This window comes from Pogona vitticeps, chromosome 1, assembly GCF_051106095.1.
Source record: "Pogona vitticeps strain Pit_001003342236 chromosome 1, PviZW2.1, whole genome shotgun sequence".
Taxonomy (NCBI): Eukaryota; Metazoa; Chordata; class Lepidosauria; order Squamata; family Agamidae; genus Pogona; species Pogona vitticeps.
In genome coordinates, this window is record NC_135783.1 from 46,482,061 (window position 1) to 46,623,755 (window position 141,695).

The 141,695-nt window shown below is 41.5% G+C and overlaps 1 long non-coding RNA gene across 3 annotated transcripts; it reads right to left on the minus strand.

Annotated features, from left to right (window-relative positions):
- Positions 1–16,594: 16,594 nt before the first annotated feature.
- On the minus strand, positions 16,595–121,684 carry LOC110074684 (uncharacterized). 3 transcript variants are annotated; one of them, XR_013540411.1, is made up of 7 exons: positions 121,302–121,684; positions 120,154–120,237; positions 113,069–118,661; positions 112,915–112,952; positions 99,068–99,191; positions 27,315–27,387; positions 16,595–25,782 (listed from the first exon to the last, which is right to left on the minus strand). It is a non-coding gene; the product is annotated as an uncharacterized LOC110074684 (long non-coding RNA). The 3 variants fall into 3 exon arrangements; XR_013540409.1 differs by having other exon boundaries at positions 113,069–120,237; XR_013540410.1 differs by lacking the exon at positions 99,068–99,191 and having other exon boundaries at positions 113,069–120,237.
- Positions 121,685–141,695: the final 20,011 nt, after the last annotated feature.

A 141,695-nucleotide genomic window follows, 5' to 3' on the forward strand; every position in this document is an offset into this window, starting at 1 on the left:
GTGGCTCCTCGGCTATGGAACACCCTTCCAGCAGAAATTCAGCTGGCACTCTCGCTGGGTGCTTTTAAAAGCCAGTTAAAAACTTGGTTATTCAAGCAGGCCTTCCCTCCAGTCAATTAAGTCTTTCTCCTTTTTTCTTCTCTTTGCTATTCCATCTTGGTAATCCTCTCTTTAAATTAATTGTTTTAAATTGAAATTGTAATTGTAATTTTATGATTTTATATATTTTTATACTGTTCTGTTTTATTTTGTAAGCCGCCCTGAGTAGACATGGTCTAGAGGGGTGGGGTAAAAATCAAATAAATAAATAAATTAGAGAAGTTGTGTTGGGGAGGGGGGGTTAGGCCACTTTGATGCCTTCCATGTCACAGTATGTATTTATGTATGCATGCATTTATTTATTTATTTATTTATTTATTTATTTATTTATTTATTTATTTATTTATTTATTTATTTATTTATTTATTTATTTATTTATTTATTTATTTATTTATTTATTTATTTATTTATTTATGGAGACCTGTGTATAACCAAAACTGTGCTGCATGAACCCATGCAACTCAAGGGAGAAGTGCAAAGGATTGGCTGCAATTCAAGAGGCCGGAAGCGATCCTTGCGCAGGTGACGTGATGACGCATCACGTTGCCTGCGCAGAATAGAAGACAGTCAGAGAGGAAGGCCGTGGGGGAACGGAGGACAGGTGAGTTAGCTCAGTGTTGGGGGTTCTCCCCTTTGCCCCCCCGTGGTGAACGAATTAAAATGCTCACATAGTTAACTCCCTAAAAAGTTTCCCCCTGAACACAGTTCAGATTTTTCATGTGGTCCCCTATAGAAATTAATTGCCCACCCCTGGGCTACAGGATAGATACCAATTATCATTTCTGTAGGCTAATCTAACAAAGATTGGGGACATTTCTTCAGAACATTTCCCAGCAGTTAGTAGTAATGGAGCAACAATTAGCTATTGGAATATAAGTGATGTTTGAGAAATGAATGGGAGGAAGACATTTTAGCTGTTCAGTAAGGTGCATTAATCCAAAATCTAATGTATGTATTTATGCAATATATTTGATATTCCACTCCTTAATCCAAAGGACTCTCAAGAGTGGCTTACAAAAGAGTTTGAAACTGAAAAGATTTTTATAGCCTGGGCAAATAAACTGATTTTCATCTGATGCTGGAAAGACAGTTGGCAGGCAAACCTCCCGAAAGAGAGCATTACACAGTCAATGACATCACAACCCAAAAGGCCTTGCCTCTCATGGCCACACTACTCAACTCCAGCGTTGAGGATGGACAGAGATGGGTTTCTGAAAATGATATCATATAGGTTCATAAAGAAAAAGACAGTACTTAGGGCTACTTTTTTCACTACACTTTCAAAGATCCTCCACTCAGCAGTTGGGTCTTGCTAGTTAGAAGGTTCTGGGAGTCATAGTCCACAAAAGTACTCAAGGGCATTGGTGCTTTTACCAGTTGAAGTGCACTTACTTTGACCAAAAGCCCGTGTCATTGGACAGACCGCAGTTGATGCGCCAACCTCAACTGGGGAAAGGAACTTTTTGCCAAGCATACCTAATGGGCCTCCAGTAACAGGGACAATCCCACAGATTGTAGGCATCCTCTAAGAACAGTGAAACACGCTGAACAACGCCACTGTTGCAGATGAGAAGAATCGCCTTTCAACAGTAGTTCTCCAGATCAGTGCGGCCCTCAACCTTTCATATTTTACATCCCAATAATCACTTTGTCAAAGAGCCTAGACCCTTCATGCTTGAAACAAAATCCCCACTTTTTCCAAGGAGAGCTTCAGAGCAATCCTTCATCATCTGCCAAAGGCTAGGCAGCATCCTGGCTGTCCCAGCTTTGGACGCAAGTGGCTCTGTGTGTGTTTAGTCGTTTAGTCATGTCCGACTCTTCGTGACCCCATGGACCAGAGCACGCCAGGCCCTCCTGTCTTCTACTGCCTCCCGGAGTTGTGTCAGGTTCATGTTGGTTGCTTCGCAGACACTGTCCAGCCATCTCATCCTTGGTCGTCCCCTTCTCCTCTTGCCATCACACCTTCCTAACATCAAGGTTTTTTCCAAGGACTCTTTTCTTCTCATGAGATGGCCAAAGTACTGGAGCCTCAGCTTCAGGATCTGTCCTTCAAGTGAGCATTCAGGGTTGATTTCCTTTAGAACTGATAGGTTTGTTCTCCTTGCAGTCCAGGGGATTCTCAAGAGCCTCCTCCAGCACCACAATTCAAAGGCATCAATTCTTCGGCGGTCTGCTTTCTTTATGGTCCAGCTCTCACTTCCATACATCACGACAGGAAAAACCATAGCTTTGACTCTTCGGACTTTTGTTGGCAAGGTGATGTCTCTGCTTTTCAAGATGCTGTCAAGATTTGTCATCGCTTTCCTCCCAAGAAGAAGGCGCCTTTTAATTTCAGGGCTGCTGTCTCCATCTGAAGTAATCATGGAGCCCAGGAAGATAACATTTGACACTGCCTCCATATCTTCCCCTTCTATTTCCCAGGAGGTGATGGGACCAGTGGCCATGATCTTAGTTTTTTTGATGTTGAGTTTCAGACCGTTTTTTGCACTCTCCTCTTTCACTCTCATTACAAGGTTCTTTAATTCCTCCTCACTTTCTGCCATCAGAGTGGTATCATCTGCATATCGGAGGTTGTTGATATTTCTTCCGGCAATCTTAATTCCAGCTTGGGTTTCTTCCAGTCCAGCCTTCCGCATGATGTATTCTGCATATAAGTTAAATAAGCTGGGAGACAATATACAGCCTTGCCGTACTCCTTTCCCAATTTTGAACCACTCAGTTGTTCCATGACCAGTTCTAACTGTTGCTTCCTGTCCCACATATAGGTTTCTCAGGAGACAGATAAAGTGGTCAGGCACTCCCATTTCTTTAAGAACTTGCCATAGTTTGCTGTGGTCCACACAGTCAAAGGCTTTCGCATAGTCAATGAAGCAGAAGTAGATATTTTTCTGGAACTCTCTGGCTTTCTCCATAATCCAGCGCAAGTTAGCAATTTGGTCTCGAGTTCCTCTGCCTCTTCGGAATCCAGCTTGTACTTCTGGGAGTTCTCGGTCCACATACTGCTGAAGCCTACCTTGGAGGATTTTGAGCATAACCTTGCTAGCGTGCGAAATGAGTGCAATTGTACGGTAGTTGGAGCATTCTTTGGCACTGCCTTTCTTTGGGATTGGGATGTAGACTGATCTTTTCCAATCCTCTGGCCACTGTTGAGTTTTCCAAACTTGCTGGCATATTGAATGTAGCACCTTAACAGCATCATCTTTCAAGATTTTAAATAGTTCAACTGGAATGCCATCACCTCCACTGGCCTTGTTGTTAGCCAGGCTTTCTAAGGCCCACTTGACTTCGCTCTCCAGGATGTCTGGCTCAAGGTCAGCAACTACATTGTCTGGGTTGTCCGGGATATCCAAATCTTTCTGATATAATTCCTCTGTGTATTCTTGCCACCTCTTCTTGACGTCTTCTGCTTCTGTTAGGTCCCTCCCATTTTTGTCTTTTATCATGTTCATCTTTGCGCAAAATGTTCCTCTAATACGTCCAATTTTCCTGAACAGATCTCTGGTCTTTCCTTTTCTGTTATCTTCCTCTATTTCTTTGCATTGTTCATTTAAGAAGGCCCTCTTGTCTCTCCTTGCTATTCTTTGGAAGTCTGCATTCAAGTTTCTGTAACTTTCCCTATCTCCCTTGCATTTTGCTTCCCTTCTCCTCTCTGCTATTTCTAAGGCCTCGTTGGACAGCCACTTTGCTTTCTTGCATTTCCTTTTCTTTGGGATGGTTTTCGTTGCTGCCTCCTGGACAATGTTACGAGCCTCTATCCAAAGTTCTTCAGGCACTCTGTCCACCAAATCTAGTTCCTTAAATCTGTTCTTTACTTCCACTGTGTATTCATAAGGGATTTGGTTTAGATTATACCTGAGTGGCCCAGTGGTTTTTCCTAATCTCTTCAGTCTAAGCTTGAATTTTGCTATGAGAAGCTGATGATCAGAACCGCAGTCAGCTCCAGGTCTTGTTTTTGCTGACTGTATAGAGCTTCTCCATCTTTGGCTGCAGAGAATATAATCAATCTGATTTCGATATTGCCCATCTGGTGATTTCCATGTATAGAGTCGCCTCTTGTGTTGTTGGAAAAGAGTGTTTGTGATGACCAGCTTATTCTCTTGACAAAACTCTATTAGCCTTTGTCCTGCTTCGTTCTGAACTCCAAGGCCAAACTTCCCTGTTGTTCCTTTTATCTCTTGGCTCCCTACTTTAGCATTCCAGTCCCCTAGAATGAGAAGAACATCTTTCTTTGGTGTCAGTTCTAGAAGGTGTTGTAAATCTTCATAGAATTGTTCAATTTCAGTCTCCTCAGCAATGCTGGTTGGTGCATAAACTTGGATTATTGTGATGTTGAATGGTCTGCCTTGGATTCGTATTGACATCATTCTATCATTTTTGAGATTGTATCCCATTACAGCTTTTCCCACTCTTTTGTTGACTATGAGGGCTACTCCATTCCTTCTACGGGATTCTTGCCCACAATAGTAGATATGATAATCATCTGAGCTGAATTCGCCCATTCCTGTCCATTTTAGTTCACTGATGCCCAGGATGTCGATGTTTATTCTTGCCATCTCCTGTTTGACCACCTCCAGCTTCCCAACGTTCATAGATCTTACATTCCAGGTTCCTATGCAGTATTTTTCTTTGCAGCATTGGATTTTCCTTTCACTTCCAGGCACGTCCACAGCTGAGCGTCTTTTTGGCTTTGGCCCAACCACTTCATTAGCTCTGGAGCTACTTGTACTTGTCCTCCGCTCTTCCTCAGTAGCATGTTGGATGCCTTCCGACCTGAGGGGCCCATCTTCCAGCGTCATATCTTTTAGCCTTTTGTTTCTGATCATGGGGCGTTCTTGGCAAAGATACTGGAGTGGCTTGCCATTTCCTACTCCAGGTGGATTGCGTTTAGTCGGAACTCTGCACTATGTCCTGTCCGTCTTGGGTGTCCCTGCACGGCATAGCCCATAGTTTCTCTGAGTTACTCAAGCCCCTTCGCCACGACAAGGCAGCAATCCATGAAGGAGGCAAGTGGCTCTAAACAATGACATTGTGTTGCATCTGAACTAGTCACTGAGGTTATTCAGCCAAGAAGTGAATGAACAGTACTTAACATTTCCCATTATGTGACTGAAATAATCTAGCCAAGACTAGAATAATTCATGCTATGATATTTCCAATTACTTTGTACGGATGTGGAAGCTGGAAAATGAAGAAAGCTGACAGAAACCATGATTCATTAGAAATGTGGTGTGTTGAGGGAGAGCTTTATGAATACCATGGAGTGCCAGAAAGAAGTGGGATTGTAGATCAAACTGGGCCTGAAATCTCCTAGAAGCTAAAATAACTAAACTGAGGGTATTGTTTTTCAGGCATGTAATGAGAAGACAAAACTTGCGAGAAAAGACAATAAAGCCAAGGATAGCGGAAAGAAGAAGGGAAAAAAAGAGAGAAAGACCACACACTAAAAGGAAGTCACGGCCTTTAGTTTACAAAGATGGAGCAGGGTGGTCAATGAAAAGACTTTTCAGAGCTCATTAATCCATAGAGTTGCCATAAATCAGAAGTGATTTGAGAGTTCTCAACAACAGAAGCAGATTGAGCAAACATTCCAATAAATGTTCTGCTTTGTAGATGTTTTATTCTGGGACAATGCTCGCTATTTCACCTCCCCCATGGAGCACTTTCTGTGCAAAATGCAAGAAAATCAGAGAAACTATGTGATCTTTTCTCATTATGTTGCAGAATGCCACCTGTAGCTCCTAATTACAGCTGCCTCCAGGGGATTAAAGGGTTTCTCTCTTTAATGGAATGGCACTATTAATATGTCAATATCCAGATGATATATGTAATGGACTATATTGAAATCAATCAATAGGCATTCCTTCATTTCCACAGTCTGCCTGCTTAATAGAAGAAAATGTGCCTGTCCTAGTCTGATCATTTTGTATTTCCTCCCATCTATGGCTTTCAGGATTTGCTCGTTAAGTACATTATTTGCTTCCCTTCCTCTGTCTCATGGGTGGGTCAGCCCTGCATGTGTACATGTACAGCACAAGATGTGTGTCAGTTTCTTTTCAAGGACGGAACACTCAAGAATGCACTGATTTAGAAAATGTACATACTGTGCATTCTACTTTCTATGTGGAGACAGACACGTGTGTGACTGTTGTTCATGCTCTTGTTCATTGTCCTCATACAAAGATCCAGCACTACCTTTTTTTCTTGGGAGGTTTGCTTGGTACTTTCCCTATCAAGGCCACAGAATGAGAGAGAGAGAGAGAACAGCCAGAGATCCCAAGATACTCAGAATGCAAACATGCTAAATCATGGGTTCCCAACCTTCTAAATATTCTTGAACTACAACTTCCAGAAATCCTGGCCAGCCCAGCGAGTTGTGAAGAATTCCGGGAGTTTTAGTCCAAGAACATCTGGGGATCCAAGATTGGAAACCACTGGACTAAATCTTCTCTGTCCTATTCTCACGTTAATGAAAGATTTTAATAATTCATTTGTCAGAATATAGAAATTTTGTAGGCCTGAACCTGGATAAATTGTGTTATTAACGAGCTGCCATTGTGCACAGATGTGTGTATGCTGAGTCACTCTGACTACTGAGAAGATGATGCAATGTCTGGAAATAAGAAGACACCAGGTGCAGAAGATGAAGTCATGTGTCTTCTGATTGGACTAGAGAAGCCATGTATATGTATATAACTGAACAGTGTCTTTGTATCATTCTCTTCTCTCTCCACCATTTGCTGCAATCCACTATGTCCGTTTGTGTAATGATGTCCTGCCATGCTGATGTGATGCCTGTCTGTACATACTTGTAAATACTGTAAATACAACCGTCTTGCAAAAGAACAAGAACTTGTAAGTGTTTTCAATAACGCATTTTCCTGTCGCCAAATCCTTGACATCATTAACAGTACGGAACAGTGCTCAGAGTGCTCGGTTAGAACCTGGGAATCACAGCTACTAGTTCAGGGGTGGCCAAAGCATAGTCTATGGGGCATATATAACACCTGAGAACCCCCAGTCCCCACAAGTCCCAGCTGTTTTCTTTTTGAACCTACAATGGTCCTAAGTATTAACAACAGATTTTCCAAAAAAAACAAAACAAAACAAAAGGAAGGAAGGAAGGAAGGAAGGAAGGAAGGAAGGAAGGAAGGAAGGAAGGAAGGAAGGAAGGAAGGAAGGAAGGAAGGAAATCATTTGGGGGACTTTGGCCCTCCATGGGCGGTGGCTCCTAGCATATGAGGTACAGAAATGGCCTGTATCTCTTCTAGTCCCAATTGATATCAGAAGCTCAGTGGGTGAAGCAGTGGTAAGAGTCTCAAACTAGGATTTGGGAGGTCCAGGTTCTAATTCTTGCACAGAGATGGAATTCATTGACCACGGATGATTCACTCTTTTGCATTTTGATCTCTCTTAAATGGTTATTGTGAAAAGTAAGTGGTGAGGAAGACAACCACATGTAGTTGTCTTGAGATCACTGGGTGAAGGTCAGAATATAATGGCAGAAATCCTTTGGCGTTCGCATACAAAAGGGATAATATTTGAAGGTGAACTACCTGAGATTAAGATGTCATCATAGAAATTACCTGTTGCACAGAGTCCTGCTACTCAGTATGCAACAGATAATGTCTACAGACATTTCTTCATTTTAGTTAATTCCCCTCCAAAAGATACACCTTTTGTGTAATAGCAGTGCAGCAAGATTTCAGCCAAAGTAAGTAATAAATACATGAAAATGTGACCTGCCACTAGAAGATTACATTTTAGCCCCCAAATTAAACATTGCCAACCAGATCTCTCCATAAAGGCACTGAATATTGAGACAAATATCTCAATTTCCATTTATTTATTTATTTATTTATTTATTTATACCCCGCCTATCTGGTCATATTGACCACTCTAGGCGGCTTACAACACAAAACACAAAATACAAAACCAATATATAAATAAAAAGGAATTTGTACACAATTAAAAATTCTAGAAGATGGAAAAGGGAAAACATAATAAAGAAAGCAAGGGAGAGGTCAGGGATTCTTCCAGCCCTTCAGTTAATTAATCAACAAAGAATATAATATGTCAGCTATTCTAGCAGGGTGGGAAGAATTCTGGGGCTAAAGAGATCTGTTATGTGTCTTTCCTCCCCAGTCTGCATTTTGTGAGAAAATGACCAGATTCCAATGGATACATCTGTCAAGCCCAATTTCAATCAGTGGCTGAAATCCTATTGTCACAGCTACTCAACTAGTATAACTTTTGGAAGTTAATAAATAGAGGAATCTCTGTAAACATTAAATACAGTATACTGAATCCCACAACTCAGCATGTAACAAATAATGCCTATGGAAATTTCTCAACCAAATAGATGCTGGATTTCAGCCAGCAGCTATTTTTTCCAGGATTAGTTTCTTTTGGCATATTTCACTCTCAGTTTGTGTGGGAAAAATGTGTAGGACAATGTAAAAATAGACACGAATTTTTATTTATACTGTACATTTCTGTATTGTGTTTTTTAAAATATACACATTTATGTGTGCAGTTTCAAAGTATACTCTTTTTAAAAACACAGTCTTTTCTCATATAATGATTAACTAGTGTAATCATTTTATGCCCATTTCATTCTAATATAAACATTATGTGCATATTTGTATTAAACACCAGTGTTAAAAAATAGTGCAAAATACAGTTGTATTTTGTTCACGACCTGCAAATGTGAATTTAGTAGATGTGCATTAAATACAAATCAAACAAATTTCTCTTTCAAGCTAATGATGGTTGAGCCTGTGCACTTGTCAGTTGTGAATCTAGTGTGTTGAAAGGGCGTGTAACAACACACGGTCAAAAATGCCACTGCTTTTCTTTTGTTGTTGTTTAGTCATTCAGTCGTGTCCGACTCTCCGTGACCCCATGGACCAGAGCACGCCAGGCCCTCCTGTCTTCCACTGCCTCCCGGAGTTGGGTCAAATTCATGTTGGTAGCTTTGATGACACTGTCCAACCATCTTGTCCTCTGTCGTCCTCTTCTCCTCTTGCCTGTTTTTCTAGTGGTCATATACTTCTGCCTCCAGAATATGAAGCTTTGAGAGTACAAATGCTGATCTTGTCAAAGTCAAGGATGCTGAGACTATGAGACATTCCTATGAAATTCAAGCATCCTTATCTGGAATTCCCAAGTGTCCATGACAAAAAGAGCTTTTGGAGCCAGACAAAGACAGAAGACAGGAAGCAAAGTAAACAGTCTGGTCTTGACATATTTACTCTACTGATTATAGTCATAACTTGAATATTTGCAGCTTCCTCAACTTTCAAGAGATGCAGCAGTAAACACTGTTTACAAGCCCAGTGGAAGCATACGGAAAAATAGTCTGGTTTATATTTTTCAAAACCTAGACAACAGTACACTGAATTAGTACAATTTTTCAAATCAATTCCTACCTTTCTCCCGTTTTGTGAGAAGGTTGCTCATTTTTCACTAACATGGTTAAGGCTGTTTTTGAAAGCAAGAATAAGACCATATTACTACCTAAACTTTCTTGGGAATAAGTTGTGCTAAAAGCGGTAGGTCTTGCCTTTTTGTTAACATGCGCAAGAATATACTGTAAGGCACTTTAAGAGAATATCAAGAGGCGCTAGCTTGCAATGTGATTGTATCCAAGTCTAGCTAGTAATTATTCCTCATGTTTTAAGTGACGGTTCTCTCCACGTAAATTAAGCCATGATTACAACCTTAATGTCTTTCACGGAAATTGGTTCAGAGTCCAATGGAGTCCTGATGTGTTGACCAATGTATTAGTGCATAAGCACTGGAGAATTTGAGCCTTTTGTGTAAGATGCACGGATGACTGTCTTGTTTGGCAAATAACACACGCACATGGGTACAAAGAAAAAAGCTTATAAATGAAAGTGCCAAAATGTCATGAATGGAGGTTGCAGGAGGTATCATAGGCCTGGATTATCTGCCCAGATGTAGATCAAGCTATACAGCCATTTGCCTGAACTATTACAACAGTCATCTTTTAGGCCATCTTCACAGAAAGAAACAATTTCTCTTTACAAGATCGGTTTCTCTTAATTCTTCCTTTTTTCTCTCTCTTGTAAGCCTTACTCTCTCTCTTTCATTTGGGACCATCATTTCTCTAAACTAATTAAACAGAAGCATTTCTGAAGCACAATTGCCTCTGTTACTTTATTACAAAACTTTATGTAATACAACTGGCCTAATTTTTTTCAATTTTAGCAACATGAAAAAAAAACAGAAGTTTAAATATTATATTGGGCTCTCAATATAGCAGAGTTTTCTCCTCTGGCTGCTACAAATGTTGAGGCAATTAGCTGCAGAAGAAAGAGAATCAGAAACGAAAGTCTTTTCTCAAGGATGCTTCATACATTATTACATTAGAATTAATTCTCGAGAACAAAATGCATGCCTCTGGCACCCATGTTCAGAAATCCCAGGACTTTCCTGCAAAAACACAAGTGAATGCAAGATTGATTCATTCATGGTTACCACTTTCTGCTATACCTCATGTTCCAGCAGAACAGTCCCTAAACCTATGTTTGGGACACCCTCAGCACAGTCCTGTCCACTTACCTGCACTCTTCCCCTGCATAAGATAATAGATTCAGCAAGGTTTCGATTTGCAGCAAGGAGCTTGCAGCCTCTGCAGGAATAGGCTTAACTCTGCAGTTAAGATGGTCCATCCAGCCTTGATGCTGACAGACCCAAATTATTTCCTAATGGCTTTTGGAGAGCTTCCACCAGACGATCCTTCCAAAACTCTTGTTGACCTTTGCAAGTGGAAAATTACCAATATGATGGACAGTTGATCCTACATGTGCCTTCCCATGAAGTGGAGGAAAACTACCCTCCTTGTTTACGAAGGACCTGGAGGTGATCAAACAAGTGGGATGGAGATCAATGCGACAATAACAAAATAAACCTCAAAGCAGTTCTGACTGAGTATAGACTGAGTCTGTTAGAAAGCCTACTTTGTTGCCATGGTGGGCAAACAAATCATTCATCTCTATGTCCACTGCAGGTGTATAGAGACACCCAGCAGGCATACACCAAGGGCTTATTATGCTCTGGCTCAAAAGAAGAGAATGCAGTCCCCTCAATGCCTGCACAACACTGCACTGACAAAATTGCTCAGATCCACCCTGTTTTGAATGCAGCTGCTGCTGACACAGATGCTATGCATGTTGGCCCTGGAGTGATAACAGATATTTTTCAACTTATGCGGCTTGAGGGTGTTGACAAGATCCTTGGGGAAGTGAGAGCCACCATGGATCTAAAGAGAAGGAAAACTGAATGGGTAAAGGGGCGGGGTGAATGCCTCTTTACAGAAGGAAGGGTTCCAACCTGCCTAGAACAGCTGGTAGTAAGACTTTTACTCAAACAGGCTTCCCACAGTTCCACTGAACCAACCTACATCCCATATTCTGTTCTTTGAGAAGCTACGGAGGTTTCTTAGTACTAGGAGTTCTGTGATAAGATGTATCTAGGTCCATTTTAGTTGGGCTTCAGAATGGTTGTAGACAGAGATGTGTTGGATCGGCTTGGTGGATGATTTTATCCAGGAACTTGATAGAGTGTGTCCTTATTAATTCTGATGAATCTCTCAGCACTTTTTGATATCAAAGACCAGGGTGTTCTTCTGGGTCATCTGCCTGAGACTTGAGGACACTATTTGGTGGTGGCTCTAGTCCTCCCTGGAGGACAGGAGGTGGTGCTGGAGAATGCATATGATGGTGATTGACCCTTAGGTTCCATCCTGCTCCTCATTCTATGGAACGTGTGTAAAGCTGCTGGGTGAGATTGTTTGGGGGCTTAGGATGATGACACCCAACTTTACTTCTCCTTTCATCTAACTCCAAGGAGGCTGTTTTGGTTCTCAACCAGTGTCTGATATCTACCATTGCCTAGATGAGTGCAAACAAATTGAAGCTTAATCCAATCAAGGTGCCTGACAAAGACCCTTTGGAGGGAACATATAACTCTCCCACGAAAACCATTCCACTCCCAATCCATTTCCCCAACCATTCAAAATGCTGGTTATAACTCATTAAACTCTATAAAACATAGGTGCACACTACATGAAGGACTACTTCTCCCCATTTAAACTTCTCCAAAGCTTAGGCATGTCGGTGGAGGCCCTTCTATTAATCCTACCATACTCACAGGCATATATGTTGAGCCCTTAAGAAAGGTGCGTTTTTGGTGGCTGTTGCCAGGCTGTGAATCTCTTTAGGAACTCTTTAGAGACTAATACCAGAGACTTTGCTATTCACTCAGACTTTTGATCACTGACTGAGCAACAGAAAGGGGAGATTGCAACAGGGGATACTTTTCTTCTTTAAAAACTCTTTGTGCTGCTGCTACTGCTTTGAATTGTTTAACTTTAATTGTACCGTATTTTAATATTATATTTTAACTGCATTTTGAATATTTGAATTCATGTATCTGTCCCCCCGACCCTCGCCAAGCCATTTTGTAAACAGACAAATCCTTGAATTGGGAGGAAGACAGACAGATATCATAGAATTGTAGTGCTGGGAAGGACTCCCAAGGGTCATCTGATCCAACTGTCCATCCATGTAGTGTTTAGCAGCTAAAGCATGCTAAAGGAGAGTCTGGCAATTTTTGCAGGCATCCACTCCACTGTCAAACCTCTTGCCATCAGGGAGTTCCTCCTAATGTTTAGTTGGAATCTGCTCTCTTGAAATTTGAATCCATTGCTTCAGGTCCTATCCTCTGAAGCAGCAGAAGAAAAGGATGTCCACATCTTCCATGGAACATATCTTCAGATATCTATCACATGACCAATTTTAAATTGTGCAATGCTGTGATACAAATAAAGAAAGTAAGTTATGGACAATGACTCCAGGTTTTAGAATTATGAGAGGGAGAAAAGTTTCTCTTCTATCCACTGTCTCCACCTTAGGCACACCTTTATTCACACAACTACCCACAATGCTTTAGCTAACAAATACCTGCATACTGAAAACTTGAAGTTTTCTTTAGTCCCCCATCACTTCTCCAGTTGAGACATCAGAATTGAAAGTGAGATTCATCACTTAACCATCTGGAATAAGCAATCACTGGAGGTGGCAGTTCCTCTGCCAGTCACACCTTTAAACTGCGCTAATATAATTCAGATGTTTTACAAACCAGCAACGACAACCGGGCATGAAATTAAAATGTTTGCAGAGTTCACTGAGTGGAAAATGATGGCTGTGGAAAGGAAAGGTAGGCATTGGGGTGGAAGGAAAAGACAGGCAAACTGAAGGGTTTCTGCTGCCAATCGTCTGCCTGGGGCTGCTATGTTCATTTTCCCATCCCAAGGAAAGCATCTCCTAAATATTGCCGCCACATTAAAAAAAAAAGGGGGGGAGAATAAGGAAGAGACTTTGCCTGGGTAGAAACATGAAAAGTGAACCAGTTTCCCCTTCATTTTTTAGTATATATCATGTTTAATCCTGTTGACCCAAAAGCACCCAGCCAAAAGGTGTCATGGTTGCCTTTACCGTATAAATCACATTGGCTTGATTGTTGAACTCTTCCCTGTTGCTCTGCAGAACCCAGATTTGGCACTCTTCAGTGTTCAGTTACCAAGGGTTAATGGAGCTGCTGGAAGATTTAATTGTCTTTGACTATCCATCACTAGCATATGCTGTAAGTACACAACATAGTCCAACCACATGGGCTGATGTTTTTAATACAGTGCTAGGAGCAACTGATAGCAACTATATTCATTCCAAATATGTATGATTACAAGAGGAGCCATGCTAAATCAGACTGAAATCCCACAGGCCATTGTGTCAACCTGTGAGCAGGACATGAATACAGTAGCACCATGCTGGATAGGGTTTTTTTTTTTTTTAAGATGCACACACAGTCCAAACTTTCTAACTTTTTCAAGGTCTGCTTTAATCTGTCCTCAGCATCTCACCATTTAGTGTCTATGAACAACCTTGGCATTCTAGTATTACAAGAGCATTTCCAGAAATGGAAAAGCATTATGCAACTATTCCACCTTTTTCTCCTTAATGGATTTAAGCTGCTGAGTGGACAAAGATGGATCGAAAAGGGATGGTTACTTATGGAGGACCACAGGGCTAAGGAACGTATGACCCTCTGGATCTCCTGAATTGGAAGTCACATCAGCCCTAATGAGCACGGCCAGTGGGAGGCATAACTGGAGTTGCACTTAACAATATCTGGAGGGCTACACATTCCACCTCTTTGGCTTACAGCCACCTAGTGGTGTTTATAGCCAATGTATGATTTGAGTTGGGAACTTCCTGTCTTACGCCTCAGACCTATGAAATTTCTCTCTTGGAGCAGTATCAGATGATTATTCACTTACCCTGATTTATTCAATGTATTTTACTGGGGCTCCAGACACTGTGGTCCTCCACTTGTAACCATTCCTTGTCACTCTGTCTTTGTCCCATGCAGCAGCTTAAACCCATTAAGGAGGAAAAGGGTTGCACTTATGGCAAGAAACCCCTATGCAAATGGGTTAAACTGGTGTGATGGCTTGGAATGTCCAAGAATTTCCCAATGGCACCTATATGTGGAGCATGATGGAAGGTATATGGTCCAGTTTCCATGTACAGATGAAAGCAAGTTTTCAAGTTAGAAAGGAGCAACTCTGGCAGGTAGTTGACAGCCTCTGCTGCAGGCAGCAAAAAACAAAAACAAAACAAAAACAAAAAAGTAATCTTGTGGTACCTAAAGACAAACAAAATTTGCATTTTGAAAGAACAATTTTGGCAGCATAGAAGTACTTCTTTCTATGCTTGACTGATAATATATACTTGGATAACTAGCAATTATAGTATTTGGCATCACCATAAGTACCCATATAGTAGACGAAAGACAACTGAGGATTAAAAAAACACAAAAACTCTTTGGCATAGATATCTTCATAGAACCCAACAGGCATCTACTGTATTAGAACTATGCAATATAATACAAAGGGAACCTTTTAACAGGGAAACAGTTGATCTTATATACATATTGCCTAAAAGCCACAAAGTCAACAACTCAGAATGCCCTGTTGTTTATACTAACAACACAACAACTGAGAGGCTGCCGTCTATATACTGATTTATATTTATAGGATATACTGTATTTTTAAAGCCTCTTATACTATATGAAAGACACAGATGACTTCTTACTTAGGACGGAGTATTTAAATAAACAGCATCAATTTGATAATAATATCCTAGTTCACTGGTTCTTAACCTTGGGTTACTCAGGAGTTTTGGACTGCAACTCCCAGAAGCCTTCACCACCAGCTGTCCTGACTGGGGTTTCTGGGAGTTGCAGTTCAAAAGCATCCGAGTAACAAAGGTTAAGAACCACTGTCCTAGTTGTTACACTACAGTGACGGACCTCTCATATGGTGATGAATGATACACTGATGGTCTGGATGAAAGGCAAGGAATACCTAGAAAAACCAGTTTCCAAGAGGATGCTCAAGACAATGTGGTTTAAAGAAGCTTTAAGGGCATCATTTCTTGAGCCATGCGATATGTACATTGCCAGTCCCACCACATTTAGTTTTTTTAGATCAGGTTTTACTAGATTAATATTTGTTTATTTCTTTTTCTATTGTTCTATTATTTACTGTTCATTTTGTTGTTAGACTTATGTTTATTGGCTGGACTTTTCTCTTTGATTGTAAACCACCCAGAATACTGCTTGTCACTAAACTGGGCACTCTACAAGTACAGTCTACATGGGGCTACCTTTGAGGTTGATGCAGAAACTCGAAGTGGTGCAGAATGCAGCGACCAGACTCCTAAGTGGAACAAGAAAATACCTTCATATTTCTCTTATTCTGGCCTCATTGCACTGGCTGCCCATTCAGTTCCGCATGACTTCAAAGTCTTAATGCTTACGTATAAAGCCCTAAACGGTTTAGGGCCTCAATACTTGGCAGAACGCCTACTCCCACCAAGATCTACCCATATCACCCGAGCGAGTCAGGAGGTGAGGCTGAGGAGCTTGACGCTGAGGGAGGCCCGGAAGAAAAAAACAAGAAACCGGGCCTTCTCAGCGGTAGCTCCTCACCTCTGGAACAACCTTCCTCCAGAGATTCGTGCGGCCGCTTCGCTGGGTATCTTTAAAAACCAATTAAAAACATGGATGTTTATGCAGGCCTTCCCTCCAGTTAATATTTGATTTTCTCTTTGTTTATTTTTTGTTTTCCCATTTCCATCTTGTAGAAATTGTTATTTGATGTAATAATTTTTTTGTTATATTTACATGTTGTTTTATGTATTTGGAAGCCGCCTAGAGTGGTCGTAAGGCCAAATAGGCGGAATATTAAATAAATAAATAAATAAATAAATAAATAAATAAATAAATACATAAATAAATAAATAAATAAATAAATAAATAAATAAATAAATAAATAAATAAATAAATAAATAAATAAATAGACAAAATCAATCAATATTCAAGCAACTCCTGCTCTGATGCTGATGAAAAATAAACTCTCTCTCTCTCTCTCTCTCTCTCTCTCTCTCTCTCTCTCTCTCTCACACACACACACACACACACACACACACACACACACACACACACACACACACACACACACACACACACACACACACACACACACAAAGTTTTGTAAGAAAAAAAACTTTGTATGCATTTTCTCATGATGTCTGTTTCTCCTGCTTCCATTTAGATAAGTCAATAAATACCAAGGAATTTAAGTGCTTCCTTTTTAAATCAAGTTGAATTGGAAATCCTATCCCATATGAAAAACTGCCACTTGAAACTATCAATAAAAGACTGCCTTGAGAATGGTGCTCATTACAGAACACTATAGAAAGATAGAAAGGTGGGTTCTAATCCCACTGGCCACATGATCAAGAAGAGTTCCCCAAAACAGCTGTTTTTAACCTATGGTCCTTTCAGAGACCCTTACGAATGGTTGTTGTGGGTTTTTCGGGCTCTTTGGCCGTGTTCTGAAGGTGGTTCTTCCTGACGTTTCACCAGTCTCTGTGGCCAGCATCTTCAGAGGACAGCACCCTTACTAATCTTGAGGCTTCTGGGAGTTGAAGTCCAAATAGTCTGATGAACCATGTAACTTCAGTGATTTTGGTTTTTGGCTTTAGCACATTAACGTTAAATTTGTTAAGAGGTACAGGAAGCTTTTAAAGGTTTACAAGGGCCCTGTGTATGTGCTTTTCTAATGTGTGGGACCACAGTACCATCAAACTCACCTAGATGTGGATCGTGGTATCGCTAAACCAACACATCTGGATGGTACCATGTGGAAGACTGCTATTATGTACCTTTTTTCCAGAATGTTTATATTTTTCAAGGAACTGCTTTAGCAGCAACAGAAACCAAAACCTCAGCCATGCCCAATGATTTTGTCCCTTCCCCACCCACATGCAGACATTTTACTTCTTGGGACTGCAGCTATAGTAGAAAAGGAGTCACTGTGAAAAGGATAGCTGGAGGACACATAGTTGTGTCACACATATGACACATACACCTTACAGAGCAAATGAAAGGTGCTAAACTATACTGTGCATCTCGAAGCAAGATACGCTGCTATCACTCCTTCTTTTGTGCCAACAAAGACAACTGAAGATGATGCTGTTTTCCATTTACCACCACAGGGCATTTCAATCAAAGAGAGAAAAGGAGAGGGACTTCAAAATATCTTCTAATTAAGAAGTGAATCTGCCTTGGGAGAGCAATTAAGCTGAATCTGTCCTTTGCTTACTGAGGTTCATCCTACAGAACTCCAGAAATTGTTCCAAGTTATAGCAGTTTTGCCATGCACAACTCCTTCCCTTACTCCTCTAGAAGGGTCTCTCTCTCCACCATTCCTGTCGATTTTATTGCTTTGCATCATATTGCTTTCCTTTAGTCCACTGCTGTGGCACCTTCTAATGCTAGTGAAATAGTGACATCCAAGCCATAAGAACGTACAAAAGCAAGTACTATAACAGGATTGTTGCAGGTATTCTATTGTGAGTGTTTACAACAGCAAAATGATGTATAGGTTAAATTAAGTCCCTCTAAAGCACATTCCAAGGTCCCTTGAGCAAGGAGCATGCAGACACCCTTAAGGCTAGAATAGCTATGTAATCTTTTTGAATGTGATTTGGTTTGGGGCTTTAAAGATGAAACTATTATTCAGTAGTTTGTACACCCATGGTCACAAAGGGCCAGACACTCCCATTCAGGGACAAAGCTTTGCCATTGCTTAGATTTCAGTGTACTGAAATGAACACATCTGGGATTCTGAGCATGCCCAGTTGATACAAAAGGTTTCAAATGGAGGAAAAAGATGAGTTTACAGTACAGATAGTCAACTGTAACCAGTACATGGGAAGCAACTGGCTCTTACTCCCAGGCAGGGACAACCCAACACATTCTGAACTTCAAATATGATCTGTAGAAAGTCAGGTCTCCAGATGTTGCTGAGCTGCAATGGCCCACATTTCTGGCCATGCAGGAAAGAGCTAACAGAATTTGCAGTCCAGCAACAGCAGGGAGGCTGCACTTTGCCCACCAGCCCTTGCTATTTTAAACAACATAGCCCTGCAACACCATTGTCTGGAAAAAACATAAGAAGGGGACATGGGCAGGAGTTGGTTAGCAAAATCAAGCTGGACCCAGTAGCAGTCAACAAAAAATGCAATATTTGCCAGTTTCTGTACAGTTCCAGTGAGGTGTACCAAAGATGCACAGCAAACCTGATACTTGTAGATATGTAGATTCTACTCTATTTCCATCTAGAGCACAAAATTTCACATGTGCCACAATGGTTTTGTTGTCTTTATTTTATTTTATTTTATTTTATTTTGCTTTTGTTTTCTTTTGTTTCTTGTCCGATATGCTTGCACAGACTAATACAGCCACTATTTCAAAAACCACAACTATGGAAGGCACTGAATTCAGCAGAATGGAGTGGCGATCCATCAGTGTCATGAAGAGATTTGCACAGGTAGAAACGCACACCCTCTTCCTTACCAAAGGCAAATAGCAAGACTGCTTGCCCGAGGGACTTACAATGAGAAATCCTTTGCTCCAGTTACTAACAGCAAAAGATTATGCAACATTCTCTTTTTTTAAAAAAAAAGCAACAACCTACTTAGCGACCTGTACAACAAGCAAAGGAAAACGCCGAAGGATGTTACAGATCTTGTACCACATATACAGAACCAGCTCTCTGCAATGGACACTGCATAAATATTCACCACCATGAGAAAAAACATATGTGATGCACAATTTACTTGCCCAAGGAAAAAGAAAGAAAACAAACCACCTAATCTACAACAGAGTCACTTAGCCCACAACAAGAACACCCTGGACCTGCTCAACGACATCATAAATCTATGTATCCACACACTGAACCAAGCAAAAGTGTCAGTCCACTCATGGGGCTTTTCTATTTGTCCCACCAGACCCACACGGATGATACAGCTCTGTGATGACCTGGAGGGCTTTTCCCACAGACAGCAATTCAAAGAATATTTCTACAATTTTGACAATAAAAGGGACCGTAACACAAAAGCTGTAACTCACTCTCAACAACATGAGAAGGAAGTCTCCCAGCAATACGAAAAGGAATTACTGTATATATTGACCCACAGCCTCCTTCCTCCCAGCACCCCAGAAAGAAGAATTCTATGTGGACTCTTCCAAATAGGATTTGACTTCTGTACTGAGTGTTTTCACTACCACACCCAGGCTGAAGATCATCAGCAAGGGAACACAATTTACCATACAATCTCAGCCAAACAGTGCACAATGCTGCACATTTCTCAGACTACAATTGTTAAGGAAGAAATTAACTGGGCAAGATGAATATCTGGAAGCAAGCACCTGCAAGACAAACCCAGAAAATGACCAAACACCACGACTTGTCGCTTTCAACCACAACTGAGATCACTCACAGGCATCATAAATAATTGCCAACCCATCCTTGACAAGAATACTTCACTCTCACAAGCCTTTGGTGACTTGTGTTCTGAGAACCCCCCAGTCTGAAGCAACGCGTGGTGCTTTGACCAGATAGGCAGGATATAAATAAATAAACAAACAAACAAACTATTGACACACAATGACTTACACAACACTGATGCAGTAGTGGTGCTGGAGGAGACTCTTGAGAGTCCCCTGGACTGCAAAGAGAACAAACCTATCAATTCTAAAGGAAATCAACCCCGAGTGCTCACTGGAAGGACAGATCCTGAAGCTGAGGCTCCAATACTTTGGCCATCTCATGAGAAGAGAGGACTCCCTGGAAAAGACCTTGATGTTGGGAAAATGTGAAGGCAAGAGGAGAAGGGGACGACCGAGGACAAGATGGTTGGACAGTGTCATCGAGGCAACCAACATGAATCTGACACAACTCCGGGAGGCAGTGGAAGATAGAAGGGCCTGGCGTGCTCTGGTCCATGGGGTCACGAAGAGTCGGGCACGACTAAACGACTAAACGAAACGAACGATGCAGTAGTGGGCACTGTACCCTGCTACAAATCCAGATGCCAGCTCTGCCCTTACGTTTACTCTGCCAGCACAATTACAGGACCCAACATTGTCACAAACGACATCAAGGGCATTTACTTGTTCTTCTGCTAATACGATGTATACCATCTTTTTACAACAGTGCCCCTCTGCTCGTAGAAGAAATGGGACAATCTCTGTGCAAAAGAATTAATGGGCATAAATCAAGACATCACGATTGGCAATACACAGGAACCTGTTTCAAATAATTTCAGTCTACCCAGAAACTCTTCATGTTTTTTTTTTCACATAAAACCCCACTCCTTGTTACTCCAAGTTTTCTTCATTTTGTTGGTATAATTTAAGGCAGGAGGGGGTATCATTGTGCTGTTGATATTCTTAAAACAATGTGATTTTGGAAATCCTTGATCTACTGTAAATCATCTACCTTCTTGCCCACACGTGCTATAAACAAATTGGATACTACAGACCTGAGGCATCACGTTTAAAATGATGCAGACATTTCACAATCAACTGATCACTCGCAGTCAGTCACTTCAGACAATCTGGTTATTAGAAGATGAGAAATGAAATGTGCGGGAAGGAAAGAGAGGTATGTGTGTCTCTGTGTTTGTTACACAGTTGACAGTTGATCCGAGACTCTCAAATGATGTAGGAAATTGAAATAAAATACATGTCTAACGGTGCATTTGGCAGCAAACCTGGCATAGCTCGGCCGGCCAGCAGGCCGTTCTGACAAGTTATGCAAAGAGCATGGGGCCTCTTCCAGTCTCTGCCAGCCCCCAGAGGTAGTTTCACCAATCTTCCTTTGAGTCATTATAAAGAAGGTAAAATATAGATAGATGGATAGATGATAATAAATATTCCATGCATTTAATATTGACAAACCCGGTAAGGATGGTTCTTGTACTGTACATTTGGATTTTGTGCTGGTACTCTCTTAACACCACCATGTGTAAAATAGCTATTGTTATGGGAAGGGCTGTATGGGAAGAGCTCATGAGAACCAGGAACCAGAAGGTTTGGATGACAGCATAGCAGGCTACCTGCCTTTTCTGTAATTTAAGTGTATCGCCCAAATGCCCTCCACCTTACATGACTCGAGAGGCATTGCAGTATGTAAAGGAGGCACTCAAAGGGGAATGCAAATGTCTTCCTCACCACCAGCCAGAACTTGGAAACCTTAGTTTTTTTTTGGGGGGGGGGTTACTACAACTCCCAGAACCCCCAGACATCCTGGACCCTGGAGAGTTCTGGAAGCTGCAGCCCAAACTCTGTTTCCAGCCCAGGGGGTGAGCGGAGGATCCGTGCAGCACCTGTGGTGCCTCACAGGTTACTTCATAGGAAGAGGCACAACTTAAGTCATGCCCTTCTCTAGTTGCCACTTATTGGGGACTCTGCAGCCTGACAAAATCTGCATAAGGGACTTCCCTCGGTAACTGGAAGGCGAGGGACACATTTCATGGGAAGCTGAAAGCCTACCCATCCCTGACTAGCAGCAACTCTTCTCTGCTTATTTTTTCTGTCTTTCCCTCCCTCAGGTTAGGAGGATACTTCTTTTATTATTTTAAGTACAGAAGAAAGCTAACAAGGGCAATGGCGTGGATTAAAGCGCATGGCCCCAGCGGCACCCTTTTGCCAGCGCCATTCATCCTTGAAACGGAAAGCCCTAATGTTCTGCACAGACTATTATGCCGAAAGCCAAGGCATTTCAAGGAAGTTGTCAAGGCACCTTTGTCAGAATTGCTACAGCTGGCCTCCTCTTTAAAGGAGCAGGGGTCATTACACATAAAGACCAAGGGATGTCATAAGGGGAAATGGATGCAAATCAGACCATATGACCTCTTCTGTCACATACTCCTGATGGGCAATTAGGGTTCATTGAAATTCAGCACGCAAGCTTGTCAGAGGAGCCAGGCTATGGCCTAACAAGCAGGCTAAGGCCAGTGGGGGCTCCTGATCTACACCACACTCATCTCTTTAGCCAGTCCCAAAGCACAGCTTGGTGCTCTTCAATCATCTTGTCAGCATTTTTAAAAGCTTCCATAGAGTTTTCCCCATTTCCTTCAGCTCAGTTTCTTTCTTAGAGGAGTTCAGGACATTCTTGAGAACAGACTTGCATGAGCCATCTCCTAGAGGCCGGAACCAAGGAGACCAAATTAATCTTTTTGCCTTTGGTTTGCTTCTGTATAACGTAGACCTGCGTGGGCAATGTGGGAGGTGTCTGCCCTGTGCATCAGAGCAGACCAGAAGGTTGGGGTGGGGTGAGTGGCAATTGTCCATAGGTATCCCATCCACATCAGCAGGCCCACCACATTTTTGAGCTCAGTCTTAGAGTGTTTGGACTTGATGGTGGGGCTAAGGGGTAGATTTGGGTTAGTAGTGGTGTACCATCTCCCAGCACTCTTCCTGCTGGGACTGGCTGAGTTCATTTTGGTGGCGGTGTTGAGGTCACCCAGACTATTGATATTGATATATTGAATCTGAACCATTGGGTCCAGCCTTGGGATCATGGAATTCATGACTTCCATGAACCTATCACACATGTCATTGGCCCCACACATAAAGTGGGTCAGACTCCAGACCTTGTCTGCAGAGGCAGAGGGTGACCTGAAGTTCCCTCCCACTATCATGGACATATCGCTTCCTGTTGAGATGTAACCTCTCGATGGCGACCCTCCCTCCTTCCATGGGGAGAATGGACCTATTAAAATGATCCTCCCTCTGGGGCTTCTTGTCACAGATGGGTTTGGGGAAGCCTTGGTGGGTATCTGGTGAGCCTGGCTGGTGATCTTGTCAAAGCCCAGGTCAATAGATGCTATGCAGAGATGACCTGGGTGGCTGATGTGATCACGCCTTCTCCACTTCAGAGCTTATCCTGCCGGGGAGCTTCGAGCTATGATATTGAATGAATCAATACTTTATTATGGTTAAAGACCAGTAAAACCAAATCAATATAAAATACATACACATGATATTAGCTAGGAGACAACTGGAGAGTAGGTGGAGGAAGGATCGGTCGGATCAAAACCTGGCTGCAGTTAAGGCTCTGACCAGGAGGTATGTCAATGCCTTAAGACTGGTGAAAAAGGCATTCAATATTAAGATCATTCTGTGAACTGACAAGCCTCATCCTAGTGATTTCACCAGTGACCAATTTGCAACCATTCTTAAACCTAAAATTGAGGCCAACCTTACTGATCTTGACTCCACTAGCAGTTTGGTTGATCAGGTGGAGATTGTCACTGCACCTTTTCCCTCTGTCCAATTGGTTCAGTTTGACCCTGTAATATTGGAGGAATTATCCAGGGCATTGACTAGCTGTAGGCCTACGGCCTCTGTGTGGTTAATAAAAACTGCTAACAGGGCTATAATCAACTGGGCCATGAATATTGTGAATGCTTCACTGAGGGAGGGATGCCTTCCCTCACATGTGAAAGAAACCATTATATGGCCCATTATTTAAAAAAAACCCATTTGTTGGTGGATAATCTCAACAACTTCAGATCAATCACCAACATATCCTTAATGGACAAGGTGATCAAGTAAGTGGTGGCAGAGCAGCTCCAGACATACCTGGAGAAGCATGACCAATTCAAAGGAGGCCGACAGGGCAGGATTTGGTGCTTCTGGATCTCTCAGTGGTCTTGAATACTGTTGACCACAGTATCCTCCTGGAAAGGGTCTTAGAGGTGGACTCCAATCCTTCCTTGACGGCCGTGTCCAGTGATTTGGGCATGAGTATTTGCCCCCCAAGAACCCATGATTGAGGGGTGCCCTGGGGTTTGTCAACATCCTCAATGCTTTTTAACAATATAAATGTTGGGGGAGGTCATAAGGAGATTTGGAGTAAGATGTCATCAACACTCTTATAATACACAATTCAATCTCATTTTCAACAACTGCAGTGGATGTTGTCCAAATGCTTGAGCACTTCCTGGCTTCAGTCTTGGAATGGACTGGGGTCGACAATGTCAAACTGAACCCAGACAAGATGGAGATTCTGCTTTTGGGATGTCCCTAAGACACGTTGGGTGGATTACCCCTAGGTTGGTTGACGTTGTCCTCCTGATTGGGAATCAAGTCCATAACCTGGGCATGCTTCTCATCCTGGCTCTATCTTGGGATGCCCAAATTGCAGCCATGTCCTGTGCGGGCTTTAATCAGTTGAGACTTATCAGCCAGTTCACTCCCTACCTAGATGAGGGAACCTTCTGTATGCTGGTGCATGCATTGGTCATCTCCTAGACTGACAACTGCAATGGGGCTAAGCCGGAGACCACAGAAGGTCCAGAAAGTAGTGGCCAGACTGGGGCCAAGTGTGAGCAGGTTTGATCACATCTTTCCACTTCTGCCTCGCCTGCACTGGTTAACTGTTTTGTCCCATGTCAGGTTCAAGGTTTTGAAGCCCTGCAGACTTTGGGACTATGTTACTTGTCAGAGTGCCTTTTCCCAAGGTCATTCACCCACTTCATGAGATCCTCCCAGGCAATGTTCCTCTGGGCGGCTACCCCAAAGGAGGCCAGGAAATCATCCATGAGAAGCTGGGCCGTCTCCACTGTGGCACCAACACTCTGGAATCAGCTCCCAGTTGAGTCTGACTGTTGTTTTTATTTATCTTTCTATTGTCCATGTTTGTGTCTTTATTTTATCATGCCATAAACTACCCAGAGAAGCACTTTGCACTAATTGGATGTGATACTAACTAACTAACTAACTAACTAACTAACTAACTAACTAACTAACTAACTAACTAACTAACTAAATAAATAAATAAATAAATAAATAAATAAATAAATAAATAAATAAATAAATAAATAAATAAATAAATAAATAGGTGGGAATTACTGCCTCTGTGGAAATTATTAGAGTGGAATGTGCAGGTATGTCAAAATGGGGTCTTGCAGGTCTTTGTCCTCTTTCAAAAGCAGATAATACCTTTTTGGCAGCTCTTGAGGCAGTCTGTGAAAAACAGCAGAAACATCCACTTCTTTATCTGGACCTCCCTCAGAGTATGCAGAAGGAATGTATCAGGTCTATGCTCCATCTTGACACACTGCTCTACAGCAGCAACAATAACAGCAGGCAGCAACACTTCAGCATACTGAAATGAATACTGGCCTTGGTGTCCTGGCAACAAGAACACCTTCCATCTTCCCGCGTGTTCTCCCCCTTCAAAAAACAAAAGTCAGTTCTGAGTGAGGGCAAATGTCTGACTTTATGTCATTCAAATGCATGATTTTAGGACATCATCCTATTCATTACATTACTGCCCCCCTCCATATACATTGACTGAGAATTCCCACCCTGTTCTGCATTACCAAAGGGAAGAAATTATGGGAATTATAGTATAAAGCACTCAGAGAACAAAATATATTCCACACTTACATCATATGAATCATGACTGGCTAGCATCACATCACATCACATCACATCACATCACATCACATCACATCACATCACATCACATCACATAGACAGATAGATAGATAGATAGATAGATAGATAGATAGATAGATAGATAGATAGATAGATAGATAGATAGATAGATAGATAGATAGATAGATAGATAGATAGATAGATAGATAGATAGATAGATAGATAGATAGATAGATGGATGGATGGATGGATGGATGGATGGATGGATGGATGGATGGATGTGGGGGATTGGTGCTGAAGCAACAATATTATAGAGGGAAAGGCTGCTAACAGGCACAAGCAACAAAGATCTTTATGAGTTTCACGTAACACTTCCTCCCTTGAAAGGCACTTATCACACACAGAAGTACGATTTTTCAAGTCCTGCTTATGTGTATGAATGGAAGCTATTCAAATTCTGGTCTGGAATGGACAACGTTTCAGATGGGAGAGGGAAGACACTTAATGGACTGAATATGGGGTGTGTGCCTCACCCTTGGAGAATGGGGGGAAGTGCCCCTAATCATGAGTTGTCTATAAAACATAGCCTGTAGCTGCAGTTTTGAAATCCCCAGAAAGCTAGTGGAGATGCAGCGCAAGGGTAAATGGACCCTTGACTTCACACAGTATCATTTTCTATTGTAGTCTATGTTGTTTTCAGTCACAAAGAACAACACACTGGGTTATAGCCCCATTTTTCTTCACAGCAGCCCTGTAAAGTAGGTTAGGTTGCTAGACAGTGATTGGTCCATCTTCACTCAGTGGCTGAAACCCTGTTGGTTAGGATAGTAAGTTGGAACTAGAGTAGGCCTGCTGGATCACTGAGTTTTTGGTAAGTCAACTCCTCCGTAGGTTCCATTGATTCAATGGGGCCACTCAAGTTGTGACCTACTACGTGAAGCAACAGGATGCCTGCCAGTGAAGTTTATAGTTAAGTGTAGACCTGAATTAACTTCTTTCTAATCCAAGTCCAACACTATACACCACAACAGGCTGTTTCTTGTCAGCATTGTAAAACATTATGAAGCCATTACAGGCAATAAAAGTAGGACTGTTTAAAACGCTAGTTGATTTTATTTTAATTACAGAAATATCCTCAGTAATGAAATCCCTTCTACTGCAATAATGGCAAAACAAAAAAGCTTCTTTCTGCATGCAGTACCCTACTTGTACATATTGCATAACCATTATATAATAGATAGAAGTATGGGACCTGAGGTAGAAATAGGCTTTTTTTGCTGTTACTGATGCTTTTTGTTATAATGGATGCAAATATTGAAGTGTACCTTTTGTGACTTCATTCTTGTGTCCTTTCTTCTTTCCTTTTCTTTGTTCCTGAGCAGCAGAAATTGCACTGATCTGAAAAAGATTGATATCAACAGCCTTCTTTACACTTAATAGGACCTTTTCAGAGTCATATGTAGCATAGTTTTCTTTTATTATTCTCCTGAAGCATTTTGAGGATCTTTGGGGCATTTCCCTTTCCCTTTTGTTCTCCATTTCATAAGAGACAGAGAGCGAAATTATCAGTGTGATAACACTTCACAACGGACAGGACTATATGTCTCTGCCCAGGAAGCCAACAAACAGAAAGCCAATGCAGACAAAATGTCCTAGGCACTGGAATGACGCCTGAAATATTGAGTGTAGGAGAAAAAGGTGGGTATTCCCCTTATCTGACTTGAATAGACTGCAGCAGCTTGGAGAGACTTAATAAGATGCAGAACCAGTTCCGTTTTTTACCATCCAACCTTGCTGGCAAAAGTAGACAGGTGTCACTCACAGTTTACATGATCAGCAAAGCGCAACATTTCTACGGCTACCGCTTCACCGCTTGGGCACACAAGATATAAATGCATTTTGAAAGAAGAGCTCAGAATAAAGGGAAGGGAAGGAGACAAAAAGAAAACAGCCAGGAGTGAATTAGAAAGGTAAAAGAGAAGGGGGTGGGGTGGGGAATCCTAATTTCAGAAGCTCATTGCAGTGTAATTATCAAACGGCAACAGTAGGCTGAGATGCCTGCTAATTAAGCCGGCATTTCTTTATGACTAGCTACTTTGAGTTGCCATTTGACAGACCAAAGGGAGGGGGGAGGCACACATAAAGTTGTTTTTAATTACATTTGGTATGCTAATTTCTGATATAAAATAAATATTTACCGGGAGCAATATTTCTTCATTTCACGCTGACTGCACCGTGGTGTTTATCAAGGGTTACAAACAGGCTGCTATCACCCAGCCCTCTCCACAGTGCCCTCACAGCTTTCTAAGGTGGGCAAGAAAAATTGGAGTATTCTCGTGACACATGTCACAGCGACACAGTGAAGTGGGACTAGGAGGCAGAAGGAAGAAGTAAGCTTTCTCAGAGCCAAGAAACTTATTTTTAAAATACCATTATTACAGTTCCAAGCCCCCCTCCAAAGTAGATATTTGTTATTGTTGCATTAAAAAAAATTCACCCTTTAATTTTTTTTTTTTTACAATGCCTCATATAGGTATTGTAAAACTGATGGAGGAGTGGACTCGCCAGATCTCCACTGCTTCAGTGGGCCTATTCTGGCTTTTGGCCAGTATGTTAAAATCATAATGTAACTTATTAACCAAAGCCCTGTCAGAGGGGGTTTGGCCGTGCAATGAGAATTATATCATAGGCAACAGCAGATTACTATTGATTAAAGACTTCCTTTTGCTATTGTGAGATTGTAGTAATTTACTATGGCTGAAATTCACATGCACCCCAAAATCACAAGATGACACTTTTCCTCATCTGTGACTGCAGCAGCCAATGATGTCATCCCCCTAGTTCTGGCTGAGCTATGCAACAGGATTCCAGTCATTATCAAAGAAACAAATTACAAGTTATTTATAACAAGCTGCTTCCAAACTCTGTGCTTTCGTCTGGCAAATATTTTCCCCTTCTGACATTTTCAGCCTCGGCTCTGTCCGCATTTCTTCTCCCGAGAACCAAATTACCAGAACGAGGGAAAACTTGGGGCTCATCAAAGACAACTCCATGGCTCAGTGTTGTCACAGGTTTTGTTTCTGGGAAGAGGAAGCATGATTCAAACCCAGGCTAAGAGAATGTTGAGAGAAGTCAACCTAGGAGCACCATGCCACCAAATGCCCCATTAGGTATTTGTAAGTACTGACACATAGGCCAAAATCTTGTTGGCATAACTATGGCTATGGAAGGATTCATCAGCAAAGGGTGATTTTTGGAAAGTAACACTTCCTACTTCTGTCCCACAGCTTCCACACAATGAAAGAGATTACATGGGAACCACTGGACTAAAGTAGGAAGTGTTTAATTTCCTAAAATTGCCCTTACTGATTGTATCTTCAGTCTTCTACAGTGGGGTCTTGACTTGAGAACTTAATCCGTATTGGAAGGCGGTTCTCAAGTCAAAAAGTTCTCAGGTCAAATCTGCATTTCCCATAGGAATGCTTTGAGAACCATTTGATCCGTATCTGCTCTTTTCCGGCCATAGAAACTAATGGGAAGCTGCTATTCTGCCTTCGACCACTAGAGGGGGATATTTTGTTTCTTTTTTTCTTAGGTCAAGAAAGGTTCAGGGAAGGCAGGGAAAATACAGTCCAGGCAGTACCAGGCAGTCTGAAGACTGTCTCCCAATCCACTCTCTAAATGCTGGGAGGAGTGAGGAAGCAGACAGGCACCCCTTTCACTGGCCAACAGTTAACTGAAAGTTCAAATTTTGCACTTTCCTTGCCTCTCACGTGGTTTTTTTTTCAGTTCTTAACTCAAATCTAAGTATGTAAGTCAAGTCAATATTTTCCTATGAGAGCGGTTCTTAAGTCAAAATGTTCTTAACTCGAGCCGTTCTTAAGTCAAGACCCCACTGTATAGGTGAAGTTATGCCAACAGGACTTAATAGTAAATTACTGCCACCTTAGGCTTGAGGCAAAGCACCAAATCAACACACGTCAGATTACAGTAACACCCAAGGTGGTTGTTGGTAGGTGCATGCACTTGGGCTGATTACATTATTTGCACTAAGGAAGGAGTGGAGCGTCTGATGTAATTGATGTGCATTCTTTGGTGACACGGCTCTTGACATCAGCAGCAGCAGCAGAAGCAGAGCACAAGTCTGGAGGAGTGGGAAAAATACCTCCCAATAGGCAGGTGGTGAGCCTTACATAAGCTCCAGCACCAGTTCAGGGCCTGTAAAAAGCCCCTCATAATGTCAAAGTTATGTGTGCATTGTGCCAGTCTTTGAAGGGAAAGATTCTGGATCCTTTGCTTGGGTTCTCAAGCCTCTTTCCACCATTTGGGAGACAGGGGGCAAAGGGGCACTTGTGGGAGTCAGTTCCCTCAATCACACACCCCTTGTCTTCAGACCATTTATTTCTTTTTTTTTTGTTTAATGCTTGCTGCCAAGAGAAATGAAGAAATTGCTAATCAACACTTCACAGTTTCTTAAGGTAACTTTTCTGTAGCCATGCCTCCTGCAAATTTGGATAGCTATGGCAAAAGTTGTTTAAACAAGCTGCAAACAAGAGCTGATTACCAATTTCCTCTTCTCTCTCTGCTGACTCCTAGTTGTGTGAGCAACTAAAGCAAATTCACCATGAGAATCCCAATTTTGCAGGTGCAAATTTCACTGGATCAATGTGGATTTTTCCCACTGTGTAGTTGCACCCTTACTCAGCAAATGCAGCATTGCACTTTCAATTTTTAAAAACACAGCATACTATTTCTGCTTATAAAGACACTTGCAAATTTTGATATATTTTCATTTTTTTAAAAAAAGACCTAATAACATACCAAGTAAAATTCTCACCCTTCCCTAGAGAAAAGAATTGAATTAGATCTGAAATGTGGATTTTCCGAGTACAGTATAGAAAGTCTCAATTTTGTTCAGTTTATTTCTTGGAAATAGAGAACATTTTCAGAAACTGACTGGGCTGTCTCTGCTGAAGAATGTTTACTCTGAAGGAAGTCTTACTGAGTCCTTTTAGACATCTTTCTGAATAGGCATCTTTTAGATTTGGTATTTAGTAAAAAAATCTTGTATTATGCTTCTTTCTCTCCCTCCCTCCCTCCCACACACCCTTCATGATTTATTTTCCTGCTCACCTGCTAACATATCTTTCTCACTGTGTCTGCACCATTTCTATCTTTCAGGTGTAAAGACTGGGGCAGCACATCCCATTTAGGAGGGTGTTGCCATGATGTCACGTCAATGTTACATATTGACTTTGCCAGCTCAGAACATCTACTGGCCTCTGCGTTTGCTAACACACCTCATTAGCCTTTGAGCCAGCTTATAGCTCGATTTCACTGTAACATAGAGCCCATTTCAGTGGCGATTGCCTGGAAAGGAGGAGAGGCAGCATAACCCTTTATAGCTCCAGCAGCTGCTCACCGAAACCCCAATTTTGCAGCTCAAAGGTAAAATAGAAAAATTAGCAGCTGCCCAGTGAGCATGAAGTAGTCGCTTCTCAAGCAGAAAGAGGGAAATTTGATACTCTCATTCACTATCGATTGAGACGGTAGGTGCTTTGAGCTACCACCTGTTTGGCATGAAGAAGAGAGAGAGAAGCTGCCTCAGCAAGAAATGTCTTTTATTTTTATTCATTTTTAAAAGGGTATAAGCCTGTCATGCTGCTTAAACTATCCATATCTGAGTTAGGGAAGAGGAAAAATGGTGTTGGCTCTCATTTTACTGTGAATTTACTTAATTCAGCTTTTCACCAACATGCAACTGTGATGTGGTTATACTTCAATAATCCACTTTCCAAAATTTTGTGGGCCAGTTCTCTTATTTTAAAATGCACATGGCAGTGTATATATTGGGAGTTAATGTGCAAATACATATATTCGTGAAAATAAATGAACAAAAATGTATAATCTCAGCAAAACGGGCTGTGAATACTTTATTAGGAAAAGCTACAGAAAGAGATGTGAATATTAGGAGAAATGAGCATGAAAAAATGTGTAATTTTCTTTGCACTTTTTGAAAGAATGCACAAGCTAATATGGAAATAGGATGGGGGGAAAAACTTGAGATTAGATAAAATACGGAACAGAGCAACAATGAAACTGAGAGATTTGTCCACAAAATATTTACAGCATACACAGGGTCATACCTGGATTATAAACTCAGCAAATTAAAGCAAATGCTCCAGACCTCACAGCTGGTGTGTGTGTGTGTGTGTGTGTCTGTCTGTCTGTCTGTCTGTCTGTCTGTCTGTCTGTCTCTCTCTCTCTCTCTCTCTCTCTGTGTGTGTGTGTGTGTGTGTGTGTGTGTGAAGGGTCTGGCACCCTTAAACTCAGCATTGTTGAAGTGTAGTTACTTCTATGTTTCTAAAACACAGATGGATGACTTGTGGTCCTACAGATGTTGTTGTCTCCTCTCATCCTTCTCTATTGGCTATGATGGCTAGGACTCATATGTACTGCAATCTGAGACACCTCCTTCTTAAAAGACCATCCACTGACATATTAAAATAGTGAGAAAATTATTGTTCTTTTCTACATAAGCAGAGGAATTGCCTCTTTTTGTAATCATGAACATACCCAGATATCCAACCAACTGGAGTTCGTTTGGCCTGCCACCAAAGACCTTTGGGTTCCACCCAGTGGAATGACTAAGAAAACTTGCAAATGCAGCAGGGATGACTTATTTTGATGTCAATACAAGAACACACATTGCTAGCCAAAGAAGGGCGCAAGGCCATTGCAGCCAGTGCCTAAAGTCATCGAATGGCACCAGTGAGTTAAAAAAGAAAAAAGAAAAGGAAGATCCCATTCTCAAGCTGTCAAAGCTCATTCATAATCCCTACATGCTTCTAATGACCCTTTGGTTTATGTAAAAGCAATAAATGCTAATTGCCACAACAGTGCCCCTCAGTAAGGCCATAACTAGTTTTAACATACTGCTGTTTGACTATTTAGTTTTGCCCTGGTTCACTGCTTCTGATTCCTTTGTTTTTTATAGCTTCTAATTTGTTCTGCATTACTCCCACATTAGAAATGCATTTTGAGCCTATATGTCATGGAATTTTATTGCATATTGTATATTCTTAAATATCGCATACAATATACAATAACAGTGCTGCAGAAAAATTGTAAGATTGTATATAATATAACATTGTGTACAGCATGATGGATTGACTTCATAAAGGAAGCCACAGCCTTGGGTTTACAAGAGCTGAATACATAGTGCTGTTGAGAACAAGTCATCTTGGAGATGACTCATTTGTATGGCCATTGTGAGTTAGAGGCAACTTGGCAGGATTTAACTATTATAACAATTGTATAGTATCATATACCCTATTATATTGCATATTATGAATTAAATCCAGTTAAGGAAAACTGCATGCATACGGACAATTGAATATGCAGTCTTTCCCTTCTGCTAGTTGACCTTCATGTGACCGGGCAAGCAATTGATTGTTCCACTGAAGGACCAGGAATATACCTGTGCAATTGTTCTTAGATGATCTTATAAGGCAGGCAATAGGATTCTTTATTCTTTATTAATGTTATGCCGTATTAATGTCATGGTGAGCTGTAATTTTAGTTCTGTGTATAATGTTTCATGAATTACGGTGAGTGTCACACGTTGCAGGAAATCTGGAAGCTGAGTCACGGCAACTGGACTTCTTTTTTATTAGGTTGAAATGTAGCCCAGTTGCCATGACTCAGCTTCCAGATAATCTCACCTGGATGACGGAGAACCTTCACAGATATGTTGCAGGAAAACGCAGTATATAAAAACTGACCATTTATCAAAGGTTTTTGTTCTTATCTTTTGGATTTAAAGTGTTTTATAATTCTCTAGTGTTTAAAGCATTATGAAATGTCATAAATAAATATGTTTGAATAGGTTAAAGAAATTAAGTGTTTGTTTATATGTTTATTTACATTATATAGCAACAAATACATTATACCTGTAAATGGCAACCAGAGGACAGCCATGTGGGTTGGAGACCCCGCATTTGTCCTGTAGTGGTCTCATGATAAGCCATATAAACCACCTGAGTTGCAAAACTGTTTTTTAAATTGTCTTCTGATAGAATGAGCAAGGCTTCTAAATGGCAAAATTTTTTAAAAAAATTATCTACTGACTTCGGTGCATCTAATATGCAAGCATACTTGAGAAAGGTGGGTAGCTAGGGCCCCTTGGGAATTAAATCTAGTTCCTTTTTCCCACCTCAACTTCTTGGACAACAGAGTGATGCAACTGCTGATTTTCCTTTAAGTTTGACTTGCAGTCCCAAGCAAATAAATTGGGGTGAGGTGAAATGTATGTGCAGTGTCCACTTTCACGAATGGCTCTTTAGGTGTGCTAAAAGCTTGCTTCTGCATGCATTTTGCACTCCTGGCTAGATCAAGCCAACTAATACATTTTCAGATGAAAAACTATTTGTGTATGCACTTACAGTGCATCAAAAGACAAAAGCAAGAGGTAAACTATCTGCACAATGGCAAAGAAAATAACAAAACAAAGGAAGGCATGAAGTCATTCAGTAGAAACAAATGATAGTGGCATGCAGACACCTGCATATGTCTGCTGGTGAGTGTTTTTGAGGAAAGGATATAAATGGAATGTGCTACAACAACTATATCAAAATTATAAGCTTGAATCCAGTTAGTGTTCCCAGGAACCTAGAAGCAGAAGGGAGTTCGTTAGGTCAATCACACCTCTTCCCAGAAACCTGCACGCAATTGCCTCCAATCTCTGCCACACTCGCCACAGTTTGCTCCAGTTCATTTGAGCGGTCTTCCCTTGGGAGACGACCGCAGCCGATTTTGCTGTCAGGAAAATGTGCCTGCTACATAAGTTCATCTAAAGATCTGTCACCTTTCAAGGTCCAGACTGTCAACGTACAGGCTGCAGCACTAAGTGGGGCCACATCATCACTAAACTGAACAGTTTAGTTTTGTCTAAACTGTTTGAGTGAATGAAAGAAAAAGCTAATATGCAAGCTTTCTCTTAAAGCCCTGCTCTCTGTTTTTTTAATAACCCCTGCTAAAATCTGCAAAGAAAGGCATAGCCATCTAAATAATTGTTATATTTCAGATTTTAATTACCCTTTCAGCTTACAAGCTGATTTTAAGGGTACAGGATGAGTTCAATCACAAGGGTTTCCGGTGATTATTACTGCAGGTCAGAGCTACAATAGCCATTCATAATTGATTCATGAGGATGCTATTGCCCTCTAGGTCAAGTACTGCTAATTCACAGAGGCAGACTGGGTCAGCACTGGTAGTACAGCTGCAAAACCAGCAATGATAGCTCTGAACTGGTGCTTTTGATTTCCAATTTGTCCAAAACTGCTCAGAGCAACATCTAGAAGCATCCACTGAGTGGATTTGTAAAAATCATTCAAGCCACCTTGGGTCCTTTCAAGGAGAAAGCTGGGGTAAAAATATTTTAAATAAATAAAATAGATAAATAATAAATTTACAAAAGGGACCATTTACTACAGGATATGCTGACCACTGGAATAGATTCAGATGGAGAAAACTGATGGAAGTGTTGCAGAGTTTTGAATGTCTGGTAAAATTCCTTTTGTTACACAGTAGAAGTATAGAGATACATAGACAGAACAGCTACAAGATCCCCAGAGACCACCCCTTTCTCATTTACTGATACTTGAAGTCTCAATAACAGTCTTTTTGAAAGGAAGACTCATCACCAAACAAAGCCAGTTAATTCGCAAAATCGTAGAGGTGAGAGAATCTTGTGCTGGGACACTCAGCTTGCATCAGTTAAGAATTTCCCTGTTCCAGTCATAGGCTATCTTTAATGCTTCTTTCTGGCTCAAAGGATCAGTGGAAGCGACTACCATTCCCTTGCTCCCAATGGATTTGGAAACTGCATTTGTCTCTTTGCTACTGTAAAACCCTTCTCCCTTAAGGCCCTCTGACAGTGCTCAGTTCCTTGATCAGGAATGGTGACCAGCCAGCAGATCAGAAACACCACGCTCCTTTGTGGCAGCTCGACTTGGAACAATAAAGACACAAGGATGCGCCTCTCGTGTCTAATCCCGTTACCTTTCATGTGAACAAAGAGTCCTATCAGCAGCTTCTAAACAAAAGGGAAAATATATAAAAGGACCATTTATATTTAGCCGGCGGTGTAGAATGTCCAGGCTGCATACTAATTGACTTGTAGAAGTAATGAGCTAAATAAGAACCAAGGGAAGGAGGTCAAAGTGAAGTTTTTATGCTAATTGTCGAGATAGTAAAAAATTCTGTTTGATGGTCTTTTAAAGAAAATGAAGGAGATTTCTTTTTTTCATAGCTGAGATCATACAGGGATTGAATGGATGGTGCAAACATAATAAATACCTAATCTCTGAGGACCTCATCTAGTTTTGTTTCATAGCTTGCTGTTCAAGTTGTCCTTGCATTTTTCTGAGCACCTTGCACGACAAAAAAGAATCAGACAACTGGTGCTGCTGGCTAACATTTGTGGCCCACAAGATTATGGACTTTTGGACTTATGCTAGCAGGACCTTCCCCAAAAATGTAAGAAGAGACTTGTAGGGTGGGACTAAAGGCATATCCCCTCGCCCGCTGCCACCACGCACCCCCCCCCAGCATCCTGTTTCTTACTGTGGCCATCCAGATGCTTAAGGGAAGTGCTCTCTATCACATATCCTTGAGAGCACACTGGGCACTGGAAATAATTAATTTTAGTTAATTGAAAGCTTCCTATCTCAGTCCCCTTCAGGTTCACAGGCTCCCTCAGGTTCCTTTTTGCCCTAGGGAAGCCTTTGGGAGCCCTCAGACAAGAAGCCTTTAATAGCCAAAGAAAAAATCACTGCTGGTCCACTGATAGAAGCCCTAATTCCAGCGGCAGTAATGCGGTGGTAATGTGTAGTTAGTACAGGCTCTTTTCCTTGCTCCTGCCACCACCCTGTGGCTACCGAAGGCTTCCCCGGGGCAAAAGGGAACTCTAAGGAGTCTCAGAACCTGAAATGAGGGTAACAGGTAGCTTCCAATCATTTTAATTAATTATTTCCAGTGCCCAGATCTGGTTTACTCCAGCCTAACTACACCAACAGGATTTTGCCCACTGTGTGTTATTCTAGAAATAGAACATTGCCCTCAAGATGAGCAATTTCTGGTTACCTTATGATTTTTAGTTTAAACTGCTTTGTTGGATAGGAACACATTCTGTGGAAGCAAATTTTGCAATTTGACTGTGTACTAAAGCACTGGTTCTTAACCTTTGTTACTCAGATGTTTTTGAACTGCAACTCCCAGAAGCCTTCACCATCAGCTCTGCTGGCTGAGGTTTCTGGGAGTTGCAGTTCAAAAACACCTGAGTAACAAAGGTTAAGAACCACTGAACTAAAGGATACAAAGCAATTCTTCTCTTTCACCTTTTGTGAACCTCCTGATTCCAAGGGCAGATCTCTGATTCTAGTATTATGAGAGAGAAGAAAACCCCTTCTCTCTCTCTCTCTCTCTCTCTCTCTCTCTTTCTCTTCTCTCTTCTTCCTGATGCCTAATATCATACCCCTCAACAATCTCCCCTTGCCCATGTTTTATCTAAACAGAAGACCCAAACATTTGTAACATGTCCTTGCAGGGCAGTTGCTTCATTCCATTGATCATTTTGACTACTCTTTTTCTGTATATTTTCCAACTCCACAAACGCCACTTTCAGTGCAACAGCCAGAACTGTATACAACATTCAAAGAGGTGCCACACAATTGATTCTTATGAGTGTATCACTATAAGGGTAGTTTTACTTTCCATTCCCCCAAATGTTCCTTTTTCATAGCTTCTTCACACAGAGTCAAGTCTTACTGAGTTCAAATGGAGCTTCCTTGTTTCACAGATGACAACATACCGTATTTTTCTGTGTATAAGACACCCCCATGTATAAGACACCCACACACACACTCTTCTAATCCAAAATTAAGACATCTAAGTGGGGCTTAGCAAGTGTAGGGGAAAAGGGATCAAAGTATTGTAGGATCACTTTGATCCCTGCTTTCCCCTCCACTTGTTTTTGTTCTCTCCTCAGCTTACTTCCGTGTATAAGACAGCTCTCCATTTTTAGTCTAAAGATTTTAGACAATAGTATAGTCTTATACATGGGGAAATACAGTAATTTTCAGCAAGATATATCTTTGTTGTGCATTAAAATAAAAGTCTGTATGTGAGGGAGATGGACCGTGAATACTCTCCTGAGCTCAAGATAGTATACGAGGGGGTGCTGATAAGTATTTAGCCTTTCCCAGAAAAAAAAATTGAGCTAGGAAGCTGTAACTGCCACACTATTCTACATTTCCCCCCAGGAAGTCAATGTATTTGCAACAACTGTCCTGCAGCTTCTTAAGTCCCTGCAAATAAAGTTCTTCCTACTGCTGGTGTAACCACTCATTTGCAGCATTAGTTGCCTCCAGAACACTCCCAAATCGTTGTCCCTTTAGGTGATTTTTGAGTTTGGGGAACAGATAATAGTCAGAAGGAGCCAGGTTGGGAGAATAGGGTGAATGGGGCATCACTTGAAAGCATAAGGAGGTCAGTTTTGCCATTGTTTCACCTGCAGTGTGTGATGAGGCATTGTCATGCAACAGGATGACACCTTTGGAGAGATTTCCTCGATGTTTTTCCTTGATGTTTTGCATCAACTTTGTCAATAAAGCACAGTAATATTTTGCATTGCTGGTTGAACGCTGTTGGAGGTACTCCACCAGCAGAACTCTCTTCTTATCCCAAAAAACTGTTGTCATTTGCTTCTGCACTGACCTTTGCACTCGGAGCTTCTTTGGCCTGGGGAAACCACTGTGCCTCCATTCCTTAGACTGTTCCTTTGTCTCAGGATCATAACAGTAGATCCATGTCTCATCACCAGCTACCAGTTTGCCCAGGAAATCTCACTCATTTCTTCCAAAATGTCCCAAAACAGCCACCAATGACTCCACACGTTTCCTCTTTTGTTCAGTTGTCAAAAGTTTGAGGATCCACTTTGCTGCCAGCTTTCTCATTTCCAAGTTGTTGTGAATAATGGCACCAACTCTCTCACGTGATATTCTCAGATATATAGCAATACTTCTGGCTGATATTCGGCGGTCCTCCATAATCATGTCACGGATGGCTTTCACATCTGCAGGCACAGAGACAGAAACAGACCTTCCACTGGGTTTCTCACTTTCAACACTGAAATGGCCAGTTTTTAAATTGACAACCCAACGTTTAACTGTTGCATATGAAGGGCCACTGTCACCCATAGTTTATGATGTTTCATCATGGATCTGCTTTGCACCTTTCCCTTGGAGAAACAGGCACTTGATTATGGTCCTATGCTCTTCCACATCGAACTTTTCTGGAGCTGCTGCCATGTTCACTTTGGACCTGAACATGAAAGTTAAGTTAAAATCATAGGTAGTTTATTTTTGCACCATTGAATATAGACAAATTGGCCAATATACCCGGCAATTTATAGCTTCCTAGCTCAATTTTTTCTGGGTAAGGCTCAATAGTTATCAGCACCCTCATCCACGATCCATCCTCATCATATACAGACTTTTACAGTATATTAACTACAGCTCTGTGTGGCAGACCTGGGGCTTTCCCTGGGTCATCCAATAAGGTCTGCAACTGAGTATTTGAACTACAATATTCCTCACAATGAGAACACTATTCTGGCTCTTCTTTGACAAGTATTTAAAAGGAAAAGGAAATCCATCAGACAAGGAATGATCTACTTCAGTGGCAGGTGGGGGGAAAACCCAGAGAGATACCAGTGTGGCATAATGGATAGAGTGAAGCACTAGGACTCAGGAAAACTGTGTTTGAATCCCACTTAGCCTTCGTGGGGTGTGTGTGCAGCATTGGTAAAGTCACTCCTTTAATATCCCACATATCTGGAAAACTCCATCAGGTCTGCTATACGTTGATTCTGACTTGCCGGCACAGAACAGACATACAATAGTGCTTTTAGGCCACAGCAGTTTTCCTCACTCCAGATGTTTTGGATTATAATTCCCTACAACCCCATCCATCTAACTTGCAATGGGAACTCTAATCTAATGCATTTGGAGGCTGCGAGGCTGAGAAATACTGCTCCATGCTCTTCATTCCTACAAAACTGATGGCACAGGACATAATGAGATTCAAGACTTTTCTGCAGTAAGAGGTAAAATCCTTAGGGGAAAAAGAGCCCACCTCCTCACCCTCCTTCTCAGGAATAATATCAGATAATTTTTAACCAGCTGAATGAACAACATGTGCAGTGGCAGCAGTCTGGGAAATCTGGTGTTGATCTGCAAGGAATGACAATAAGAAGGGCTGCTGCTTTAATCAACAGTCCAAGCACAGTGGGGAGGCTCTTCCAATTTGCTTTAGCCTGACAGCTTCTGTAGCCATTTCGTCCAAGCAGGGGAGAGCGAAATCTAATTCCTACCCCAGCATCTCCCCCACATGGGAGTGATGATGAGGACCTGTCTATGAAAGGAATGCCAATACCCTCATGGCATGGACAGTAGCATTCTTCACCCTGCAGGACGCTGCAGATATTTTGGAGATGACATGCTCCAAACCCTGATATTTCCATTAGTTTGTCTCTTTATCGCTCACTTCCTGGAGAAGCCTGCTGCTCGCAACTAATACAAGGGGAGTGGAGGACATTCTCGGGGTCAGGTGCCTTGTTCTTGTTAGGAAGGCTATTGTTTAAACCCAAGCAGGGCAGGAGACACCACTTTTGTCTAGGACAGGCTGCCTGTGATCAGGTTCTTTGTCGGTGCTTGACAGTTCCTCGTTTTGGGTGGGAAAGGACAAGAGAGAGGGTTTTTTTCAACATACTTTATTAACAAAACTTGGCGCTTTCTCTACTACTACTTCAATCTACAGGTTCAATGCTAACAGGAAAATCCGCCCACAACAAGGGCAATGTCTCTTCATAATTGTTTTTCTTCAACGTAAAGATTGTCCGAACCACTCCTGGTCCGTTGGCTTTCTCAAGCATCCAGTCCTCACCGCACATATCGTGACACAGCAGGGATGATGAGACCAGTCCCCCTCGGGTGGTTTCTCATTCAGCTGAACTGGTCCTGCTTGGATCACCTTCTTCCAAGGACTCCGTCCTCGAGGGTACACTAGGACCGTCCATTCCTTCAGTCCCAGTCCTTCTATGATAGGTTTTCTTCTTCCTTTTTTATGCCGGCTTCCTTACTTTCTTTACTTTTGTAACCTGATACTTCCTTTTGTGGAATCTTAAACACTCTGGTTTCTCCTTCTACCTCCAAAGGAATCTATTTTCTGGCACCTCGGGTTTCCCTAAGTGATAGTTCAGGGGTTGGGTAAGAGAAATACTTTCTCACCCCACAAAATTACAATGCAGTTTTAAATTGGCAAGTGGGAAGAATCAAAAGGACACCTCTGTGAAGGAGAACCTTTTGACACACATGGAAACTTCAGTTGCCTTGGGGCTGTACACAACAAGAGCCATGCTTACTTAGATCAAAGGCCACCTAGTCCAGCCTTTTGTTCACACAGTGGGCAGCCAGTTGCCTTTGTGAATCTCACAGTCAGAATAAGAGTGCCATCTGCTTGTATCCCCAGTAACTCATACACAGGGGTACTCAACTATGTATATCTATTGTGACTGGTAGCCAGTACTAGGAACTTCATCCTCCATGATCTTGTACAATCTTTTACTAAATCTATCTAAATTGGCAATTGTCAGTATTTCTCATGGTAGCAGATTCCACTGTTTAAGTATGTGCTGTATGAAGTATTCAGTGGTTAACCTGATTTCTAGCATTAGGAAAAGGGCAGGGGGAGCTTTTCTCTACTGATTTTCTTGCACATAATCTACAATTTAACATCATCTACAATTTGCACATGATCTACAATTTAACAGGGCAGTAACTAGGTGGGGCAACTGAGGCTTTGCCCCAGGGCACCAAATGTAGAAGGAGCTTCCTTTCCCTGACCACTCGTAACAAAGGCTTCCTCTCTGGCATTATCCCTGCTGGTGCCACCATCGTGGTGGAGAAGTGGCAGATCCTGCCTCCAGGGCAGAGATGAGCAGGTTGCTTGGCCCAGTAGACCACACTGCCAGAGGGGAGAGGAGGAAAGGTAATTGGTGCACCTGGCCTGGATTCTGAGGAGGAGGCTGTAGCGAAGAGCCCTGCCCTCACCTGTCCATCACAGCTGAGCAGTGGAGAAGGAGCCAATGAGTGGACAGAAGGCGGTGCCAAGGGGGGAGGGGTTTGGATATAAAGGCTGGTGTATTGAGTGAGTGGGGGAGTTTTCAGTGGGTGAGAAGAGAATCTGTGAGTGAGAGATTCTGGTAGTGAGAGACTGTGTGAAACTTAAGAGTGAACTAAGGGTGATTGAGAGATCTGTGATTGAGAGATCTGTGAGAATGCTGAATGGTACAGAGAGTGGACAGAGCTTTAAAGTTAAAATAGTACTGATTCAGTTTCAAGTGATTAGCAACCTGTGATTTACCTACTGTATATTAATCAGATGTTACCCTCCCTGATCAAATAAATAACTTAAGTTTCAAAAGTACACATGTCTCCTTGAGTGAATGGTATTGAGACAGCAATACCTGGTGGCAGCGAAGAAGGAAGAAGAGCGAGAACCTTGTGAAGGCCTGGGGGAATAGGGGCTTCAGAGGACAGCGCCATAGAGGCATCCAGACAAGCAGCTGGTCTACCTGGATCATGACGAGACTAGGCCTCCCACTTTGAATGGCAAGTCTGTTTATGGCTTGGAAGTCTTTGCCTCTGGGCTGGGCAGTCACAGAAAATCAGTTTATTAATATAATAATAATTGTATGCTGTCATGTCAATTCCAACTGACGGTGACACTTTCCAGGGTTTCCTAGGTATAGGGTATTCAGACATTCTTTTGGGAGCCCTCTGGGACCATGTAGGTTATTCAAAGGCACACAGTCTGTCTCATCTCCTACAAGGCACCGTGGCAAATAGAACACTGGCTTCACTGTGAAGTGCTGCAACTCACCGAGCTATCCAGGCAGCTTACTAATATGAATGATGTGCTACATTAGAAAGACAGATTTGAGTTTTCGTTTTCTCAGTACTGCTTATCCCCTATAGAGGGGGAAAGATGCTGGTAAGATAGTTGGTGATGTAATTATTTCTTATATTATTTTCACATGAACTATAAAGTTGATTTAGGACTGCATTTTGTGCCACTTGCCCAACGTAAAAACTGCTAGTTACAACTCTCAATTCCGTACTTTAAATCTCTTCTTACTCACTTTTCTAAATCAAACAGCCTGGGCATTGTAACTTTTCTTCATTGGGAAGTCACGTAATTCCCTTGATAACATTACAAATCAGGAGCAGGTGACACGTTTAATCAACCATTAAGAAGAAGAATTTTAAAAAAACAGTGAGCTTTCGATGATAATCAACATGCATGCTGCAGCTATTTCCATCTAAGAAGCTTACCTGGCCTCTACACCATCAGCCATGTGAATATGAGACATTAATAACAGCACATAAGTTTGAACTACCCACAAGAACCTGATGCACAGCCTTAAAGAAGATGATTTATCATTTAAAGCTCGCTGTTTGTTTGTTGTTTTGTTTGTTTTATATTCTTAATGGGCAATTAAACGTATCAACAGCTCCTGCATTTAAATTGTTTCCACAACCATGTGGCCTTTTCCTGATTTTTCTTGATAACTTTTTTCTGCATCTTTTCCGACTCTACAATATCCCCTTTTTTAGGTGTGGTGAGCAGAACTGTGCACATCATTTCAATTGTGGTCACAACATTGTTTAGTGTAGTATTTTAACACAAATTGTTTCTTCCTCTCTGATTATGCATGAGATGGAATTTGCCTTATTTACAACAACAACAAAGAGTAACCATTTCCACCTTGCTTTTAACAGAATCGCAAAATCTCTTTCTTGGTTGGTTGCTAGCAGTTTGGCTTCCACCAGCTTACACATAAAACTTGGATCCCCCCCTGCCTCCGCCAATATGTAACACTTAACCTATGTGCATGTCATTTATGGATGAATTCAAAGGCATCGGCCCTAATATAGAAGCTCACATTTCTCTGTTTCAAGAACCAACAATTTATTCCTACTCTCAGTTTCTGCTTTCTAACTTGCTTTCAATTAATGTGATGACATCTCTTATCACATGGTTGCAGAGTTTGTTCAAGACTCTTTGATAAAGGCTTTGCCAAACGCTTTTTGGAAGTCCAAGTAAACAACATCTACCATGTCACCTGAGGACTGTTAGTAGCTGAGCCTTTCTATCTTCTCCTTTGTACCACAGCTCCATTGGAACTCATAAGTGTCCTCCATTTGCTTCAAATGTCTTAGCTTTTTGGGGGGCTCTTATTATGGAATTATTAGGGGAGAGCTTCACTCCTTACTTTTTTGACAGTCTCTTAAAAATGGCAGTCTGTGTATATGTGTGTTTCTGCATGTGTACCTCCATTCACATTCTATCCCTTTTCACACAGTTATTTATTTTTTTTGGTAGCAGGGACTACAAGCAGCTTATGAAAACAGTGGGCTGTCTCTTTGCATCTGAGCAGACAAAGCCACTCCAGAAGGCAAGGAAAATGTTGTTTCTTTCCTTCTCCTTGGCAGTTAACTACACAATATGTGCAAACAAATACAGAAAGAGAGAGAGAGAGAGAGAGAGAGAGAGAGAGAGAGAGAGAGAGAGAGAGAGAGAGAGAGAGAGTGTATTCTGTAAGGTGCCACACAAATTAATATAGTGCATTTGAGTGTGAGTCTGTCTGTCCAGACATCTATATCCAGAGATATATGCACACCTCTCTACATGTCACATACTTATGCGAGAAAAAGACAGAAAAGTTACTTTTTTTGATTGCAGCTCCTAGACTCTTGCAGCCAGCTTTGGGGTGTGTATGTATAGTTCATGCATGCATATATACACAAGTATAGGTCTCTGTACCAAGGATCTTAGTAAAATCAAATACTGAGTGAACAGAACAGAAGGAGAGAAAGGGAAAAACAGGTAAAGACTATGCAATGGTTTCATTTACACATGTATAGGCTTAGTTACAATCTTGTTGCTGCAAGGCATAGAAACCAATGCTAGAATCAGCCTACTGCACGTTGCTGTCAAGTGAAGGATAAAGAGGCCCCCTCTTCTGTCCATGCCCCACTTTCCACATACAAAAGCAGAACTGGTGGTGAACTGTACTCCAGCACTAGGTAATCGGACAGTGAACCAGAGAGCAGTGGACTAGCTTAGAGGTTGTAGGCCAAAAACTACATGGGTCATGCAACTGTGCTCTCCAACCTCTCCCCTCTCCTCCGACTGCCACCACCAGTGGTATAGAGGTAAACAAGGATGTGAAAGTGCTCATCATGGCAGTCTCCACAGTGAGCCCCTCCCCTTTGAAAGAGAGTCTCAAAATGCAGGTAGCTAGATCAGTCCATATCAACAAAAAGGGCTAATGGCTATTAATTTCTGTTCAAGGCCAATGGAGGGATGCTTTGCAGCCTTACTGTTCTTGTAAGAACCCATTTATCTCCCAGGTAATGTAAAAATTTCAAGTTAGCTCAGAAAGAACAGGGAAACCTGGGAGGAGGGTGACAGATGATGTCATTGTCTCTGCCAATCACATAATGCCAGGGCTTTGATCATATAATTCTGGTTCCACTATACTACAAGCCAAGACTAAGCTTAATAGAGAGGCAGGCCCCAAATGAGATTGAACCCAAGGCTTTGTGGAAAGTCGAGATTTGAGGATGGATTTGAAGAAAGTCAAGAGGTTGGCATGATGCACCCAGATACGTTTAGGAGGTCAATGTCTGAGTAGAAACACAGCAGGAAGAGGACTCCCTTTCCTGGTGGAACATTGCTCCATTCTCAAGTGACCTCTCTTTGCATCATAATGTGTAGTTTTGCCCTTGGTACCTTGATGCCTTGCTATCCTGACCCTTAAATAACAAAACTGACAGATATGCTACTGGGTACTTGGACAACCAAATCAAAATATGTCAAAGCAAAGTTGTGAGAAAGTGTGGGCGCATGCCAATAGGCTTCCATGAAAGGTATCTGGAATCGAGAGCAAAAGCATGGAGATGGGAACCCAACAACGTGTAGAGTACCACTATCTGTTTCACTACCAGAGCTAAAGGGAAAGACTGGGAAACACAGGGAGAAAGACAACGAAGACCATGCCCAGTATAAAAGATCAGACTAACAGAGTGCCCCTAATAACAGTGGAAATGAAAGGCTGTCTTCAGAGGTAAGGTTAAAAGGTGGAAACAAAACATTAGAAATGTCAGAAAACATTTCTGTAGTCAAGATCCAGGATTTGGGTAAGCTCAGAAAAACACCTTCTTGTCGTCTTCTCCATTTTAATCTCCAAAAATACCCCAGAAAGAAATGCTATATAGAGAGGGTATAGCAGGAAATTAATATTAAAATAGTCACCACCATGGCTACTGACCACTTCTGTTGCTGCCAGGTAAACCCCAAAAGGGAGGTCTCAAGGTATATCCTTAGATATACAGAACTAACATTGGGCCTGAATGTAGGAACTGGTGGCTGTCTTTCCTTTTCCCAACTCAAGCTGTGGATAATTCAAGCTTGATGGAGACAAAACGTCAGACAAGTAGTCTACATAGACTTGTGTCTATGATATGGTCATTCTCCGCTAGCTGAGAGATTAGACATCCAAAGTGATTGCATTTATCATATTTATATACTGGCAGAGGGCCATTGCTTGGTTAGTGTTATAATTTTGCAACATGTGTCAGAAAGAGAAATAGCCTCTATTGCTTTCTATTCTGCAACAGATATTGGCCTCCTCCCTTCCTGTAAAAGGCTCCTGCTACAAAGAATTTTATGTGTAACTATTGATTAACTGAAGTTGTTTCTTTTTGTGATCACGCATGGTTCGACATCAACTGAACACTTTCATCTTTCAGAACTGAAGCTGCCAGCGTTACCTTTTGAGAGCATTCCTCCCTAGCAGCTACTTACCATTTCAGTTGCAATGTTTTAAAAAATTATTTACTCGTTAAAAGTAGGCACTTTTTGTAAAAGCAGGCCCACGTTTTGTGACAAATTGGAATCCCACCTGCCATTGGGCTGTAATATAAAATACATCTACAGTAAGTAGTGAGACCAACCTCTGTAACTATACAAATAACTAATACAGCTACAATAACATTACAAAAGGAGTTATTTTCTCCCTTGTTGTATCACACTCACGTCCTAGAGCTTATCTACACATCCTATTTGCTCTTGTCTAAGAGGGGGTTCAGTTGCCCATTACTTTGGCTTTCTTTAACATTTCCACATGCCTTCACTGCAATTGAATCACTTCCTCCTTCTTCACAACTGCTTCTAGATTATTTTGCCTTGGGTGGGAAATGGTTTGTTTGTTGTTGTTTTTGGCATCCCAGTTTGCTCTGCATGAGTTAGCCACATCTGCTCCTGTTCCTCGGGAGGGTGCAGAATATTCCTTAGATCAGCTGTGATATCAACTAGGGCAGGAGTCTGCCCAGCACTGAGCAAACAGGAAAGATGAGGCCCTCTCTCTTCTTGCTGTGAACTGAAAGAAAAATGAAGTTGCTAAATGGGAAACCTCCCCAAAATGGCTGTACAGTATCTCGCCCTCTAGCTCTTGCCCTCTATCCCTTTTTGGAGGGTTTTGCTCCCTGCACCTTTCCTTTCTTTTGAGTTCTGAAATGATTCCTACCCCCCACCATTACCTTCAAAAGGGCAGGGTTTGTGCCTATCCCTTCCAAGGGGTAGGGGAGAGAGAACAAAGAATGGGAAGGAAAGGAGACAGACAGCTGGAGAGGACATGTTAATGTGGAAACTGAGCTTGGATGACATTCAAGGAGAAACTAAAGTAGGTAGGGATGTTGAAGTGATAATTGGCGAACAATTCCAACCTGAGCACACACACCTTGTTTTGATGAGCCCTCAGGGACTGCAAAAAGGAATTAATTCCAGGTAAGCCATTCTTTGTAAAAGCTTAATTGTTTCCAAGCTCTGAAACCTACACACTAGATGAGACCACAGAGAGACCGGCTACACTGCCAGTTGGCCACTGCTGCAGACCACTGTCAGCCTTGCAAATAGTTCCACAGAAATTGCTAGCTCATGAAATCTGCCAGTTACTCACTTGCACATACCTATTGTGTTCCATATTTACTGCAAACACAAAGGAAAGCATTGTTTTTCACAAGGATTCCCTGCTTGGACACCTGTAGAGAATCTTTCTTTCTTTCATACCCAGCCTTTGTACCAAAAAAATGATATATTTGTGCCTTTGCACTGAGGTTGGTACTGATTACAAACAAAACTTTAACTAAAACAGAACTTAAAAACAAATTGATAAAAAGAAGCACACTAAGACACAACCATAAAAGACAAAGGCAGCACTCAAGTGATTGGATTCTCTTTAAGAGCAGACCAGCCAGCAGGATAACAGAAAGGGAATCAAGCTAGTCTCCTTTAGCAGGCAGTTCCAAAGTTTAGAAATGGATGCCAAGAAGACCCTGTTGTCTTCTTGGCAGAGACAGTGAGGTAACTGGCAATTTAATTATGAAGTGTTCCGTTCCCTGTGATGAAAGGAACCTGTTGGTCCTTTTGTCTTAGTGTATAGTCACCTTGAAATTGTTGCTTTCCATTTTAAAAAAGAAGTGCAAAAGGCTCTTCCAGAGCAGCACTCCACACAATTTAATGAGTAAGGTACTCCTTGTTAAGTTACAATTGTAACGTAATGCAATTTTAGCTTCATTATTGGGAAGAGGAATTAATTACAAGTACTTCATTACATCACTAAGCTCATCTGTAACTAGTTACTTGTAAGCTCTACATGCATCTGGACCTTGATGGACCTTGTCAATAGAAATGGAACAACAGGACAAAACTTTGGTCCCACACACCCTGAGGAGGGCCCAACAGAACGAATAGTGACAATCCTTTGAAATGGTCTAAGTTAGCTTTTTTTTCCTTTTTGCCTAGCGATGGAACTAATCTCAGACTAAAACCTGAGAGTAATCTCAAGACAAGGAGGGACTTTTAGTCCCTGCAACTGCAATACTGGCAGTATTATTTTTTTATTTTATTGGTGAGTTGTGGGGCTCAGAAGAAAAGCCTTGTGCACCAAGGAGGTGTGGGGGACCTTACCCTAGATTTCTTTCATATTTGCCTATTAGCAAATTAAGTTCGAGTTCCATAGAGGACCAAGACATTAGAACCTTTATTGGCCTGGCAACTTGTCCACACATTATTTGACATGCTCTCATGGTCTGTAATATTGGGAAATCTCTGTCTGCTTAGCCTAGGTCACGAGTTCTCAGCTTCAGACCTCTGGAAGTTTTGAATCACAATTCTGAGAATCCCTAGCGATTGGCCGTACCAGCTGATGCTTCTGGGAATTGGTCTTACTACATTTGGGGTCCACTGCTGAGAACCACAGGTTCAGGATTTACCTGGCTTAGTACAGGCTTTGTAGGATTCAGTTGCAATTTTATGTTGCAATTGTTTGAAAGTCTTTAAGATGCTCTGAGCGGGATAGTAAAGCTGTATACAACTTAAAATAAATACTTAAGTAAAAGATAAACCAAAGAGAGTGGGGAATAAAAGTTAGGAAAGTAGACCAAATAAAGGCATCAGATGGCCAAGCACCTGGAACTAAGTGTCAGCAGAACTGCCACTGCTGATCAAAATCCAAAAGCTTACAGCTGTCGTTCCTAGGTTATGTTTTATATATCAACAATCCCCAGGAAGCATCCTGTCTCTACCAAGGAGCCAATTTAATAACAGACTAGCCTGCCAAGCAGAAATAAACGTGTGATGCTTCTAAGTATCCGTGCTTTCCAGTCACTGGAATTTGAGCAAGATGTGAAAAGGGAGGGAAATGTTTTAATGTCTGTTTTTTCCCCTTCCTCCAAGATTTGGAATCCAGTTCTTTGTTTCTATAATGAGCCTGAACATTTGGAGTGGCTTTGAAAGTTTAAGGCTTTGGAACTAAACTCAAGGGGGAAAAACATGTCATACAAGTGACCTCATGTTCCCTGCTTTTATTCTTCTGCACCAGTGGAATTTGCAAATCTCTTCCTGTGGGGAAATGCAGAGACCCTATTTTACAGGAAATAAACTTGAATTTCTTATTTCCTCCCATGTCCAACATGCAAAAAGAAAATAGTCCAATGCTGAAATCAACATAATGCCCATTTTATGAATTGTGTATACATTATATATGAATTTTATATTACGTAAACACAATTTAGAACATTGTAGTCCCCCAATTAATTGACCTCTTGGGTGCTGGCAACAGAAAACAACTATTTCTTTATAGTTTGTTCTAGCTCTCTGCATTAAGAGAAGCCAATGCATCCATACTATAATCAACGGTGCCTCCTTCCTATGGCCAAAGCCAGTGACTTTGCTGAAGGATAAAGAGTGAGAAAGAAAAGTTTGTTATGACAAGAAAAGGACTCGGAAAGCCCAAATGAGCCCTGATGCCTCCCCAGATAAAAGAAGAGAAAGGGAATGGAAATGAAGGTGTATATGAGGCATGAGTTGGTAGCGGTGCAAAGGAAAGGTTAATGTAGGCAGAAGAGTGGACTGAATGGATGCCACAATCAAACCAGGCAATTATCTAATCTTTGCTGGCCATCTCAGTGTGAGGAGGAGAGCTCAGCTGAAGTGTGCCTGAATAAAACATGGCACAGCACAAGGGAGCTCCCGGGGGAGCTGGATCATACATTAAAGAGCTGAAAATAGTAAAGATAGAATGAGAAAGAACCCGAAAAGAAGACCTTATGGACATGCCTGTATTAGCAGCCGACTGAAGTGCATGCAGGTTGGCTGGATTACACTGGTCCTCTGCTTGGAAAAATGTAATGCTGGGACTCAGGCGTAGAAAGCAGTGCAGAAGTGAGGCTTAGAGCACTTTCCTTCTTAGCAAGCTGCAGCACATCCGGGATAAGCCACTAAACCATTCAGGTTTGGCAAGCCAAGGCCTGGATAACAAGCTGACCTTTCCTATGAATTCATTGTTTCAGTGGACCTTCACCTTGCCAATAGTTTGTGAGCACCCAAAGGAGAATCGCAAAAGAAAAGGCTCAGGGTGAAGTGATATGTTCAGAATATGGACAAGGAGAAGGATATTTATTTGTATGGCTATGACAGGTCATTACAAATAAAATAAGGTAATGAAAGAAAGTCAGAATCTGACAAGCAAAGGTCAGATTGGACCCAAAGGTCAGACTAGGATATCGTACTGCAAAATGAGGGGATGGAGTTACACTTAAGACTACGAGTTTTCAGAGTCTTGATACCCATGCGTTGAAAACCATTATGTATGTGGTAAAACGACTGGATTTCTGAGTAGACTACCAAAGTTGTCAGCTTATTCTACATTTCTGGTAAAATAAGAAATGTTATAATTGGCCAGAATTCCACTGTTCGCCAATTATCAATGTAAGTCAAATGGCATAAAGTACAGTGGTGCATTGCATCTGATTAAGAAGTCATATAAAACCTTGAATGGTTTGGGTCCAAGTTATCTAAAAGATCACATCCCCCTCTATGAGCCTGTATGGGCACTAAAATAATCTGGAGAAGCCTTTCTCTCAGTCCTACCACCTTCACAGGTGCACTTGATGGGTACTTCTCTGTTGCTACTCACAGACTCTGGAACTCCCTCCCACAGGAGGCCAGACTGGCCTCATTTTTGCTTTCTCTTCAGGCAGTCTTTTTCTTAGTGACAGACTGTCTGAGAATTTTTTTTCAATGGATTATTGTGCTCTGTTGCTTTTAAATGGGTGTTTAGTATTGATTTTAATTACCATTTTTACTATAATACTTGTTTAATTCTTTTTAATATTTGTATACTTCCTGATTTTAGCTTTTAAATGTTGTCTTTTTAATTATATAAGCCACCTTGGGTCCTTTTAAGGAGAAAGGCAGGGCAAAAATATTTTAAAGAAATAATAAATAATCAGAAGTCACAACATCTATTCCCCATTGCACGCTAGTCATGTGACTTGGCACATGATGAGGAATACAAGCATCAACTTCTTAACTAGCAGCAATTTGCTACTGCAATTTATGCTGTTCAATTTATGCCAGCGTGCACAAGTAAAAGGAATTAGACCATTATTTATATAAGACTTCATGTTCTGTCCTTCCTCACAAGGACAGTGCTGTGCATGCAATTGACTGAATGTGTGCTGTGTCAGTGGGCCTTATTCCCACATATGATCGCAGCCTTAGATTGCTTTCCTGTATAGACGTAAAATCAGTGTGGGTGTGGGTAGTGGGGTCAAACTATCTGGTCCAAATATAAGAATCCTTTGTTTCCTGGACTATGACTCCTATGACCAGCATGCAGTCCAAGAAACAAATGTGCTCTCTGCAAGAAATCCTGTATAAAGGATCAGACTGATAAATCTCAAGGTGCTGCCAGGAGTCACTGGTTCTCCAAGAAAGAAAAATCTCAGGGAAAGATTTTAAAAGAAGGAAGTTTAATTCTCATGTATGATGTGAAATTAAATCGTGGGTGACTATCTCCATCCATTGCAGTCAGTACCAGAACTAACGGGCTCACAGTGAAAGTCAATAAATAGGCTCATATGGATTAGACTTGCCCGGTGTTCACATAACAAAAGTGAAAAAAGAGGGAAATGAACTGAAAAGAGAAATGGTGGGTGCACACACTTGAGCCTACCATGCAATTTGGAACAAGACAGAGAGCAATGCACCAGGATCGCAACTTGTGAGCCTTCTTGTTGCATGGGCTCTTGAAGCACCAGTAGCAGCAGAGGGGCCCTGTAGGCTGGTTATGAACACAAGCATTGAAAAATCTGCTCATATGCTGTAGGAAAGGTTGCATGAGATGCAGGCTGTAGGGAAAATAAAAGCAATGTCTGGATGGATTTTGCTTCTTAGCTAGCCATGAAAAATGAAGTTTTCTCCATCACTTAGTGGCCATAATGCTTGGTTAGTAAGATTTTACCTATATTCTAGGCCCATTTACCTGCACTTTTCTACAATCAGTTGGCCCAGGAACAGTTCTGTCCCCCACAACCACTTTGTTCACCCTGTCTTACCTTATGACATCCCTGGTCTCATGGTATGTATGTATGTATGTATGTATGTATGTATGTATGTATGTATGTATGTATGTATGTATGTATGTATGTATGTATGTATGTATGTATGTATGTACAGGTATATATGCAATCATTTAATCATTTAAGAGAGATGGGTTATTTAAAAATGTTGTAAGAGCAAATAAGGAAATCACTCAATGCAGGGCAGAGAGGCTTAGCTAAGCAATTTTTATTTAAAACAAGCTAGATTTTAAAAATTGTACTAACTAGCTTCGAGGTGGGTGGGGTGTGTAAACTGATATCAGACAACATGGAGTTCATCCCCTTTTCAGAAGTTCCACTACCAGTAACCTTGCTTGTTGCAAACTGTCACATATGTTAATGATCAGTTTTAATGTTTTTGTTCTTGTATTCTAAATAAATATACTTGAAACCAAATTAAGCCTTTTACGCACTTTCATCTTTAGAAGGCAAGCTGATAATCCAGAACTTTGATAATTTTTTAATGTGATAGGTAAAACTTGTACGGACTCCTGTAACTTTAAAAGTTAATCACACACACAAAGTATTAACCATTGGACATTAAATATAATAGAATCAAGAATCCTGTGTAAGAAGCCATCCCTATACTCCAGTAATTACTTTCATTGTCAAACTGGCCATACCATGTTATCCTTACCATGTCAAACTGATGCTCAACAAAAACCTATTATCTTGCAACCTTAGCTCATTTGATTTTGGCCAGTACTCTGATGAAGAGAGCAATACTTTCCCACCTGTTTTGGAATGGGAAGGCTTTGAGATTGTGTTTGTGTGTGTTTAGTCGTTTAGTCGTGTCCGACTCTTCGTGACCCCATGGACCAGAGCACGCCAGGCCCTCCTGTCTTCTACTGCCTCCCGGAGTTGTGTCAGGTTCATGTTGGTTGCTTCGCAGACACTGTCCAGCCATCTCATCCTCGGTCGTCCCCTTCTCCTCTTGCCATCACACTTTCCCAACATCAGGGTCTTTTCCAGGGAGTCTTTTCTTCTCATTAGATGGCCAAAGTACTGGAGCCTCAGCTTCAGGATCTGTCCTTCCAGTGAGCACTCAGGCTTGATTTCCTTTAGAACTGATAGGTTTGTTCTCCTTGCAGTCCAGGGGATTCTCAAGAGCCTCCTCCAGCACCACAATTCAAAGGCATCAATTCTTCGGCGGTCTGCTTTCTTTATGGTCCAGCTCTCACTTCCATACATCACGACAGGAAAAACCATAGCTTTGACTATTCGGACTTTTGTTGGCAAGGTGATGTCCCTGCTTTTCAAGATGCTGTCCAGATTTGTCATCGCTTTCCTCCCAAGAAGAAGGCGCCTTTTAATTTCAGGGCTGCTGTCTCCATCTGCAGTGATCATGGAGCCCAGGAAGATAAAATTTGACACTGCCTCCATATCTTCCCCTTCTATTTCCCAGGAGGTGATGGGACCAGTGGCCATGATCTTAGTTTTTTTGATGTTGAGTTTCAGACCGTTTTTTGCACTCTCCTCTTTCACTCTCATTACAAGGTTCTTTAATTCCTCCTCACTTTCTGCCATCAGAGTGGTATCATCTGCATATCGGAGGTTGTTGATATTTCTTCCGGCAATCTTAATTCCGGCTTGGGTTTCTTCCAGTCCAGCCTTCCGCATGATGTATTCTGCATATAAGTTAAATAAGCTGGGGGACAATATACAGCCTTGCCGTACTCCTTTCCCAATTTTGAACCACTCAGTTGTTCCATGACCAGTTCTAACTGTTGCTTCCTGTCCCACATATAGGTTTCTCAGGAGACAGATAAAGTGGTCAGGCACTCCCATTTCTTTAAGAACTTGCCATAGTTTGCTGTGGTCCACACAGTCAAAGGCTTTCGCATAGTCAATGAAGCAGAAGTAGATATTTTTCTGGAACTCTCTGGCTTTCTCCATAATCCAGCGCAAGTTAGCAATTTGGTCTGGAGTTCCTCTGCCTCTTCGGAATCCAGCTTGTACTTCTGGGAGTTCTCGGTCCACATACTGCTGAAGCCTACCTTGTAGGATTTTGAGCATAACCTTGCTAGCGTGCGAAATGAGTGCAATTGTACGGTAGTTGGAGCATTCTTTGGCACTGCCTTTCTTTGGGATTGGGATGTAGACTGATCTTTTCCAGTCCTCTGGCCACTGTTGAGTTTTCCAAACTTGCTGGCATATTGAATGTAGCACCTTAACAGCATCATCTTTCAAGCTTTTAAATAGTTCAACTGGAATGCCATCACCTCCACTGGCCTTGTTGTTAGCCAGGCTTTCTAAGGCCCACTTGACTTCGCTCTCCAGGATGTCTGGCTCAAGGTCAGCAACTACATTGTCTGGGTTGTCCGGGATATCCACATCTTTCTGATATAATTCCTCTGTGTATTCTTGCCACCTCTTCTTGATGTCTTCTGCTTCTGTTAGGTCCCTCCCATTTTTGTCTTTTATCATGTTCATCTTTGCGCAAAATGTTCCTCTAATATCTCCAATTTTCCTGAACAGATCTCTGGTCTTTCCTTTTCTGTTATCTTCCTCTATTTCTTTGCATTGTTCATTTAAGAAGGCCCTCTTGTCTCTCCTTGCTATTCTTTGGAAGTCTGAATTCAAGTTTCTGTAACTTTCCCTATCTCCCTTGCATTTTGCTTCCCTTCTCCTCTCTGCTATTTCTAAGGCCTCGTTGGACAGCCACTTTGCTTTCTTGCATTTCCTTTTCTTTGGGATGGTTTTCGTTGCTGCCTCCTGGACAATGTTACGAGCCTCTATCCAAAGTTCTTCAGGCACTCTGTCCACCAAATCTAGTTCCTTAAATCTGTTCTTTACTTCCACTGTGTATTCATAAGGGATTTGGTTTAGATTATACCTGAGTGGCCCAGTGGTTTTTCCTAATCTCTTCAGTCTAAGCTTGAATTTTGCTATGAGAAGCTGATGATCAGAACCGCAGTCAGCTCCAGGTCTTGTTTTTGCTGACTGTATAGAGCTTCTCCATCTTTGGCTGCAGAGAATATAATCAATCTGATTTCGATATTGCCCATCTGGTGATTTCCATGTATAGAGTCGCCTCTTGTGTTGTTGGAAAAGAGTGTTTGTGATGACCAGCTTATTCTCTTGACAAAACTCTATTAGCCTTTGTCCTGCTTCGTTCTGAACTCCAAGGCCAGACTTCCCTGTTGTTCCTTTTATCTCTTGGCTCCCTACTTTAGCATTCCAGTCCCCTAGAATGAGAAGAACATCTTTCTTTGGTGTCAGTTCTAGAAGGTGTTGTAAATCTTCATAGAATTGTTCAATTTCAGTCTCCTCAGCAATGCTGGTTGGTGCATAAACTTGGATTATTGTGATGTTGAATGGTCTGCCTTGGATTCGTATTGACATCATTCTATCATTTTTGAGATTGTATCCCATTACAGCTCTTCCCACTCTTTTGTTGACTATGAGGGCTACTCCATTCCTTCTACGGGATTCTTGTCCACAATAGTAGATATGATAATCATCTGAGCTGAATTCGCCCATTCCTGTCCATTTTAGTTCACTGATGCCCAGGATGTCAATGTTTATTCTTGCCATCTCCTGTTTGACCACCTCCAGCTTCCCAGTGTTCATAGATCTTACATTCCAGGTTCCTATGCAGTATTTTTCTTTGCAGCATTGGATTTTCCTTTCACTTCCAGGCACGTCCACAGCTGAGCGTCCTTTCGGCTTTGGCCCAACCACTTCATTAGCTCTGGAGCTACTTGTACTTGTCCTCCGCTCTTCCTCAGTAGCATGTTGGACGCCTTCCGACCTGAGGGGCCCATCTTCCAGCGTCATATCTTTTAGCCTTTTGTTTCTGATCATGGGGCGTTCTTGGCAAAGATACTGGAGTGGCTTGCCATTTCCTACTCCAGGTGGATTGCGTTTAGTCGGAACTCTCCACTATGTCCTGTCCGTCTTGGGTGTCCCTGCACGGCATAGCCCATAGTTTCTCTGAGTTACTCAAGCCCCTTCGCCACGACAAGGCAGCAATCCATGAAGATTATGGAGCCTATTTTGTTTTTTAGTAGAACGCTAAAATCCCGTAATCAAAGATATTGGAGTCAATAACTCACTTGCATACCATGATCCCTTTATTATGTACAGATCAGAGATTCTAATATAAACCTCGTAAATCACCAGTAGAGCTGGAAAAAAAAAACTGGTCGAAACCTAACATAAATACTTTTGTTTTAAAAGTTACAAAAAATTAAGCTATGATATAAGCCATGGCAGGGATTGTTTTTCCTAACTTTCCATTGTACTTGTTGTCCTTAGAACAATTAGAAGTCAGAAACGCGTTTCAGTCTAGATCTTGATCTGTCTTTTGCCAACCTTTGTTCAGTGTGACAGCCAGAATCTTCAGGTATTTGAAAAGTGGTATCATATCTCCTCTCTCATCTCACATTGAAGAGTGGCTGAACAAGCAATTTATTAGAATCTCTCTTGATTCTCCAGTGACTGACAGTCGCTGTCTTCCATGCTGATTCCTCCCTATTATAGGTCTCCCCTTCTTCCTGCCCAGTCACAAATTCAGACAAAAAAAGTAAATCAAGCACATACAGTACTTTACAAGTGACCAAAAAGAGGTAAATGAAGCACATACTTTGCAGGTGACCAGGAATAGGTCCCATCCAACTCAGTGGGACTTGCTTCTGAGTAAATATAAAGAGTATTGCATAGTCAACCTCATAAAGCCCATGAGGTTTCAGAGTATTTTTTTAACACATCACATTTTTATAATTATTAAATTTATATCATTTCTACAAAAAAGTGAAGAAGACCACTAACATTCCATATATGAATGCAGATGGAGAGAAAGGTCTCTCCCAAGGGATGTATCGGAGCAAGCTTGAGTGGGACGATGCTTGCTACCCTGATGCTGCTATTCATCATACAGAGCTAGCATCTACTCAAGGAATTGTTAGACTTGTCCAGATGAGTAAAAGATCCATGGTAAGTGAGCACAGTTGATAACGGCTCCTCCCAAAGGTGAGCAGGGCTTACCGGCCAGCTACACAGCACTGCAAAAGCTGTGCAGTGCAGTACTTCTGTGTGAAAGACACAGAAATACAAATCAATGTCATCACTGTAACTTTGGTCCTGGAGGTGAATTAACTAGGTGATTACAGAATTAGATGGGGCATCTCTGACTTGGACATTAACTCTCCATATATATGCCGTACCGCTTGCAGTAAAGTCCCATGCAAAATAATATCAACCCCTGAAGATTAAAAAAAACATAGAAGTTAATAGGAAGAGAGATGGATATCAGCAAATTGAGCCTTTTGTCATCTGGTCAGTGCAGGGGGGGAAACCCCCTGAGAAAAAATGACATTGAACCAGGTACTTTTGCTCAAGCCCTAAGACATGACGAGTACTCCAAGATTGTCCTGATATGTTTTGAGGTCACACAGGGAATCGAACCTCAGTACAGCTGCAACGCCTCTACCATACGCCACAAGTACTCACACACCACATCATATCCATCACCTACCCAATTTTGCAGCAAAAGGCTGCTCTAAATCACTGCACTTTGATCCGATGAATATGTACTTTGCACGATTCTCTTGCCAACCAGGTCTTGACTGTTGGGAAGGGTACGAAGAGACAAGAGAGACTTTCCTATAGTACAGCAGTTTCACTTGCAACTGCCAGCCCCAGGATAGAAGCATCCCGTTGGATTCACATTGCACTTGGAGAGTTAAAGATCCTAGCATGCAACCATAAAACCTTACATACAAATTAAAATAAAATGTATTAAACTACTGCTTGCCACATTTTCCCCCCAATTATGTTTCAATTTAGCTCAATTACTTTCCCATTAGTGTTCGGTGATTCTTTTTTAATTGAAGCTCCATGTTATTGTTTCCTTGATTTCCTTCTGCTATGTGATTCTCCAAGGAGCAGCAGAAATCAGCTTCTGGGGAGAACAGGGCTGTTTTTTATCTGGAAAGTCAAAACAAGAAGAAGAGGTAATGACATCTTAATGTCCCTGAAATCTAGGGCATGGATATACCAGCACATTGCTTGCAATTTTAGGTGGCTGCCGATGTGTTAAGTGCCCACATTAATAGCTGGCCTTATAACTGGGAAGAGTGTGCAGTTGCCTCAGGCAGCAGAAATTGGGAGGCAACAGCAGGGTACAATAAGAGTAAACAGTGTGCTGTTTGGCCTGTGCCGCATTGTTGCTTTTGGTGCTAGTAGTAGAAGAAATACTATCCCTGAGAACATTTCAGGTTTCGGATGTGGAATGGAAGACAATACCAACTTGTACTTTGCTTCAAGCAGCAAAACGTCCCAGATCCTCCTCTTCTAAATTAGATGCCTGGAAGCCCCCAACCAATTGTCCACCCGAATAAAGGGAATATAGATTAGAGACTTGTACTCTTTCAGTCTTGTACCCTTTACAAGATATTCCAAACCTCTCCATCCATGGAACCATGGACATCAATTACATCTTTCCTGGGCACAATTTTTTAAAAAGCTGAAACTTTCCCATGAACTGGAGAGGGACACAAACGGTTATGATCCAGGGCAGGGGGGGAATGCCATGATTGCTTGACGTAGTCTTTCAAAGCCCATAAAACAACCATTCTTCCACAATCATGTATACCCACAATCCTAATCATGTAATAATATTTCACTAAAATTCAATATCAGAACTAGTGCGTTATAGTGGATAGAGTGCTGTACCAAGATTCAGAAGACCTGGCTTTGTATCCATGCTTGGCCATGGAAACTCTCTGAGGATTAGCAGTGGAAACCACTTTCTGGATATCTTACAACCTTCACCATAAGTGATAAATGACTTGTTGTCACATACCAACAAAGTTTGGAAAACTCAGCTGAGTGAGGAAATTCTAGAATATACACAGGCTATATGAACCGGAGCTTTGAATTACAACCAAAAAAGCAGGGGGGAAAGGCGAGGAATTCAAATTGCTAACTGTTGGTAAGTGAAGAGGCTGCTTCTTTGTATCTCTTTCACCCCAACAGTTAGAGAGTGTGTGATCAGAGAAGGCTTCGGATTGCCTGGTAAGGTAAGGTGCAGCTTTCTGCTTTTTAAAAAAACTGTCCTGGGTGGGTTTTGCAGTGTGGTTTTGGGCTGGGTGGTGAGATTATGTTTCTATGCTGTGATGGGTCTTGGAACATTTGTTTACTTTTTGGGGTTTTTTCCCATTTCCAATGGGTTTTGGGGGGTTTGTTTGCTTTTTGAGTTTCCCCCCCCCATTTCCGATGGGTCTTGGGGGCTTGTTTGCTTTTTGGGTTTTTTTCCCCATTTCCAATGGGTCTTGGGGGGTTTGCTTGCTTTCTGCTTTGCTTTTTTTGCATTTCCGATGGATCTTGCATGGTTTACTTGCTTTCTGCTTTGCTTTTTCCTCAATGCATTCCTATGGGAAATGGTGCTTCGACTTATGACCATTTCAAGTTATGACCATCTTCTGGAATAGATTAAATTAGTAAATCGGGGCACCACTGTATTTAGAATGTTCAAGGAAGATTGTGGGCTTCATTGGAGGACTCAGTTGACAATCACCTTCTACTTTGGCTCTAGCCACTTAATCTGCCATATGCCTTTCTGATTCCCATTTTCACAGTTCAAAGTACTGATTGTCTCTTTAATTGGACAAATGCTGAACGGGATAGAAAAGTTTCACTGGGGTTTTTCCCTGCCCTAGAAATAAACACCTTGGCTCCACACTGTAGTTGTCCTGGAATTCACAAATACCTCTGATTCAGTTGTTCTCTCAAAAGACCATTCAGCAGTTTTTGCAAACTTTTCAGAACAAACCTTACTGGTTTAATTTGTCACTATATTTCTTCTTTAGAACTACTGTACCTACAATGTTTATTACTAGAAACTGGCATACAGTATTGGTAAATATATATGTACACACACACACACACTACAGATATACTGGACAACACCAGCAATCATTATGTCAGACTGCACAGGGAAGCCATTGAAATCCACAAGCACCAGCAGAACTTCAACAAAGAAGAGGAAAGTTTGAAACTCAACAAAACTTGTCTCCCAGCTCTCAAAAATACAGAGTGCAAAAGGTCAACAAACTCTACCCAGCCACAAGGACTGGGGATCACTACACACAAAAGACCAGCTAATGACACCCATCAACCGCAGTGACAGATAATCTCTCCTTCCTATCACAACAATACACCCACAACAAGACACACCCACAACAATACACCCACAACAAGACCATCTACAGAAAAAGACAAAAGCCCATCTCACAGCCATAAATACTCCACTCCCAAGCTAACTACACCTCCGAAGATGCCGGCCACAGAGACTGGTGAAATGTTAGGAAGAACAACCTTCAGAACATGGCCAAAGAGCCCGAAAAACCCACAACAACCAAATTGCAATCAGTTGTAACTCCCTGGGTATAATTTCTCATGAACTTCTGCAGGTTTAAAATGACACTAGGTCACGTGCAATAGAATTCCTACCAGTGTGTTTACTGTTGGTTGGACTTGCAATAGGATATTAACCAGCAGAAACTGTACTGGATTGACCCCATCCACCCTGACTTTGGATACAGTACTAGAAATTACTCAGGACTACTCACACTCTGGCCTAATTCCTAATTTTGTCTTAGTGTTGGGGTTGTGTCCCTGGGCCGGAGAAGGTTTGGATCTGGTGTAATTCAAACCCTTCCTCACCCCATTCCCCTTCCCAGTCTCATTGAGAACAATTCTGCTGACAGGTTGCTCTGTGAGTTGTTTTTAAATTTGTAAACCACCCAGAGTAGACCCTTGGTTTAGATGGGCAGGATAGAAATCTAATCAATCAATCAATCAATCAATCAATCAATCAATCAATCTCCAAGATCAACTGTCAGAAGAGAAATATCCAACAGTAGAAAGGGGACTTCCAATAACTGTGGAAGGAGTTGTGCCTAATCCTCCCTCCTTACACTTGATGCAATCTTTTACTTAGAATTACCGGTATTATATGTGTAAAACAATTACTTAAGCAACTTTTAAAGATGTTGTGTCAGTGCTACAATCCACTCTCCTATTGTACAAAGCATACTCTTCCTATTCACCTCACTGTTGCCTCAACATTAAAACCAGAGAAAAACCCATGCCATAAATCAGCACTTGAATGACACAGTGTTCCTTCTTCAATATTTAGTGAGGCAAAATTATACCTACTTGCTTCCAAGCTGGGTCATACCTTTCCTCAGAGGACAGTTGTGAGGGTAAAGTGTGTGTGTGTGTGTGTGTGTGTGTGTGTGTGTGTGTGTGTGTGTGTGTTAGTGAGTGAGTGAGTGAGTGAGTGAGTGAGTGAGTGAGTGAGTGAGTGAGTGAGTGAGTGAGTGAGTGAGTGAGTGAGTGAGTGAGTGAGTGAGAACTATGCCAATATTGTCCTGAGCATGTTGGAGGAAAAGTGAAATATAAATAAAGTAGAGAAATGACATTTTGAAAATCCATGACAGACGGTGTGCAAGCTGAACTGGGTCTCTTTAATGATCGGTGGGTATGGGTGTCAGTCCACATTTGTGTATGTAAGCTTCTCAGCTGTGTCCTACTGTGGGTTTTGTACATATGGTGTTGGCAGTAAGCACACTGAAGGGCATAACACATTTAAGGGTGTGTTCTCAGCACATTAGTGAGAAATAGTACCAGTCTTCCTTATTTAGAGAGGCTGTAAATATGTGTTAATTTATTTAGCTCATGCAGGCTTGAAGTTGGTTCTGAGAACTAGCGTCACATTTCCCATTAGAACATTTAACAAACCGTTGCCAGACCACAAAGAAAGCCATATCATTCAATGAGCCTGTCTTCTTGAATAGCCTCTTGTTAAAATAGTTAAAATGAACCCATGTAGGGTAGTGGATAGGCTAGGACTCAGAAGATCTGGGGTCAAATCCCTCCTTGGCCATGGAAGCTGGTATGGGTAAACCACTCCTTTAACATCTCACATACCTTGAAAACTGTATTTGGACCGCCATAATTCAGAAGCAACTTGATGGCACAGGGTAACAATAACATAGTACTACTACATTTGCAGAACCTACTGGTATTTGTGAGAGGGCTGTATCTTGCTCATCCTTTGCTTTCAAAGGTCCCAGGTTGCATCCCCGACATCAATAGCCAGGGCTGGCAAGTTTTCTGTCTTTAACTTGGAGAGCCAGAGCCTCTGCACACAAAGAACATTGATACAATTCCTCACTAAAGTACTGAAAACACACCTTTAAATATATGTTTTGCCCTCCAGCATGCTCACTAGTACACTGCCAATGTATTAAGGTAAAAGGATTAATAGTCTGACACAATATCAAGCCACGTCCTACTGGGAAGCTTTTGCTGTGTTTAGGTTACTTAATAAGAATTTCAGAAAGGTCATTGCCCCCCTTCTCTGATTTTCTGTTGCTATCAGATTTATGTGAACTATGCTGCTAGCTACCATGCTTTGTTTACGAGTTATGGGTATTATATTATACAACACATGAAACAAAATAGGAAAACGGAATTTCAGCAATATACACAGTGTATCCTGCATGAAATTAAAGATTCAAATGCCACAACCACAATCTAAGTGTGTGTTATGATGTACTTCCATATGCTTCTGGTTGAATGTCATAATTAGCATGGATGTGCAGGACGAATAGGAAAAACACATGCGTTATCTCCACACTTGTCATGATAAAGCAAAGTGGGTTTTCCCATGAGGATTTCTGCCTTGTTTGACAATCTATTTCAGAGGTAGAAACATTGTGGCAATGGGCCTCATTTGGCCCCCACAGCCCCAAATGCAGCCCCACATCCTCATGTGGGGGATGGCTTGTGGCCTCCCATAGGTCACAGGTGTTTTCACACCACAATATTTTTGGAAAAATGTTTTCAAAATGGCAGCTTGTATTGACTGCTTGGCAATACACTGAGGACATGAGCAAACTTCTTAAGTAAAAAACTACCATTTAAAAAGAAAGTATTTGGGGAGTAAGTGGGGTACAGGAGAGGATTCAGCTTTCACAGGTCATGGTGTATGTGTGTGTGGCATTGGGCCTCTGGAGGATACACACCTTTGATCTAAGTAAAACCTTATCAAAGTTTTAGGGCTTTGGAATGAAAAATCCTGTACCTCATGATATCACATGGTCTTGACATTTCATAACAGCCATGAGTAATGGTGATATTAAAATGACCATGAATTGAGAGTCTAGAGTGTGGATCAACTGTTCTTAATCTGAAAGCTCAACTATATATTACAGGTAACTCATCATTAGGAGAAGGAAGGTCTTAGGTTCTGATAGAATTCTTTTTTAAAAAGTTCTGATAGAGTTCCCCCCCCCTTTCCATAATTTGCAAATTAGCTTGTGTTGTATTGTGATTGGTCTTTGCACCATTAATACATTTCATGGTAAGTCTGATTTCCAGCTAAGAAAGGCAGCCTGAATCATATGAATGCTTAATGTGATCACAGCTGTAATGACAAGTTATTTGTAATGTGTTGTATGGCCCTGAGGAAAAAATATTTGATGAATACTGGGACTTTGAAAATGCATTAAAGGATAGCAGGTAGGCTATAACTTTAAACACTTGGGTGAAATGCATGAGAACCCAAAATGAAGAATATTTGTGTATCTTAGTATTAGGTGATAAATCTCCCCTTCCTCTTTGTCCATTAGTGACTGAATTCCTTTTTTTAAAACTTTTAATCTTTATTGTATTTAAAAATAAGTAAATAATTATCACAATATTAGCACATAACCAAAATAACTTTCTATTATCTCTTTTGCAAAACAATAAAACTAACATTTTTACTTTCTTATTTTCCACCAGACAATTATTTTCTTTGCAATCTTAACAAAACCTTTCTTAATTCTTATTTTATATCCATATTAACAATCTGCTTTACTTTGTTTTTACTTCTGTTGAGAGCAGTTCTGCATCTAATTTAAACCTAAGTCACTTGGTACAGATTTGGAATAGGACAAAAACTGAACCCACAGCTATAAATACTCAACTCTCCAACTAACTGCACCAGAGCACAGCGTGCTATTCCTGTCCTCTGAAGATGCCGGCCACAGAGACTGGTGAAACGTTAGGAAGAACAACCTTCAGAACATGGCCAAAGAGCCCGAAAAACCCACAACAATCTTTGGTGCCATCTCTAGCATCAGTCTGAATAGAAATATCAGAGAGGCAGTTCCTGTCATGAAAACAACTTTGTACCTGGACTCCTGGCTGGGCAAAGCTGGGGTGAGGGGGACCCAGAGACCCTTTTTCCTACAGCCCCAAGCTCCTTTCTTTCAGAAATTCTGGGTAGTTCTTCCACCATCCCCCTCATTCTATAATGGGAATAGAAGACAAAAATATCTCAGGTAGCTTGGTCTGAGACAGGTGAAAGAATGTGGGCTTAGTTTTGACCCAGGGGAGCTCTGCATTCCACACCACAGTGGACAGTTTAAAGTGGAATATAATTTTATTAGAAACAAAACAGGAAAAGCAATGTCTAAGCAGCTAAGCAGTAAAATTGCACAGACTGCTTCTCCATCTCTTAGGCAAGGTATAAGCTTGGTAAAGGTAATCTACTAGGCATCTATCCATAATCTAAGTTTCTTAACTGCCTTGGCTTTGCTTGTCTCAGGTGGCTTACTTACATAAAATGTGGATTTGCCATTCTCTTGAGCCTACATTTCTCCTGATCACTTAGAAGATGGAAGCTGACCAACTCCTTCCATTCAGCTCTACTCATCCCTCTTTTGTTTGTCTCTGGCTTCAGTTCTTAAGCTTTTCAGTCCTTTGTGGATTCCGTCATTTCTTGGCCAACAACAACTTCAGGTAGGGCTGAGTAGATCTGCATATCAAGAGATTCTGGGCAGCGAGTGCTGTTCTGACTTCCTTGCACCAAATGTGGTTTAAAAGTCCTCTTCAAAGAGCACTCTGAAATTCATATTCAACATCTGCCAGGAAGCTTTTGATGTTTTATTTTGTGTCTCTGGCATCCTGACCTAGGGTCCCCGCCCCTTCTTCTCAGTTCCATCCCATTAGAAAACAAATTGCAATCAATGTATTCGCAAAGGCTTTCACGGCTGGGATCTAATGGTTGTTGTGGGTTTTTCCGGGCTCTTTGGCCATGTTTTGAAGGTTGTTCTTCCTAACGTTTCACCAGTCTCTGTGGCTGGCATCTTCAGAGGACTGCATTCTGTGCTCTGGTGTAGTTGGCATGGGAGTGGAGTATTTATGGCTGTGAGATGGGCTTTTGTCTTTTTCTGTAGATGGGTGATTAGTGTGTCTTGTTGTGGGTGTATTGTTGTGATAGGAAGGAGAGATTATCTATCACTGTGGTTGATGGGTGTCATTAGCTGGTCTTTTGTGTGTAGTGATCCCCTGTCCTTGTGGCTGGGTAGAGTTCGTTGACCTTTTGCATTCTGTATTTTTGAGAGCTGGGAGCCAAGTTTTGTTGAGCTTCACACTTTCCTCTTTTTTGTTAATGTTCTGCTGGTGCTCGTGGGTTTCAATGGCTTCCCTGTGCAGTCTGACGTAATAATTGCTGGTGTTGTCCAGTATTTCGGTATTTTGAAATAGAATTTCATGTCCAGTTTGTTTTAGGGCATGTTCAGCTACTGCTGATTTTTCTGGTTGTTTTAGTCTGCAGTGTCTCTCATGTTCTTTGATTCTGGTGTGGATGCTTCGTTTTGTGGTTCCAATATATACCTGGCCACAACTGCAAGGTATCCGGTATACTCCTGCAGTGGTGAGGGGGTCCCTTCTGTCCTTTGCTGACCATAACATTTGTTGTATTTTTGTGGTGGGCTTTTTGTTGTGGGTCATTGATCACCATTATCACCCATCTCCTGAATAGGACAAAAGCTGAACCCACAGCTATAAATACTCAACTCTCCAACTAACTGCACCAGAGCACAGCGTGCTACTTCTGTCCTCTGAAGATGCCAGCCACAAAGACTGACGAAATGTTATGAAGAACAACCTTCAGAACACAGCCAAAGAACCTGAAAAACCCACAACAACCAGTAGATCCCAGCCGTGAAAGCCTTCACGAATACAATGCCACCAAAGTTTTGTCTAAAGCAAAACAGTGAATTGCAAACTGTTCATCTGGTCAAATGGATGATAAATTTCAAGAGAAAACAAAAGAGTTTTGCTATTTTATTTATTTATTTATTTATTTATTCTATTTATATCCCGCCTATCTAGTTGATTAAGACCACTCTAGGCGGCTTACAACAAGGGGTACAACAATGAATAAAAGCAGTATTAGATAAAAGAAACTTACAACAATAGGGCTAAACACTAGGAGAGAGAAAAGAAGGGGAATCAAGAATTAGCTGGGGGGGAAGGCCTGCCGAAACATCAGTGTTTTTAGTTGCTTTTTGAAAATACCCAGCGAGGGGGCCGTGCGAATCTCAGGAGGTAAGTTGTTCCAGAGGCGAGGAGCCACCTCCGAGAAGGCCTGATTTCTTGTCTTTTCTTTCCAGGCCTCCCTCGGCGTTAGGCTCCTCAGCCTCACCTCCTGGCTCGCGCGAGTGACACGGGTAGATCTTGGTGGAAGAAGGCGTTCCGCCAAGTATCAAGGCCCTAAACTGTTTAGGGCTTTATACGTGAGCATCAACACTTTGAAGTCGATGCGGAATTGGATGGGCAGCCAATGCAATGCGGCCAGAGTGGGAGAAATATGTTGGTATTTTTTCACCCCACTAAGGAGTCTGGCCGCCGTATTCTGCACCATCTGAAGTTTCCGCAGCAGCCTCAAAGGCAGCCCCACGTAGAGCACATTACAGTGGTCTAATCTTGAGATTACAAGCGCATGTACCAAAGTGGTGAGCGCCCCAACATCGAGATAGGGCCGCAGCTGGGCTACCCACCTGAGATGGTAGAAGGCGGTTCGGACCACCGACGCCACCTGGGATTCCATAGTGAGCGCCGGGTCGAGATGGATTCCCAAGCTGCGGACCCCTTCCCTAGCAGGAAGGGTCATCCCCCCAAAAGAGAGGAAGTTTCCCAAGCTCCCAACTGTGGGGGCGCCCACCCTTAGCACCTCCGTCTTGTCGGGGTTCAGCCTCAGCCCGTTTTCCTGTATCCATTGCAGTACGGTTCCCAGGCAGCGCTGAAGGGACAGAATGGCATCTCCTGCGGAAGGTGGAAATGAGATGTAGAGCTGAGTGTCATCAGTGTACTGATGACACCGAGCTCCACACCCCCTGATGACCCCACCCAGCGGCCTCATATAGATGTTAAACAGCATTGGGGAGATGATCGACCCCTGTGGGACCCCACAATTGAGACTGAGACACTCTCCCCAAGCTGCACTCTCTGGGGACGGTCCTCCAAGAAGGAGCGGAGCCAGGCCAATGCAAGGCCCCCAATTCCCAACTCGGAGAGTCTGATAAAGATTCCTGCAAGTTCTTCTATACAACCCCAGGTCATTTTTCAGATTGTTTGATTAAAGAGAAAATAGAAATTGGAAGCAAATTCAGCAGCTTCTCCTGAGGTGGAACATCTATTAATAGAGTTGTCAGATATCAATTCATCATCTCACAGAATTGTTATATATCTCATTGTCTTTAAGCCAGGAGATAGATTTCATGGCAAACAGAAGTGTCTGAGGAAATAAACTGAATTTGCTTGTGAGGTGATTTTAAAGGCTGGACAACCAACTCCAGCTCATTCCCAAGCAGCACTAGGCTTTACCGACTCAGCACAAATATATTTGTATGCACCTACATATAATGGCCAAAATGCCCTTGACCAGTTATGTTGGCACAATACAACCAAGAAACTTTTGATGGTCAATTGCCTTAAGCTAAGAAATCAACATAGACATTATATGTTGCATACCTACTTGTTTGACTCGACATGAACCTATTTACATTGCTTTCTTAACTGGGAGCAATTTGCCTCCAAACATTATGGCATTTGTGTGGCTATGCAAATAAATTTGGGCTAATACTGTATTTATTTAGGCTGTAGTGCATGAAATTCACACTGTGCGCCTCACACTATCAAGCTTGCACATACATTATTTGCAACTACGTACAGATGGGCATAAAGTATTTGGTGGTTTGTCCCGGTTTGTTTACCACCACAACAGGTGTTTGGTGGTTCAGCATCCTGCCCCTTCACACAGGCACCCGTTTAGAAGCAGCAGTCCAGCTTCCCTGACCCATCTCCTCTGGGGATTGCTTCCAGAGGGGGTGAGGAACCAAACCACCAAACACGTGTTGCAATGGTAAATGAACTGGGATAAACCACTGAACTGGCAGCTTGTGTCCATCTGTATTTGCAACTCTTACAAAACCTGTTGCTTATATACTGCCCCATAATGCTTAAAGGTTTATACAGGCCAAAGCACAAAACTGCCTCATAGAGAAGATTCTGTAATTCATTCATATAGCAGAGGCTTTGCAGGCAGAAGCCCTGAGATTTTAATTCTCGACATTGAGTTAAAAGAATCAGATAGTAAAATCTAGAAAAAGTGTACTTTTTGGGAGAGCCATTGCAGTTCAGACTAGAGCAAACTGGTGCAGAACTGGAGAAAGTGACGTTTTTTGGAAAAAAAAATCCCAGAATCCCCAGGCTGGCTGAACTAGCTGTGGGCATCTGGATCTTATCATTCATAAAAGGAATATATCCAAGTTCTGATACTGGATTAGATAAGCAAATAGTCTGAACTTGTATAAGGCAGCTTCCTGTTTCCCTCCACCCCACCCTGTGTCAAGCATATGCACACACATGCAGGCACAAGCCACTGCTGCTCAGTATCTGCCTATACAAGGTATTCTGAACGGCAACATGTCTTCCCTTGGGCAAGGGTTTACCTTCATCCCTTGACAGCAGGAAGCTGTGTGCATTTCCGTGCATCCTTCTCATTACTTCTGACTCATTCTCCTCCAAGTTCAATGTGAAAAGGATCTCAGTTTCACAATTTGTTTTGGATTCACCTCTACACTATAGGTTAATTAGGAAACTAGCCTACATTGTAGAATCCTGATGTTTAATTAATTGAAGGTTAATAGTTCTGATTATAATGCTAATTGATGTATCCACCATTTATGAGCATATCATACAATGGTTAGTGGGATGAATGATTTGGGCCACAGGGTTACCACTCCTACCCTTTCTAATGTGTTAGGGCTTAAAGTCCATTTCAATACTTAGAACAATCTTGTATGAACTATTGTGCAGTGAATGGAATCTTAACTAATTTAAATTAACATGCTAATAGCAGACTAAACCACCTAAGAACTGAAATCATAGAATTCAGACTAGACATGTATGTATGTATGTATGTATGTATGTATGTATGTATGTATGTATGTATGTATGTATGTATGTATGTATGTATGTATGTATGTATGTATGTATGTATGTATGTATGTATGTATGTATGTATGTTATTTCAACTTCTGTACTGCACCATCAGTGTGAACACTTTCAGGGCAATTCACATAAAAGCATAATTACACAAACAAACAGCAAAATGTAATACATACGATAAAAACCTTGCCCCTAGCTAAATTAATAAAAGCTGCTTTTAAATAAATTAAACAAACATAAACAAAATCTGAACATCCCAGGCCAGTTAGTAAAATGCTAGTAAAAGGCAGCTTTATACCGTTAATTTTAATTAACTTCACAAAAACTGAAAGGGATGGCTCCTAACAAATCCCTGTAAGAAACTTATTCTCAAAGGGCCACAACTGAGAAAGCACAGATCCTGGTCTTATCTCCTTTGGCCTCCTTAATTGTCACAATTTTTAGCATCAAGGGCTATGAGGAGCAGGTAGGATGGATAGCTATTTTGCAAGAGAGAGATTTCAACAAGTATCAGGGTTCCAAACTTCTAACAGCTTTTTATTGTACATCATAACTAGCACGTTGAATAGGGCACAGGATACTAACAGGGAGACAATGAAACTGTGCCAAGATTAGGCATATGTGTTCATATGTGCTCATATCTGAGTTTGGCAGCTGCATTTTGGACCTGTTGGAGTTCCCATAACAACTTCAAGGGCAACCCTACATAGAGATCATTACAGTAGCCTATTTTAAAGATTGCCTATGCACAACCACTGTTGTGAAGTATTTCCTATCCGAGAAGGGGCAGAGCTAGGCAATTAGCCAGAGTTCATAAAAGGCACTTTTAGCCACAGCAGATATTTGTGTCTCCATAGAGAGATCTATGTTCAATAGCCCACCCCCAAACTGTGAACCCAGTCTTTCAGGGGGAGTGTAATCCCATCCAAACTGGGTAAATTACTCTCCAACTGGTGTGATGGTCTGTCCAACATTAGGATCTCCATCTTATCTGGATTCAATTTCTGTTTAGTGGCCCTCATCCAGTCCATTATCAAGGACAGGCAGCACTCAAGAATTTGCACAACGTCACCTGCGGATAAAGAAAAGGAGAGAAAGAATTGTGTGCCATCTGCATATTGATGACAATTAACTCCAAGTCTCTATATGACTTCTCTCAGTGGCTTTATTTAGAGATTAGAAAGTATAGAGGAGACATACAATCCCTGAAAGACTCCATGATGGAGGCCCTAGAGTAGGACAACTCACCCCCACACTTTACCATCTGAGGGTCTAGTGACACAGGCCAGTAGAAATTATTCAATTTCCTATTTCATTTATACCACTATACATTCATATACCATGTGACTGTACATTCATGTATAGTTACATGGTATATAAATCTCTAAATGCATTAACTTGGCTCTCCTTTCTTTCAATACATTTTTTTAAACTTTGAACAGGTTTTGTAGGCTATACATGCCATCTTAATGAAATTTACTCATTTTCCATTCTGTTTCAACAGCAAGTGGTTCTAAAATTGGTTTATTTTATTTATTTTTTGTTAAATATACTTAAACGACAAATCACTAATGCAGCATCTAAATTTGTGTGAAGAACTTTACAAGGCATTATTGGAAGATGTTTCATAATGCAAGGTGTCCCTTGGCAGTTCTTCAGTTTAAGGGTGCTTTGTTTCTCAAAGGACACTAGGCAGGGTGTTTCTCCACATCGGCAAGGGAAGGGACGAGTGGAGATGAATGTTTCAAGGAAGGGATGTAGCAGTAAATTCTTCAGGGAGATAATATTGATACAGTACATCGCTAAGCATTTGGGGGGGAAATTAAGAAAGGAAACAAGTACAGTGCCCATGACACCAAAAACATAAATGAGTGCAAAGCAAACCAGCAGCAATGTTAATATACACCAAACTGATGTGAATAGAAATAATCAGGGATCAAATCATTTTTAAAAGCCCATACAGTGGGGTCTTGACTTAAGAACGGCTCGAGTTAAGAACATTTTGACTTAAGAACCACTCTCATAGGAAAATATTGACTTGACTTACATACTTAGATTTGAGTTAAGAACTGAAAAAAAACCACGTGGGAGGCAGGGAAAGTGCAAAATTTGAACTTTCAGTTAACTGTTGGCCAGTGAAAAGGGTGCCTGTCTGCTTCCTCACTCCTCCCAGCGTTTAGAGAGTGGATTGGGAGACAGTCTTCAGACTGCCTGGTACTGCCTGGACTGTATTTTCCCTGCCTTCCCTGAACCTTTCTTGACCTAAGAAAAAAAGAAACAAAATATCCCCCTCTAGTGGTCGACGGCAGAATAGCAGCTTCCCATTAGTTTCTATGGACGGAAAAGAGCAGATACGGATCAAATGGTTTTCAATGCATTCCTATGGGAAATGCAGATTTGACCTGAGAACTTTTTGACTTGAGAACCGCCTTCCAATACGGATTAAGTTCTCAAGTCAAGACCCCACTTGTATTGGCAAGGATGAAAGAAACTGATCAGTTGGCCAAATGAATCAATTCTACTTATGTGTCATGTGAATGGAAACAGATAAAACGATTTAAATCAGTGGTTCTTAACCTTAGGTTACTCAGGTGTTTTTGGACTGCAACTCCCAGAAGCCTTCACCACCAGCTGTGCTGGCTGGGGTTTCTGGGAGTTGCAGTTCAAAAACACCTGAGTAACCCAAGGTTAAGAACCACTGATTTAAATCACAACAGAAATGATACGACTGGGATTCTTAAGGTCCACCCTGAGATCGGCCCTCAAGGAAGGGCTGGAACTACTGTGAAACAGAGTCTCCAAGTCTTAAACTCGATAGCCATCTTTTAGAAGACAGTATTCCAGGAGAACGGTAATAAGCTGAGAAGCCAGCATGCCTGTCATGGGCTCAGTAAAAAGCAGAGGCCAGAGTCAAACGCAAAGCTTGGCCTTGTTACTTTTTGAATAGCAACTCCCGTGTGTGTGTGTTTAGTCGTTTAGTCGTGTCCGACTCTTCGTGACCCCATGGACCAGAGCACGCCAGGCCCTCCTGTCTTCTACTGCCTCCCGGAGTTGTGTCAGGTTCATGTTGGTTGCTTCGCAGACACTGTCCAGCCATCTCATCCTCGGTCGTCCCCTTCTCCTCTTGCCATCACACCTTCCTAACATCAAGGTTTTTTCCAAGGACTCTTTTCTTCTCATGAGATGGCCAAAGTACTGGAGCCTCAGCTTCAGGATCTGTCCTTCCAGGGAGCATTCAGGGTTGATTTCCTTTAGAACTGATAGGTTTGTTCTCCTTGCAGTCCAGGGGATTCTCAAGAGCCTCCTCCAGCACCACAATTCAAAGGCATCAATTCTTCGGCGGTCTGCTTTCTTTATGGTCCAGCTCTCACTTCCATACATCACGACAGGAAAAACCATAGCTTTGACTATTCGGACTTTTGTCGGCAAGGTGATGTCTCTGCTTTTCAAGATGCTGTCAAGATTTGTCATCGCTTTCCTCCCAAGAAGAAGGCGTCTTTTAATTTCAGGGCTGCTGTCTCCATCTGCAGTGATCATGGAGCCCAGGAAGATAAAATTTGACACTGCCTCCATATCTTCCCCTTCTATTTCCCAGGAGGTGATGGGACCAGTGGCCATGATCTTAGTTTTTTTGATGTTGAGTTTCAGACCGTTTTTTGCACTTTCCTCTTTCACTCTCATTACAAGGTTCTTTAATTCCTCCTCACTTTCTGCCATCAGAGTGGTATCATCTGCATATCGGAGGTTGTTGATATTTCTTCCGGCAATCTTAATTCCGGCTTGGGTTTCTTCCAGTCCAGCCTTCCGCATGATGTATTCTGCATATAAGTTAAATAAGCTGGGGGACAATATACAGCCTTGCCGTACTCCTTTCCCAATTTTGAACCACTCAGTTGTTCCATGACCAGTTCTAACTGTTGCTTCCTGTCCCACATATAGGTTTCTCAGGAGACAGATAAGGTGGTCAGGCACTCCCATTTCTTTAAGAACTTGCCATAGTTTGCTGTGGTCCACACAGTCAAAGGCTTTTGCATAGTCAATGAAGCAGAAGTAGATATTTTTCTGGAACTCTCTGGCTTTCTCCATAATCCAGCGCAAGTTAGCAATTTGGTCTCGAGTTCCTCTGCCTCTTCGGAATCCAGCTTGTACTTCTGGGAGTTCTCGGTCCACATACTGCTGAAGCCTACCTTGTATGATTTTGAGCATAACCTTGCTAGCGTGCGAAATGAGTGCAATTGTACGGTAGTTGGAGCATTCTTTGGCACTGCCTTTCTTTGGGATTGGGATGTAGACTGATCTTTTCCAATCCTCTGGCCACTGTTGAGTTTTCCAAACTTGCTGGCATATTGAATGTAGCACCTTAACAGCATCATCTTTCAAGATTTTAAATAGTTCAACTGGAATGCCATCACCTCCACTGGCCTTGTTGTTAGCCAGGCATTCTAAGGCCCACTTGACTTCGCTCTCCAGGATGTCTGGCTCAAGGTCAGCAACTACATTGTCTGGGTTGTCCGGGATATCCAAATCTTTCTGATATAATTCCTCTGTGTATTCTTGCCACCTCGTCTTGACGTCTTCTGCTTCTGTTAGGTCCCTCCCATTTTTGTCTTTTATCATGTTCATCTTTGCGCAAAATGTTCCTTTAATATCTCCAATTTTCCTGAACAGATCTCTGGTCTTTCCTTTTCTGTTATCTTCCTCTATTTCTTTGCATTGTTCATTTAAGAAGGCCCTCTTGTCTCTACTTGCTATTCTTTGGAAGTCTGCATTCAAGTTTCTGTAACTTTCCCTATCTCCCTTGCATTTTGCTTCCCTTCTCCTCTCTGTTATTTCTAAGGCCTCGTTGGACAGCCACTTTGCTTTCTTGCATTTCCTTTTCTTTGGGATGGTTTTCGTTGCTGCCTCCTGGACAATGTTACGAGCCTCTATCCAAAGTTCTTCAGGCACTCTGTCCACCAAATCTAGTTCCTTAAATCTGTTCTTTACTTCCACTGTGTATTCATAAGGGATTTGGTTTAGATTATACCTGAGTGGCCCAGTGGTTTTTCCTAATCTCTTCAGTCTAAGCTTGAATTTTGCTATGAGAAGCTGATGATCAGAACCGCAGTCAGCTCCAGGTCTTGTTTTTGCTGACTGTATAGAACTTCTCCATCTTTGGCTGCAGAGAATATAATCAATCTGATTTCGATATTGCCCATCTGGTGATTTCCATGTATAGAGTCGCCTCTTGTGTTGTTGGAAAAGAGTGTTTGTGATGACCAGCTTATTCTCTTGACAAAACTCTATTAGCCTTTGCCCTCCTTCGTTCTGAACTCCAAGGCCAAACTTCCCTGTTGTTCCTTTTATCTCTTGGCTCCCTACTTTAGCATTCCAGTCCCCTAGAATGAGAAGAACATCTTTCTTTGGTGTCAGTTCTAGAAGGTGTTGTAAATCTTCATAGAATTGTTCAATTTCAGTCTCCTCAGCAATGCTGGTTGGTGCATAAACTTGGATTATTGTGATGTTGAATGGTCTGCCTTGGATTCGTATTGACATCATTCTATCATTTTTGAGATTGTATCCCATTACAGCTTTTCCCACTCTTTTGTTGACTATGAGGGCTACTCCATTCCTTCTACGGGATTCTTGCCCACAATAGTAGATATAATAATCATCTGAGCTGAATTCGCCCATTCCTGTCCATTTTAGTTCACTGATGCCCAGGATGTCGATGTTTATTCTTGCCATCTCCTGTTTGACCACCTCCAGCTTCCCAATGTTCATAGATCTTACATTCCAGGTTCCTATGCAGTATTTCTCTTTGCAGCATTGGATTTTCCTTTCACTTCCAGGCACGTCCACAGCTGAGCGTCCTTTCGGCTTTGGCCCAACCACTTCATTAGCTCTGGAGCTACTTGTACTTGTCCTCCACTCTTCCTCAGTAGCATGTTGGACGCCTTCCGACCTGAGGGGCCCATCTTCCAGCGTCATATCTTTTAGCCTTTTGTTTCTGATCATGGGGCGTTCCTGGCAAAGATACTGGAGTGGCTTGCCATTTCCTACTCCAGGTGGATTGCGTTTAGTCGGAACTCTCCACTATGTCCTGTCCGTCTTGGGTGTCCCTGCACGGCATAGCCCATAGCTTCTCTGAGTTACTCAAGCCCCTTCGCCACGACAAGGCAGCAATCCATGAAAGGGATAGCAACTCCCAGATTCCTCAAAAGGCAATGCTGGCTGGGGGGGGGGGGGGTTTCTGCAAGCTCCACTGTAAAAAAAAGTCATTTCTCCAGATTTTCAATAGTGCATGAAACATTTCTCCTCTCCCTCTCCCCCCATCCCCTATCTGCTACCACTGTCCCTTTCTGCCTGAGGCTTGATAAGATAACTAGCTCTCATATACTGAGGATCATGGCTAAATTACTGAAACTCACGTGAAGGAAGAATCCTTTCAAAGTACGATCTCATTGGAGCTACAATTTCAAATTTACACCATAACTCTACCTGTTCAGCCCATGGGCAGGGAAAATGAGGAGGGAGGATTGTCGTGTTGCATCTCTCTCTCTCTCTCTCTCTCTCTCTCTCTCTCTATCACACACACACACACACACACACACACACACACACACACAGAGAGAGAGAGAGAGAGAGAGAGAGAGAGGAGAGAGAGAGAGAGAGAGAGAGAGAGAAAGAGAGAGAGAGAGAGAGAGAGCTTAACTGATGGGAAGGGAAAATGTGGGGGGGAGATTCTTGTACTGCTTCTAACACACACATACTGTTCAGCTGTTCCCATAGATAAACTGAGCATAGGGAATAGAAGCTTAAGACTTGCATGTCTCCATGATCCTACACACACTACAATTAAGCTTAAGAAAAAGATTAAAGGCAGTACAGCGGAAATCTTCATCCAGAATCAGAAGGAGCAGAAAGTTAATCTTTTCCCTTTCCCATGACCCCCAAGACTTCCCATTTAATCCTTTAAATTCACTCAGGCCAACCTTAGGGTTGTGTAAACTGGGCAGCTGTCTAAAAAAAGTGTGCTGCTTATATATACCGCTTCAAGTGCTTCAAGCACTCTCTGGGTGGTTTACACATTAGTTATGCAGGCTACACATTGCCCCCCCCCCCGCGAGCTGGGTACTCATTTTACCAACCTCGGAAGGATAGAAGGCTTGAGCCGCTATCTGGGATTGAACCCCAGGTCGTGAGCACAGTTTTGGCTGCAATATAGCAGTTTAACCACTGCGCCACGAGGCTCTAGCGTAAGTTGAGGCAGGGGTACCAAGCAGAGCTAAGGACATCAAGGTAAATTAAGGGAGGCAGCAAGATAAGCTGAGGTAGGTGTCAGGCTAAACAAAAGATTGTGTCATTCTCATTCGGGAGGTATACCAAACTGTGTTTTTAATGTACTGTTTGGTGTAAGCAACCAAAAACAGGAACTACTACAAAACAAAATGAAACAAAAAATTAAAATAAAACATCTGATAGTGTATTGCCATAGCTCAGAATTTTAACTTGTGCAAATTGTAGCACAGTGGCTGAAAAATCAAGGTTTTGAGCAATATTGTTCTCAATTGTAGTCATCTTTGAAAACCACCTCCATTACATGGTAGGACCTCTCTCCACCAGTGATGAGGTAATTGTACAGTCATTTGTAAAATAGAATAGATGTTTATTTGAGCTGTACATGCTGTTTAAAGCCCTGGCATGTGTTTAGTCTGGTAAAACACAAGCTAAATGAATTATTTTGGTTCTTCTGGTCCAACTTGAGTTGGCTGCAAAAACCTAAGCTTGCTGGAAAGGAGGCAAGTGGCCTGCTTAATAGCTAGGTTAACAGCCCAGCTGAAAGTGAATCTTAATACATAATGATAAGTTAATAATATAAAGAAGATTGGTTAGGCTGGCTTAGTATTGGCCCACAACAGATGGGCCCAGTTACAGAACTGGACTTTTCTTGTCACAGAAAAGCTCCAAGCACATCAGGGAAAGAATACAGTGGCACCTCGCTTTCCGATTGCTCCGTTTAATAACGAAACCGCATTACGATGCAAAACGATGTTTCTTATGGGGGAATTTCGCTTTGCGATGATCGGATTCCTCGCTGCACAGGCAGCAAAAATGGCCACCCTATGGAGGATCTTCGCTGGATGGTGAGTTTACAGCCCTTTGGAACACATTAAACGGGTTTTAATGCGTTTCAATGGGTTCTTTCTTTTCGCATTATGACGTTTTCGTTCTTCAGCGATTTCGCAACGAATTAATGTCGTAATGTGAGGCACCACTGTACAAGCATTGAGTGAATGACTGAGCAAATATCACCTCAAATTTCCAGTCAAGGCACCACTGAGGAGTAATCTTCTGTGGCAGTTGGTATGGGGAAAGATGCAAGACTTGTGTGAGGCCACACAACTACTAATTCTTCCTGAATTAGTAGTAGAAAAGACTGCCAGCAGATCACAAGCAGAAGATGTGTGAGACTGAGCCCCAATGGGCTGAAAGCAGCTTTGAGGTAAGTGTTTTAGAATTTGGAGGAAATACTCTGGAGAAGCACAACCAAATTCTCTTGTCCTCAAGTAAGAAAAATGAAGTAAACCTATCCATTTTTTTAATCTCACTCAGGGCACTATTTGTCCTTGTTCGAGCCCTGACCTACAAAACAATTTCCCTTCCCTACACTTCTCCACAGACTCCTACCACCTTGTCTTTTTTCCTCTATCTTATCTAACCATGTTGTTTCTGTTAGATTAACTTGGGAAATTAATTCTAAAATGATTGAATAGATTGGCACACTTTGTTCTTACCTGCAGATCTCCGCATACACACATCTGCCAAAACACAATCTCTCTCTCTCTCTCTCTCTCTCTCTCTCTCTCTCTCTCTCTCTCTCTCTCAGATACACACACATAATTCAAAGGATGGCTCTGAAAATCTGGAGTTACAAATCTATGTGGTATGTTACTCTTAATGGGCTTCCAACCTTTGTTTAAGACATGGACTCTTTTGTTTTCTGTACCATATTCTTTGAGAAGGGAAAATGTGATGGTGTTTTTTATTGTGTATTGACAGTACAACAATTAATGAAAGGAATAGGGGAAAAAAACCCTGGTTACAAGGGAGCCAGCTCAGGCTCATGTTGCTATCTTCCTTAGAGAACGCAAACCTGACTGGCTGAACCTATTTTGCAAATGGCTTGGTGACTAATGTGCACCAAAGGGCATGCTCTGTACTCGGCACTGATGAAGAGCTACTTAATGCAGAACCGCTCTTCACTCACTGCCTTCTACATCAGGCTCCCTTTGTTTACAGCCTCGCAGGCCCCTAGCTTTGCTTCCAGCTAATGCTTCTACTGGCAGGTTCCCCTCAAAAGACTGCTTTCAGTCAGAGAGGAAGAATAAACTAGTCACTGGGAGGCAGATAAAATTAAAGGAGAAGGGGGCATAAAAAGGGTAAAGAATGGGAGATAAAAACGGTGAGCAGCTGTGGAACAAAAGCAAAAGAGACCAGGAGTGGGATCAAGAGACAGAAAAGCCAAGATAAGGGCTAGTGAAAAGGGCAAATGCAATACAGCTTGGAGCTTGGAAAAGTTACCTTTTTTGGCTGTACTGGCCAGGAGATTCTACAAGATGTGCTCAGAAGGAATAAAAATCATTTTCTTCATTTCTGAGAGAGAAAATAGGCTCGAAGAGAAAAACACTGTGCCTCACTCATTCCAATTCTACAATAGGAAATTAATTTGTGTTGCACAGTTGTTTTAGTGATTAAAACACTGTGTCGGTTGCAGTTTCACCAGGCATGGTAAACTCTGCTATCTATCTATCTATCTATCTATCTATCTATCTATCTATCTATCTATCTATCTATCTATCTATCTATCTATCTATCTATCTATCTATCTATCTATCTATCTATCTATCTATCTATCTATCTATCCATCCATCCATCCATCCATCCATCTATCTATCTGGTAGGAAGATGAAATACTATGTTTAGTATCTATATTTTGCAGAGTTGGGGTAGTTGCTTTTTAACTACCATTCCTGGAATCCCACAGATAGAATGGCCTGTAACTTTTCCTCTCTGGTGTTTTGTTTATAGAATTACCAGGGCTAGACCTTGGGCCTCCTAAAAATTGGATTTAACTCTTTCAACTCTGTCCAGCATGTCACTTTTTTCCCAAGAAGATGTGCTTCAAGTAGATTAGATTAATAAGACAGTCTGGCACGCAGGCAGGCTTGTAGAGTTGCCCACAGTCACACACCACACAAATAAAACAACTGAAAGGACCAAGCAAAAGCATTCCCTAGGGTGGCAAAGAGACACTGAATCCCTGGGTTGAATTTTTCTTTCCTCTACTTGTTGTATCCCCCTTCCTGCTGTGTGCTAATGTGCTCTATCGAGCCTGAGCCATGGCTGAGTGAGGAGGCCTGAGGTCATTCCATCTTTACTTTGTTTGGGCAGCTTGCCAATAAACTAGTAGCAGAAGCACTGCAGGTTGTTTCTGTTGCAGAGTTTTGAATTTCTGGTAAAAATTGCTTTTTGCTACTCAGTAGAAGTACAGGGAGTCACAGAGAAGAATAGCTACAAATTCCCCTGATAGCCCATCCCTTTCTCATTAACTGGCACTTAAAGTCTCAATAACTTACTCGGAGACATTTGGAGAAGAAAGAATAAAAACATTTCATTACTTACAGATGCTTGAAAATTACAGACTTGTGTATACTTCTTTCTTTACTGAACACATATTTAGCAATCAGTTGAACAGATCAACAGCAAACAAACTGACACCAACTGAAGAAAGAGAAGGATCACCTACTAGAAAGGAGGAGGGGATGCTCTTTGAATCAAAATCTGGAAAGAACCAAGTTACTGGTGGAGAAATATGCAATCACCTCAGTCCAGAAAAATCTTTCTCAATCACACAAACTACAGATAGCATGTAAGGCTGCTAACAAAACTGCAACAGATTCCAAGCCCACTCTCAGTTCAATCTTGTCACGGATTTGGCGACAGTAGAAATACACAAAGTTATTGAAGACACTTACAAGTTCGTCTTTGTTGCAAGACGGTTGTATTTACAAATATTTACAGATATTTACAGGCAGGCATCTCAACAGCATGGCAGGAACTCTTTATACAATCGGGCATAATGCATGGCAGCAAATGGTAGAGGAGGAAGAGAAAGACACAAAGACACAGTCCACTTATATACATGTACATGGCATTTTTAGTCCAATCAGAAGACATATGACTTCATCCTTTGCACCTGGTCTTCTTCTGGTTTCAAGACATTGCACCATCTCCAGAGTGATTCAGCATTCTCACATCTGTGCACAATGGCAGCTCGTTAATGAAACACTTATACATGTTCAGGCCTACAAAATTTCTATATTCTGACACAGTTCACCCAATCCAGGGAGCCATTCCTCATGGTATGCCAAACTTATGTTTTGCTGTAGCCAATAAGTTGTGACCCTAATTTTATCCATTCTAATTTGGTGTCTAGCATGTTCCTTGTTGGGGAGGGTAGAAGCTGCCATCTGGTTCTAGGCTTCTGTCTGCTCCTTGGGAAAAATTGGGAGCTGAAAAAGCAAGGATTTCTGTGGCAAGGATATGGCTTTACATTCATACAGTCGCAGGTACAATGGGTCTCGCCAGCTGTCAGACAAACAACAGGAGGTTGGGAGGAGGGACAGAGCACCATTCTGCCAACTTGTCCTGGATCTGAAAAGTACTAATAAAGTTGGCCTTCTTTCAGGAACCACAAAACTTACTGTCGTTTCTGCTGCAACAGATCCAGATAAACACCCCTTTGGCACTTCATCTCAGGTGTACCATTATGCTGTTTCTGTTTAGCGATGGTGCCAAAATTTGTAATTACTGATTGCATTGTACAAACCTGTCCTATCTGTAATTTGGCTACATTGCAAAGAAGTGGTCTCAGGACTCAAGCTTGTTTTCCTGATCAAAAAGAATCTGAACCACAAAACTTGTGCTTCCCTCTCTCTTGCATCCTGCCTTCCTGGAAGTAAATAGGATGGCAAGGAATTTTTGAAGAGGAGTAAAGAGGTTTATGGGACCTGCATCTGAGTTATGGGGTGGGGGGAGATATTAGAGGCTAGTCACATTCCAAAGATATCATTGAACACAACTGAACTGAAATTTGGAATTGGGCTTATTCAGTCCCTCTCCTCCATAATTCTGTATGTTGATCTGTGTTCAGAATAGACGTTGTGAGGATGGGGGAGGTTCCTCTGTCCTTGTATCAACACTTGTAAGGATACCATGTTCTTTAAAGCTTCTTCTAGCACTTTCTTGCCACCTAGCCAAAAACTGTTTGACTTGTTTATTCTCCAGCTGACAAACCATCCCTTTTCAATCATTGCCCAGGCAGGTTAGTACCTAACAGCCACTAGGTCTCAAAGCCATCATGGTTATTTAATTATCATGAACCCATCAATGTCTTTTAAAAAACACGAGCATCTTCAACTATTAACAGTACAAAAGGCTGAAGAGAAGTCATCTCCTCTTCATAGCCAGAACAAAATCTGTTATACAGATTTCTCTCCAAAGAAGCAAAGATGACCCTTTCAAAGAGAGAGAGAGAGAGGCAGAGAGGGAGGGGGGGGGGAGAGAGTTAAAGTTGCATTTGCTTCCCGATCCATGACTGAACCTGGCAGAATGGAGCCATTCCTGCAAACACCAATATCTGAAGCACTCTGAAAAATTGAATTGCACTCTTGGCCCTTTACTGGCGCTGGGCACAGAAAGCTGGAGGAGGAAATTGCTTCCATTCAATTGGCCCACTACACAATTCTGTTGAAATGCTTCTGGCAAAAGCTCTAGGTAAGAGAGCTGGAGAAACAAAGCTGCTTAGTAAGAAGCCATTTGCGATCAAAATGTGGGCACAAGGCAGCCATTTTGTTTATGATTTGCCTTAATCAGCAGAAACTACGTTGCAGAGCTTGGTAAAATGAGAGGAAGAGGGATAATCTGCCCCAAATGGCTACTTTTGTATGTTTAAGTTTGATGAGGTGCATAATAGATAGTTGTGCCATCAAGTCAGAAGTGACTTACAGTGCATGGTTTTCAATATAAATGAGGTATTTAAGGAGTGGTTTTACTAGTTCCACTCCCCAGTGAGTTTCCATGTGGTAATTTGAACCCTGTTCTCCTGAATCCTAGTTCATCACTTTATCCATGACTACACCATACTGGTTACTCCATAATAGATAGTAAAAGGTCTTGATAATTACAAAGTACTGAAATAGTGAGAAGAAATGTCCCTCATCTTCTTGACTGGAGGGAGAAAAACATGATGAATATTTTCATGAAGCCATTAGTTTCATATTCACATCACTCTTAAACTCTGGATTATTTTCTTCATTGTTTAGTAACTTTGGAGAAGAAGAAAATTTGCATTCTTAAGTATTGGTGGTGGCCAAATTGATTGATCTTGTTATTTCCAGCATGGGAAGATCTTTTTTGCCTTCTAGATGAATCGTTTATCACAAAAATACAATAGTGACAACTTTAGTTCTGCAACACAAATATGGTTGAATATGCAGATTTAGAACTACTTTCAAGAGTGAAGCACTCAAAAGCTTTTGTATGGATAGGAGAACCCAATAAGCTTACTTTTTCACTCATTCAAATTGTTTAAATCTCAGGATTCTCTCTTCTGTTTATGAAGACATTCGGAAATTCTGAAAAGTTCTTACCAAAAAATCAATTGAGAAAAATTCTCTCCTATTCCTAATTCTTTTCTTTTCTTTTCTTTTAAAATAAGCAGCATATCTTGGGGATGGGGGTGGTTCACCTCGATGTGCCACAATTCCAATCCTTTCCCTCCCTATTTTTTCCCTTTCTGTCTTGTTCTACAACAACAACAAAACAAATGTCTATGCATGTTAATAGCTTACAAACAATTAATACCACATCTGGTTTGACCCTAAATGATTGGCGAGAAAGCTGAGAACAGAGCACTTTACTAACATCTGCATTTGGAAACATTGGGACAATGTGAACTCTGTATATAAGTGGACTGTGTCTTTGTGTCTTTCTCTTCCTCCTCTACCATTTGCTGCCATGCATTATACCCGATTGTATAAAGAGTTCCTGCCATGCTGTTGAGATGCCTGCCTGTAAATATCTGTAAATATTTGTAAATACAACCGTCTTGCAACAAAAGAAGAACTTGTAAGTGTCTTCAATAACTCCGCATATTTCTACTGTTGCCAAATTCCTGACAAACTGCCTGTCTGCTGACACCACTATACCAGCCCATTTTCTGAGTGGCAGCTGAAAATGGTTACCCTTCTGGCATCGGACCATTAAGACTTTATACCATTTACTCGCAGGGACTCACCCTCCCAAGCTGGGTTCACCTGACATCAACCCTATTCTAGAGACTCCTTGAAGGGATTCCTTCCCAGGGGTAGGAGCCAAAGTGCTCTTTATCTATCAGCCTGGATCCCACCCCTATGTGCCAAACCCAACCCACTCAATCAACCAACAATAACATTGTGACAAGTGAAAAAGAAATATAAGAACAAACAATTCCCCCAGTCACATCTCTAGATCCACCTATGTGAATCCTCCCCACTGTGTCCTGCTAACCATAATCAACAATGGTGGGTGGGCGAAGTCTTCAAGCAGACTGGCCAGCAGGGAACAGCAAAGCTGTTTATATTCTCCCTCAGAGGACCAGAGTAAAAAATTCCTCTTCTCTGGTCTGCTAAGGAGGCAATCAAGCCTGGCTCCTCTGTGGAACTACTATGTGGCATGTTATGTGACCTGCTGGGAATCCCCAGGGCTGCACAAGGAAGCAGCCGATGGCGGCCATTTCCCCATCTCCACGCCACAAATAAGCCCCTTGGTGAGTTGGGGCTGTGGGACCTTTGTTTGCTGAGGAAGCCCTGGGTGCATATAGTTGTAGGTGCTGGAACTGCCTGTGTGTGACTTAGCTTGCCCTAATGAAGGTGTAGAAAGAGAAGGACCTCTTCAGGTTCTCCTAAACTGTCATTTTGCTTGTTCTGACCTATGCTGACTTTTCAGCAAACTAGCTGATGTTAGGGTTGCTGAAGTCCTTTCCTTCTTTCTCAACCTGTTTTGGGAGGAGGAAACCTCTTTCCTTTGTTCTTGAGAGGTCTGGGCACAACCATGGCTGCTTGCACCTTCATCTTAGTAAGCGAAAATTTGGATTCCTGTTATCTTTCCTATTTCAGTTTTCTTCACACTGGCTTTCTTATTTTCCTAAACTAAGAAGTGTGCATGTGATTTCCTTATGAAGGCAGAAGTGTGTTCTTCTGTATGTACAGTATTATGTGTTATCAAGTTACTTCTGAGTTACAGCAAACCTAACAGGGTTTTTAAGGCATGTGAGATATTAATAAATAATAATAATAATAATAATAATAATAATAATAATAATAATAATAATAATAATAATAATAATAATAATAATAATTATTATTATTATTATTATTATTATTATTATTATTATTATTATTATTATTATTATTATTATTATTATTATTATTATTATTATTATTATTATTATTATTATTATTATTATTATTATTATTATTATTATTATGTCATTTTAAGTATATACACAGTATACCCATACAACGAAATTCACAGACACCCAGAGACCAGACACATGCACACACATAAAATTCCCCAAACACTCCCCACCCACTAAAAGTCCCCCACTAAAAATACAAACATCTACACTGCAGGCCAAGTAACACAATCCAACTAATTATTCACTACTGGTGGTCTTTAAGCTTACTTCAATCTACTTAAAGAGTAGATTTGCCATTGCCACCGTCCAGTGAGTTTCCATGACCAGAATGCAAGCCAAGATCAAATCATAAGTCCTCCCGAGCCATCAGTCTGCGCAAAGAAGTAGTCTGAAGAGAAGTTAGTTAAGGTTAAGGTTACGTTTGCAGTGTATCAATCAAAGAAGTATTCCACAGATGCTGAGAGCAGGAAACAAGCAGGCAAAGCTGAAATTTTTCTTTGCAATCGGCAGCCAGAGCCGACAGTATTTTAATGCAGTTATAGTTGGGAGGCTCTCACTCAAAGTTGTAGCCACTTAGAAAATTCCAACCATCTTCTACTGCAGGCATACACTCCTTCTCATGTGGGGACTGCTGTCCTTTCTGTTCACCTACTGTACTTTCTCTCCCTGGGGCTTGGAGGATCAGACTTGAGTCGTATGTATGGGACAGATCTCTTGCCCTGCCGACAGTCCAGGTTCTGTCTCAGCCTCATGTGACTCTAGAGGAGGGCTGTCAGCTGTGGCCTCAAGTTCTTCTGACACAGACCTTTCCATCTGAGGCATGTTGTCCTCATTATCTTCATCCAAGAAGGACTCCTTCAGGGGAGACATGACATAATATATTGGTCTATTGTCACATAATATATTTGCCTATTGTCACATTTCTTTTTATTGAGACTAAACAAATATCTTGCAAAGGAGACTGCTGTTGCATATTGGGTTTTGAGCATTACTTGCTCTGGTTTAAAGCTTCTGCCCTATATGATAAGAATGGACAGCATATTCCTGTACTATGATGCCACACTACAGGCTTGAGAATATATTGCAGACAGCATAGCACAGAACATTTACACTGGGATTCAGACAGACTTGAAGAAACATACCTAGTTGACAACTATAATTTGGCAGCCATGATATCCAAAGATATTAATTTGTATGTTTCAGAGCAAAAAATGAAGAGTATCTTTCTGTCAATTCTTGGATGTCTTGGGCCATCAGACTAACTATGAGCTGAACTGCACAAGACCAACCCAAGATGCACTGATGATAGGACAGTCCCACAGCTAAGGGCAGCAGGCTAGCTTAGGAGATGCAGAGCAGGCTGTGTGGTATACAGATGTCTTTTCCAACATGCTGCTTCTAGCATTTGCCACTTGAGTTGACTACATCACTCTACCCAGTGGTTCCAAACCCTGAGTAAACCAGATGTCATTAGACTGCAATTCCCACAAGCCTTCACCACCAGCTGTGCTGACCAGGGTTTCTGGGAGCTGCAGTCCAGGAACATAAATACATAAGAGCCCTGTTGGATCAGGCCAAGGGCCCCTCTAGTCCAACTTCCTGTATCTCACAGTGGCCCCACCTGATGCCTCTGGGAGCACACGAGACAACTAGGTACCTGTCTCCTGATACCCCTCCCCTGCATCTGGCATTTTGAAGTACCTTCCTTTTAAGCCTGGAGATTACATCCCCATCATGGCTTGTGACTTGTAACGGACTTTTCCTGCAGAAATCTGTCCAATCCCCTTTTAAAGGTATCTAGGCCAGATGCCATCACCACATCCTATGGCAAGGAGTTCTGCAGACTAACAACACACTGGGTAAAGAAGTATTTTCTCTTGTTTGTTCTCACTCTCCCAATTTGAGTGGATATCCCCAGGTTCTAGTATTGCGTGAGAGGGGAAAGAGCTTCCCTCTCTCCACTTTATCCACCCCCTATATAATTTTATACATCTCAATCATGTCCCCCCTCAAGTGCCTTTTCTATAGACTAAACACTGTAGCCTTTCCTCATAAGGGAGATGCCCCAGCCTAGTCATCATTTTAGTTGCTCTCTTCTGCATCTTTTCCCGTTCCATTATGTCTTTTTTGAGGTTCAGCAACAAGAACTGTACACAATACCCCAGGTGCAGCCTTAGCAATGTTTTGTACATAGGCTTTATATTGTTGGGTGTTTTATTTTCAGTCCCCTTTTTAATGATACCTAGTATGGAATTGGCCTTCTTCACTGCTGCCACATTCCAGGTCGACTCTTTCATGAAGCTGTCCATCAGCACACCAAGATCTCTTTCCTGATCTGTCACGGATCACCTGGATTAGGTTGGAATCCACTGCTGTACCCAACAGCAGATCCAGCCCTGCCTCTGAACCTTATTTGAAAGGCAAATAGCAAAAAAATAAAAAATAAAAACCCCATTGTCGTAGTCAGAAAATGAATCACAGGTTCTCCAGAAATCTTAATCATGGAAGAAACCAAGATAGTTTATTCCCTCATGAAGAAGAACTAAATATATTTTATGAATTTACTGGCATGTTTTTGTTTTGCTCCTCTGGAGCTATATGATCTGTGGACAACATTTTGCATATAAAAATGTGATGGCGAATGGCAACTCTGACAGATATGTGCTATCCAGGGACAAAGCTAAAGCATGGATGCCCTTGCCTCTGTGAAGCAGGAGCTGGGCTAAAATAATTATTTGGTCTTATCCAAGTCTCTGAAAGAGATGAAGATAAAAGAAAGCCAGGGTGGTTTATTATGTTCTAGCATGCTGGACTTTGCATGGAGATAAACCTTAGGAGTAGAAATGTGCAACCATATTTACAAAAGTGACTATCTGCCCCCAGAGAGCACATAGACTGATAATTTCACCTCCTCCTATATACCCTTCCTTCCTTCCCTCCCTCACCTCAGAACAGACTCTCATCTCCCCCTTCTGCAGCATTATTTTCTATAAGCAACAGTTTCTGAGCTTTCACGTGAAGATATTGAGTGATACCTGTCTGCTGTCCAGCCACTTGTTCACTGAACCATTAAGAAAAGGGAAGGAAGAAGAAAATTCTGCCCATAATCATTTAACCAGTGATCATCAACTCTGTATTTTCTCTCCCAGATATGCAATTCATTCTCACGATAATTTCTCTGGAGATACTCATGTTGATAATTCTACACAGCAGTTTGCGTATAGGCTAACAAACAGGGCCTTGGGCTCCAGTCACTGCTGAGCCATTAAGCTTACTTGGTGGCATTGACCTTCTCAAATGCTCTCCCCAATTGCCGTTCTCAAAGGCTTGCTTATGGATTAAACATAGGGTGCTCTCATGTACACTGCTGTTGGATGAAGTGATGTGATGCAAATGCGATCAATACCACAAATTCCCCAGAGGGACCTTCTGCACAGTCCCTCAGGTGACTCTGGTAACCTGGTATTTTCAAAATGACATAGCTGGGCAACTGAACTCCACTCCAACTCCTATTCCTATTGACAGATATTCTCTCCAGAGGACCTGCTTAATATGCTTTCCTTTTATTGATTGTTGCAGTGAATCACCATTAGTGGTGCCCCCTCCTCTCTCTCCCCCACCACCTCCTGCATGCAGTGGGAGAAAAAGACAAGGGTGAGCTCATTACGGGAGAGACGGATTCATTGTGCCTAAAGATGGAAAGTACAGAGATGGATGTCGAAGAGAGTGCTTGTTTCCCTCAACCCGGCCAATAGAGGCTTGTGAAATAAAGCCAAGAGCATGTATGTGATTAGCAAATCCTTTCAGCATTCTCCACCCTGCCCACAAGGAAGGTATTGATTATCTTTTGTTCCTGCTTTATGAACCCATTCATTAATGGGCTGGGAGCTTGTAAATGCTCATTGGATCTCCTATCAAAGTGGCCTGAGTGAGGCATTTTTATGAGGGGGAGAGTTAAGGACCTGCTGCTGACACCTGCTAGGAGGCAGCAATAAATGGGCTTTTCCCTACTAAACACCCACAACACTCATCTTGACACTCCCCTCCTTCTTTCTGGTGTCTTCATCCCAAACCCTGAATTACAAAACTATTTGCAGGAGATATTTTCTTCTTCTCAGATTGAAAGTGTTACCACTCTTGGTAACTATAGGTTTTCTGGGAAGAAGAAGGGGATTTTAGCTATTTTTAGTGTGCTCTGATGGCAGCACTTCGTATTTGTAGCCGATACTTCTGTGGTGGTGGTGCTGTACAATGAACTTTTATATACAGTACTGCTTTAGAGGAATTTTGGTAGGGAAAGGGAGCAGTATGTGAAGTTTAGCAGCTAGTAGATGCATCCTTTTGTAAAGCAAAAGCTACCAGATGGTCTCACATTCACTCAAAAGACCATGCCCTTTCTTCCATGCTGTTCCATATCTTGGAACTGCCTCTATCTCTCTCTTTTCAAAATGTGCCTCAGAACCCAGCTCTCTGTGATGACTTTGTCATGTGGCTATAATATGACTTTGTCCCATGCCCTACTACACAGTTGGAAAGCCTGGCTGTCCAGTTTTTGGGGGGTGGGATTGTCATTTAGTTTTTGGTTTTTGAACTTCAACTCCCAGAATCCCCAAAATGGCTACTGGTAGGGGATTGGGGAACTGTAAGCAAAAGCATTCTTCCAATATTCGAAGAATGAAGAAATAGCAATGACCTACAAATCAAGAAATAATTATAAAGAAATTGGACTGCGCAGAAATGGACAGACTGACACTACAAATCAAAGGAAAGGCAGATGCAGAATATTATCAAACATGGAACCTGTTTTATCAATGGTCAGAAGCACGTTGTATAGATTAAGAGTTTAATATGTATTGTAGCTGTATTAACAAATGATTATAAGTTGACCCCAGGTGACACAATGTTAAATAAGCACAGATGGACTTTATATTATAATTATAACAACAACAACAACAACAACAACAACAACAACAACAACAACAACAACAACAACAACAACAACAACAACAACAACAACAACAACAACAACAACAACAACAACAACAACAATTTTAAAAAGCAGTGAGGGAATAATTATGAACAATATCAGCTCCCCAGGCCTTAGGTGTTCCTACAGGAAGTTATATTTCAATGACTACCCTTCAAAGATTCCATGGAAATCACAAAGGAAAACAGCTCCCTGTTCCACCATGTTCTTCACTTGCTGCATATCATCCATTCTACCTATAATGACTCTGTTGGGGTCTTTGCCAGCTGATTTGCCTGTACTAGGACTGACCAGATGGAGTACTATTTGTGGCAAAAGTCTCAGTCCCCATCTGGAAGTTATCAGGATAAGCTAGGATCACCTTCTACTCCCCCCCTCTTCACGGCTCAGACAGGTTCCTACAAATCAATTTATATTAAGATTCATTATGTCCAGAGCTCCAACAGTGTGCATGACATTTTACAGAGTGTGCGAGAGAACAGGTCATCTATTTTCAGTTGCATGTGAGTACGTTTAGCTGTGGGCTCCGGTACCAGAGGGCAGGAATGGGGGAAAATAATGTCCTGAGTTATAATTACTGAATGGCCATATGTTTAGTACAGTGGTGGATAATGTACCTTTAGACTACAACACCTGGAATTCTGAAAATCATAGAAATTCAAACAAGTTGTCTAGCCTCTGGTCTGAAAGAGCAATGCCGGTTGTCTAAGGTACCTAACTTCACTCACTTACTTACACACACGCAAACACACACACACACACACACACACAAAGAATTTGCATGTATCACTGAGGTGCCAAGGACAGCACCTTGGATTACTTCTGCCCAAAGCTAAAGACCCACCAAGAATATTACCAAAAACAAACAAACAAACAAAAAAACAGCACAAGGTGCCTAATGGCAGGACACGGTACCTAGAGCACATAAATTTAAATTGGGAATAGGAGAGTTGTCAGCTATCAGTAATACATCTTTTGAAGATTTTTCTAAGGGCTTCTGGCAGGAAGACAGGAAATGAATGTCCTCTCACTCTCTTCCTCACCTCTATCTACACTCACCCATATATTTATGATTTGAAATTAGCTTCTGTCCTCAATATAAGGATGCTAGTTTCTGCCTGTGTCCTTATATTTTGTGTGGGTGAAGCTGGAGAAGTCTCTGTTTAACCCATTGAGGAACTGAGCAAGGCAATCATTCCCTGGCAGAATGGTCAGATCTAGAAGATTCTAAAAATGTAGCCATTAGCTTTCTAGACTCTCCACATATCTTTCTATTCTGTGCAAACAAAGCCATGTGATTGTTGGTTATTGAAGGGACAACTTAGAAGTAGAACTGGAGATAACAACATCTGATGTGGGCAATAGCCTTATTGATGGATATACGCACGCTTTCCACCATGCTGCATCTTTACCTCTGGGCAAGGAAAGATCCATTGTGATAGCAATGTTGTTGTTTTTTTTCTCTTTGTTTTGTCATCTACAATCAATGGGTTTTGGAAAGGATTGAAATAGGCCAAGTGTCTGGCCTGTCCTTCTTGTGTCAGTTCTTCACCAAAGAAAGTCTGCAACTTCCATCTCCAAATGGAGAGGAGAAGAACAGGAGGGCCTGTGCTATACCCCCTATGTCCCAACAGCACTAATAATCTACTTGGATCTGCCCTGAGGGAAGAGAGGAGTCTTAGCACAAACAAACTGCCCTTGAATTCCAAATTGGACACTAGAGCTGAACAGTATCAATTCTAGAATAGCTTCCCGTGGAACAAGAAGTAGTCTGTCACATGTAGTTCTCATTTTCATTATCATGCTGCCTGTTTTCCACATCAGAATGCATCAGTTCAGTTCCTTAGTCAAGCAAAAGAGGAAAACCCTCTGATACTTGAACCTTTAGATTCCTTTTCTTCAACTGCCCTACTGAATCACTTTGATTCAATGGATGAAATCCTGTTGCTTTGTTGCTGTTGTCAGGTGCCGTCATCTCCAACTTATGGAGACCCTATGAAAAAGTGACCTCCTGCTCAGCTCTTGCAAAGTCAAACTTGTGGTTGTTGTGGGTTTTTCAGGTTCTTTGGCTGTGTTCTGAAGGTTGTTCTTCCTAACGTTTTGCCAGTCTCTGTGGCCAGGATCTTCAGAGGACAGGAGCAGCCGGCCACAAAGACTGGCGAAACGTTAGGAGGAACAACCTTCAGAACACAGCCAAAGAACCCGAAAACCCCCCAACAACCATTAGATCCTGGCCGTGAGAGCCTTCGTGAATACATCAAACTTGTGGGTTTTTTAGAGAGTCAGTCCCTCTTGAATTGGGTCTTCCTCTTCTTCCTTCCAAGCCTTAGTCTTCTTCTGATTTCTTGGCTGAAAACTCCATTTGGAGCAATGATTGACCAAGGTACACAAAATCTATAACAACTTCAATTTCTTCATTGTCAGCATCAATGAAGTTGTCTATTTCCTCTGTAGTCATTATTTTGATCTTTTTGATGTTCTGCTTTGGCACTTTCTCCTTTCACTTTCATGTCATTTCAAGTCATTGCTTCTTTCTGTCAGTAAGATAGTGTCTCTGCATATCTTAACTGATTATGTTTCTTCCACCAATTTTCACTCCTCTTTCATCTGAATCTAGTCTGGCTTTCTGCATGGTATGTTCTGCATACAGATTGAACAGATAAGGGGCTAAAATGCACCCTTGCCTGACTTCTTTGCCTCTAGGAAACCATTCTGTCACTCCATATTCTGCCCTAACAGTAGCTTCTTGTCCATAAGAGGATACGCATCAGAACAATCAAGTGCTGAGCCACACCTTTTCTTTCAGAACAACCCACTGTTTCCCATAGTCCACACTGTCAAAGGCTTTGCTGTAGTCTATAAAGGATAGATTGATCTTCTTCTGAAACTCTTTGGTGCGCTCTAGTATCCAGCAGATGGTTGCTTAGCATAAGCCAAATCATAACTTTTAGTCCATTCTTCCCTGGTAGACAAAGCATCCCCAACATGGTTCTCAAAGAGCATGCACACATGTCTCAAGCTAGCACGTTCATGTGCATGCACGCATACACATGTGTATATGCATGCACACAGATATACACAGAGAGAGAATCGCACCAGAGACAGGTTGTCTGCTGGGCAGGAAAAGACTGAAAGTTAATGTTTGCCTTATGCTAAGTGACAGGATTTCAGACATTAAAGTAACAACTTTCACACAACAGTGACCATTTCCTCATAGCAAAAGAAATGCCTCCTTCCTATTGCATCATCCTTTTCCTCCCCTAAGGCCACATGTTTGTTTGTTTGTTTGTTTGTTCTATTTGTATCCTGCCTGTCTGGTAATTGCAACCACTCTAGGCGGCTCCATAAGAACACCAGTTTTCTTCCCCAGGACAAGTAGTGGCTTCGTTCGTTCGTTTAGTCGTTTAGTCGTGTCTGATTCTTCGTGACCCCATGGACCAGAGCACGCCAGGCCCTCCTATCACCACTGCTTCCCGTAGTTGTGTCAATTTCATGTTGGTTCCTTCGCAGACACTGTGCAGCCATCTCATCCTCTGTCGTCCCCTTCTCCTCTTGCTGTCACACTTTCCTAACATCAAGGTCTTTTCCAGAGAGTCTTCTCTTCTCATGAGATGGCCAAAATATTGGAGCCTCAGCTTCAGGATCTGTCCTTCCAGTGAGCACTCAGGGTTGATTTCCTTTAGAATTGATAGATTTGTTCTCCTTGCAGTCCAGGGGATTCTCAAGAGCCTCCTCCAGCACTTCCAGTGGCTTCACCCCCTTCCTAAATATCTACTTTTTAGAATACAGTACTATCATCATGCTCCCTATGCTTTGGGACACCAGCTTGACTTAAAACTCATTTGCAATTGCAGAAGAATCCTAAAATACTGAAACTCAGGCACTGATACACACAAACTCTGCTCCTGGTTGCCATCTGCATGTTGTGCCAGGGTTGTTTGGTGTGCACTAGTCAGCTTTTTAAAACAGCAGGTACCCACCACACACACTCTACTATTTTCAAATACCATACCAAATGATAATCTGGGCTCACAGATGAACCCTCCCCTGACTGGCTGTGAGAAATTGGCTATGAGAAAGGCCAGCCTTAGGGTTATGTTAACAAGTCAACTGACCCTTTTTCTTCCGTTTTATCAAACCAGATTTCTCAGGTCAAACCTTTTAGGAAATTGTCCATTCCATCTCCCATACTACCATACCTCTTGTCCATTCCTTCTTTCGACCCTTCAACCAAACCCTGTGGTCTTGATTTGCTCCCAAAATTTCAATTCTTTGTCCTCTGCATTGTCCTAGAAGGGTGGGAAGTGGAGAACAGGGGCTCAGCTCCCTGTGGGTAAGGAGAGTGGAGTCACCTGACTATTTAGACTTTTGCCTACAAAGGATCTATGGACAGATGAGATCCACCCAATGAATGCATGGCTCCCTGAGGGAAAAGGCATGAGTCCTAGCGGCAGCTTTAACAGTATGGGTCCCATGACTTGGAGAGCACTGGACCGCAGGGCATGGTTCCCTGAAGGAAAAGAAGAGGCCTTAGTGGCGGCTTTACTGGCATAGAGCTGGAAAGAGCTGGAGCTTTAACTGGGCTCACCAACCCCAGTTAAAGAAAAGTGCTTGCACAGTATCCATTGAGGGGAACTAGTCAATGAAGGTCTGACTTCTAGTGGGACATGGGAATTCACCAACACAGCCTGTCCATTTCTACTGAGCGCTGTTGCAGCTTTGCCATAAACATTGCTGGTAGATTATTACTTTCTTGGTCCTGTTGCAAACTTTAACGTGGAGGAGGTCACTGGCTCTAATGCCTCTAAATACATGTCTGCAGTTTAGCACAGTGAACTCTCTACTTAAAGTCTGCCATGGCCCCCAAACACATGATGCTGTTAAAGTTTCCCCACCCATTTATGAGCAGGGTTTTCTGCACAAGAGATGCAAGCACACAACTGCAGACATTATCATGGGCGAGGTTTGGGTTGGAGTATCTGAAAAATGGCGTATGTTGGATTCAGAATTAATCTATGCCCCTTTATTAGTTTTTGGACTGAATAAGGGGGGCAGGTCATAACCCTAACTTCTACTTCGAGGTGCATCTTATCAGTTTCAGTGGCACTTGCTCTTATATAAGTGGGTATAATTCTACAGCTGACATAATTTGTGCCTTCTGGCTTTAATCGTACCATAGGACACATAATCTAGCTAGAAAGCTACATTTTACTTTTATGTTTTTATTAGACAATCTCTCCATATTCTTCTGCATACTCAAGGTAGTAAATGTTTCTTATTTAAAGAAAGTCAAAGTATTAACCTCAATCAAGTCTGCATCACTTGCGAAGACTTTTGTTTTTGTTTTGTTTTTTATGTACAATAAAAATTAAAAATAAATAAATGAAATAAATAATAATGATGAAAAAGCCTTGGTAAGACTGGACAACAAAGCTGTGTATAGCCAACAGGAAGTTAGAGGACCTGGAAGCAAAATAGTACAATACATATTAGTAACCGAGTCTGCAATCATATGGTCTTTGATACTTTGACCTTTCATTAAACATAGAGAGGCGAAACCCTGCTGTTTCTCCTAAACCCTGATGTCCGTGTGTGTGTGTGTGTGTGTGTGTGTGTGTGTGTGTGTGTGTGTGTGTGTGTGTGTGTGTGTGTGTGTGTGTGTCACACATTTTTCCTCTTGTGTCTGGGAGCACTTCAGTGTGGGGGTTAAGTGAGCTATAATGCCAGCAAGCAGAGGTACAAAATGGAAGGCAGATGGAAATCTACCGGTAAACATCTGGATAATTTTTAGGAGATCAGCAAGCGTTTGATCCCCATTTCTTTAACAGTATCAGACAGAAGACGCTGCCACTTGACACTCTAGTCACCTAGAGTGGTCCTGACCCGACCAGATAGGCGGGATATAAATTAAATAAATAAATAAATAAATAAATAAATAAATAAATAAATAAATAAATAAATAAATAAATAAATAAATAAATAAATAAATAAATAAATTAGGCAGTTTAGATGAAGAAAGTTGGGACGGAGAGCTAAGAGTGGACTTCTGTGTGAGAGGACTGTCAAGCTCTGTTCTAGTACTGAAAAGCAGTGCCTGAGTGTGCAAACACCATTCATTAATTCCTAAGTTATGTCCCTCCTCATCACATACTCACACATTTTTGCATTGAGGGACTTCCAGATTTTAGGGGGAAAGCCCAGTTGATCTCATAAGCCTGAAATATGATTGTTCTTTCTTTTCTAAAACCTTGTCACATTATTCTGGTTTGAAAAAGAAAGTATATCAGTGATCTATTTGTGGGGAGATAACATCAAACCATCAAATCTTAAGAGACGACTCAAGATGTTTCGCTGCTTGAGGCAAAGTAGGAAGTAACCCTTGCCCCCAAATCACAGCATGAAGTTATTCTGTCACCCGAGGCAACAAATGCTACAAGCTTTTCTTCCGTACTCCTTACCATTAAAAGATATTAAGTGTGGATAACCAACATCTGCTGTCTGCAGCAGCCACCTCACTCTGTCTAATGATAAGGTCTGCTCTGGACAAGTTTGTATAGAATGATTGTCCACCAGCATTAAGTGTGTTAAAGGTAATGGGGTGCAAGTCAAGTTATACTGGAAGAGATAAATCTCTTCGCATACAGGGTAGATACAGAGAGGATCTTCTCATGTTTCCTAATCTGTTTTCTAGCTGTTTTGATTTGTGCTGACCTTCCTGTAACTTAGAATGATGTTCTTAGGGATCCTTCCTTCTTGTATTTCCTTCTTGACTTTTTCTCGGAGAAGACAGAAGAGACATTTTGCCCTTGTTTGTGAGATGTGAGGGGGCTGCCATGGCTCCCTACATCTTTACCTTAGTCAGCTAGAACTAGGATTCTTACTGTCTATCGTTCCTGTCTCGATGTAGTTTTCTATAACCACCAGCTTCCTCATTTTCTTAGAATAAGAAGCATAGGTGTGATTTATTTCCAAAGAGAGCCATATGCTCCACTAAGCATTCTGATATGCAGGGGCTGAATCCACAATTTAACTTAGCTGCTGCTTAGCGCTGCTTGCTCTGCTAACAAAATGTAGGTGTGATTTGTCTTTCCTCCTCATAGACCCACTTATTCATGCCCCCAAAAGAAAGCATTACCTTTCTGCCTGCCTTTCTCCTTACTCGTTGCTAGAAAATAGTGAGTTCTCACCCTCCCTTGCTTCCACGTCCAGTCCAATTTAGAACATTAATTAGTGATGAATTACCAGCGTAAATCCTATCCAAAGCCTCAAACCCACTGTGATGAATTCCTGCGAGGAACCTAGAAAATCTTGTGTTAATATCTTTCTTTTCTTCTTCAAGCAATTACTTTGCACTTCATTTGTCTGCAAAGTGCCCACCCGCAACTACAGCTCTGGAATATGGAGTTCAGACTTCATCAATTAATTATTGAATGGCTTATTATTTTACACTGATAGATGATTAGACATGCATACACCCCATATGTAAGCATCTCCTTAATTATTAAATTTTAACAAATGGCACACAAATATTCCATTGAATCTATGTGGGCCTTTTAACTCTATAATTGCTTAGCTTTTATTTTATTACTGTTTAAACAAATGAACAGTTCTATACCGAGCTCCAAATGTTACATTTTAAAAGGAACTCACTGTGTTATTCATTACCTCTTCACAGCCAGGCTGCTGCTACCATTGCTGCTCATGCAAGTAATTTGTTGTTAGCAACAGGCCAGGAAAATACAGGGGAATATTGTTAAGCCAATTCTTATATTGAAACTTGGAAATATTTACAAAAATGCCAAAGGGGAAAAAATCAAAAAATACTTCCCTTGTAACATAAGATTGATAGGATAATGTCAAAAAACCTGAAAAATTACAGTTAAAATGTCTCTAAAACTGTGTTAAAATGTGCTTTAAAAGTAACTTTTGAAAGGAATGAGGTGTTACTTCTTAATCTAAATAACTTAGATACTACTCTTTAGACCTAGCATATAACTTTGTAACTACTAGTTATATCATTCTTTACTCAAAGTAAACGTTACTCAAAGTTTCATATAACTATATTAGTTGTAACTATTTGCTTCCAAGCTGTCCTTTGTAGCCCTAATTTAGCAACTGGATCTTTATGGCCCATACTACAGTGGTCAAAAATGGTACCTTCTTGCTTTCTGAAGCTTTCGCTTAAAGCTCAGTTCACATGCAGATGTTTCTTTCTGTGCGGTGTTTTTCCCTTACGAAGCCTCCCTTTTAACTTTGGCCACTGGATCCTAACTTCCTGGACCTAAGTGGTGAAAAAAGACATTGTCATGCCTAGTTTCATCAGTGCCTCCAAAGCAAAACATTTTACTTCTTTAAGTTCAGAGACCATTAGGAGACAAGGAAGGAAAACTCTACAGTTTCTTTCCATTCCAGATACTTGACATATATTACTTCGAGTGTTGACAAGCATGGCACAATAAGTATCTTTTTCACTGATCTCTTGGCCCCATTTCAGGTGAAACTGCCTTCTGCCCACTAGCTCTCCCAAATGCCAACCAGTACTGGGAATGAGTTTATTCCTTCTGTTATCATGACTGTATCTCATAGCACCCAATCTCTGTGAGTTTCTCCTCCGGAACCTTTAAAGTGCATTCCTCTTTGTGAAGTCTGCACACACAAACACACAAAGCTTTCTTTACCAAAGTGCTGTGGTTTATGTGTTTTATGTTTTTGTGTTTTGCGCTCTTATTGAGCACGTTAATTGAAAATAATTTAAATATTTTGTCCATCATATTGAGCATTTATTGGAAGTAAGTAGAAAAAATTATGGTAAGTAATGAATAATGCCAGATAATATACCATGTTTTTCAGTGTATAAGACACCCTCCACTTTTCTAACCCAAAATTAAGAAATCTAAGTGGGGCTTAGCAAATGTAGGGTAAAAAGGATCAAAGTGCTGCATAATGGCTTTGATCCCTGCTTTCTACCTTTCTATGCGTGGCTTAGCAAAAGGAGGGGGAAAGGGATCGAAGCAATTCCATGAGTGCATAATCTGCAGCTACCAGGGCCAGGAATATCTTCAGGTGATTGTCTTTAAAAAAAGAGGGGGAACCTTTCTCACTTCTGAGCATTTGTCCTGAGACAATTATGTCATCCCAGTATGTCTGGAACAGGCCAATTGGGTCTAAGCATCACTAAGATATCTATCTATCTATCTATCTATCTATCTATCTATCTATCTATCTATCTATCTATCTATCTATCTGTCTGTCTGTCTGTCTGTCTGTCTGTCTGTCTGTCTGTCTGTCTGTCTGTCTGTCTGTCTGTCTATCTATCTATCTATCTATTTATTTAACTTATATGCTGCCCACACAAAGAAATAGCAGGACATACTGCATAGGATTACCAGGAATTGGCCCAATGTCATTGGAAGTCATTTTGCCACCATAAGTAAAGGACAAGATGGTGTCCTCCATTTCATATAGCATAGGCAGCCTGGCTGACAGTTGAATTTTGCTTTAGATATTGGTAGCACAATGACATCTTACACCACACTTGAAGGCATCATGTTGACTTAGAAGGCACAGAATTGACTGTCTGGAACAAATATCTCTTTTCTTCAGCAGACAAGACTGACCAGGGTATCTGCTGTCTGAGGTGATGCCTCATTCTGCTTCATGCTGGGAGCCATTCTTGGCAGGGCCATGAATAGCAGTTTAGAGCAAAGTAGGATCAAAGAGCAAACAAGATTGGAAAGTAAAACTCAAAGACAAGACCAAAAAACAAACCAGGAGTCAGGGCTAAGGAGCAAGGTAAGATGCTTATCAAAGGTGGATTTTGTTGATCTAGGAGGCTCAACTGTATCAAGAGGCTTTTCATGGTTCTTCTTCTCCAAAAGATTCCACTGACCAAGCTGGGTGGGGTTATTCAGTCCAGGTATGGGAGGTTTTCAGTAGTAAAACTGTAGTTTAGTGATTCATTCCAGAGAGCAGCTGCATGCGGTTCTGAATTCTTCACCAAGAAATTGTCTCTTTGCATGGCATGGTAGTTAGCAGTTTTTGATAGGGCTTCTCCAAAGTAGAATGTTCCCTGGTTAGGGTTGTGCCAGATTTTTATAGCGTTCATTTTGCACAATGGAAGGTAACATGGGGGCAGGTCAAAGTTGTCCCCAAAAAGATAGTATTCCCCAGGGGCAGGGGAATTCCTTTAATTGCAAACTCTGATTTCCACCACTCTTGTCAAAGTATATGCCAAGATGCCAGAAAACTACAGTACTGGAAACTGGGCTATCAATCACATCTTTTAAAGTGCCAAAGCAGAGGCATAGACTTTTCAAAAGAACTCTGCAAGAACTTATTTTGGTAATTTTGTGTTAAACACAAGGAACAGAAAGAAACTATATCTTTTGCAAATGCAGGTTATCATTTTTGCTTGCTAGCAGTCTCACTGGTAGCATGCAGACCTGTGTTTTCCAACAGATTGGTGAGATGGCAACTTCCATCATCTCCAGCCAACATGTCCATTCACCGATTAAAAAAAGAAAATTGCACATGTGTGATCCATAAAATGCAATAAAAGAAATGATCATCTATCTAGATTCAGTAAAAGACTGCAGCATTTGGGAACCTGTGGTCAGAAAGATGTCTTCTTCCAGGGAAAGAGAAATGTACATTAGACTCACAATCAAATAATGAAGGACCAATTTGAAAAGATTAATTTGAAGCAGTCATCATCCTGGGATAGGCTATCACTTGATATTTTCTATGCATTTCTATTTGGGTTACCCCTGTGGTTGTTTATCATGAGGGATGATCAAATGCTACCTACTGAGGTATTTTTTAGCAATTAAAACTTGGATACATTTGCAGCCACATTACAAAAACAGTGAATGCCAGAATTAATCTGGTTACCAATATACCCAAATTAAATCAAATGCCAGCATATGTTAGCCGGCTTGTAGAGAACCCATGGGAGCCAGATGATTTAAAAAGCCAAACTCATCACAAGGCTTGGCGCTTGTTTTTTCTCTCTGGCAGGGATAGTAGCTCTGTGAAGCTTGAAAATGCTATTATGATCCTTTCTGCAGCCTGGCAAATGATGGAGCATGATCTGCGTGGCTGCCACAAATGTACAGCATGCTTTCCAAGCTCCAGTGGAGCAGAACAGGAAATGCACAAAGAGGTGCCTGAATGTCCTCTACTAGTTGTCTGCTGATTCATCCAATCAATGGACACACCAGTTTTCTTCAGTCATTCAAGAAATATAAGCAGAAGAGACAGACAGGGACACATGTTGGATACAGGAAACTGCACTATAGACAGATGTGTTCAACTACATGTGATGCCTGGAACACAAAACAATACACGACTTTTTAAAACCAGTATTGGCCTTGATGAACAAAAACACCTAACTTTTCTCACTCTCTTCTTGTTTCCATGCTTCCACCTAGAGATGGCATGAACAACTGGTTTGGTGGTTTATACCAGCTCATTTAGTGCCGCAACATGTATTTGGCAGTTTGGTGGCCCTCCCCTTACAGTATGTGCCCACTCAGAAGCAGCACCGGGAGAAAGCCGGAGCAGGGAAGTCAGGATGCCACTTCTGAGTGGGTGCCCACTGGAAGGGATCGCCACTGAACCGCCAAACACCTGTTCTGGCAGTAAACGAACTGGCACAAACTGCCGAACCAGCAGTTCCTGTCCATTTCTATTTCTGTGTTATAGGACCAAAGTCAGCACCCCACATCATTGGCCAGCTACGATAGCTACTAGGCTAATAATAATAATAATAATAATAATAATAATAATAATAATAATAATAATAATAATAATAATAATAATAATAATAATTATTATTATTATTATTATTATTATTATTATTATTATTATTATTATTATTATTATTATTATTATTATTATTATTATTATTATTATTATTATTATTATTATTATTCTCTCACATCCATAACATGATAGCCTTAATTCTTGGAATAACATCTACATTTTCTTTCTTCTTTCTGTGTTCTTGAAGTAGGGATTAATCACTTCTGCCTCGTAGTTCATTTTAAGTATACTGAAGTAGAAGAAAATCAGTTTTTAAAAAATTATTTTGTATTTGTAGAAAAATAAAGGTATGAAAGAACTACGGTTGTCCATGTTGTGCACTCTCCCTTTTCTTCTATGCCCCTCTCATCTCTGTTCATAGCTTGGGCAGATTATTCCAGTGCTTTAAGCAAGCATACCGCCTTCTTTGAGCAAGGATGACAAGGGGCAGAGTCAGGTACGTGTACACCACAGGCAAGGATGATTTTATCACACCATGTTCACGTTTCTTAAAAAGTGTGTCTAGCTTCAAGTGTCCCTTTATATTTATTAGCTAGTCTGCAGAAAACTGCAAGTGAATGTGAGATATCGTCTCAGTGTTCCTTGGCAGAAAACCAGAAGAAGTTATCACTTTGTATTGAACCATAAATCTTATAAACAGCTCTGAGGTAAACATGTCGGTACAAAACCTGGTGCAGGAATACCAGGCTAATGTAAAGGATCCCAGTGAATTTTTCTAAGTTTACATTCGGAAGCTCAGGAAAGGCCACCTTGAAGGAAAGTCCACCTTGATGAAGTTTTACAATCCAAAAACTATTCTCAGATTTCCCACACTATTTCCCACACCATTTCGCGTGATCCTCAAAAGCCTCTGTGTTGTTGCCTGTGCAGAACTGCTCCTGTTACCATAACTGCTTTAAAAATAATTATAAGGGGGATGTTCATGATCTGTTGAGGGAGGCTGCTAGAGTCAATGAGAACTGTTAGGTAAAGAAGGCTTTCTGGAACATCTCAAATTAGCTAATCTATCTATGATGTCTTTCCTATTCTCTTCACCTGATCTCAGGTCAATTCTGAAATAGTTTTGAGTGACTTTGAGAGAACTCATGGGTCTCCTTTTTGTTTCTAATTAGTAAAAGGTATGTGCAAAAACAGATACCCAGTGTGCACTTATGGATAGAGTGACAGGCTAGGACTCAGGAGGCCTGGGTTTGAATTTCCTATCAGCCACAGAAACTTACTGGGGGCGTGGAACTTGTAAAACCAATCTTTAAATATCTCTTTTACTCTCAAAGTCCCATTCATTTTGACTTGACGGCACAACAATGGGAAAAAATGAGTTGCAGTGATGTGTGCCAGTGGTTTTCAAAATCGATGAAGCATGGAAGCTTGGGCCCTGATTAGAATGGCTACTGTCTACTCCTCCATTGCATTCTTTCTTTCTTGTTTGTTTGTTTGTTTGTTTGTTTGTTTAGAATACAGTCCATTAGTGCACAAGCACTATTCTGGGCAGTTAACAACAGGTTAAAACGAATACCAAAACAAGCAAACATTTAAAACACAATATAAAAACTGGATTGCACCAAAACAATTTACAGAAGCAGCGGAAAAGGAGATGAACCAAATATCAACTTGGGTCAGTATGAAAGCCCTCCCTAAAAAAGAAGATCTTGAGTTTTCTTCTGAATAACAAAAGGGAGGGAGCCAGGTGTAGCTGGTCTGAGAGGTGATTCCATAAGGTTGGAGCCACCCAGAGAAGTTTGGTCTGGGAGGATCTGGTGGGTCAGGCAGACAACCTTGGGGTCAGATGTCCCAACAAGCAACATGGTGCCAAACTATGGAGTGCTTCATGTGTAAGAGTCAAAACCCTGAATTGATCCAGGATACAACAGGTAACCAGTGCAGGCAAGCCAGAACCAGATTGATATGCTTAATTTTGCTCAAAAGGAACAAACACTAGAAGGGGGACAGTTTAACAATTTTTAAAAATGATCTAAAAATAAACAAAAGAGGGTTAAACAAAGACAGATCAGCAGATAAAATACCAAAACAAAGCCACGAGGTAAATTAAATGCCTGCCAAAATTAATAAATCATAAAAGTTGAAAAGAAACCCTGCTGACGAGGCGTCAAATAGATCTCTTAGATAGGCAGAAAGCTCCAGAACCTAGGCATACGGATGGTGAAGGCTTTCTCATATGTTCCATAAAATCTATCTCTAATAAAGAAAATATGAGAATGGAAGAGGATTTTTGTTTTTGTTTTGCAACATTGCATGCTGCCTTTAGAAGGTGTGGCTGGGAGGGACCTTTCTGGGCTAGAGAGACTGTCAATCTATCCAGCACTAACCAATTGTACCCTTCCACCTCTGAGATCAAAAAGAATCCTGCCATTCCACTCAGCCTTCGCCCCACCCTGACTCTTTTGTCTTCTGGAAACAGTCATTGAGATCTGTTGTTGAGAGCAGTCATGTTTTTTGGCTTTGCTGTTTGATCTGTTCACAACGGTAAGTAAAGAAATATGTTTTCTTCTTTCTGCTATCAGAGTGAGTTATTGAGACTGTAAGTTGATGAGAAAGGGGGGTGAAATAAGCTGGGGAACTTGAAGCTACTCTGTTCAGTGAATCCTTGCACATCTGCTGCACAGCTAGGGGAATTTAACCAACGTTCAAAACTCTGCAACACTTTCCACATCTGCTATCCAAACAGGAAAATGCAGTGGAATCTAGAACCAGAAGTATATTGGGATGAACTGACGTACATTAAAACACAAGTCAAGGAGAAAGACATGCACATTTATTCAAATACCTTCCTCAAAGAAGGGGCAAGAATTCTTTACAGTGTCAAGTATGCTCCAGCAGGCTTCGCCCTGGAGAGTGAACCTGGCAGTTCACCTCAACCAGGCCTCTTCCTTCTTAAACTTTCATTTCTCTGTCCTGATGAACTTGTAAGCTTCAGCTTGTCAGCTGAGAGTGAGCAATTAAAGAGACAAAGGACTGAAAAATACATAACAAAATCCCTGCAAATGGGCACCAGGCGCCCCAGGAATGAAGCTGGCACATGTTAATGATGAACATGTTTTGGGTTAATTTTTAATGGGCCGCAGCTAAAGTGATGGATCTAAGATGCAAGATGGTGTCAGCTGGGGAGCATTCCTGTTTAGGGAGAAGGCCTGCTTATTCAATATGACAGCCTCCACCTCCCTGTGCTATTATTCTCAAGTTCATTTCTCCAGCTCAGCAAGCTTTTCTGGGACACCACTAAAATGGAATTTTGTGGTTTCTGTCACTCCTTATCCAGGAGCTGAAGATGAGGTTTTCTCAGTCACATGTTTTCGGGAACTTAAACTCCAAAGGAAACAGCTGCATATCCATCTGGCTGTAACACTGAGTGCCCATGTCTTGCATTTCTCCAGTAACATCTGTGCTTCCTTTTTATCTGGGTAGCACTAAACAGGTGCTAAGCACTGGGTCTTTTCTGGATCTGTTACGAACTTTTAATTCAGGACCTGTTGAGCTTTCTTCTCAGAAAGTCTTTTTTTCACCATTTCCCCTTAAATGCCTCAAGAAAAACTGGAAGATTGATTGGCGTCCTTAACCTTTTGTGCTTGTTCTTTTTATTTATGTCTCTAATATTTCTGGCTGCCTGATCTATACTTAGAGGCAAACATGACATATAGCAACAGGTGACAAATGTGTTTTTTGGATCAGGGTGACTGGAAGATAGGTTAGGTTAGGACCTACTGATAGATATCTCAGATTTGCAGCAGATCAACAAAGAATACTGAAAATCCAAACATTTAAAAATTGGCAACAACAAAATATAATTCCTCATTTTTAAATGACATTGCTGAAATTAAGAAATCTGAGATTTGAAGCCTGTATGAGCATTGCTTTATCAAGTCTCTTTCAATTTATGGTCACCTTATTAATTAATTACCTCCTTTCACAGTGTATTTTATAATCTAAAAACTGTGGATTCCTTAATTGGGATAATCCCTCTTATATTAAATCTTCCTCTTCTCCCACTGTCTTCAAACTTTCCTACCATTATTGTCTTTTCAAGTAAATCTTCTCTTCTCGTGATATTTCTTTAAATGGTGACGGGGAATGGTATATATGTGAGTTGGAGAAATGTGGGGAATAGCTTTGTATTTACTATTTGCAATATGATCGATCATCTCTTCATTCTTTAGAAAAAAATGATATGCTCTAAGCACAAAAGCTTCAGTTTAGTTACTGGTATTTCTGTTTCTAGTGAGAGCTCAGGCTTGATTTCATCTAGAACCCCTTCATTTCTGTTTCTGACATAGCATGATATTTGTTTGTTTATCCCACACAACTAGTGAGAGAGCCACTACTCTAGGCAGCAAACAAATTATAAGAACCCCATAAGTTCTCCTCAAACACCACGTTTAAACTGATTTTTTCCCTGTCAGCTTTCTTCACTGTCCCACTTTCACTTTTTACTAATTGGGAACAGGAATGATCGTTGCCTTCGTCTCTAAGTGATACAAAATCTCTCAGACAGAATAGTCACCGACCATGTTGGCTGAGGGACTAATAGAATTGTAGTTCAAGAAAATCATTTTGCCAGTCACTGCTTTCTAATAAATACAAATACAGTGGTGCCTCGTTTAACAGGCGCTCCGTTTAGCAATGAAATCGCTTAGCAATGACTTTTTTGGAGTGTTTTTGCGCTTCGTTTAGCGATGGTCCCTATGGGCAATTTTCGCTTAGCGATGGTTGGGACCATGCTTCGCATAGCGATTAAAATGGGTCCCCTGCTTCGCTTAACGATGGTTTAAACAGCCTCATGTTTGCTGGTTTTTAAATGTTTTTCTGTTATTTATAAAGTTAAAGTTTACTGTTTAAAATGTTTGAAATCATAAAGTGCACTTAATAAACACTTTGTTAACCAAATTTGACTTTGTTCTGACTCTTTTTTAATTTGTTGTTGTATTTTTTCCCCAATTGAGATGCATTGAATAGGTTTCAATGCATTTCAATTGGGGAACCGCGTTTCGTTTAGTGATGTTTCCTATGGCGATTTTCGCTTAAGGACGGCAATTTGTTCCTATTGGAACAGATTATCCAGTTTTCAATGCATTTCGATGGGAAACCGTGTTTCGCTTAGCGATGAAATCGCTTAGCAGCAATTTTTTGGAACGAATTAACATCGCTAAGCGAGACACCACTGTATGTAAATCTTCTATCACATTTACTGAGATGTATGACTCATTTAAGTTAGGAGAATATTAAGCAATATTCTGCTCCCAAGACAAATGCACATAGAATTCGATCTTTGAAAAGGACAGTGTAACTTTTAGCAGTGAATTGCCATAAATTAAAAAATATTCATGAGCGTTATCTCTTGCATAATGAGTTGTGCAATTTGGCTTGCAATATTTAATGTCTACAGAGAGTTCTTACTGTACAGTAATTTGCTGCTAAAAGTTATGCTTTTTGTGTAACTGTGCAAAAGCATTTCAACCAAAAATTCTGCTTCTATGCCAGACCCATTTTGCAGTCCTCAGTTTCCCATTTTTAAAACACTGCTAGCACTGGTGATACATATTTAGACTAAAGTTTTATTTTCAGGCTGCTTAAATTCCATTGGTTTAATGTGATTCAAGTAGTATAATATGCACAGTGGCAGACTTGATCACGCACCATAAATCTGTTGGATGCTGTGTAATCCACAATGTGTACAAAGTTCTCTACTTATTGCCATTCTCTTCTAGTCTATTGGGACAAAGTAGTTGAAGTAGCAGGCAAGAATCTTTGGAGACCTAGGTTCAAATCTCCACTATGATGCTTATGTGGTTCACGTCCGTCAGTCAGCATCTTTCAGCCTAACCTGCTACAATAGGTCTGTTCTTCTAATGATTAGATAGATGAGGAAAGAACCTTGAGCTTTTTGGAGGAAAGGCAGGATAAAAATCTATCCAATCATCATCATCATAGTCTTGCACTATTCTGTTTACCTTCTCATCTTAAGTGACAGAGCAAGCAAATCATCGTTGAATAAATTATTCATATAACCAACAGATATTTTAAATGAACATTTATCTTTTGCAACCTTGTTGTTCTTTTGCTGCTCTTATTTGATTGTTTGTGTTGGAGGATTTGGTCATGCTCCATCTGATTTCAGCTGTGAGGCAGGTACTCAGGGCAGAGACCTAGTCATGCATAACCTGGAACTGAATAATAATGAGAAAATGAAAGGGACTGGAGAAAGGAAATTCTGCTTCTCACGTATTTGTGCCAGCCTTGATCTTGACAAGAGCTCCCGGTTCATTTTTGTAGATGGCAGAACTTACTGTCATCCAGGGAAACTGCACGCAACGTTGTGTCACAGAGCTGCAGGCACTTGACGTTGACCTACAACGCCATTTTATAATAAATGTAGCAGGGGGAGAAGTCCTCTTCTAAACTTGTAGAGAGATGAGCAGTTGTGAATTAGGAATTGGTCCACAAGACTGTGCATCCTCTTTACAAGAAAAATATTTCTCTCCCAAACAAGCCACAATTGTAAGCCAAAAAGAATATTTTGCAAAGAGGATAGCAACCACATTTTGTCTGCTCAAATTATATAGGAATTTTTGTCAATGTTTAAAGAGCACAGGATTTTAAAGGACTGTGAATTGAAGGTTTGGTGTTTGAAGAGGAAGGGCAAATAGAGATCAGAACCTCTGCCTTTAGCTAGGTAGCTGGGAGAGCCAACTTCTGGTTGCCTATTCAGCCATGAAGCTACGTTGCTTCAGATGATCATACCCTCTGAATTGATGCAAACACATTCACTTGCTAAAAATGATGCAGATCTGTTCCAATCTCAGAACATTTCCTATATTATTTGTCAACGCAGTCACCCCTCGAAAAGGTATCATGTTTCAATGAACTAGCCAATGAATTTGAAAAACTTCAAGTAATAACCAAACCTCATTCAGTACAACCAGGAGGTCTTTAGAGGTTGGACTGGCCATAAGGTTTGCCGATCAAGAATGTCAAAGTCAAATCCCATTGGTAAGATCTTGCCTCTGGAATTCACACACAGATCTCAAAACTGAGGTCTCAGAAACCAAGGAACCTGAGCTATACCTTTAGCATTTATAATTGCATTGGCACAAGACCATACATTCATATTCATTATCTTTATAAAATCATTTATTGTTACTCCTATTTTCCATATGGGATGAATGAGGCTGTCTTATGTACCTAGAAACATATGTATGGCCAGTTTGTGTGTTCATGTCAGAAGCAAGCACTTCTGGTTCCAAATCTTCTCTTAGCCACAGCTCTGCTACTTTCATTTGGTACTGAATAAGATATAAGAAGTTTCCACTACATGCAAATATCTTCATATTCAGAGCAGAAGGAGCTTCAGATTTTAAAATGAATGTGGGAGAAAATGAACTTGGCAAATTTCCCCATTCAGGCAGAGGGCAATGATTAAATGTCTGGTTTTGAATCTCTGTGTAATTCAACCATGTTAGTGCTGAATTGGGAGCTTTTTTCTAAGAGTCTTTAACACATCATAGAATCATGGAAGACCAGAGCTGAGCATTGAGTCCAACTCCCTGCCAAAGCAGGAAATGCCTCTAAATCCCCCCTTACAGGTGGTTATCCAGTCTCTATTTAAATGTCTCCAGTGTTGAAGAATCCAGCACTCTATGAGCCAGTCCATGTCACTGTCCAACAGTTCTCACTGTTAGAAAGTTCTACCAAAAGGTGAGTCAAAATCTCCTTGTAGTTTAAGTGCATTACTTTAGGTCCTAGCCTTTCAAACTGCAAAAAACCAAGCTTGCTCTATTCTTCTGCATGACATCCCTTCAGGTATTTCAACATGGCTATTGTGTTGCCTCTCAGTCTACTCTTCACTAGACTAAATGTGCCCAATCCCCTCAACTCCTCACACAGTTTGGTTTCCAAACCTTTTATCAGCCTGGTTGCCCTCCTCTGGACATGTTCCAGCATCTGCATATACTGTACTTCTTATATTGTGGTGCCCAGAACACAGTATTTAACCAATGCAGAATGGTGTTATTATGTTCCTTGTTTTGAACATTATACGTACTTCTGTTGATACATTTGAGTATCATGTTAGCTATTTTGCTGATGCATTATATTAGCTATTCATATTTAGTTTGTAGTATAGTACAGGTACTACTGTCAAGCCAACTGTCTCCCATCTTATATTTTCTTCATCTGAGCTTACAGTATGATCTACTACATATTACAATGATACATCTACAGTAACTGCTTCCCATTCTATTTTGTGCATCTGGTTTGTCCTGTCTAAATATAGAACTTTACATTTTTCCCTGTTGAAACTCATTTTTGTGGTTTTGCTTTTTAGGGGGTGGGAACAATTCTACAGTCTGTAAAAGTCTTCCTAAATCCTGATTCTATCTTCTGAAGTATTAGAAGATACTCTCCCAGTTTAGTGTCATCCATGAATGCAATAAGCATCTCTTCCAGACCTTCAACCATGTTGTTTGTGAGACTTTTTGAACAACACCAAGCCTAGGACAGAACCCTGTGGCACCCACTAATCGCATCTCTCCAGGATGATGAGGAAACATTGGCCAGCACTCTGTGTATGGCCTGTCAACCAGCTACAAATCAATTTAGTAATATCATCTAGCCGACAGTTTGCCAGCTCAGCCACAAGAATATCATGAGACCTTGTCAAAAGCCTTGCTGAAATCAAGATATACTACATTTACATCATCATAGAGCTTGTAACTCTACCAAAAAGAGAGATGATTACTGTGGCATGACTTATTTTCAAGGAACCCATGTTAGGTCTTAGAAACTAATGTTTTCTTCTAAGTGTTTACAGACTGGCCCAGATCCTCTTCATTCCCATTTTGAAGACTGGGATGATATTTGCTTGTATCCAGTGTCATGTAACTTCTCTGTAAATATAGACAGAGGTTCTGCTATCACATCCACAGATTGCTTTAGTAGCCTTGTATGCAGCTCATCTGGTCCTAGAGACTCGAACCCATATAAAGCACTTAGGTGTTCCCAATGACATCTATACCTATCATGGCCAGCAACTCCCTGCTTTAGGCAATACCTGCTCCTGAGAGAAGATGGAGGGAAAGTAAGTGTCCGGTTCTTCCTTCTGTCTGTCATCCATCCTCTCTGCACCGCAGACCCACCACTTCCTTGTTCTTCCTCTTGCTTCAAGCATGTATTTTTAAAAAAAAAAAACTTTTCTTTATTTTTAACTTCTCTTGCATGGCAGAGTTCATTTTCAGCATTAGTCTTCATAACATTCCCTATGCAAATGCTGGTTACTAGTTTGTACTTTTCTTTCATGGCATTTCCCTCTTTCCATTTATCGTATATACTCCTTTTAATTTGTAGCTCATTTGTAAACTCTTTATGCAGTCACCCTGGTTTCTTAAGCTATCACCCAGTTTTTTTCCTAATGGGAATTGTAGGTGATTGTTCCTTCAGTATCTCACCATTGAGAAACTACCATCCATTTTGGACTCCTTTCTGTCTGTGTATTTCTGTCCATGGAATATCTGGAGTTTTTCCTTAAGCTTTCTAAAATCAGCTTTCACAGAGTCTGGAGTATGGACAAAATGCAAAATGGTCCCCTCTATGTTGGGAATAGTGGGGCGACTGAATGTGGCCACAGCAAATGTACAAAAAGTCAGTTTCCGTTCATTTTTTGAAAATTTACTAACAATTGCAAACCACATGTCTGCACAGAAAGACTTCAATGCTTTTAATATATGGGAACTGAAAGATAATGAAATGGAAAGATTTTTTTTCATTCCTACCTAAAAGGTCACAAAATTCTCTTTAGCTTCACATCTGACTGCTGGACTTGGCTTAATTACTCGTCTGATACTGCTTAGATGGCATGTCTCTTTAGCCTCACCTAGAGATGTAAAATTTCTGAAAACTTCTGGTTTTTCCTGAAAAAAAAAGCAGGGGGAAGACTTTTTTTCCTGGAAAAAATGGAAATTTTCAGAAATGTTACATCTCTAACTTCATCCTAGTGAGCCTAAGATTTATTTGTTTATTTTTGAATCATGTGTTGGCAACCCTAACAGCCCAATGCTATCCATAAAAGGATTAATGTGACTATAAAATACAGAATGAATCTTGTAAGAAGGTCCCAAACATGTCTCATTTGGTCTATTTGAAAAATCAGTCATGCTGTGACTCTTTCCTCTTACCCCGATCTCAGCTGCAGTGATAAATTGATACCAGAAACCTAGAGGAGAGAATAATGCCACAAGAGCAGAAGATTAGTGAGAAGACTTAGGAAAACAACCTAATTTTTAAAAATTGACTGTGGAGCTCGGTTTCATGACAAAACATGCTGCTTACCAATAATTTAATCATCTCTCCGCTTCTCACCCACGGACTAAATTCTTTTTTTTTTTTTTTTTTTTTTTTTTTGGTAATACAAGAAACACCAAGAAGTTGTAGAAACTTTTATTATCTTCACAGCCGGCATCCTATGGCTGAGCACCTGAGTCTCTGCATGCTTGGGCCTCCAGTGAAGAAAGAGAGAGCCTGCAAAGACAGACGTACCAATGTTGCCTGGGTGTCTTCTTTCAAGCCAGGCACCCCACAGAATGGCTGCAACAGGTGCAAAGTCCTAAAGAAATCAGGCTGCAGTGGGACTGCTAGTTCTCTATAATTATTACAATTTTTAATCACTTATTTTCAGTAAAAAAAAAAATCATTTCTCTTAAGCTACCATGCAATGCAGAAGTTGCTGCCATGGTTACTGCTCCCAGATAGCCAGGACTGGCTTCAAAAGTTCAGCCTTGAAGAGTTCAGAGCTTGTAAGCCATGCCATTGTTGTATACAGTAAACTAGCAGTGATCTATTTCATCCCCTTCACATTCCAAAAATATGAAGCTTAGAACGTTCCTTTAAAAATAATTAATTATAGTGATTTTTCCAAGCTTCTGTCACCAAAATCAGCTCGTGGCTCTTATACATATAGTTTTGTAAAAGCAGTTTTCCCATTTCTCGGATATGACTAATACAAAAGGTAACGTAGCTCTTTATTAATGGGCAAAAATACAAGTGAAAGCCACATACCACAAGGCACTGGCCTGTAGTAGAAAAATCAACTTTCCTCTCATCCAACATCCAGAACATCAAAACCCATCCAGATAGTCTGTTTCCACTACCAGAAACTAAATTCTTTAAAAATGATAAAGAGTTTCAAAAGCAGCTTGTGATATGGCACATACTTAAATATAAGCAGAGTTGGGAAAGGGAGTTTTCTGGACTACAACTCTTAGCATGCTGGTGGCAGAATTCCAGAAATTTTAGTCCAAAACAGTAACTTTTTTGCATATGAATCTTTAGTTGCACCTGTAGACCCCACCATTAGGATGCAGTAAAAGAACCCCTTTCTATGATATGGAAAGATTATTTGGTGCCTCAGTAAGAGAGTCAAACTCTGTGGTTTAACCATCCGCAATATGGCTCCTCCTGCAACTGGTACTTTGATTAAGATAGCTTGACAGCATCAGGCTTTCCCCCAGCAGGCCCCACCCTCAGCATAACCAAAAAAAAGTTGTTTTGTCTTGGACAGAGTTTTCCCAGACAACAATGGGATGTCATCCAGCTGGTGAAGGGACACTAAATAAATTACCCAATCCCAGTACTGTAGCAAGGCAATAATTTGCAACTACACTTTTAGTCTTCTCGCCTATCTCTGGCAGAGAATACAGGGTTAAATTCATACATTCAGTCTGCAGCATGGTGGTGTCCACTTGTAAATATTGCTGTAGAAACAATTCTACATTACAAAGGATTTGAGTCAAGTGTCTACCCTCATGCTCTTCTGGTGATTTTATCCATGTCAGCAAAACACACAATTATGTTTTCAAGCAGCTTCCAGGGCAAGACTGAACTGCAGATGTGAATTAAGTATCTGGGCATTCATATGAGGTAATGGATGATTACATTTGTTACTACATAGCAAAGACTGCTGTAGTAAGAAAGCTTCTAAACACATATTTGTGTGTATGATCTCTGAATATTTCTAAACTGTAGACATTTTGAATTATCATGCTCAGTGAGAGCTTGGAATTTTCATAATTTTTCTACCAGAATAGCTTTTCTGTGTAGTATCATCCAATGTGTGGCTAATCTGAATTGAATGTGGGAAATAGTATTACACACAGATATTATCACTAATACTTGTTTACTAAAGCTTTTGGAATACAAAGCAACATCTTTTATAAAACTTACTTAAATAGGCCACAGCGTTTCTTGGCCTCTCGCTCTTACTATTATGCTCAGAATTGGGGGGGGGGGGATCCCCTTCTCCCTGTTCCACCGGCTCTCCTAGTACTGGAGAATTCTTTGCTTTCCACAGCACTCACTGTCACGTCAGACTTAAATTGAACCAGTGACTTGACTCAGACTCGATTCAGGTGGGTTTTCCCCCCCAATGACTTGGACTTGACTTGCAACTTGGAACCCACCCACCCCTTTCCTATTTCTGGGGGGGGGGGACTTGCTTTTAATAGGCACTCAGACTTTGGACTTGGACCCAGAGATATGCCACTGTCCCTGGAGATGGAAATCTCGAAATACATCCTGTTCGGTCAATAGGGCTTACTTTTCAGCAAGCTGTGTTGAATTATAGTTGATATACCACCTGCAGTTTTACTGCCCTGTACTCTTTCTCTAGAGTTTTTACAAGACTTTTTTGGACTGCAGCTCCCAAAGTAACCCAGCTAGTGTGACTACTAGGCTAGGCTGAGTGGGGGATTCTAGGAATTAAAGTCCAGAAAAGCAATTTTCACACACTGTGCCTTGCCAAAGGCAAAGAACTAACCCAAATAAGGTTTACGTCCAGACTTTAGTCTCCTTTCCCCACCTCTGGTGCTCTATTAGCTACAAAGTCAACAGATACCAATTGCTACCACTCTTGCTATGATGATGTCTTCAGTTTCACAAAATATTTTCTTGATATCACTATAATATAAACCTCGTTGCACAAAATAGTGTGGCATGTATCAGTACAGAAAACCTTACTTCCGTGTAAGTTTGCAGAGAAGTTCAGCTTATCTATTTGTCATCTGGCTGTCAATCAGAATGACTTGGCATGCAGAATTATTTCACATTTGTTTCAGCTGACAATTCTTTCCTATCCATTCCCCACCATCAGAAATGCTGGGTTTTTTATTTCTTGTCATAATATCACCATTTAAATGTACATAGTACATAAACCTCTGAACCTATTTGTCTCAGACTAATCCTCTAATAATGGGTTATGGCTTGCCATCCAATTCTAACACAGAGGCGGGAAAATTACAGTCACTTTTTTTATTTCCAGTGATTGCCACTGGGAATACAGTCACTGTTCTAACTTCAGAATGAAGAACAGAGACAGCACAAGACAATTTTGCTGGTAGTTCATCCCAAAGGGTTTAATGAGGCATAGAAACCTTCATAACTTTTGAGCCGCCACTCAAAACTTCAACAAACCAACACAGGATTTCTTTCCAAAACAAGTGTGAATAAAGTGTATCAGTAGTTTTCACCAACACTTTACAGAAACATATGATGTGCTTCTGAAACATGGAGAGAGAAGATCTAATGGCTAGAATCCTATTATGTACTTGCCCCAGAGAAATGCCAACAGAGGTGAAATGCCATCAATTAAGAATTCAGTTTTTTGTTCTTCTTGCCATGTGCCCAATCACATGGCTGCCATGTGATTGCCCCATCTAAAAAACCAGCAGTCACTTCTGGTTGTTGTGGGTTTTTTGGGCTCTTTGGCCGTGTTCTGAAGGTTGTTCTTCCTGACGTTTCGCCAGTCTCTGTGGCCGGCATCTTCAGAGAAGTGGAGTAGGAACTCTGTCCATGCTCTGCTGGTGTTTGTTGGATAGTTGAGTATTTGTTTAATTTAATTTAATTTAATTTAATTTAATTTAATTTATTTAAATACTCAACTATCCAAAAAACACCAACAGAGCATGGACAGAGTTCCTACTCCAGTCCTCTGAAGATGCGGGCCACAGAGACTGGCGAAACGTCAGGAAGAACAACCTTCAGAACACGGCCAAAGAGCTCGAAAAACCCACAACAACCATTAGATCCCAGCCGTGAAAGCCTTTGTGAATACACAGCAGTGACTTCTTTAAGGGAAAGGTTCCCCTTGACAATTTTTGTCCAATCATGTTCGACTCTAGGGGGCGGTGCTCATCCCCGTTTCCAAGCCATAGAGCCAGCATTTGTCCGAAGACAATCTTCCGTGGTCACATGGCCAATGCGACTTAGACACAGAACACTGTTACATTTCCCAATAGATAAATAGGGTGGTTCCTCTTTATCTATTTGCATTTGCATACTTTCAAACCGCTAGGTTGGCGGGAGCTGTGATAAGCGACAGGCGCTCACTCCATCACGTGGATTTGATCTTACAGCTGGAGATCTACAGACCTTACAGCACAGAGACTTCTGCGGTTTAACCTGTAGCGCCACCACGCCCCATTGACTTTTTTAACTGGTAGCAATTCACTGCTAAATGTTATACCACTGGACTTATATCAGTGGTCATAAGTAATAGGATTCTGGCCATTGTGTCAATTTTCAACACTTTTTAACTTATTGTAGGTCTGGCAATTTTTATTTGAACAGTTTGAACATTGCCTTATTTGTGGGCTTAATAAAGTATATTGTAAATGCAAGCTTCTGTGTTATTAGCTCAGCTTATCAGCAACAACATTTTGAATCCTATTTCTTTTTTTTTTCTTTGAAATTCAGCTGAGCTAAAAGGACACTCTAGCACTCTTTCAAGCTGTTACAGGCCACTAGTATCTAGTGTTTGAGGCAACGGCCTCATTCAGTATAATGGTAGGAGCAGCCCTTCTTTTTCACAATAAAACTTGTATAATTTGACCAGGTGGTGTACTGCGCTACTCAACTGTTAGATATTTCTAAACGGACTCATTTTAGGAACGATTTAAAATCTGTTAACTAAGATTGGGTGGCAGGTTAATTATTTAACATTTTGAATGCTGCTTTATTAAATCGGCCCAGCATGCCATCCCTTAGGAACAGAGCAGTTAGCTCTGAAAAAAACTGAAAGAAGGGGTGGTGAAGGGAGGGAAACGCGGAAAACTTTGGGACGTTGTGTCTCTCAGCCAGAATGTATCTATCCTAGGTGAGTAGTGAGCAAAGGAGGACATCTAAGAGCGATCTGCCCTCTAGAATGAAGCACATCAAAGTCCAGCTGCAGTTCATTTTCTTTCAGATTAGCTACGGCTTCATCGGAAGACAAAATACCAGAGGGTCATAAAGATTTCAGGTCTAAATTGTCACTTCAAATATACCCCAAGTCAGGAGTGGCTTAAAATTGGTAGCAAAGGAGAACCTGATGGTTCTTAGTTTTGTGACAAAGGGCACCAAACCTGAAATCATTAACCTTTCTTCTGAATGCAAAATGATTTTAAGTACTGAGGTGGCAGATAAAATAATATAATTGTTGGTGGATAGTAATATGCAAATAATGTTTATTAATTTCATGGACGCAACAGGATGGGTGTGTCTTGCATTGGTTTGCTTTAATTTACTGTATACCCCTCATAAGAGAAAGAGGGTAGACTCTAAACCATAATTATATTCATAATAAAGCTTCTGCAAATTATGCTTTTAGCATATTCAAGGTGTTCCACTTCAGACAATACTCTCAGTATTATTTTTTTATAACAGGCATGTGAGAAATGTCAGTGCAATCTTATGTTGCCAACTGAATGCTGAGGTTAAGGAGAGGAAGAGGAAGAGCATAGCATAAGTGACAGAAAAGATTAGGAGCCTAGAAATGCGTGATTGGTCTCTTAAAGGCTTTTGTATTTTTGATCATCTTGTCTGCTGAGGTAGACTCTCACTGGTGTAACAAATGGATACTGGTAGTATCGTGTACATACGTGTCCTCTTCATTCTGAGAAACACAAACAACAACTACCTAAGAGCTTCTCCACAACATGATGTTGTCCCCAATTCCAGGATTTCTCTGGGTTATTTGATTATTTTTTATTGAAGTTTTTTTAAAAGATTTTAATGGTACCCACACATTGGAAGAGCATTTGTTGCTGGATGTGCTGGTCTTCCTGGTACCGCTTCTCTGCACACATGTGGAATTCCATCCTGATGTCTCAATCCAAGCACAGGTGGCAATCCTCTCCTTCCCCCTGTTTTCTCCACCTTCTCCTTACCTGCTTCACTCTCCTCTTGCTTTCCTCCTTGTTTTACCCACCCAGTTCTGAAAATTTCACCTTTTGACTGCTGAGCTTTCTAATTTTAGTTTAGTTTTCATTTTAGAGGAAAAGTGTGCATGCAAGCGAGCATGTGTGTGTGTGCGCACACATATATACATTGTCTCCTCCCATACCTCCATGTTTTATCCACTCACCATTCTGGCTCTTGTGCTCTCTAACCCCCCACCCTCATCCCCAAGTTTAGTTTACTATAGTTTTCACTTTTTCTTTTATTTTCTTTTTTGATATGGTGCAAAACTAATAACAATTAAAAAAAACCCAAAAAGTAGAATGCAGAAACAACTGGCATAATCGCTGCCTTCTCCTTTGCCTCAATGCTGTACCACAGATCCTGCACCGGAGCAAAGGCAAAACGGAATTATACCATCACCTGCTGGGAGTGGCTGTAAAAAACCCAGAGAGCAAGTTTCTCTGTTCTGCTTTGACTCTGTTGACACTAGTTTCAGCCTTGTCTTGTGTGCACACCAGGATGCAGTACTGATATAACAGTTGCAAGGCAAGTTGAACAAATGCTCAGTGTGGACAAGGGCGTAAGATACTGGTTTGAGTTAGCCCAGGATATATTTTTTTTTCTGCCTGACGTGGAGGAGCAAAATAGCAGGCCTTCATCAGCCCAGGTCAAAGTGCATGGTACCAGCAGCCAGACAAGTTACTCTGACAAATGAAGCAGAAAATATCTTCAGCACTTCTTCTCATTCCTGACGGTAAAAACACCATAATAACAAATGAAGTAACTAACCATTTGCTGCCTTTTCATTACATCTACAACCTACTACCTAAAACATTTGCTTCATTCTGCTTAATATTAGAACCAGCCCTGGTTTTCCAATAGACCACATCAATCTTTCTTGACTGAGGCAGAAATATCTAGTAGAAATGGGATAAGAGCATAGGAAATGGGTAGGTGGTTATAATTTTAGACTTTTTACATTAATCATTCATGCTGCTAAGTGCAGGACATTTTCATCCAGCGTGGCTTACCTCATACAGACCCATCTACAAACACACATGCACACACAGACACACATCCGCACACCCCATCTCTGGCTGCCTTAAAGACCCTGCTAGAGAATCTTCGAATAAGTATATATAAGCAGGGTTCGTTTCTATCGTCCTGAGTTCCATGCAGCCCAAGTTAGAGGGAGGCAAGCACACCTTTGTACTCTTAGGGGTTTGTGCCAATTTAGCAGCACATTGTGTCCTCCAAGTTCCCCAGCGTCTCAATTGGCTCTGGCTGGTCTGTGAATGAAAGGAAAAACATCATACAGCACGTTTTCGCTTGTCCCTCTTAGCTGGGATGATCACTGCCAGATGCTCTATGTGTTAAGAGAAAGCTTCTTATTCCAAGGCCTCAGAACTCCACAGCCAATGTGGATATCCCATTTTTCATTGCATCCCAGCTCCACAGCAAGCCCACCATGGCACCAGCACTGCTCACTTAAACCTACCTATTTACTCTGATATTGGGTAACTATGGTAACGGTTACAGACTTTGCTGGAGCGCCTTGTTTACCTTCCCCCTATTTATCTTGATCGTTTCTCTTGCTGCAAACTTATACACACAAACACCTTACTCTCTTGGTAAAAAACCACAGAGTATAGCACTAATTTTAGGTCTAACTTTTGCTTTCATCCCCTACTAGCAACATTGACCATATATTAGTGTAATCTCCCACCAGATTACTATATCTCCTTGCCTTATGACCAACCTAGGATCTTCCCTTTTAGTATATATGCTAGCAGAATGCAGCAGGATAATGTTGAATTTATGGCTATTAAAGCTATCTCATGTTTCGTTTGAGATAGAAAACTTGCATGTATTGCTTCAAGAATTCCATGCTGAGACAGTGCAAAAGAACAACATAAACATGGTTACAGGAGCTACTCAAGCTGGCTTTGATGTGAATGTATGCTGGCAGCTATTTATGAAAGAGACTTAGGGCCTGGTTACATTAATGAAATAATTTGATATATTTTCTGGCGTTGTATAAATTAACTTTAAATCATGTGACAGTCACATTGCATTTGATTTGCTGTGCACGTTCCTGAGGCAACTTTTAATCTTTTTTCCCCCCCAGACCCAGCCAGATTTCAGCAGAAAGTTCCTGGTGACCCCCAGCTAAAGCTACTGTGCTGAGCTGTGCCCTGTCCTCTTCCCTTAATTCAGGCAACCATTCCTTGCCATTTTCAGGTCGCTCTCCTTCCCCAACACAGGCAGAGATGGCAGCACCTATTCCCATCACTCGCCACCTGTGCCCAACAAGTTCGTTGACGCTGTGGCCACTCAGCACCAGCACCCCTACCTCCACCTTGTGAGCTCTTCGCATGTATCTCCCACCACAGATGTTGGCTGCTTCCCTCTTCCTTAAGCCTGCTTTCTCCAGTTTTAGTTATACTTGGGCTTCTTGTTCCAGTTCACTTCCCTCTTGTCTGAGCAAAACAAGTGCAAAAGTCCAAACCTTTGCCCATGCAAGAGTCTCTTATTAAGAGTCTCTGCCTGTGACTTGCAACTTATTTTGCAGCTCTGTATTAGGCACACTATCCCATCTTCCCTTGCTATCTTCCATCTGTTGTTCAAGCCTGGGGTGCTAGTCTTTTCTGGAACCCATACACTCTCTATCACACACTACCACTCATAACAGCATTTGGTGCAAACCCACAAGCTGCCTCTCTCTCTTCCTCTCTCACTGCTTGAAGGCTCTTCTGCCATCCTCATTATAGTCTTTGCTGCCATCATTTGGCTCAACCGGGCCAACCCAGAACAGGCAGAGATGCTGGCCCGGCTTGAATCTGGCAGCTGGAATGCCACAGGATGCCCAAATCCTGAGCTCCATGCTGCTGCGTCAGTACCCTCAGTAGTAGCAGTAGTGGCAACAGCCCTGCCGCCTCGCCACCTTTTGCCACATTGCCTCAGCAGCTTCTCCTGCTCTTTGCAAGGCCTTCTGGGGCAGCCTGTTTTCTACCACATTAGTGAAGAGGATGAAGGGCACTGCTGCAGTGAACAGGCAAGTGGCCGTGGGTCCACTGAACAGCTTATCAGTGCATTGAACAGCTGGCCACTAGGCCCCTTGGACATCAGAGCAAAGCTTTTTCTATTTTTAATTTTTTTCTCTCTGTTATTTCTATCTGGTACAGCACTATATCATATAGCAGATTTTTTTTTTTTTTTTGGAAAAACAAAATTTAAAATAACACAATAACAGCAGAAGAAAGTGGCTGTGAGAGTCACAATTGTGGGAGGGCTCCTTAAAAATCAACACCAACAGAGGCTTTCACATATAGGGATCAATTTAAATGAATGGAGTCCACATCTGTGTTAAAATAAACAGACCTCTGGCAGAAGGGTTTTTTAAAAAAAACCTTAGCTGCTGCTCAAAAGTCCCTGGTTTCCTGTCAAATTTATCCAGGCTTGCATGTGCGTGTATTCACTTAAATTTAAATTTATCTAAAATATGAAAAACCTGATTTAAATAGGGAGTTTTTTAGTAATGGGATTAGACTCTTTTTGGCTGATTCCCTATTACAAAGGGAAATAACAATAACACCAACAAAGAAAGAGGAAGGAAGACCCGAGAGTAGCAATTTAATATTAAATGAGTAATGCCATTAAAAAGTCAAGAAGGAAGAGGTCCTTTAGTCCAGTGGTCTCCAACCTTGGGCCTCCAGATGTTCTTTGACTTCAACTCCCAGAAATCCTGGCCAGCAGAGGTGGTGAAGGCTTCTGGGAGTTGTAGTTCAAGAACATCTGGAGGCCCAAGGTTGGGGACCACTGCTTTAGTCCACCCGGCTATTCATCCCCCTTCCATCTCATGTTAATTGTTACATGTATTGATATTGTAAAGAGAGATATAAGTAGCTGCTTTGTAGCACCACCTGGAATGTAGCACCATCTCCTACCCACTCTGCCATGAGGCAAGGGCATGAACTTCCCATAGAAAGGGGAAGAGGAATGTGACATCCCTTCCCCGACAAAGACAACGCTTATCCTTTCAGAAAAAGAGAGTGAACAAGGTCCAAACCTGTTGCCATTCATTTTCCTATTACAAACTGATAGATTCGTATCTAGATTTCAGTGTCCTCTACATTTTGGTGCCCAGGGCTTTCCCTCCTTGATCCAGCCCTGGCTGCAGCTTCCAACCCTCTTGTGAACGAATGGCAAGAAGTAGAGTTTGGGTGTGATCAGACAGCAAGAAAGGCATGCCTCCAACTGCACCCAAAAGGGTTGTTTTGCAAGGAGCCATATGCCTTGAAGCAGCCCTTCCAGCTGCCAGGGAATTGTTCCAGCTCCAAAAGTAGTAGCCCTACAAGCTACATGAATCAGGATAGAGGTGGAGTGCATTTCCCCATTGTGCCATGTGGTTGTGGGGAAACAGATCACACTGGATTGCTCCCCAAGTAGTGCAAAATTCAATATATTTCTCTGTGTGATTACACCCTTACTGTTTTGTAATGAAGCCTGCTTTAATGTGTGAACAATATATATTCTGTTGATCTTCAACACAACTCTGACTTCTCAACAGTATTAGCATGAATGGGTGGTCCCAACAAGACTGAGACATTTCTCATGGTCAAATTGCTGTCCTTCAGGTTTTAGTCTTGAACCCTCTAGATTAGAATGGGACCAACTTCGAAACTATATTGTGGGGCCCTTTCCAACCACTTGTGTATCCTCCAGCTGTTGGGTGCTGTGCTTCCCCCGTCCACTCATTGTGTTTACCATAGTAAAATGCCAAGCATCTATGATGGAAATCTGTGACATGAGAGCCAGATAAATTCCCTAACAAAATACAAAGAAAATTAAAAAAAATGTTTTGTTAATGCTGCACCTTTTATATACTATGTATTGATCTACTCTTGACAGACGAATTGGTTAAAATATATGTTTTTCAAGGACATTCTTGCTTCATCTTAATAAGGTAGGTCCTGACCAATTTAGCTCATGTTTTATCCTTCTAGTGTTTGCTGTTATCCATAGTGCCACATAACATGTGCGGTGGCCCCAAGCAGAATTCCCAGTCCCCACTGGAACTAGGAATGCAAACAGTATGATCAAAACTGATGAACACTACAAACTCTTCCTTTATTATCCTCACCAACAGGCAGACATATCCCCCTCTGGCTATACTATACTGCAGAGAGTCAAGAGCTCAGATGATATGTCCTGAAAAGGGGACCTGAAGGTTCTGTAGAGAATAAAATGGAGCTGAACAGCCTTTGACTGATTGTGTGGATAAACCATGAAAAGCAGCTGCAGGAACTTTAAATATGTCTTTGCTGTAATACACAACATAATGTTGTACATCCGCATTTTAAGTTATTAATAATGGCTATTCTGCACCTCCTGAATGCAAAACCATGTTAACATATGGAGTCACAACTTTAACTATTATTCTTCTTTTTCAAGAAAAAAATTCTGACATTTCCCATTTTTTTTTTTGCCTTGACAAACAACCGGCATGGTGCCATATGGAAACATCTGGAATAGTTCCACTATGCAGCCAGCCAGATGCCTTTTCACATATTTCCTCAGGCTGTGAATTATATATATCAAAACTGATTGTCTCTCTCCACTAATAATCTGTTATCTGAATAAGTAATTGCTTGTGGCTGAGGCCCAGATAAGGCGCATCCATTCCACCTTTGTTTGATTTACATGGTTCTCTGTTTCATGCTGCATCTCATTTTTCTTTTTATCCTTCATTTGTTGTCGTGTGGGGGGAGGAGAAGCTCGTGTATTTTTAGGTATTCCATCATAGTCGGCTGTGTTGGTTTGTAGTCGACCTTTTTACCTTGTTATTTTGTCAGAGAAAGAAATGTGCAAAACAAAGGAGAAAAATATTTTCCAAACATACTAATGTGAGATGAGACCCACAAGAACAAACTGATCATATGACTGCTTAGTGGGTGGAGGTTGGGAATGGAAAATGGAGATGAGATGTTGGAGGAGACATCTCCTGTCACTGCTTGGCCTCCGCTGGAGCCCCTACTCTACCCAGTTGCCTTAAGGTAGTGTAGAACAGTGATCCCCAACCTTGGGCCTCCAGATGTTCTTGAACTACAACTCCCAGAAGCCTCCTCCACCACCACTGCTGGCCAGGATTTCTGGGAGTTGAAGTCCAAGAACATTTGGAGGCCCAAGGTTGGGGACCACTGGTGTAGAAGATGTTATCCAGGACTGAAGTAAGTTTTGTCTCCTAATCTAGTCAGCTTTTGGTATGTGGGATGAGAGGGGGTGACATTTTCTCAATCATTGCAAGTGGCAGATGTCTTGAAATATCCTAGCAATGGGACAATGCCCTCTAACACATCTCAGTAATGATGTGTTTGAAAAATGTTTTTTGTCTTTTGTTTTGCGCATTTCTTTTTCTGACAAAGTTACAAGGTAAAAAAGGTTGACTACAAGCTTCCAAGCATCCTACAGTTCAGCATCTTGCTTTGAAGCAAGCAGAGGCATCCATGTGGCCCATACCAGGGCATGGAGGCATCAGTCCTTCCCCAACTGCATTATGGCATCCATAGGCCTGTTACCAATGAGCATTCCACTTACATATCTGTTACATTTACTATCCTCCATAGAATCATCATAAGTTAGCTATGAACTATATGAAGAAATATTTTCTTTCACTGTCTTGACAATTTGTTGAAATCAATGGGCTACAATGGCAGTTAGGAGGGCACGGGGTCCTCTGGAACACCTCATCCTCGCTGTCACTGAATCTGCTGCCATGTTGGTGGCAAAACCAGCTCTCTTTTGCCAAGTAAACAAGGTATATGGGGATGCAGATTTTGTGGCTCGTACTGCCAGAAACACCTACAGCAGTGGTTCCCAACTGTGTGTCCTCAGATGTTCTTGGACTAAAATTCCGAGAAGCCTTCACCACTAGCTGCGGTGACCAGGATTTCTGGGAGTTGTAGTTGAAGAACATCTGGAGACTTAAGGTTGGGAATCACTGCTCCAGAGAGAATAGTACAACTCTCTCTCTCTCTCTCTCTCTCTCTCTCTCTCTCTCTTTCTCTCTCTCTTTGTGTGTGTGTGTGTGTGTGTGTGTGTGTGTGTGTGTGTGTGTGTGTGTGTGTGTGTGTGTGTGTGTGTGTGTGTGTGTTGGCATTGTATTATTGATCCTTTAGCATTGTATATTCATTGTTACTAACTTAAATAAGTTATTTTAATTGTTGTAAGCCACTTTGGGTCCTTTTTAAGGAAACAGGGGTGTTAAAAGTATTCTAAATAAATAAAGCTGGTAAACAAAAACATGCAGCTGTGTTTACATTGTCAAATGTGCAGTTTCAATGCTGAGACCTCCAGTAGTAGTGGGGCTCAGAAAAACTAGTGGAGTCTCATGCCCACCACTTTTCTAATGCTATGAGGAAGTAAAGGGACGAGATAAGTCATTTTGAAGATATATAACACTATCCTCTTCCCTTTTGCTTCCTTTCTGCTCAGCTCTATCACACATGTCAGATTAGTAATCAGCCCATCTTTGGAGCTGTATTTTTATCGAAAGGAAGGCAAGAAAGAATACTTTAAAAAACCTGTTGCCAAGTTTTGAGGTGTGAAATTAGTATTTCGAACTCTATTTACATGGCACTCACACATTATTTATTGCAGGAATTTTTTTTTCCATGCCTTCTTTCAACCACAAACTACCTCTGCCTTGAATATAATTCTGGGAACTGTACTTCCACCCAGCACATCAAAAATTAAAATGTTGTACCTGCCAACACTTAAGATGAAAAAGCTCCATAAACTGAGTGTACATATATTTGCATAATTATGAGCACTTGTTCTCATACACAATAAGAAATTATGTTCTGGATTTATTGATTCCATTAGTACTTCACATTTTTTACCTTCTAGAACTCATTCATGGCTAGAAACAATAAATATGCATATAAGACAGGTGACAAGGTAAAGGTAAAGGTTCCCCTTGACAATTTTTGTCCAATCGTGTTCGACTCTAGGGGGCGGTGCTCATCCCCGTTTCCAAGCCATAGAGCCAGCGTTTTGTCCGAAGACAATCTTCTGTGGTCACATGGCCAGTGCGACTTAGACACGGAAATCTGTTACCTTCCCACTGAGGTGGTCCCTATTGATCTACTTGCATTTGCATGCTTTCGAACCGCTAGGTTGGCAGGAGCTGGGACAAGTGACGGGCACTCACTCCGTCACGTGAATTCGATCTTACGACTGCTGGTCTTCTGACCCTGCAGCACACAAAGGCTTCTGCGGTTTAGCCCGCAGCACCACCACGTCGGACAAACAAAGGTACAAAACAATTAGATGTCCTAATCTGAAAACTATGGACAGAATTTTGGTTTGGTTGGATTTTGGTTTTTTCTCTCTTAATTGTATACATATAGCTGCATGGTAATATAGTTTTACAGACTTGCCAATACACACTTAGTCCAGCGATCAGCCAAAGCAAGCTACAAAGGTCTGCTGAAGCACAGATACCCAAAATATAGTTAAGATGCCATGATTGATTGCAAAACGGTTGCATTTTCCATCTCTGGAGGTTGGAGGTGGTGGAAATCACAGACAAGGTTTGATAGATGGAGTGAAAAGAGTCAGAGGAAATGGAAGAAAGTCATCTTTTCTTTTCCGACACATTTCATACAACTGTGACATTAAGCCACTTGAAATGAGACAGGCCTATGCCAGAGCGTATAAATATCTTTATACCACTAGCCTATCTAGCCCAGCATTGTCTCTTGCACAGCAGAGGCTTTTCAGGATCATAAGTTGAGTGAGCGAGTCTGTCTCTCTTTCTCTGCGTTTTTTTTTCCAGCTCTTGCTGTCTAAGATCCCTTAACTGAAGCTGATGGGGACTGAAGCTGAGATCCTGTCCATGAATTTATATAAGGTGTATGCTCTCACTCCCTCATCAGCAAAAGAAGGCCTTAATTTCATACAACAGCTTCACAGGCTACACATCAAAGCTTGGTTCCTTCATGGAGCAAGTTCAGGAGCTTATTAGCATTATCACTAGCACATTAACAATGAATCAATGAAGGAATATAGTTATTGTTAGCCACTGGGGGAAAAAATCCAAAAATTTAATTTCTGTGATCAGGAAGGAACGATCATTAATTGCTAAATCAAATAATGAAATTAAAAGATTAATTTAAAATTATTAAAATCCGCTAGCTTCTACTACTCTTCCCAAAGTAGCAAATTAAAATAACAAGATACAGTAAAACAAGAAACAGTAATGTTGCTTTCAAAACAATAACAGTAAAAAATAATGGTTCTAGTGTTGACTGAATAACAGTCTAAATTTGTTGTTGAAAATTTGAATAAATTAGGGGTTAATTAATTAATTAATTTGTAAGAAGGTATTCCCCATTTTCAAGTAAGTAGCCATGTTTGTATTTTCAGCATACGAAAGGAAAAAAAAGGCAAAATGTTTTGTGGCACTTTAAAAACTAACAGATTAATCTGAATGTGAGTTTTTCTTGATTGTCTGACTTGGCAGGTCAGTGGTTTAGGTATCTGGCTGCAGAGCCAGAGGTTGAGAGTTCAATTCCTGACTGTGGCTCCTGAGAGAAGAGCCAGCCTGTGTAGCCATGGGCAAGTTGCATAGACAGGATGCCCTCAGGAGAAGGGGATAGTAACCCACTTCTGTGTATTCCCTAGCTAGAAAGCCATGAAATGGGCTGCCATAAGTCAGAATCCATTTGACAGCACACAATTATTATTATTATTATTTTATGGATTACATTTCATTTTTCCAGACAAGAGTCACTGAAGAATTGAATTGTAATCCACAAAAGCTCACACTGAAATTGTTGGCTAGTCCAGTGGTTCTTAACCTTTTTGAAAGAAACGCCCCCTTGAGCCATTGAGGAAGTTATCATCGCCCCCCTCCCTGCGGTGATGATATTTATTTATTTATTTATTTATTTATTTATTTATTTATTTATTTATTTATTTATTTAAGACACTTAAATCCAATGACCCCTGAAAAAAAAATTAAATTCCAAGAAAATGAAATGCCCCCCAAAAAGTAACATTTAATGATTTAGTTGCAAGTGAATTTTAAGACGCAAAAAGAAATATAAAAAGGTCATAAAAACAAATGCAGGAACTAAAAATTTCAAGACAAAAAGTCTGAAACTAAATTAAAATTGGAGGAAAATATATATTCATGCACACTGTAAAAAGGCTGCAGCCATCTTCACAGGTTTGGCTTGCTCCAGCGCCCCTCTACCGCCCCCTTCTGCTCTAGCGCCCCCACGCCACCCCTTTTCGTTCTACCGCCCCCCTGAAAAATGAAATCGCCCCCTGGGGGGCATTATCGCCCACGTTAAGAACCACTGGGCTAGTCAGCAATCCAGATGCAAATTTCAAAATGTGGGAGGAAGGGGCCTGCATCACAGACTAACTTGTTTTGCCTGTTTGTTTACATGCTAACCAATCAGAGGGATTTGTTATTTCCCGGACTAAATAAGCTCCGCCCCTAGTCACTCCCCTTCTCACCATGCGGTTTGAGAAACTCCATTTTGTAATACAGATTCTTTTTCACTTTGCAAGATGCTAGACCTCCAGGCAGGATCTCTGAACCCCAGAGAATCTCCCAGCCATGTGGGCTGAAGGAAGAAACTTTTGTTTTTACTATTTTTTTCTTCTTCTGTATCAACCTGAAACCTACTGAGTACCTATTTATGTGAGTTAAATATACAAAACCTTTTTACACTTAAAGATTACCTCCTGAGTGTTGTTTTTTTCAAAAGTGCTAGGCTTTGGTGAGGGTGGATAAACAAAGGGAACTTCCTTACCTACTTCTAACCTGAAGTAGCTGCCCTTCCACTGTGCATGTTACTGGAACTACACAAATTCCCAGAACTCTCAACAGAAATTACTTGCAAACTCTGTAGTTTCTAGATTGCTGACCAACAGTCTCCTGGGCTTACATAGCCTTTTATCAGCAATCACTGATTAAGGATTGTAGATGAAGAGAAGATATGCACGCACGCACAAGCACACACACTCCACAAGAGCTGGAAGTTCTCCATCTCTGCTGTAAAAAAGGGAACGTTTGTGTAGAAGGGTATGACCACATGGACAAACAACCTGGGAGATGCTCCAAGAGTGGGATAGTCAGACTTGCATTATTTTCTATTGACTACATGATGTACAAGTCAATGTGAATCATCCTGAACCCCCCATGTTTGTAGTTTTTTTTCCTCCCTGCTATGGTTTCTAGGTTTTTAGAATCTAATATACAGTATTCACATTTATTCAGGTGGTGTGATCACTTGAATTGATGTGGAAAAGTTTGTACTCATTCTATTTGAAGTCACTCCAGCCAGCTACAGCAGCAGTGAGAAAGACAAAACAGCGAGGAAAACTGGCTACCGTGTGAATCCTCTCCTGGACAAACCAGATACCTGGATCTGCTTTCCACTTCCCTTCACTTCCCATCCCGTTCCATTTCCTCCTCCTCCTCCTCCTTCTAAAAAGCTTTTCTAGAACTAGGGCAGCTAAATCAGCAAGCCATGAATCAGCAACAAGTCAGCAGAGAGAGAGGAGAAAGTTATCAGTCTTGTTTGCCGCTGAAGTTAGCTCGGCTCTAACCATTTGTCTTGCAAACCTGGCCAGCCAGAGCAGAGAGCTACTTCAACAAGCTACAAACAAGGCTTTTCCATGCCAATTTCTCCCCCTTTCTCAGTTGACTTCTGTATGGCTGTCTGAAGAGCATTAACCCAGGGAAGCACAACTTCTCAGGTACGATTTCACAGTAGATCTATTCACAGTTTTCCTGCTCTGTAGTCTCACCCTAAGTAGATTTGGATGGCTGCTAGCAGAAATACTACTAGAGGGTATTACTCAAGCAATTTCTACATGAACATTCTTCAAAATCCTCATTCTTTCTTCCTCTTTCCTTCCTGTAAGCATCCTTCAGTCTCGAGAGACTATGGTAACGTGCTCTGAATAGAGGTCTTGGAATAGCATAGAGTGTGGCTGAGAAGGCCAATTCAAGAGTGACAATCCCTTCCACACTGAAGACAAACACAATCTGTCCCCTGTCCAGCTCCCTGATTTTGCTGCTTTTGGGACTGCCTCTTTGCCTCATCCTGCTGAACAAGGGTCTCTTCAAATTAGGAGAGGCCATGCTGCATCGCCTGCCTCCAGGCTGAACACTCAGATGTCAAGGTTTCCCATCTTTAAGGTCCATTCCTAAGGCCTTCAGATCCTGCTTGCAGATATTCTTGTATCACAGCTGTGGTCTCCCTCTGGGGCACTTTCCCTGCACTAATTCTCCAAACCATCATCAACCATCTGACCATCAACCATTGTCACGACATGCCCAAGCCAATGTAGATGTCACTGTTTCTGTAATGTATACACATTAACAATTCCAGCTTGTTTTAGGACTACTCTGTTTGGAACTTTGTCCTGCCACGTGATACCTAAGATGCATCAGAGACAACACATATGGAACATGTTCAGCTTCCTCTCCTGCCATGTACAAAAGGTCCAGGAGTTGCTGCAGTACAGGAGTTTACTCAGGACACAGGCTCTGTAGACCTGGATCTTGGTATATGCCGTCAGCTTTTTATTAAACCATACTCTCTTTGTGAGTCTAGAGAACATGGTAGCTGCTTTGCAAATGTGTTTATCCAGCTCGACATCTAGAGAGAGTGTGTCAAAGATCGTTGACCCAAGGTACACGAAATCATCAACAACCTCTAATTCCTGTGTGGAGATGGTAACAGAGGGAGGTGAGTCCACACCTTGGCCCATGACTTGTGTTTTCTTCAAGCTGATTGTTAGTCCAAAATCTTGGTAGGCCTTCCTAAAACAATTCACAAGTTGTTGGAGCTCTTCAGCAGAGTGGGCAACAACAGAGCTGCATCATTGGCAATGAGGAAGTCCTGCATGCATTTCAGCTGGACTTTGGTCTTCTCTCTCAATCTAGAGAGATTAAAGAGCTTTCCGTCTGATCTAGTCCGGACATAGACACCTTCTGTTGCAGTTCCAAAAGTGTGCTTCAGCATGACAGCAAAAATATTCCAAAGAGAGTAGGCACAAGGACACAGCCCTGTTCCACTCCGCTTCAGATGTCAAGGGGATCTGATGCTGAGCTATCAAAAACTACAGTGCCCTTCATTTCCTCATGAAAGGACCTGATGATGTCAAGGAGTTGAGGTGGACATCCAATCTTGGGAAATATTTCAAAAAGGCCGTCCCTGCTAACCAAATCAAAGGCCTTTGTAAGATCTATGAAGGTCACAAAGAGTGGCTGCCGTTGTTCCCAACATTTCTCCTGCAACTGTGTGAGGGGGAAAACCATGTCAATGGTGGATCTATTAGCTTGAAATTCACACTGTGATTCTGGATAGACTCTGTCTGCAAGCACCTGGAGTCTCTTCAGCACCAACACAGGCAAGCAACTTCCCTACAACGCTGAGAACAGAGATGCCAATAACGGTAGTTATTGCAGTCGCCCCTGTCGCTTTTGTTCCTGAACAGTGTGACAATGTTTGCATCCTTCATGTCTGTCCTGTGGTACTCCACCTTCCGTCCTGCAAAGACAAAAAAATTCATACAGCTCAGTGGTGATGATCTCTTTACACCACTTCAGCAGGGATGTTATCCTCCCCAGGTGCCTTGTCGGAGGCGAGGGAATCCAAGGCCACTTTTATTTCTGCAAAGGTGGTTCACTGTCCAGCTCTTCCGTGACAGGCAAGCACCAGATGTTATTTAATGCCTCTTCGGTTACTACATTCTCTCTAGAATATAGCTCAGAATAGTGCTGCACCTAGCATTCCATCTGCTGTACTCGGTCCTGGATGATCACACCTGTAGCCGACTTCAAAGGAGCAGATTTCTTCTGTATTGGACCTAAAGCCTGCTTGATACCATGATACATTCCCTTGATGTTACCTGTGTCCACTGCTATCTGTATCTGAGAGCAGAGCTGAAGCCCATAATCATTACAACATCTCCTGGCAGTCTGTTGGACTTAGTTAGGAGCAACTCAAAGACCCTGCAAGTTGTACTCACTGGGACAGGGTTTGTATGCTGCTAGAGCTCTCCTCTTTTCCTCAATGGCTGGCATAAATTCCTTCAAATGGTGATATAATCCGTATAGTCCTCCTCCTCCGTATAGTCCTCCTCCCACCAAGACTATACGGACTCCCCCAAATCCACAAAGACTCAATCCCACTCAGGCCCATTGTAAGTGCCATTGGTTCCCCAACATATGAAATAGCAAAACACCTAGCCATCCTCCTACAGACCTACATTGGACAAACCTCATCCTACATCAAAGACTCAGGACATTTCATAAGCAATATCAGCACCCTAAAATTCAAACCCGGGGACAGACTGATTAGCTTTGACGTAGAATCTCTATTCACCAAGGTACCGATAAGGGACACTCTGACACTTCTCCAGCAGATCTTTCCAGAAGACATCAAGGCCCTTTTCCAACACTGCCTAATGACCAGCTACTTTCAGTGGGATAACTAGTTCTAAGAACAGACAGATGGCGTGGCCATGGGGAGCCCCCGCAGCACATTTATAGCAAACTTCTACATGGAACATTTCGAAAAACAGGCCCTGGCTTCGGCATCCTTCGCACCCACAGTCTGGTTCCAATACATGGATGACACCTTCACAATTTGGAACCACGGTGAAGAAAAAACTGGAAGAATTTCTAAACCATCTTAACAGCATCCACCCAAATATACAATTCACCATGGAAAAAGAAATAGAGGGCCAACTCCCGTTCTTAGATGTCATGGTCCTACGTAAAACTGACCTCCTATTGGGACACAAGGTCTACAGAAAACCCACCCACACAGACCAGTACCTACACAAAAATTCCAACCACCAACCACGACAAAAAAGAGGCATAATCAAAACACTGGTAGACCATGCAAATCAGAACTGTGAAGCTCAATTTCTCAGCACTCAACCATTTGAATTGGGCCCTATAGGCGAATGGCTATTCCAAGAATGAAATCAAAAGAGCCATCAAACCAAGAAAACAACACCAAACTGAAGAGGAAAAACAGCCACCCACAAATAAAGTATTTCTGCCATACATCAAAGGGGTCACGGACTGCATGGGAAAACTTTTGAGAAAACACAACCTACAAACAGTATCCAGACCCACCACAAAAATACAACAAATGTTATGGTCAGCAAAGGATAGAAGGGACCCCTTCACCACTGCAGCAATATACCGGATACCTTGCAGTTGTGGACAGGTATATATTGGAACCACAAAACACAGCATTCACACCAGAATCAAAGAACATGAGAGACACTGCAGACTAAAACAACCAGAAAAATCAGCAGTAGCTGAACATGCCCTAAAACAAACTGGACATGAAATTCTATTTCAAAATACTGAAGTACTGGACAACACCAGCAATCATTATCTTAGACTGCACAGGGAAGCCATTGAAATCCATAAACATCAGCATAGCTTCAACAAAGAAGAGGAAAGTCTGAAACTGAACAAGGCCTGGCTTCCAGCATTGGAAAATACAGCCTGCAGAAGGTCAGTGAACTCTACCCAGACACAAGGACCAGGGATCACTGCACAAAAAAGACCTGCTAAAGACAGGCATCAACCACAGTGACAGATAATCTCTACCACTTATCACAACAATACATCCACAACAAAAACACGCTGATCACCCTATCTCCTGAAAAGGACAAAAGCTGTTCCCACAGCTATAAATACTCACCTATCCAACAAACAGCAACAGAGCATGGACTGAGTTCCTACTCCAGTCCTCTGAAGATGCCGGCCACAGAGACTGGCGAAACGTCAGAAAGAACAACCTTCAGAACACGGCGAAAGAGCCCGAAAACCCCACAACAACCAAACACCACTCAACACTTCATGCCATCCCAGAAGTCAGGTATCTCAATACTGTACTTACTTGCATGTGTAGAAGAAAGTAAAGTTTAGAAGCACACTATCCACGTGGTGGCGCTGTGGGCTAAACCGCAGAAGCCTGTGCTGCAGGGTCAGAAGACCAGCAGTCGTAAGATCGAATCCATGTGACGGAATGAGCTCCTGTCACTTTGTCCCAGCTCCTCGCCAACCTAGCAGTTTGAAAGCATGTAAATGCGAGTAGATAAATAGGTACCACCTTGGTGGAAAGGTAAAACGGCGCTCCCTAGTCACGTTGGCCACGTGACAATGGAAACTGTCTTTGGACAGGCGCTGGCTCTATGGCTTGAAAAATGGGATGAGCACCGCTCCCTAGAGTCAGACACGACTGGACTAAAAGGGGAACCTTTACCTTTACCTTTTATGGATTTAACATCCTGTGTATTGTCATCCCAAGTTACTGTTGGACTCTAAGGGATTATGATAATGCTTGGGTATATTATAGAATTCAACAGTCCCTCCCACTTCCTTACCCATTGCATGCACCTTTTGCGTACTCAGAAATAACAAAAACTGCAAACTTTCCTCTTATTTCTTCAATCCTGATTTCCCCTCTCCTTCAATTTCCTTCCGCCCCCCCTCATCTGTTTCTTCTGTTCCCACCACCATCCCTTTTCCAGGTGTCCTGGTGTTCCCAGCTGGAAAGGAAGTTAAATCAAATGTGTTTCACAGCTCATTCACCTAACTATTCAGATGTGAAGCACTCTGCATAGGCAATAGGTGTCCTGGAGATGCTGCTATTTGTCACCCCAGAGAATGCATTAGCTCTGGCATAAAAACCACAGAGTCAAAAAAAGAAATGAAAGTCCTCCCTATAGATTAATCAACAAGTGCTTTTCAAATCCACGCATCCAATCTGAATTCTCATTTTCTCGAACAGAACATCTGAAAAGTCTAAGTTCTATAGTGAACATCATTGTTACCTCTATTCCTGACAAATGTCAGCAAATTTTGTCATTACCCTTTGCTCAGACTGTTTGCTTGACAGGAAAGAAAAAGTAGAAAGCAGGTGTGTTTTTTTTCCTCCTAAAATTCAGTTCTGGAACTTTCTCCAGAGAAGAACTTCTCATTTCTATAGCATTATCATTGTTTTAGTGGTCATTCCTGTACACATGGTTAAAGGCAGAACAATATGACAAGTCCCGTAACATGGGTGGAAAAAGTAAAATACTCAGTTTGTTAAAAAGTCAACTGCATAGCCTCCAGCCCACCTTCTGTTAAGAAGTTTGAGTTGAATGGCTAAAACATCTTCATACATTAGTGTGAAGTGTTTTTGTAATGATTTATCTCTTAATTAGAGAATATATGTACTGTGTTGAGAAAATATCCTGTGTGAAAACTTCCAACAAAAGAGCAGCCAAATATTGTAAGTGATGAGAAATACCAAGGAGACTTGTGGCAAGGAGAATTTGAGGATTTAAAAAAATAAGGCCAATCAGGGGCTTCTCACTTATAAGAGACATGTGCCTCTTCAAAAGGCAATGGTCATTTTATACAAACATTACCTTGATCACAGTCAGGCAGGAATTTTAACTTTAATTCCCAAAGCACAAATATTAACCATAATTAGGTACACATAACAAACATCCTTAATGTGGATTTAGTAATCATGTTGTGCACTTCATGTTCATATTCATGGTGGGTAATGAAGATGAGTTGGTCACCTCCAGGAATAGTACAACCTAGCATGCTCACTGGAAGGACAGATCCTGAAGCTGAGGCTCCAATACTTTGGCCATCTCATGAGAAGAAAAGACTCCCTGGAAAAGACGTTGGTGTTGGGAAAGTGTGAAGGCAAGAGGAGAAGGGGACAACAGAGGATGAGATGGCTGGACAGTGTCTGCGAAGCAACCAACATGAAATTGACAGAACTCCGGGAGGCAGTGGAAGACAGGAGGGCCTGGCGTGCTCTGGTCCATGGGGTCACGAAGAGTTGGACACGACTTAACGACTAAACAACAACAAACAACTTAGGAAAGGAAAACACCAGCAACACAGAAGTATGCACTATCTAACATTCACACAACACTTACATCTTTAGCTGTGCTTCCTGGGGAATTCTGTGAGATGTAGTCCAAAAACATAAATCTACACGCCTCCAATACTTGCTGTTTTTCACTGGTAATATAATCTGCATATAAAATCTGTGTTGTCTTCCCCCCCCCCGCCTTGATTGTAAAGCACCGTTCACTTATGAAATACAGAGGCTTGGACTGTAGATGGTGTAAAGCCATGTAATGTTGACTATGTATTGAATTCTATATTTTGGCATTTGATCAGTCTGTTTGGTGTAGTCTACCTCCAGCAAACCAGTCCCCTGAAATCAGACACAGACAAAGACAAGGAGCAGCCAGCACTCTTCATCCATGGCCACGTCAAATAAATCCAACATCCACAAACATTGTATCTGAAGGGGGCTGTGTATTAGCATCTCTTAAACTCCAGTCCATTCTCCATCATGCTGGACATGTTGAGTCATTACTCTGCATTCACACCTTCCTGCCTTTGTTCAGATCATCCATCTTCACTGTGATGAAAGCTGACACTGTTGTCTCGTGCTGTCAGAACTCTGGGGCATGATGAATTTGTCTACTGTTGTGTATAGAGGCTTTTCAAAGAAGTAGGGCACCCGAGGAGTACTCTTTGGGTCTCTACCACCGGCATCAGGCTCATGCCAGGGATCTGAACTGGGGGCATAGCTTACTTTTGGTGAGAGCTTTGCAGACGGTGGTGTGGTGATTGTGTTTTGCTGAAGTGTCTAAGAAGCAAACTGTGTGACATTGATGCAACCCGAATATGGCAGCTGGTAGGGCCTTTGATTTCAGACCACTATGAAATCAATAGCTATCCATAGAAAGGGAAGGAAGGAACAGGACTTTAGGGAGTCAGCTGGCCAAATGGTACAGAGATCAGCAAACTCTATTTTCAAAAGTTATTGCTTCTTTACAATAATCTTTAGTGCCCAAATTTCCCAATTTAATAACTAGATCACCTGTGCATCTCTATGTGCAGCTTGGTATTCACTGTTGGTTTCTTATACAGAGTTTCAACATTGAAAAAACCATCTGAGGTTGACACTCAAACAGTTTCCTTGCACACACACGCGCGCGCACACACACACAAACACACACCCCTGACTTCATGAAATCACTATTCAGGGTAGTTTGCAGAATATAGAAATTCCATATGGTCAACAAAAGGAAAAACACAAACACATTGCAGTCAGATAATCAAATTAACAGAAAGGTGACCAGCAACAGCAAATAATTTAGAATATATCCAAAATAAATAAATATAATCCAATACAACAAATAAAAATAATAAAACTTAAATCCAAAAATATGAGATATAACAGTGTGTCACAGAATTAGTAACAGATGTTGCAAAGGCCTCCCTGAACAGTTAGGTCCAATAATTTTCTAAAGGACTGTAGAGAGGGAGCCTGCCTGATCTCCATGGTAGAGTAGAGATTTGAACCCTAGTCTCCGGAGTTCTAGTCTGTTCTCCTATCCACTACATTACACTTGGAATCTAACTGAAGTTTATTCTATGAAGAGCTGAAAAAGCGCAATTTCTATTGATGGTCTTCTTTATTTCCCTCAGGGTGGGCACCCTCAATAGTGAAGCCTGAGAGGCTCAGGTTGGACAGGTAGACATTCTTGTGGAGAGGCGTCCCAAACCATTTAGGGCTTTGTAAGTTATAATTAGCATCTTAAATCTGATATGTTATCTTTGAGAACTATAGTTCCCATAATCATCCAGATTGTAATCCAAAAAGTAAAGTTTCTAAGCTAAGAACTGGGAGCTTGGAGTCAGATCAAACCCACTATCTACCTGTTACATCTCTCTGTCATAAAATTTTATTTTAGCTTAAATCTACTTGGTAGTCTCCATGAAATTAGACCCATTGAATAAACAGGATTTGAATAATTGTTGACTCACAATTCAGCCACAATGCAGTCTACTCAAATTAAAACTCGCATCTAGATTTCAGCCTTTGTGAATTATATTTTAAATCTGAGTCATCCAATGGTGCAACATGGTAGTTAGGCATCCTTCAGTCTCGAAAGACTATGGTATCGTGCTCTGTATGGAGGACTTGGAGCAGCGTCTAGTGTGGCTGAGGAGGCCGATTCGAGAATGACAGTCTCTTCCACACTGATGACAAATCCAATTTGTCCCCTGTCCAGCTCCCTGGTTTTGCTGCTTTTGTGACTTCCTCTTTGCCTCAGCCTGCTGGGCAAGGGTCTCTTCAAATTGGGAGAGGCCGTGATGCAATGCCTGCCTCCAGGCTGAACGCTCAGATGTCAGGGTTTCCCATCTGTTGAGGTCCATTCCTAAGGCCTTCAGATCTCGCTTGCAGATATCCTTGTATCGCAGCTGTGGTCTCCCTCTGGGGCGGTTTCCCTGCACTAATTCTCCATACAGGAGATCCTTTGGAATCCGACCATCAGCCATTCTCACGACGTGCCCAAGCCAACGTAGACGTCGCTGTTTAAGTAATGTGTTCATGCTGAAAATTCCAGCTCGTTCTAGGACTACTCTGTTTGGAACTTTGTCCTGCCAGGTGATACCAAAAATCCGTCGGAGACAACGCATATGGAAGGTGTTTAGCTTCCTCTCCTGCCGTGCACAAATGGTCCAGGACTCACTACAGTACAGGAGTGTGCTTAGGACACAGGCTCTATAGACCTGGATCTTCGTATGTGTAGTCAGCTTCTTATTGAGCCATACTCTCTTTGTGAGTCTAGAGAACATGGTAGCTGCTTTGCCAATGCGTTTGTCCAGCTCAACATCCAGAGACAGGGTGTCAGAGATGGTTGAGCCAAGGTACACAAAGTCATGAACAACCTCCAATTCTTGTGTGGAGATGGTAATAGAAGGAGGTGAGTCCACACCCTGGCCCATGACTTGTGTTTTCTTCAGGCTGATTGTTAGTCCAAAGTCTTGGCAGGCCTTGCTGAATCGATTTATGAGTTGTTGGAGGTCTTCAGCAGAGTGGGCAACAATGGCTGCATCATCTGCGAAGAGGAAGTCCCGCATGCATTTCAGTTGGACTTTGGTCTTCACTCTCAATCTAGAGAGATTAAAGAGCTTTCCGTCTGATCTAGTCCGGAGATAGACACCCTCGGTTGCAGTTCCAAAGGCATGCTTCAGCATGACAGCAAAAAAGATCCCAAAAAGTGTTGGTCCAAGGACACAGCCCTGTTTCACTCCGCTTCGGATGTCAAAGGGGTCTGATGCTGAGCCATCAAAAACTACAGTGCCTTTCATTCCCTCATGGAAGGATCTGATGATGTTAAGGAGACGGGGTGGACATCCAATCTTGGGAAGTATTTTAAAAAGGCCATCCCTGCTAACCAAGTCAAATGCTTTTGTAAGGTCTATGAAGGCCACTAAGAGTGGCTGTTGTTGTTCCCTGCATTTCTCCTGCAGCTCTCGGAGGGAGAATACCATATCAGTGGTGGATCTATTAGCTCGGAATCCACACTGTGATTCTGGATAGACTCTGTCTGCAAGAACCTGGAGCCTCTTCAGCACAACACGGGCAAGCAGCTTCCCTACAACGCTAAGAAGAGAGATGCCACGGTAGTTATTGCAGTCACCCCTGTCGCCTTTGTTCTTGTACAATGTGACGATGTTTGCGTCCTTCATGTCCTGTGGGACTCCACCTTCCCTCCAGCAGAGACAAAAGACTTCATACAGTTCAGTGGTGATGATCTCCTTACAGCACTTCAGCACTTCAGCAGGGATGTTATCCTTTCCAGGTGCCTTGCCGGAGGCAAGGGAATCCAAGGCCGCTTTTATTTCTGCTAAGGTTGGTTCACTGTCCAGCTCTTCCAGGACAGGCAGGCACTCAATGTTATTTAATGCTTCTTCGGTTACTACATTCTCTCTGGAATATAGCTCGGAGTAGTGCTGTACCCAGCGTTCCATCTGCTGTGCTCGGTCCTGGATGGGCACACCTGTAGCAGACTTCAAGGGAGCAGATTTCCTCTGCATTGGACCTAAGGCCTGCTTGATACCATCATACATTCCTTTGATGTTACCTGTGTCCGCTACTATCTGTATCTGGGAGCAGAGCTGGAGCCAATAATCATTGGAGCATCTCCTGGCAGCCTGTTGGACTTGGCTACGAGCAGCTCGAAGAGCTTGCAAGTTGTACTCGCTAGGACAGGTTTTGTATGCTGCTAGAGCTCTTCTCTTATCCTCGATGGCTGGCATTAGCTCCTCTGAATGGGCTTCGAACCAGTCAGCCATCTTTTGGGTCTTCTTGCCAAAGGTGGACAAGACGGTGTTATAGACAACGTTCTTGAAGTGTTCCCATCGTTTAGGTGCATTTACATTAGCCGGACCTGGGAGGGCTTCCTCGAGTGCTTGGGCGAATTCCTTCACTTTTCTTTGATCACGAGTCTTGCTGATGTCAATACGTGGTCTTCCTTCCTTTTTCGTGTGATATACTCTCTTTGTTCGTAGTTTTACTCTACTACACACCAGGGAGTGATCAGTATCACAATCAGCACTCTGGTAACTGCGTGTGATCGTAATACTAGGGAGGCTAGAACGTCTAGTGAGGATCAGATCAAGCTGATGCCAATGCTTGGATCTTGGATGTCTCCAGGAAACTCTGTGTTGCAGCTTCGTATTAAAGAATGTGTTGCTGACACAGAGACCATAATAACAGCAAAACTCCAGCAAGCGTTGGCCATTTTCATTCATCTTTCCAATGCCAAAACGGCCTAGACAAGTGGGCCAAGAATTATGATCAGCACCAAC